Source organism: Solenopsis invicta, chromosome 5 (assembly GCF_016802725.1).
Source record: "Solenopsis invicta isolate M01_SB chromosome 5, UNIL_Sinv_3.0, whole genome shotgun sequence".
Classification (NCBI taxonomy): domain Eukaryota; kingdom Metazoa; phylum Arthropoda; class Insecta; order Hymenoptera; family Formicidae; genus Solenopsis; species Solenopsis invicta.
The window spans coordinates 19,837,619-19,953,172 of NC_052668.1; the positions used below are offsets into that span (position 1 = coordinate 19,837,619).

General features: G+C 35.8%; 11 protein-coding genes and 1 long non-coding RNA gene across 26 annotated transcripts; 5 read left to right on the plus strand and 7 right to left on the minus strand.

Moving 5' to 3' along the window:
- Positions 1 to 701: 701 nt before the first annotated feature.
- Positions 702 to 5,143, minus strand: LOC105205623 (zinc finger CW-type PWWP domain protein 1). Its single transcript, XM_011175030.3, has 7 exons — positions 4,776 to 5,143; positions 3,776 to 4,265; positions 2,629 to 2,832; positions 2,217 to 2,413; positions 1,966 to 2,073; positions 1,606 to 1,807; positions 702 to 836 (listed from the first exon to the last, which is right to left on the minus strand). The coding sequence occupies exons 1-6, from the start codon at positions 4,905 to 4,907 to the stop codon at positions 1,622 to 1,624; spliced, it is 1,317 nt and encodes a 438-aa protein (XP_011173332.1). The 5' UTR covers positions 4,908 to 5,143; the 3' UTR covers positions 702 to 836; positions 1,606 to 1,621.
- A 540-nt stretch (positions 5,144 to 5,683) lies between these two features.
- On the plus strand, positions 5,684 to 13,358 carry LOC105205839 (7SK snRNA methylphosphate capping enzyme bin3). Of its 2 annotated transcripts, none has more exons than XM_026131837.2 (5): positions 5,684 to 5,863; positions 6,907 to 7,459; positions 7,715 to 8,488; positions 8,626 to 8,844; positions 9,451 to 13,346. In XM_026131837.2, exons 2-5 carry the CDS (start codon positions 6,917 to 6,919, stop codon positions 9,946 to 9,948), a joined length of 2,034 nt encoding a protein of 677 aa, XP_025987622.2. In that variant the 5' UTR covers positions 5,684 to 5,863; positions 6,907 to 6,916; the 3' UTR covers positions 9,949 to 13,346. The 2 variants fall into 2 exon arrangements, with proteins under 2 accessions (XP_025987622.2, XP_039305008.1); XM_039449074.1 differs by lacking the exon at positions 5,684 to 5,863 and adding an exon at positions 6,630 to 6,818 and having other exon boundaries at positions 9,451 to 13,358.
- A 1,389-nt stretch (positions 13,359 to 14,747) lies between these two features.
- On the minus strand, positions 14,748 to 41,197 carry LOC105205837 (echinoderm microtubule-associated protein-like CG42247). 3 transcript variants are annotated; one of them, XM_039449071.1, is made up of 17 exons: positions 40,810 to 41,197; positions 38,276 to 38,588; positions 37,110 to 37,602; positions 35,457 to 35,634; positions 26,050 to 26,289; positions 25,571 to 25,687; positions 23,323 to 23,554; positions 22,521 to 22,816; positions 22,066 to 22,230; positions 21,763 to 21,858; positions 21,535 to 21,672; positions 21,136 to 21,396; positions 20,651 to 20,908; positions 20,185 to 20,347; positions 19,762 to 19,944; positions 19,257 to 19,352; positions 18,311 to 18,579 (listed from the first exon to the last, which is right to left on the minus strand). In XM_039449071.1, the coding sequence occupies exons 2-17, from the start codon at positions 38,448 to 38,450 to the stop codon at positions 18,311 to 18,313; spliced, it is 3,360 nt and encodes a 1,119-aa protein (XP_039305005.1). In that variant the 5' UTR covers positions 38,451 to 38,588; positions 40,810 to 41,197. The 3 variants fall into 3 exon arrangements, with proteins under 3 accessions (XP_039305006.1, XP_039305007.1, XP_039305005.1); XM_039449072.1 differs by lacking the exon at positions 40,810 to 41,197 and having other exon boundaries at positions 14,748 to 18,579; positions 38,276 to 38,450; XM_039449073.1 differs by lacking the exons at positions 35,457 to 35,634; positions 37,110 to 37,602; positions 38,276 to 38,588; positions 40,810 to 41,197 and adding an exon at positions 26,818 to 28,209 and having other exon boundaries at positions 14,748 to 18,579.
- A 5,351-nt stretch (positions 41,198 to 46,548) lies between these two features.
- LOC105205622 (28S rRNA (cytosine-C(5))-methyltransferase) lies at positions 46,549 to 50,923 on the minus strand. Its single transcript, XM_011175028.3, has 6 exons — positions 50,595 to 50,923; positions 50,173 to 50,443; positions 48,535 to 48,791; positions 48,119 to 48,234; positions 47,784 to 47,956; positions 46,549 to 47,558 (listed from the first exon to the last, which is right to left on the minus strand). The coding sequence occupies exons 1-6, from the start codon at positions 50,718 to 50,720 to the stop codon at positions 46,690 to 46,692; spliced, it is 1,812 nt and encodes a 603-aa protein (XP_011173330.1). The 5' UTR covers positions 50,721 to 50,923; the 3' UTR covers positions 46,549 to 46,689.
- On the minus strand, positions 49,404 to 50,164 carry LOC120357786. The gene has a single exon (XM_039449295.1). The coding sequence runs from the start codon at positions 49,913 to 49,915 to the stop codon at positions 49,631 to 49,633; it is 285 nt and encodes a 94-aa protein (XP_039305229.1). The 5' UTR covers positions 49,916 to 50,164; the 3' UTR covers positions 49,404 to 49,630.
- Positions 50,924 to 51,909: 986 nt separating the features above from the next.
- On the plus strand, positions 51,910 to 64,381 carry LOC105205836. 6 transcript variants are annotated; one of them, XM_026131770.2, is made up of 10 exons: positions 51,910 to 52,065; positions 52,575 to 52,673; positions 52,849 to 53,204; positions 53,615 to 53,891; positions 55,468 to 56,183; positions 56,491 to 57,084; positions 57,302 to 58,427; positions 58,857 to 59,241; positions 62,052 to 62,451; positions 62,628 to 62,921. In XM_026131770.2, the coding sequence occupies exons 3-10, from the start codon at positions 52,893 to 52,895 to the stop codon at positions 62,919 to 62,921; spliced, it is 4,104 nt and encodes a 1,367-aa protein (XP_025987555.1). In that variant the 5' UTR covers positions 51,910 to 52,065; positions 52,575 to 52,673; positions 52,849 to 52,892. The 6 variants fall into 6 exon arrangements, with proteins under 6 accessions (XP_025987555.1, XP_025987552.1, XP_025987553.1 ...); XM_026131767.2 differs by having other exon boundaries at positions 51,911 to 52,065; positions 52,760 to 53,204; positions 62,628 to 64,381; XM_026131768.2 differs by having other exon boundaries at positions 51,923 to 52,161; positions 52,760 to 53,204.
- A 1,283-nt stretch (positions 64,382 to 65,664) lies between these two features.
- LOC105201283 (bifunctional 3'-phosphoadenosine 5'-phosphosulfate synthase) lies at positions 65,665 to 72,880 on the minus strand. The gene is made up of 6 exons (XM_039449999.1): positions 72,482 to 72,880; positions 70,257 to 71,060; positions 69,612 to 70,046; positions 69,207 to 69,416; positions 68,598 to 68,880; positions 65,665 to 68,245 (listed from the first exon to the last, which is right to left on the minus strand). Exons 1-6 carry the CDS (start codon positions 72,536 to 72,538, stop codon positions 68,148 to 68,150), a joined length of 1,887 nt encoding a protein of 628 aa, XP_039305933.1. The 5' UTR covers positions 72,539 to 72,880; the 3' UTR covers positions 65,665 to 68,147.
- On the plus strand, positions 72,315 to 74,452 carry LOC120357942. Its single transcript, XR_005574940.1, has 2 exons — positions 72,315 to 72,377; positions 72,457 to 74,452. It is a non-coding gene; the product is annotated as an uncharacterized LOC120357942 (long non-coding RNA).
- A 319-nt stretch (positions 74,453 to 74,771) lies between these two features.
- Positions 74,772 to 83,110, minus strand: LOC105201287 (inositol-3-phosphate synthase 1-B). Of its 2 annotated transcripts, XM_039450001.1 has the most exons (8): positions 82,872 to 83,110; positions 80,693 to 80,865; positions 80,157 to 80,427; positions 79,167 to 79,245; positions 78,066 to 78,292; positions 77,162 to 77,404; positions 76,438 to 76,546; positions 74,772 to 75,999 (listed from the first exon to the last, which is right to left on the minus strand). In XM_039450001.1, the coding sequence occupies exons 1-8, from the start codon at positions 82,998 to 83,000 to the stop codon at positions 75,617 to 75,619; spliced, it is 1,614 nt and encodes a 537-aa protein (XP_039305935.1). In that variant the 5' UTR covers positions 83,001 to 83,110; the 3' UTR covers positions 74,772 to 75,616. The 2 variants fall into 2 exon arrangements, with proteins under 2 accessions (XP_039305935.1, XP_039305936.1); XM_039450002.1 differs by lacking the exon at positions 79,167 to 79,245 and having other exon boundaries at positions 78,066 to 78,320.
- A 23-nt stretch (positions 83,111 to 83,133) lies between these two features.
- Positions 83,134 to 93,196, minus strand: LOC105205620 (post-GPI attachment to proteins factor 6). Of its 6 annotated transcripts, XR_005574938.1 has the most exons (16): positions 92,847 to 92,931; positions 91,513 to 91,684; positions 91,065 to 91,278; positions 90,825 to 90,952; positions 90,280 to 90,563; positions 89,805 to 90,085; positions 89,574 to 89,702; positions 88,615 to 88,817; positions 88,285 to 88,442; positions 87,988 to 88,217; positions 87,115 to 87,309; positions 86,521 to 86,655; positions 85,963 to 86,170; positions 84,534 to 84,595; positions 84,427 to 84,471; positions 83,134 to 84,348 (listed from the first exon to the last, which is right to left on the minus strand). XR_005574938.1 is itself a non-coding variant. In XM_039449998.1 (14 exons), the coding sequence occupies exons 1-13, from the start codon at positions 92,929 to 92,931 to the stop codon at positions 85,970 to 85,972; spliced, it is 2,415 nt and encodes an 804-aa protein (XP_039305932.1). In that variant the 3' UTR covers positions 83,871 to 84,471; positions 85,963 to 85,969. The 6 variants fall into 6 exon arrangements, 4 of the variants coding, with proteins under 4 accessions (XP_039305932.1, XP_025987541.1, XP_025987542.1 ...); XR_005574939.1 differs by lacking the exon at positions 84,534 to 84,595; XM_039449998.1 differs by lacking the exon at positions 84,534 to 84,595 and having other exon boundaries at positions 83,871 to 84,471.
- Positions 83,513 to 84,503, plus strand: LOC120357941. The gene is made up of 3 exons (XM_039450003.1): positions 83,513 to 83,649; positions 83,737 to 83,978; positions 84,076 to 84,503. The coding sequence occupies exons 1-3, from the start codon at positions 83,633 to 83,635 to the stop codon at positions 84,213 to 84,215; spliced, it is 399 nt and encodes a 132-aa protein (XP_039305937.1). The 5' UTR covers positions 83,513 to 83,632; the 3' UTR covers positions 84,216 to 84,503.
- Positions 93,197 to 94,302: 1,106 nt separating the features above from the next.
- LOC105205835 lies at positions 94,303 to 96,402 on the plus strand. Its single transcript, XM_026131845.2, has 3 exons — positions 94,303 to 94,523; positions 94,629 to 94,763; positions 95,103 to 96,402. Exons 1-3 carry the CDS (start codon positions 94,472 to 94,474, stop codon positions 95,381 to 95,383), a joined length of 468 nt encoding a protein of 155 aa, XP_025987630.1. The 5' UTR covers positions 94,303 to 94,471; the 3' UTR covers positions 95,384 to 96,402.
- Positions 96,403 to 115,554: the final 19,152 nt, after the last annotated feature.

The following is a 115,554-nucleotide window of genomic DNA, read 5'->3' on the forward strand; positions in this document are numbered from 1 at the left end:
TTTATAGATTCCATGTTTTCTCTTAACTTTATGAATTTTTTAAAACTTTGCTTTCTAAAAGTTTTTCAAATCTTTCCAAAATTATCATAAAGCGTGTTTCATTATTTTTTATTTCTTCTCCCCTCCTCTTCCTAAAAAAAAAAAAATTGTATAGGTACATACAATATAAACTTTGTCCCATTTTCTTACAATTATATATATATGTGTCATTTACGATCAATTATTTATGATAGTTGCGAGCAAGTCGTATCAAGTCGTATCGAGCAAGTTTCGCCCTCTCTGTTCCATATTTCTCGTGTACGAACTATGTGAACGAATTCATCTGTTAGTTTTCATATCAATCGATAAAATAGATTTCTTATTTTTATGATATCATACGATACGTTGCAGGCGAACGTGTGATGTACATATAATACGTGCAGTTTGATCATCTGTACATGTTAGTTAATTCTTTTGTATCGACGTTTAATATTATACTGTATATATCGACATTCCGCTACAGAGCTTACATCGATGTATGATTATAATATAGTTAATATGTTTTAACTAAAAACCTTTTTCTCGAGATTTTTTATTTCTAAATTAAATATGCAAAATTAAAAGCTTGTTATTGACTTATTTTTTAAATAAAATATACGTTTTCAACAATTTCTATTTTGTCTTTTTTACAAAATAAAAGATAAGATATAAATACACTTATAAACATTTAAGAATTTGTGTAATGTTTATTTATAATATAAAACTCTTTTAATGAAATATGTTTCATTGCGTTAGTGTGGTGGCAACGTCGTCATCTTGCTCCTCCTCGGTGTTGCGCTTAGATAATTTAAAATTATCTAGAGAAAGATAATATAAATTACATATAAGTATATCTTACAATAGAGAAGATAAAGATTTAATTTTAATTTATCTAGACAAAGATGAAATTACTTATAGTTTTAGCTAGATAATGTTTGGATAAATTGTTGTTGAGCAAATCAATGTAGGATGTCAAGTTAATACATAAATCTAATTTTTTCTAAAAATTTTTTTTTTTAATAAAAGATCAAGTAATTTAATCTGACAAAAGAAATATTTTTCTTTATTTTGGATTATTTAAATCATTAAGCAAATAAAAATCAAAATTACAAAATAGAAAAATGTATAATTCAAATTTAATATAGCTGAGGAAATTTTTATAAAAGTTTTTGAATTTACAGTTATGGGCAATTTTTACAATTGAATTACTATTGATCCGTGTACTCTTGGCTGCGTTCCGATATACTATAATATTGTTAGTATTAAAAATCTATATAGTTCATATTATGTACATACTACAGATTTTTAATAAATTTCAGAACGCAATCCTCTTATTATCACTTTGAATAATGCTGCTGTTAAGGATAAATGGTGACTTGAAGACTAAGAACAATACTTGTCTCTCCTTATCTTGTTATCGTTATGTTATCTCATTGTCAGATAATTTGAAAAAGATTTTCTTTTGTTTAAGATAAAAATTATTACAACATACATTATAATAATAACTCAGATAAAGATAAAATGACGTTGTTTCTTTATCTAGATGATTATCTAGATAATTTTATACAGAATAGAATATTTATTTACCTTCAGCATGATAATTTTATATAGATGACGGCGAACGTTGCTCCTCATACTGCAGTTGAATCACAGATCCTTGTATGTTTCTCAAGCGCGAAATACAACTGAATCTTTGTAATCTCTCGACTATCGGTAATGGAATTGCGCTTTGTGCTAAAGCGCAGGCTTCTTTCAGCGATTTTTTATAGTTTATCCCGTAGAGTATGTTCTGTTGAAATAATAAAACGTGTATGGACAAAAGTTTAAAATAATAAAAAGACTATTGAAGAATATTGTGCCTAATAAATTAATAAAAGTATATGAAATAATAAACTTGAGTACTTACAAAGAAAAATAGAATGCATTTATAATATGTATGTAAGATACCTTTTTCACAAGAGTGCTTCTTTTATATTTCGTAAAAGCTTTGATATTTTTGATATTAAGCCACGCGCATTGAATATTATCTTCGAAGAAAGTCACATGATATTTGACCTGCCAAAGCAGGTAATTTTATAATGTAATAAATGGAAGCCGTAATTTTTACAAGTTATAAAAAAATTACATAACCATGTTACAAGGAGATAATAGTTTAATTATTTTATAAATGTGTTTTATAAATATTTTTTTAAACTTACAGGGATTATCGATGATCCTTGTAATTCGTAAAATCGTAAAGTATCAGGGCAATCATCTATAATTCCGGGCCACCATGGATAACCATGCACCTTTCCCCACACAAGACTTCCAGCGTTATATTTATTTTCTATTAAATCTTTTTCTTCTTCCTTCGCAATTGGTACTTCCGGTATGGAACAAGAGGCAATAGTTGTATCTATTATCGATACAAATTATTGTTTTTAATATCGTTATTTACATGTTATATTAAATATTGTTGTATACTCGTATGTATTACGTTATAACAGTGTACGTAATGTTAGTTTAAATCATAATAGACGTAATGATTCAAATAATAATATAATATTTTTCGATTTTTTTTTTTTTTTTTTTTTTTGTATACGTAATACAGTAACGATCTATGCGTTATACCTGAGTTCATATTACAGTACCAAATCTTTGGTACATCCACAGGATCATGAAAATCGTCACAGTATCGCCATTTATTCCTACAGTTTTTCCTACAGCACTGAATCCACATACCCGTATCTCTTTGTAGTTGTAAATCTAATAATTTCTCTACTACACCCGATGTATACTTGAATGGCGACAATGTGACAGGACTCTTTTCGAAATCTAAAAAAAAAAAAAAGATGTATTTTTCGCACGTTGATAAGCAGGCTTGTTACGAGTTTTGTTTTTTGGTTATTCGCGAATGATTAAAGGATATAAAGAGATTCGTTTGACAACGATATGATATATGTAAATATATTGATAAAGAATCTTGGAATAAGAAAGAGAATTTGCGTGCGCGCGCGCGCGCATATGTTAATTGTTACTATCATCTTACATCTGCAAGACAATTATTTGACTTTCAAAATAAACATGTCCTTGTAATCCTTAATCACATTAGAGATTATTTCAGACGTATCATATTTCTATACAATTTATTAATTTTCAAGGAGAGCAGGAGAGTTTATGTTAAATGACTCATCTATCTTTGTTGTAATGATTGAATGATAAAGGCAATATTCTACATTACTTGTTATCTTATATATAAAAATATAATATGTAATAAAATATATGTACAGTCATTTTATTATAGCTTGTTACAAGAAAATATATGCGATTTTACACATTTCATAAGTTTTTTAAATACATCTTCACCATTTTAATAATCGTTATGGTGACAACTAATTAATCATTAATATACTAATTCTATGTACAACAATACATCATTGTAATTTAATAATTAATCAACATGTGCTTAATCAATGTGTGCTTATCATTTACGTACTGACTTAATAATCACATTTATTCTAATGTGATTTATTAATTATACATTATATATGTATGTATGATTTAATCGTCGTTGTGATATATCACACTGAATAACTTTTTAATATTTAATGAACTCATTAATTCAATACACTGATTAATATGATGATAATAATAATAATAATAATAATAATAATAATAATACTAATCACCATCGTCATCATCATCATCATTATTATTATCATTGTGCTAGACTGATAATCTTCTGCAGCACCTTATATACGAAAGTGTAGAAATTCACCTTTCAGATTGCAGTTTAATTTTGATGATTGCGAAGAATTATTGTTATTTCTCGCACGTTCCTTTGCGACGGAACGATTATTTCTCGTTCTTCTTTCATATCCATTATTATTATTATTATCCTGGCCATTTCGCCTATTTTCCTTATTATCCAGCTCAATTCGTATACTTTGCAACATAGAACTCAAGTTTTCGCGTTCTTCCTTTATTCCTTTCGATTCGTCATCCTGTTGCTTCGAAAATGTCGCTTTCCGTTTAGACGTGTCGATTGAAAAATCTGTGCTATTTTTAGAATAATTTTCGCCCTTTGTTTCATCCTTATCTTTATCCGTAAAGCGAAGCTTTTTAGGTTTTAAACCCTCCTTAGGGAACGGTTTCCTCGATTTGATGGGAGCGTTTGGAGGTACAGGTGTCTTCAGCCTTGTTGTCGGGGAGATTACGAATAATTGCGATGTGTAAGCGGAAAGTGAGGAGCTGTCCCACGCTTCGTTCTGCAAAGAAAAGTAATACTACACTAGTAGTAACGTTACACGCTTTCAATGTACATACGTTACATGTTTCCGATACTATCGATTTAATTCAATAATCTCTCCGAATTTACGTTATTGGATTGAAGATGAGAGAGATGTAGATGTTTGAGAATTTTTAGAATTTTTAGAACGCGAGAGATAAGTATTATTATGAAATGCGTGCGTGTACGTGTGTAACATATTATATGTATAATAGCTATTAGTATTTAGTTTAATGCGACTTTCGGTTTGACGCAAATTCTAATATATCTTCTTGAGAAGAATTGAATTTCAAAGAGAGCGCATCATGGGCACATCGTGGATGCGAAGGTGATTGTTTATTCTCCATATAGTCGAAAAATGTGTTACTGATTACATTTTTTTTTTACTAAAGAATTTAGTATAATAAATGTACCAATTGTAATTAAGATAGTTGAAATAGTTTTGATCGATTTGATATGGATTCGATAACTTGATCATATTTCGACTGACCCGTGGAGTCGTTCGTCCTATTTCCATGACGATGTCACGGCGTTGTTCGCGATCCTGATTTTCGAATAACCATATCGTTGTTTGCCTCGTACAATCTGACACGCGCGTGCGATCGTCGCGACTCTTGGCCATTCTTCGTAAAGTTTCGAAATCTTGCCGATCCGTGAGATTTTTCAATGTTCTAGACAAATTTACGATGTCGATCAATATCAGAAGTAGAAAAATTCAACAGGCGAAAAAGGCGCCACTGCCGCCGCTGAAGCCGCCGCTTTGCTAAACGGGGGGCGATGGTGGCGTCGGTGGCGGCGGTTGACGGGGCGTGGGGGAGGGGCTCAACACGAGCGTGAACCGCGTGAACACGGCTGCTTTTTTACATTCCTCCTCTCTCTCTCTCTCTCTCTCTCTCTCTCTCTCTCTCTAACGTCACGGCCTATTGCAAATTCGATCTGATTCGATTGCTCGCTATTTGATAACTCGAACGATTTACTTATTATGTATAATATATTATTAGGTCTGCGTTAGCGATAACGCTCGCTTCTCAGCTCTTTTTTTATATGCTTCATATACATAATTTATATTTTGTTTTATTCCAAATAAGATATTGATTTAAGTAAACGCGAGACGATCTCTTTTCCTTCTTGCACAATTTTAGCGCACCTGACAATTAAAACGTTGCGTTATTTAAATTTACATTAAACTTACATTCGTTACAAAAGATGAAAAGATATAAAAGTTGTTTGAAAATTTAAAATTACAAAAATAATTTTGCAAATTGAATAAGTTGAAAAAAGGAAAGATGTATTTTTCGAAATCTCTCCTCGAGGGTCTCGCTCGCGATTTGCGTTAATACGACCCTGCCGTTCGACATCAGCCTAATAGGAAAATGGCGTCGCGGTGCGGCGCGAGCTTTCGGTCGCTGCTCGCACGGTTCGCATTCGACAAGCGGTTATTCGCCATCGTAGACGGGCAGGCGTTACATGGACGTCGCAGATCGCAGTTGCGAGCGAGACGCGTCAAGAGGATTATCGTCGAGTTAGTCGTACGAGCGATTGGAAGGGAGAGGCGGCTCGGAACATCCGTTTGTCGAGGTGAGCGTACATATTCGTAATCGGCGGTGTAAATGTTGACGGAAAGAAAATCCACAATGTCGAATATGGCGAATTCGACGACGTGCTGTCGCTAGCGACGACAGCGGCGATGGCGGCGGCAGCGGCAGCACCAGCACCAGCATCAGCACCAGCACCACCAGCGTCACGCTGCGCCCAGCGCCGCATGCGCGCCGCCACGCGGAAACGATAACTATTTACACCGGCGTGTACAAAGTGCGAAAAAATATTCTTTGCTCGTCTAGCTGTGTTTTTCACATTTCCTCGCAAAAAGAAGGAAAAAAAGCGAGCGAATGAATAAATACAGAAAATGCAACTATCGTCAATCGAAAAAAATCTAATCAAGTAAACAAACGTTTTGTCCAATTGCACTTTTAGATAGATTATTTGCTTGAGTGTCGAAAGTGCAAGTAAAAGAATGTGAATATCTGTTTTCTTTTTTTATTAAAACAATTTTTTGTATTTAGATTCTATTTTAATTATACTTCATGAAAGGAGCAAAATAAAATGGAGACAAAAAAAATATATATACATATATAAATTCTATATGTTACAAACGATAAATACACATAAATTTATATTGAAAATAATATTTTGATAAGTTGCTATCAACTAATTTAATTTTAGTAATTCATTTAGTTTATCTAAATCTGTTTATTTTTACTTAATAATTATTTATTTTACATTACATACAAATCGAGATAAGAGTCAATTTACATTATTTAAAACTATAATAACGCTAACAGATTACGTGTGCGTGCGTGTGTGTGTGTGTGTGTGTATATAAAGTGAATCTAATTATTTGTATACTTTTTCTTATCAGCTCTTGGTAACTTTTTTTTTGTTCTTTGTCTGCAATGAATTAATCTATCTCTGTGTTGTTTCTTACTTCATTAATGTATTTAAAGAGATTGGTATTTTAAATATATAATTACAGGTAAATAAGTCAATCTTACAACTTTGTTATATTTTTCTGTATTGTTTACATTTTGCCCTGTTGCTTCTAAATTTTTCTAATTTTTCAGATTGAGCAAAATGTCCTCTGTACAAGTGGATCGTCCTCCAAAAGAGGGTCAAAACAACAAGAAGGAGAATGAAAAATCTAGAAAAGTTTTCAACCTTTCATATAAGAAGCACAACAAGCATGATGACAATCGCTATTTCAAGTTCAGCAATAGAAAACGACCCCAAAGCAGTTTTTGCAGTAACGGAAAATCCTTTCTTCCCTACAAGCGTAGAAAGAAGGAAGGTGTCATCATCCCTCCCACAAAATTCTTGCTCGGAGGCAACATTTGTGATCCCTTAAATCTAAATAGTATGCAAGATGAAGAGATAAATAGAGCTATGAATGCAGTGACTCCAAAATCAAGTCCACTTCCTACTCCAAAGCACAAAAAAGAGATTATCGAAGTGATTATTCCTCCAAATATTTGTGATCCCTTGAATTTGACAAATTGTAACGATAACGAAGAGTATGAAAAACAGCTCATTTCCCCTACTAAAAAAAATTCAAAACGAAGAAATAAGAAGAGGAAGAGAGCTTTTTCTGGTTCTGGAAAAGATGAAGGAAAAATTGTGGTAAGTTTGTGACAAGTATTCACTTGTAAATAGCATTTTTTATATTTAGATTTTATATATTTATTATTTAAAGTTAATAATTTAATAGATTTTTTGCATACCATTTTGGAGTGTGTAATTTGTATTATTAAATTTCTTAAAATTTTATATGCTTAACGTAATTGTCTCTCTTGCAATTATTTGCATGCGTACACGTAATATTTATATGTATATTTTGCAACAATTGGATTTTATATTTTGTGCATGTACGGAAAGATGGATCCCAACGAAAAATCAAGGGAAATTGAAGGCAATAGCATGATAGATGAATCTTCAGCGGAAAGACTTTCCGGTGAAAAAATTAGTTTAGAAGAAGCGCCAAATATACAAAGTGAAAGTTGTTTAAAAGAAAATAAGACGGAAAGTCCACAGAAAGATAAAAACAGGTTACGATTAAAAGGTTTAGAGGAAATAAAGGATAAGAGGTTGAGAAAAATTGATGCGAAAGATAAAATAGTGAGCCCAGTTATTCCACAGCCTGGCGCATGGAAACCCAGACCCCAACATAGGCCCAGCCAGGATAAAAAGAAGAAGCAACAGCTTGCAATGCCCAATTTTAGGCTTAAAGATGCTAGATATCAATATGGAAACTACAATAGATATTATGGATACAGAAATCCTCATCACGAAGTAGATCCTAGATTAAAAGTGTTTGCACAGCGAAAGGAATTATTCCTGGGGAAGGACATTCTAGATATCGGTTGCAATATTGGCCATATTACTCTATCAGTTGCCAGAGATTTTGGTGCCAAGAGTGTTACGGGAATTGACATTGACAGAACTTTGATAAATATTGCTCGGAAGAATGTGAAACACTATGTTAATTGCGTGCAAAGTCCTGCGAGCAGTGAAGATAATGACAAAAGAGACTCTTCAGATGCTAGTTTCTTTCCCATGTCGATGCCAATTAGTTATGGACCTGTAGATATTCCAGGATTTACAAAAAACAAGCAACATAAAGGATTCCCATATAATGTTACTTTTGTGCAGGTAATCTACTTAATTATTATATATTTATATGTATATGTAATATATTTAGCTGTTGCAACTAAACCTCCGACATTTTCATTTTAACGCAATTTTTCGTATTATACCATTTAAATTATACTAAATATGTTGAATTTCAGGGCAATTACGTTCTTGAAAACGATTCACTTCTGTGCGCGGAACAGTCGCAATTTGACACAATCTTGTGCTTATCCATCACCAAGTGGATTCATTTAAATTTTGGCGATGCCGGATTGAAACAAGCTTTCAAACGCATGCACGCGCAATTACGTCCCGGTGGAGTTCTCGTACTGGAACCTCAGGGTTGGGCCAGTTATATCAAGAAAAAGAATCTCACGGTAAGAAAAGCTTTGTGCGATCGTTACTTGAAGATAATATTTTTAGAACAAAGAGAATTTTTAACACGCAAATTGTATATTACTATAAAAATTTTGCGTGTGTCGTTTCTTTATTATTTTTATTTTCATTGTAACGTATTACTAGAGATAACAAAACGTATCTCGGTAAAATCGCACGAATCTGTGATTGCCTGCGAAAGCTGACAGCTTGCCATATATATATATATATATTTCTCTTCAGCGACTTTAAATTGAAGCAACACTCAGACTATAATGTGTAATATATATCGCCAGTAGTTTAACAGAGATAGCAGCATCAAAGTTATCTCGGCAATATGGCAGTATTGTATGATCCTGTAGTTTTTATAGATCATCATTGCGGCAATAGCATAAATTTTGTTGACGATAATTTCAAAATTGTTGAGAAGTTGCTAAAAATGTCCAAAGTTATCTTTTATCGCGATGGTATAAATTTGCCAACAAATGCGGACTCAATTGCTGCAATTCTGATAGCAATACATCGTTACGATGCTAGCAACTTGTAATGCAATTACATTGTTATGTGGAAATATTTGAGCTCTATTACATTTTATTTCTATCTTCCAGGAACGAATTTACAAAAATTATCACAGTATTGAATTCCGACCGCATAATTTTACTCAATATCTTCTGTCTACCGTTGGCTTTTGCAAGTGCGAAGTCGTCTCTATACCACCTCATCTCTCTAAAGGATTTCAACGACCTATACATCTCTTCACCAAGGCTGGCGGCCCTTCTTCCACTGTTAGCGAACGTGTCGACGATGACGTTACGAGTGATACGCTAGAGAGTCGTCAAGAAAGAATGACGAGGAGAGATCAAGAAGAGATTCGCGACATGGAAAGAATTAAATACGAGCAGGAATTGTTTCCAAAAATCAGTATCAGTAAAGGCAATATGTCAGATAATGGAGATTTGAATCAATATGAGCAATTAGCGGACGTTTATGCGCCCAGTACGACGCCGAGCTATGATACTCCGAGCCGTAATAGTGATAGTCAACCTTTAGATAGTCAGCCATCGGACATGTCGAGGATAAAAGAAGAGAAGGAAGAAAATTTATAAGTGACGGAAAAAAAGAGGGAAAAAATTGGAGAGGGGGGGGGGGAAGAAGAGAAAAATAAAATTAAGATATTAATTAAAAGACTAAAAGAGGACGACGAGGATAATTGAAAAAAAAGAAGTAGAGCAAAAGGAAAAAAAGGGACAAAAATGGGAGGAGAAATGGAAAGAAAGAGGAGAAAATTCAAGTATTAATAAATGAAAGAAGGATAAGGCATATTTTCGCACATCTATAACACGAAAAATTGAGTATAACCTTGAAATTATACACTTTTCTTTTTTCTTAAAAAAAAAAATTTCTTACAAAATTTTCTCATGAATCGATATTACGCTTTAGTTTAATTTTCATTTTTCTATATTATAAATTTTTCTTCAACTTGAAATTTATTCGAAGAAAAAATACCAATTACAAAAAAATATGACCAATGAATGTTGAACGAAAAGAAGTTTAAGAATTGAGTAATTTGTATGTATTTATAGCTGCTCAATAGCTTTGATTTCTTTATTTTAGATCTCTCTTTTTCTTTGTTACGCTTTTTTTTCTTCTTTTTTGCCTTCTTTTAGGGGTATAAAAACAAGTTCAATTAACGTGTTAAAGGACATGGCGTGCGCGCGCGTCTTCAGTGTGACAATTTCATCTTTATAACGATAAGAGCAAAAATCGTTTTTAGCGCCTACTAAGAGTATCTAAAACTAATTCTTATCACTGGAGCTACACTGGATTTTAACAAAATTATATAAAATGAAAGAGTTATACAAAGTTGGAGCAGCGATGTCGGTTGAATCTATAGATTATATAAAATTGTAAATTTTTGTGTAATACTAGAATTCACTTAGATTAGCTAAGATTATATTTTATTTAATTCTCATGACATCAAGCCTGTTCATCTTGATCAGTACTTTTAGCACTCTATTCTTTTTATTTTGTTTTCTCTCTTTCTCTTTCCTCTTCCTTCTCCTCCTTCTCTTCCTCCTCCTCCCCCCCTCCTGCTCCAAAAGTGTGAATATTAGATTGAGCAAAAAAATTGTTTTTTTTGTTTTGTGTTTTGTTTTATTAACTGTAAGATTATATATAAGAATTGTATAGTTAGAAATACAAATTTTTTGATTTAATGAGAAATTCAGTCTGATATTTGATATTTAATAGAAAAAAGTTTTCTAACGATTTTTTAATTTGATATTTTTACACATAGAAATAAACTTTTTTTATCATTAGATAATGTTATAATTTGGACCAAAATTATTGCGCATTAAAATTTATTGTAGATGCAATAAAGTTCCTAGTTCAAGTAAAGCAAACTTTACATCTTGTTGATTTTGTTTCTAAAATTCATACTTTTTATTCAAATCTCATGTTTTACGAATTTACATACAGTCCCAATATTAGAAAACTAATAACGTTTTTAAGGGTAAATTTCTGAGATCACTTTAAGAAAATCCTAACATCAAAATGTCGAGGTTACAATCAGTTTTTAAATGAGTAGAGTTTAAAGTTGGCATATTGTCACTGTTCCGAAATTCGTGCGCTCATGTATGGCATATCGCATAATGAATATGTATACAGAATCGACAGAAAAAAATAACAATTATATTTAGAAACGCTTTCATTACTGCGTGATATGCCATATGTGAGCGCGCGCATTTTGGATAGTTTGATTTGTTAATTTTAAATATATCTCATTTAAAAACTATTGTAGCCTCGACATTTTGGTATTAGGATTTTTATCTCAAAATGATCTCAGGAATCTATTCTTAAACGTTGTTGCGGTTTTCATGGGACACCTTGTATATATTTCAACTATCAATTATAATACTATTATTAATTAATATTGATTCATCTACTTATCCTCAACAGTATATTATTTTCTCTGGAGTCGAAGAACAAAAAATTAGAAGGCGTATTTTCATTTTTGCATTCATCGGTATAATGTGTACATATGAAAAAATGGTCAAGATTATAACACCACGCATTTAATATCATTACCGTACTTTGATAATACTAAACTGCGCGCTTGCTTATTTGTGTTATATAGAAAAGCTATGTGAAGAAAGAGAACGTTAAAAGAACAATATCTCAACGAGTTTGTCAATCTGTAGTGAATCCTATGCATATGTATTAAAAAAATGTAGAGCTATCGATTTTTTTGTTACACACTATGCTAAGGAGATAAAAACGTTACGCGATGCTATTTCTTGTGAACCTTCAATGCGCAATTCAGTATTATCAGAGTAAGTATTTTAGTTATTATTATTGTATTAAATATTAAATACAGTCTGAATTCTTTTGCAATATATGTATTATATTAGTTCGACCAAAAGATTAATTTTTCTGTTGTTTTGATTTATTAATATAAGAATGTATAGGAAAATAACGAACGAACGTATCATGTTAATAAATGTATATTTATAGATAGTTATATTATTTGTATTAAGATTTATTAAATTAAAAACCTACATTAGCTTGATCAAGAGTTCGTTCGCTTTTTTTCTTTCTTTTTTTTTCGTTTTATTTGCACAGAAGAAAAAAGAACGAAGATATTAGGTCGTGTATCCATCCACCAACACACGTGCGTGTGTACATGTATATATATAATATACGCAACAAATTTAAATTCCAATAGTATTATATAAAATATCCTGAAATTCGCGAATCGATTAATATAGCTAAATAATTTACAAAAAATAAAAAATAGTTATTTGTAAATTTTTATATCAAATAGTAATTATATATATATATATATATATATATATATATATATATATATATATATATATATATATATACATATATATATAAAAAAGGGTTTAAATCATAAACTACATTTAGACAGTCGCACGAGTAGCGGTACTTGATGAACTCCATGATGGACGTATAAATCTCTGATTGATTGACTTTTTAAGTTTTTATATCTTAAAAATTACTACTTCAAATAAAAATCGACAAATTCATTAAATTATTCGAGAACTTTCTTATTGTAGTATTTTTATTTGCGAATTTCAGGACATCCTGTACTTCTAAGGCTGATCGGAAAAGGAACGAAAACTTGGTTCTTTTTTTTTCTTTAGGTTTTATTTGCATAAAAATCATATGGGAGAAAAATGAATTTTTCGACCAACCTAGTAATATAATAGATACGTTTCGAGTGTAGAAAGTGTGAAAAGTTTGACAAAACTAGATTGTTTCGTGTAACTATTTTGTATGTTTATTTATGGACTTGAAATTCTTAAAAATTTGAGTGAATGAGTGTGAACGAGCAAATGAGAGAGAGAGAGAGAGAGAGAGAGAGAGAGAGAGAGAGAGATGTGGGCAAGTCTAGTAATTGAAAAGTGATTGTAAATGGACTTTTGACCATAATAAATAAAAACCAGAAAATAAAAATAAAAAGATTAAGTATCGATAATGTGGATAATAGAAGATGATCTATTATTGTATGTATACCATGCTGCTTCTTGCTGTGTGTTGTGTGCAAAAGATACAGTTAAGATTAATTAATCAGGGTTCGGAAGTAATGTGTTCATACTTGAATATTTAATAAATTGCATGCTGATTGCGCGCTAATCGCGTGATTGGAAATATTCCGATACAATATTACTTATCACAATATCTGGAGCTGCATTCCGATAGCTTCTGTTGGTATTGAATAATTTATACTATATATTTATTATAGATTATCAGTAGTGGCAGAGATTATTGGAATACATTCTTATTGACATTAATGTTTAAAAAAAATGTTTCATTTTAATTCTCGTAAAAATGAGTAAGATTACTAAAAAATAAAGAATTTGCAAAATTATTAGATAAGTTCAACATAAAGAAAAGCTTATTTGTATATACAGAATATTCGTATATACATATGTAGCTTAGAGTTTCAAGTTTCAATATTTGTTATTACATTTAACATTGATTATATATCAAATAGTAATTTCAAAATCTAATGGTTTATAGCTTTACAAAAAAGTAATGAACTTTTAGTTTTGAAATAACGGTAATACGTTACTTTTCAAAATCAGTAACGAGTTACTTTTTGAAGGTAACGTTCCCAACCCTGTAATTAATTATAATAAATTTGTAGTAAATTCGTCAAGCATCGTTTTTTCGAATAGCATAGTTGATCATTCTATTATACCCATTATTTTATTGTTGCTGTTTTGTCATTGTTATTATTATTATTATTATTATTATTATTATTATTATTATTATTAGTAGTAGTAGTAGTAGTAGTAGTAGTAGTAGTAGTAGTAGTAGTAGTAGTAGTAGTAGTAGTAGTATCATTATTCATTGAGATACAATATTTAAATCAGCGCGCACAATTTTATATATACACACGCACGCACACACTCACACACATACACACACGTATGCGCATATATGTACATACATAAAACCCATAAAAAGGTGAGTGCTTGCTAAATCTTGTTATACTATATCGACATCTGCCACAAGAGGCCGAAAAATATTTATTAATTACTTTGAAGTATTTCGGCTACGATCGGCTAACAACATTTCTCGCAACATTCTTGTAGATGTAAAGAGATATAGGAATAATATCGTTAATTTTTATCAAAATTAATTTTTCTGCGATTTTGTTCGCACGAGTAATGCACTCGTGCTTGTTTATACAATGGAAAACAAGAATGTACAAGTGTGGTAAGATTGACTTTGCACTCGTATCCAAACTTCTGCCTCTATACGTTTTCTCTCTTGTTCTTTCAATAATCCAGTATCTTCCACGTCTTCCAGCAATTGATCCGGTTGATTAATCGACCGCTACAGGCGAGGGGAAAGTTAGATGCAAGTGCAGTTTAATCTCGTTATATCAGCATTTTTATTTTCCATTATACTTTTATTTACGCCTGACATACTCTCGCTGGCGAACATCCGAGATACCCAATAGGTTCGATTTGTTTTCTACAGAGTAGATTCGATAGTACTTAAAATCTATAACATATAGAAATCTATATAATTCCCAATACTGTCAGGAATCGTTACGTATCTCTAGTTGTTCTAAAAAACAAAAAATTTTTATTACATCTATTATTGGACGTATGTATTATGAAATTGATAAAGAAAAAAACGAAAGTATCTTTTTGAAGAAATGACGTTTTGTCCGTGAGAAGAACAACTTATCGAATAAGTTGTAAAGAATTAAATTTTTTATTTCATGTTAATAGCCTTGTGTATTCAGAACTCTCTGCTCTTTCAGCTCTTTTCAGTTCAACTATAAACTCCAATTAACTCGATCAGCGATTTAATCGCCAGATAAAATCGCGCTCGGAGCAAAACTAAATATTTTATTAACAAAATATTGCGAATATTACGTAATGTCGCCACATAAATCGATCCAAGTTTGACCCAAGTCACACTTACCGCGTATCATGTTTGTACAATATGTATAGTAGTAAAATTTCATTCAATGCTTTTTATTTTTACCCCAAATTAAGGAATCTAAAGTTCAAAGTTAATGAAATAAAAAATGCCGATAAAAGCCAACACAGGATGGTCGTTTGTCTACGTGTGTATTGTAACGTAATTATATACAAATGTAACTATGAACTTTTCAACCGACAGTCGTGACGGGCGAATAGCTCAACCTTATACCGTCAATTCAAAAATATCTAATACAATGAGAAGATATTAATTCGAGTTGACGATTATTGTACATACTTACGTACGAAATTTTCTCTTATCAATTCAGAGTTTCTTAATCTTTCATTTCCATCAACAACAACAACATAATATACACAAGAAAATTACGCCTCTAATAAAGATCACAGATCGATACTTGATATTTATTAATATCAACGTTCTTAATAACAGACATGCATTTTCCTGTATGTATTCCTAAAATCAAACACGAATATTCGTATGATTCTATATCTAATATACGTTATGCGGCTATGCCCGTCCTCCTCTCCTGGCATAGACTTAATATAATTGCCTCGGATAGGTCATTCTGGATAGATCAAACTTTTAATCTCATCATTGAGAATAGGACAAATGTGACATGGGTTTTATATGGCGCATAGTGAACAAAGAATAAACGATCGTTATCTGATGATTACTCGGTAGAACTTTTTTAGCTCGCGACATCTTGGCAGTGACGATCCTAATCGCTTATTACAAAACTACTGCGTGAATACGAAACACATGTTTTCTTCTTTTTTTTCCATTTCCCTCTAAAAAGATGTAAATAAAGATAACTGGTTTATAAGAGAGGAGCGTTGACCTGCAACAAAGACTCTCCCCTCGAAACCTTTACACATTTATACGCTCTTGTAAAATACAATGATTAACGACGCTATATAATTATATATATATATTGATCGTAACGTAAGTTTACGCGTACATTCGCGCGTATACACAGAAAAATCAATCAATCGCTATCCTAAGACCTAAATAATGTTGCATTTTGTATGATAGGCATGTATGTGACTGATCTTTCTCTGCACACTGTCCTATTCAGCTACATCCGTTTGAGTAAGACTTTGCCTTTTAATCACTATTGGACATTCCATTTTGACCGTTGACGAGATTCTCGTTGCTCTTGCAGTTTCTTTATTCCAAAAAAAATTTCTTATATAGAGAAAGCGCGATTGTAATAGAGCACGACCGAAAAGAGCAGACCTCAAGCGGAAGATCCAAACTTTATTCTTTTTACAACCACGCTTTTTCTATTTCGTCCTAATTTGCTTCTCCTTCCTTCCCTTTCTTTCCAATCAGATATCAGATTCAATCTGAATCTTCTGGCAGTGGTAAATGCCTGTTCGTATCAAGTTTATCTTATAGCTTTTACCCACAAATTTTGTAAATAAAATGCCTCTGCCTCTTGATCGTCTGACGAAACGAGACAAAGAAGAATGAAAGAAAAAAAAAAGATTAATGCCGAAGCTCTTTAGTAGGCCTATTCTATAACTCTTAACGATAGTTTGATATCGTTAACAGTGTCGTTGCTCAATTATACATGGTAAATATATATATATATATATAGTACAAAAGTTGCGCAACGACGCTGTAACAATACCGAATTATTATTAAGAGTTACAGAATAGTCTTCGAACGTTGTTTAAATTATTATAATTGATTAATTTTCGATAATTTTATTATATATATATATATATATATATATATATATATATATATAATGATTATTATCGATTGATTTGAATGAAAAATTTGAACAAAGAAATCAATATTTCGCCCTTGGTCGATCGTGCGCCATTCAATTCATTCATTTATTCAATATATATATATATATATATATACTCTCCACATCGGTCAACGAAATGTAATTAATCGCGACTCCCGAATATATCTGCTATACATAATATATCTTAGTTTGGATTTAGTCCAGTTAAAAAGAATGAACCTAAGGAGCAAGTGCATTTCCTCCTTCACATTCGACTTGTAACGATAGCTAAAATTTAATTTCTTTGTTAAGCTCGTACGTTAGTAAGTGTCAACGCATGCACACGCTAAATTCTACATTTTTATGATGTCGAGTGCTTCTCAGCTCATTTTTACATCCTGTTTATTGGCTCGCAATCACACGACTAATATTAATAACTTGGTTTATATATAATATTACCTTTTATGTAACACGAGGACAATTTTAGGATTGAAAGCAATGTAAATTTATATATGTATAACATTTTGTTTTTAATGTATAGTATTTTAAATTTCATATACAATGGTGAAGATGGTGAGACTGACCTTTTCATTTAAAAACTACTGTAGCTTCAACATATCAATATTAGGATTTTTGTCTCGAAATGATCTCGTAATGTATCTTAGGAACGTCGTTAACGTATGTCACGCGGAGTCTGGGACACCCTTTATGTATGTATAAAATTAAGAAATAAGAATTGATCAGCAAATTGAAGATTTTATGTTATGCCTCACACAAGAATGATCAAGCTATAAAAATAACCGCAGTCTCGATCACGAAAATGAGATTCACACGCTTACAGTGTACGAATCGCAGTGCAGAATTTTCTTATTGTCTTTCAATACTAAATTTATCCTTCGAGTTACGTTGGTATAAATGAATCAAGTGCGAGTCGAATAGATTGTATCATAATGGAACTATAGATCCTTGTTTTGTGTTAAAATGCACAATCAATATCTGAAATGCGCGAAATAAGCCGATGTCGAATTGGATTTTTTAATTAAAATTGAAAAATCGATTTGTGACGCATTTCTTTCGCATATTTACATTTTTTTGTATTAAATTCATTAAACAACCTGCAAAAAAGATCCACTTGTCGCGGACGGTTAAAATCTAAAAGGCGCCAGCGCCTCGTATTTATCGCTATACAACGACACACGAACAAATAAGTAATGTGTTCTAGCGACTCTATAATTTTTTTATTCGTCAACCAATTCCCAGAGCATCAAGGCAGCGTCAGTGCCGCCGACAGTGACGACATTCTGGTCGTTGTAGAGGAACCTGGCGCAGGCCACTAACGAGCTATATACCTTTTCCTCGACATATTCAGCTTTGGCGCTGGTACATGGGTATCTGAAGAGTCGAAGATAGCCCTCGGCGTCGCCGCTTATCAGCATATCGTGTGCCGCTGATCTACTGGAAGTCGTGACAACTGTCGTCAATGGATAGTAACGATTGTTCCATTGCCCTGTAAATATCGTAAAAATCTCGCTTGTACATTTCATTTCTATGATTTTCACAATAATACATCTTTATCCTACATTTACGTTTATTTCTCCGCTAAAAGCGCTTTCTACATATGTTTCTTTTTAAATCTATGATTTACTCTACTCTACCCGCTCGTTCCTTCATTAATACGTTACATCCAATTATTTCTTATCCTGGTAAAAATTTTTTTCAAACTTTTTCAAAATTTTTGTATAATTTTATAACTTTATATAAAATTTATCAGATTTTATATACCTATTCTGGAAATAAGTATCCAAAGATTTTTAACATTCTTCATTCTGATAAAATAATTTTCGATGAAATCTTATAAAATCTGAAAAAGTTGAAAATATTTCTCTAAAAGTTATAGGATATGAGAAATCTGAGAAAATATTTCAGAACCTACATGTATCAAGAATTCTAAAAAAAAAAAAAAAAAAGAATAAAAAAAAAGGTTTAGACTTTCTCATTAACTAGTACGTCACTCTTAATCGGATTGAATAACATAGTCAGTAATTATAGTTATAATTACTGACGTAAAATATTGTATAAACGCTATTACTATAAATCTGATTTTATTTCTGAAATAACGACTACGTTTTAATCCCTAATTAAAAATTTTCACCGAGGTATCTTTACGAATAACAAACGACTAACCAGAAGTCATGTAACCAACGGTACAGTTGTGGGTGTACCACTTGACATCTTTCATAACCAATGGGCTCTTTTCCGATGACAACACCTTGACGTCCCCTAGTAAAATTTATATTTCATATATTTATATACATGTATGTCAAGTGTAGTTTATACAACATAACATATGAGTGAGTTTTTGTTACTTTTATGTTAAGCTCTCTTTAATCTTTTTAATTATCCTTGCTAATTTGTCGTTATCAATTAGCAACAATAATTTTTTATATCTGTTTCATTAATTAACAAAATAACAAAAGTTATATTATATTATATTATTAATGTAAATAATAATATAATAGTGCAATAAAAAGTAATAAAAGTTGAAAAATTATTAGTATGTATACAAGAAATTTTGTATACATATACGCTTTACGTGGCTATTTTAAATATCGACAAATTTTAAATATTCACTCTAAATAGATGTTTATAGCTCTGTTATTGGCAAAAGTGTATAACGGATGAGACTTACAGAACAAGAGATCGTAGTCTTGAGTGACGGTTTGGAGAAAGCGGCTATCAGAACTCCAATCGAGTTGCATCAATGGCTGTGTGCCGCGGATTTTGTTGCTTTTTTTATATGAAAATCCATCCCTGGATACTCTAAAGAGATACACGCTACCGTTTTGAGAACCCATTGCCACAATTTCTCCAGCTGCTCGAACAGAGAACAAAATTGAAAATAGTAGCGTAGGGGAGCGGTGAGGAGGGGCGGGGAGGGGAGGGAGGAGGATGAAGGGAGCGGTTTGGAAAAATTTGAAATTAAAAATTTATTTGTAACGGAAGATATAAAAAGCCATAAATTATTTCACAATTGTTCCTCTTTTGTTTTTTACAGCTAGACTCGTAGTAGAACGACGAGTTCAACGAACTTGGAAATAAACTTATGTCATACTAGGATTGTATCCGATGCAAGACAGGGGTGATCCGCACACTCTGAGGGTCGCCACGGCTGCGCCGGTATCAGCCGCGAGTACCAAAAGATGGCCTTCCGACGATCCCGCCGCTAATGCCACGCCAAACGGGTGAAAAGCTATGCATATACACTCGAAACCCACCTAAAATATCCAACATATGAAAAATGTTATCGCAAATATTTTTGTATTTCGGGAGTTGATAAAAAAAATTTCGTGTACGACGAACGTCTAAATGATTTCGATCATTTAGTGTAAGCGTGAATAAGCGTGAGATTGCGTTGGATGCATGATCACGGATGTGCAATAACTGCACACGTGTATAATACGTGTAGATATGCGGCTATGCAAAATGTAAACTTATCATGTATATAGTATATAGACATCTATTCCATTTGCCTAACATAATAATGTAATATGAATATTTTCATTTTTATTATAGTTTACCTGCGTGGTCCACAATAACTTGTGTCTTCGCCAGAGAGCGATATTTTTGTCATGTCCAGCGGTGGCAAAGACTTCGTCGTCAGGATGAACCGCCAGACCCCACAATTGTCTGCCATGACCGAATACGACCTGGTTGAATCTTCTTTGCAGAGAACCTTCGAGAATGTTGTTCCGCGTGGTTCCTACATAAATGTTTCCGTCATTCCGTCCGGGACGTTGCGGATATATACTGCGAACTCCACCTACCGATTCTGGCAGCTGCAACGTAAAACAAATAGTTCCGCTGGACAAGTGAAGCGGAACCTAACCTAACCTAACCGAATATAATCAACAATCGACTCGAATCTCTAATAGCTCTCAAAGAGGAGAAATAAAAAACAAAGAGTAAAAATTAGCCTTAACGAAAGGCAAGTATAATATAATACGTACGCGTGTAATATGATATCAAAACGAAAAACGACGTTTTCTTCGAAAAATTCAAATACCTTCGTATCGGTGATGCGTTTGTAATTCTGCAACGAGTCCCAAGCGGCTATTTTCCTATCCTTCTCACCGCCGGAAAGGAGAGTGCCTTCCGATAACATGACGAGAGAGCTAATGCCCTTGTTGTGCGCTTCAAATTCCATTCGTACGAAATATGCCCCATCCGCGTCTACCGAGTATACCGTGATGAAACCATCACTATCCGCGGTGACAACGTCGCCATCCTGTTCGAACTGAATGCTCGTAACGTGCGTACGAGACGGCTGTGTAAAGTAAAAATTCCAATATTTTTATCCGAGAGAGATTTCAATGAAAATTACGCCTGTGTACACGGTACACACGCGATAGAAAATTTTAAGACTACTAGCATATACAATCAATTGTGTACAATTGATACTTGCCGGCTTGATGATATCGGTTCGCTCGAAGAAACCATCTTTACGCCGATTCCAGAATGTCAAATGGCCGCGTCCGTGCGTTATTAAGAGATTATCATCCAATGGATGAAATGCTGCACCCGTGAGATCCTCTTGCATAGTCTGAATAAAGTTGCACGTGATATGTTTTATCAAGTAATAAAATAAAAACTACAACAAAGACGCGCAAGAGAAAATGAAAGAGAAACTTACCGCCACTTTGCCTAACAAGTGACCCCATTGCCATTGCCACACCGAAAGTATAGCTTCTCTTCCAGAATCCACGGCAAGTACGTAACTACCGCCGTTCTATAATATAAAAAGATTAAAACAATTTGTATTATTACTCGTTTATTAATTTAATTGTTGTCAATTGTCACTCTCGTCGAGAGTATTTATAACATTTCGCATTTTCTTTTTTTTCTCTCGATATGAACAGGCAAGTGTGTGTATATATATATATATTTTTTTTTTTTGTAAAAAATTATTTTAATTTTAGCCAAATTAGATAGTTACTAGTTGTGAAAACGCTAATGCTGAGACACCCATTTGAAATTCGGTCATGCCGAACACGTATAAGGTGAGAAGAGTCTCCGTTGACCATATACGAACATGTGGCTGCGCCTTTCTATGTCTGCCCGCCTTTTGCCCAGACGCGACGAGCTCCCTGCTGGGATGAACCTGAAATCCAAGGTATTTTTTTTTTTTTTTTTGTATAATGCTCAAGTATACGTGACACCTAACCATGTTACATTGAATACGTGGAATAAATTGTTGAACGGAGAAGAACGAAAAAGAAAAATTCCCTCAATCCTTGCGAAAAAACCAAGTGTAATAAAAATACGTGAAAATAAGCCTACATTGCATGGGGATGCGCGATATTAAATTCGTACTATACATTCAATTCTCATTTTGCATAAGTAAAAGTTGTCGCGAATCATAAGCGAAAGATCGTAAAGCACTATACCTACCTCCATGCACATAATATCTTCCGTGTGTCCAATATAGTGTCGTTGCGCATTCTCTTCTCGATCGTAAAGTATTGCCACGGCCGCGACGTAATACAATAATTCGCCACTGGGTAAAACCCAAAGATTTTTACGAGTATCGGTTCCTCGATAACCATAGACCCATTCGAGTTGCAGCTTCTTCTCAGGCGGTGAATTATCGACTGGAGGCAGATGAGAGGGAGGATAGAACGATCGTCTGAGTCCTCTGATCGTCACCCTAGCCGGTTCCTCGCGTAGCACTTCCACAACGCTGTAATCTGCCAATGGTACGCGCGATATGCGTCTTCTTAATCTTAGAGTATGTCCTTTTTACAAACGCAAAGAGATCGAAAGATCGAAGGTGTGGAGAATGTCAAGCGATGAGATCTCGCTTGATATTCTCTCTTTCTTTCACAATCAAGCAAATTTTGCAACGTCGTTTTTCGATAGACTTTATTCCTATAGACAATAATTGGCTTTTATTCATTAAAGAATTATTCTCAGCTCAGTTTGCTCAGTCTTATAGTTAGTATGTGACGAGCAATTTGTAATTTTCAATTGTCAGTCAAAATCTAATTAGAATTTAATTATAAATTCTAATTAGCTTTCCCATGACGAATTCGACGAGTTTCAAGACTCGGGGGTGATGTCGCGATGAAGATGTGACAAAAATTAACGGTGTAATCTATTTTTGTCGTAGTTGAATTGTATAGAACAAAAGAGCTTTGTTTTAACATAAACGTAAAGATTTTAAACAAGTAGTTACAAGGATTGTTATTTTTACCATTTACTCGGACAACTTCAGCGTCAGCAGCGTACAAGGCTCGTGGTCTGCTCTTGCTGCGAGCCCTTCTTTGTCGGCCAACTTCTTCCACGACGGTGGATGGTCCACGTGATCTTGACCTTCGTACCGGGGATGCCGTGACGCCACCGGTCATCACGAGAGCCGCTCCGGTACCCAAGTAAAACGTATCCACATCCGCGAACTCGTTCCTCAATTGCGAGAAACTTCTCACCTGTCGGCACGTCGTATAAAGCAATTTTCTTTATTCGACTCGCATCAAGTTTATATTTTATGGATTCGTTCCCTCTGGAATAAACATATTCTAAAAGTTTCTTTCGACGATTGCAACCTATATGGCACAGCGTACAATATAACATTTCAGTAATGTTACAGCAATATTGTAACATTTCAGCGATATTACTAATAAAATGGTTTTTTTTTTTTTTTAAAAGGTTTTCTTGCTGTATGGGAAGTATAATATATTGTATTATATATCGCGCGCGTATTAAAGAAACACATATATCTGACACAATTTTTTTATGAATTGGATGTATTTCAATTTTTCGCAAAGCGTCTTTATTTGTATAAATATAAATAAAAAAGTGTTTGTAATTCCAATTACAAGGAGAGAAAGAATCGAGGCATCGAGTTGTTTGTCAAAAGGTTATGAATTACTATCCGTTAAACAATGTATGCTACAAGAAATTAACAATACGCAAAAAAGCACAAATACTTAATTATTAAATTAAAACACGAGACAAGAAAAAATGGCAATAGAGAGAGAGAGAGAGAAAATGAGGAGGAGGAGGAGGAGGGGGAAGGGGGTCGATGACGTGCCATTTGGCGAAGAAAATTGGCCCATTTGAAATTCATGTACGATCGTGACCTGAAAAGATGAATCTCTGACCTTTTTACACACACACGTGGGAGCACATTCGTCCCACTTACATCACGAGCACCTCCCGTGAGAGATGTATAACCGTGTAATTTATTACAATGTCAAAAATTCAAGCTGGCATCGCGGTGCTATAGAATAATGTCGCGTTACGCTTTACCTTTTTTCGACTTTATTTGTCGTTGTTCAAAGAAATATTCCAATGTTATTTTACGATTTCGCTTTACACATACGAATAGCGCATATACGACAGCTTTTAGAGCATGAGAATATCACGACGATGTCGAGTCTCTTTGAGAAAAATAAAACTTAATTATATTCCGACGAATACTGGAATACCAAACTAATTTCTGCAGACGTCTCGTTTAACTCTTTTGCTCGAGTCATAAATACTAATTGTATTCCGACAATGTGAGAACGCACATGTGTGTATGTACACGTAACAACTTGGATAAGCAGATTTTATATTCAAAATCGCGGGCAAAATTGTTGTTTTCATCCTCTTGATTGTGAAATTTATTCCAACAATTTTTAAATCAAATCTAAAAATTTGACTTAAAAATCGTACGGATATGTTATACAATTGCAATTTTTTTTTCAAAAGTTTCACAAATTTACAATAACTCGGAAAATTGCAAAAGGATGCACTATTGTAAAAGAAAAGTGTCGCTTTAATACTCTCATTTATCGATAGTTATTGTTATCTTACTTTACAATTTCTTTTAAAAGAATGTGTAAAGACGGAATACGTTTGTGTACAATTCTATTGCACGTAGGTACGTAGTATTAGAATTCTATAAAAATAACAATAAAAATTTGGTTTCAAAGGCGCGATTTTTTGGAACGTACAAACAACAACCTTATTTCATAAGATCTCGAACGAGGCTCGACCCCGTTATCGTCATACTACAAGTTTTACCTCCGTCTTGCCTCTTCCCGCGGCGCGGCATACATATTTATGGATTAACGTCCCTCACGAGTCGATTTTACAAGTACAATGCTGATATCTGAGATTTACATATGTCTTTTTTCTCTTTTATACTTTTAAATCACGCACTCTTGCTCAGATTTTTTTCCAAATATATTGACCGTAAAACGACGTTAATGCTGTATAAATGTAAATGTCTAATATATATATATATATATATATATATATATATATATATATGAATTTAATAAATTCATTAATTAATTTTACTCCATAAAATCTAGTTTTAATAAATTCTCTATTTTTTTTCTATGACGTATAAAAAAGAGTAAATTTTAAATTTGGTAGAATAATACAATTTTGCCATGTTTTAAATATTAAATTTTCTTTAATTTTAACTCGTACATACTCGAATGATAACTAACCTCTTGTCCCGAGACGGTAAACATCCTTTTAGCCCCGTTCATCTTCAACACTTGTCCGAGATCTTCCAGAACTTCTTCGAAGGGTTGCGATGTACGAAGATTCAGCAAAACCCGGCACTGACAAAAAAAAATAAAGCTAGATTAATATCTAGATTAAACTAGATAAGGTTTACATCCTTTGAAAAAATTTCATTAATAGACGTAACAAAAAAAATATTAATTATTTAGACATCGAGAGTAAAATAAGTTACAAAAAAATGTGAAGCGCAATAAAATTAAATTATTTAAGAGAAAAAGATGACTCGATTTTATCGTGCAAAGACACGTTTTATTTACGAGTGCATGTGTGTGTATGTGTGTGTGTGTGTGTGTGTGTGTGTTTACATAAAATTTAGGTCAATAAAAAAAAAGAGAAAGGAGAGAAGAATGAATATAGTAAATGATCGAATGTAAAAGTTAACGAGTCTCGGTCCTTCTACCTGAACAGTATGGTCATGGTTGTTAACGATACGAATGACACGGCCCGAAGAGGGCTTTCCGCCACCGGGGGGTGGTGCTTCTTCGGTGATGGAGGCTTTCCGGCTAAGACTCGGTACCGCTGGCGGTCTACTTTGCCACCCTCCGATCCCACTTCCGGTCCCGGTGGTGCCGCTTCTACTACCTCCACCGCCTGCGGGAGTAGTGTACCAGGTAGTGTTCTTCTTCCCGTAGCTGGCCGGCTGTTGTCAAAGATTTCAAATTATTGTCATTAGTTAATTACTTATCATGCGTTTTCCTCTTTTTACGAGTTATCTATACATTGATAAAGATATTCACGATAAGTGCTAAAATGTGTTGATCAATTTTCCAAACGTACTTCGATAATTGTCAAAATATTACAGTACATTATGAAACATGATAATATTATTATTATTATTATTATTATTGTTATTATTATGTATTTCACTGTTGATTATTTTCTTTCAGATATATTATATGTACACACACACACACACACACACACACACACACACACACACACATTCTTAAGATAATTGATAAATTAGATGACAAAATTTTGATTCTTTTGCACTCATTGTATCGTTGATTTTAAATTTTTATTTATCGTTTCTTCCTTCTTACATTACATCGCGCTATGTATCTGGACATTACGCGTCTATATTAAAATCTGAAATTTCTTTCAGATACTTAACATATTTTGTCAAGTCCAAAATGTCGCATAATATAGGTATGTATATTCAGAGAACCTGCATCATGTCGGCCGGCAGCGATATCACTTCAAAGGAATCGCTCATTAACACGACGAAACTGTCTGTCCAGCAGCTCAAGTCTCGATTACAATGTTCGGTCTCCGAGTCGCTGCAAGAATCTTCTATTTCTCGTCCAGCGCCAAATTCTGGCTCCGAATCGTCCGATCGGGACGAAGACAAACTTGCAGACTCAATTGTGAATCTCAATTGATCCTTTGCAACCTTTGAAGATTCACACTTCACTTTAGTCACATTCAATCTCGAATACGATTGTACGATACACGATCCGAAAAACTAACATTTCACGGTTAATCTCGTGATTTCGAAGAATATCTTCAATCAAATTTTTATTTTCACAATTTTTCAATAATTCGAGAATCAGCATGCAAGCTTCGAGAAAAAAAATAAGGAAATAAGAATCGTTTCGTTAAGGATATTGGAAAGAAGCGAAAAAGAGGCACGAAATAGGTCACGACAAATTTGTGAAAGTAAAGTTTTGTAAAAAGACGAAAGATGAAAGGAGAATACTTTGTATACTCGCTTTACTCGATGATGATCTTGGATGAGAACAGAAAAATGTCAATGAAAAAAACTTGAAGAATTATTTCACTGCTTCTGCCACGCTCCGAAAGAACACTCTCGGTCTTGTTCAACAATTTTTCATAATTATATCAAAGACATTATAGTGACACGCACGATTCCTTGTTGAGCCTTGTGAAGGATATCGGAAGAAATTGCTGAGAGAGAGAGAGGAAGGTGTAAAGGGTGAAGGAAAGTTATTGTAATCTACCGAGAAGATATTCACATTGGTTCCCACGTTAGATTCATCAATTTACGGTAAAAGTTGATGAACGATGACTCTGATTTGGAGTGAAAGTTTATTATAATTATTATCTATTCGTCAATCTTGAATTGCGTGACACAATTGCTGTCTCTCTCTTTCTCTCTCTCTCTCTCCCTCTCTCTCTCGAACACGGAGTTCGGACCGAATCCGAACAGGTTGATACAACCGCGACTGTGTTCAATGGACGACTACTGGGGCAAGTAGGAGGTGGAATAGTTGTATTGAAGAACTAGGGTGCTGCAACATCCCCTACCACACCTCTCCATATACCTTATGAAGGGCCGCCAGCGCTCAAGGACGACCCCAACCCCCTTCCCCCTAACCCTTCGCATCCCCATCCCCCTCTTCTTGATCCTACGTCTGGCGATACTAAGCAATTCTAAATAGAATGCTGAATGCTAGGAATTAAAGGAATCGCAACTATTCCCTTTCCACGTTTATTCATGATTTTTAATCAACATATATCGAACGTGCTGCCACCGTCACCGCCGCGCCGCCGTCGCCGCCGCCGCTCGGGTGCCTTGCTGTCGCTTAAATTCCCTCCTTCCCTCAACTGGACTGTTATCCAATGTTTTGTGATTTGTGTTTATCTGATACTATAACGTACCGTATAGTGTTGAACCTTAATTTTACTCAGTCAAGATTTTTCAATTAAATGTTTGTAAATCTCATTCTTATTTTTTCTCTTTGATTTTTATTTTTTTTAAACAAATTGAAAAATGATACAATAAAAATTATTAACGATAAGAAAAATTTCACGTTGCTAATGTAATAGAAGAAATTTCAAATAGATGTTACAAATATCTATGCATTACATATAATACAAATTTTATTAATTATTAAAAATCTGATATTTCATACGCAAGTTTCAATATATATAGTGGTATACCGGATAGTCGATTAGTAAGCAGATGTATATCGATTACATAAACTTAACCAATGATCAATGGGGATCGTTTTAATCCTTGTTAGTTTGGATGATAAAAGTTGTTCTATGCTTAGCGCTTGTTTCGATAAAAGGCGATAAAAGCATCCGCGGAAATTAACAACACCCACACGCCTTTCTGATAAATCTCTCGTGGAAAAAAAAACCTGATTTCCCGGCAAATTCGACCTATATATTAAAGCACTTTACTTGATTAGCTACGTAAGACTAATAATACTAAAAGTGGATGTCGAAGAGAAGAAAAAAAGAGCTAACGAGGCGAATAGTCCAATAAGCCGAGTTATGACTTGGAAACACGCGTATTATCCCGCTAGTCATTTATAACACTTTTTACATCGTCATTCTTTAACAACAAATTATACACTAAAGAACATTTTTCCAATGTCTTTGTTTTTCTCAAGTAGTATTTTGAAGTACATTACCGATTATTTTATAAGTTAAAATAAATAATTACCCTGTTCTTTCTTGTTAAACAAGTATAGATTATTTTTAAATTTAGAATAATTTTCTAAAAATATGACCCCTTTAATTAAGTGCAATAACAGCAAAAATATAAAATATTAATTCTTAACTTCCTGAATAATCCCACGAATGGGAGTAATAATTAATATTCCTGTAGTTATAAGTAACTTAATTAAAATTTTATTTAAAAAAAAACAATAATTTTATTTAAGAGAATAGACATGTTTTCTGTTAATGTAAATTGATATAAGCTATTTTTTGTAAATAGTTATCGCAAAAGATAATTGTCAATTGGTTAGTCAGCAATTTGTATTATATATAACATTTATATCTTTGTATATGTACATGTTTTTATTTTAAAGTTACAAGTATAATAGTTGAAATATATTCATACGGAATAAAGGTCAGCCTATCCCCCCGCCCCCCCCCTCTCCTACTTTCTCTCGCAAACCAACTCTTCCATTAAACCATCCTACATTGATACGATACTTAAATCCCTTGTTTAAGTCATTAGTATTTTATCCATAATCATATCTCTCTCTTTCTCTCTCAAATTTGCATTACACTATTTACAACAAAGCTTCAATTACTTTAAATTAATAAAAAAATGTTTATTCTTTCATTAAATTATCTTTTAAATAATATTACCAATTTTCATAAAATTTTAATCAAGATATTTTCAACTACAGAAATATTAATGTTTCATATCTTTGCTGTTATTACACTGAATTGAAGGAATCATATTATTTAAAAATTTCATAACTGATAAATTGTCCATTACTTTGTTTATAAAGACATTTTATTAAGTACAAAAGAGAATTGTCTCTTTTTAATTCATTGATTAATGTTTAGTTTACACACACACACACACACACACACACACACACACACACACACACACACACACACACACACACACACACACAGATTTTGATTACATATACTACATATTATGTTGTGTATCGTGTCTTTTCTATTATAAATGAGATATTAATTTTATCGTAATATGAATATATCTGTCATATGCTCGTGTATGTGTACAATGCGTGTGAAATTACAATATAATTGCAACAATCGCGTGCAATGTCGTCTGGATTGATTATAATTCCAAATAGAGATTAGAAAAAATCGTGCGGTTGATAAGCCGCGACAATAAATCTTTTCGATAAGCCTCTCAATGCCAAACTCAATGCTAAAGAATTTTTTAGACATCTCGGAAGATTGAGAATAAATTCTTAAATTTAGAAAATTATATCAAAAGATGACGACAAAGACGTACAATGATATACAAAAAGGATCGTTTGATAACAAGCGGGCGATTTTTCGTGAAAAAACAAGTAAATAAAAGACAGAACAAACTCTATTCTCGTTTTCGAGTTGACGTCTTTTCAAGGAAATTCTCTAAAAACTAATTATAAAATTTGAAAGAAAAATTGTTTAAACCGCGAAGAACTGGCGCAGCTGAGAATCAACCGTTTAAAATACTTTCAAGCGAATAATATTGTACAATACAATTGGCTGACACACACGATTCGCCTTAATAGAGATGATACAGATAAATCTATAAATACAATTGTTTTTTCAGAGGAAACTCTATATATGGTAAAATCGTTTCGTCAAACGATTTTTTTCCTACGTCTTTTTTCGTTTGTTCTTAATTTAACGTTAAGTACCCCTGCGATATGAAAATGAAGAACGAGCTCATATACATATGTTGCGTGACGATAGCAAGGTCTCGTGATTCAAAACGTGCCATAGCGATTACAGAAAAATAATTCGCTGGAGAAATAATAGCTGAAGTAAGGGGCACTTGTCAGGCATCGCTCGATAGAACAACGATTACGGAGAAGGATAAGAAGTCTAATCGAAAGCATATCTAATGAATGTTAATGAAAAGACGTATAATGTATGTATATATATATATATATATATATATACATATATAAATATATATTGCGCATTTATCGCATTTCTTTGATTTCTTCTACCTTGGTGACATCAACTACAGCAAACAATACAATCGATCACGGAGATATCAATGCTAGGATTGTCGTTGATTCCACGCACGAATAAATGGCTACAGAGAAATGGCTACTATTCGAAGGATAGGACAAATTACGTACTCGATACACACACACACACACACACACACACACACACACACACACACACATTATTTATATGTATGTAATTTTATATATTCTATGACAAGTTTGGTACATTTCTATGAAATGGTGCCACAATCCATTTGGTGACGTGACGCTTGGAAAGTTCCATTCTTCAAACCCGTTCAGATTAAATTTCAGCCATACATAAGTGAGGCATTGTTCACATTCGATAGTTGTTTGAAACGAGTGGTGAAGCAGTTGCCACAAGAATGGAAAAAAAGGAAAAAAAAGAAAAAAGAAAAAAACAAATTTCGTACACAATGACGAGACAACGAATTGCGGGCTTTGAATCGTTTCCTCATTCTATTCTCTGTATTTGGAGATAATTCGTCGAGAATTACGATTACGTACATACAATGTACGCCGATAAAGATAAGGAAATTTCAAAAGAAAAATTAAGTGAACAAGAAAAAATTTTCTTTTTTCTAGCTAGAAAAATGAGAAAACAAGATTTTTCTGGAGCAACGACCCCTCTGTACCTTAGGATTACTTGAAATCTCGAAAAGCAGCGTTCTCGGAGGTAAGTTAAGCAAAGAGAAGTTGGTGTTTATTGATCCCAAGAGGCCGGTTGACCAACGGTCAATGAGATACGGTCTCTCCCCTGTTCTCTCGCCACCCTCTACAATGGCCGTCTTAACGGAAGTAGGAATTGCCCTCCCTCTCCTACCTCCCACTTACTACTCCGTGATTCATGCGTTCTTGGTTGTTCTGACTAAGAGACTCGCTCGCTATTATAAAATCATTCCAACATTCAGTAGGAAAATTCAGTAATTTGCGAAACCATTGTTTCCATTATTTCCATTATTTCTATTTCATCAAGTTAAGTCTGTAAATTCTCTGTTATAATAATAATAATCTATAAAATTACATAAAATATTTTAGTAAAATATATAGCATAGTAATTTTGTAATATGTAACTTGTAATATGTAACAAACGGAACAAATATGTACAGATGTATTACCTAAATTTGATTTCACTCGGAAAAGATCGCTGTTGAGAAAAGATTCTCATTTGTTTATACGCAGTAGCGCTGGTAGCAGGGATTGTACATACATACTTAACATTCCAAGGATTGCGCACACACGACGCAATAGTGACTTTTCGTTGGTAGTATGTAATTAGGTCACCAATAGCGTGGCAAGCAACACGGGGAGCAAACACGCAATTTGCGATAGAAAAAGAGAACGAAGGTGAACGAACATATAATAAAAATCTAATTAATGGCACGAATCTTTATCGCGATAGCACAAGTGTAAAGACGTGTATAATACGTGAGTTGAGTTGTCAGAATTGAGGAAAGATGATAATGGGAATGCAAAACAGACCAATGTACTATTTTGCGCGATATACGATAGAAAGGAAAGGGTGACAATGGAGGAACAGAGCCCCGCGATCATTAGAGTCACATCGCATTACATTGCAGGGTGTTTCAATTTCAAGATTTGTCAAAAAATTTGATATAATTTTTCTTTTGCATTTTTCTTTTACAAATACGTAAACATATCGATGTCAATGGATGCTCAATTGCAAGTTGGAATAAATTTGCAACTGTGTTTACAGATAATAAAAAGGCGGCTTATTCTTCGAGTAAAACTTGTTGCAAAACTATTCAACTTGAAGATTAAACAACTTGAAGCCAAGACCAAGGCGCTTCGTCCAACACATTAACCATTTAAAAGTAAAATAGAGAATTAAAACAAAAAGTTTCTAACGTACATTCTAACGTATATTGATTTCGTATTGGTCGAAAAGTCCGCGGTAAAGAAAGTGAGAATGGAATATATCTCAAATATATTTAGGATATTAGGTTTACTCTTTCTCTCTATGTGATAAAAAGAAGAAAAAAAAAACTTGATATTTTAGTAGAAAAGTATATACAACTAATGCAAGGTATATACACACATATATGTATACGTATTACGTATACATATAGATATCTATATATCACAATTTATCAAATGTACAAGTTTTTCTCATATAAAATCTCAAGATAAATAAAATATAAGTAAATATAAATAAATGCACATACATATTAAATTAACTACGATCAAAAATGTAATTTTAGATCTTAAAATGGAGAAATTGGAAAATTTCAAAAGAAACCTTCCTGGACAAGTAGTATTTATGGTTATGAAATTAATTTCGCATGTAAAAACATAAAACATGGCCATGCTTGACCATGCTTCGTTTCCTTAAAAATTACTACAAAATTAATATCAAATTAATATGAAAATGTTCAAATTTAAATATGTCCAAATAGTCTATCTCCCCTCCACTCTTCTTTCTCTTCAACTGCAATTAAAGAGTTAAGAGTTAAAGAGTCGTTCGATATTTGAGAATGTACCGAGACTGGCGAGATCTGGCTAACTAGGACAAATCGGCATGCAAAGTTGTTTAATGGAAGAATAAGCTACGCTAGAAAAGGCTTCGACCACTTTGGTGAATTAAAGAATAATTTCCTACATACGGATGGCGATCGAAATGACTAGATCGTAATTGCATCAAGGTGCACCGTAATACACAACGAAGTTAAATTGGTCACACCTTTAAACGGAAGGGTGTGAACCATATGCCGAATGACGTAAGACAAAATAAAATTGCTTCTCATCCATTACGTCAATAATGGACCTAACGAGCAATGAATCGAATGATGAGAATCACCTTTTCGATCAAGTTTCTTCCTAGAGATCCCCTTCCATCGTAGATGGATATCTCTAAATTTCGTGCGATATCATAAATACGTAGTAATTGTAAAATCTTGGGGCAAGACGAGTGGTAAAGATTTATAAAGATTTCCATGTGTATCGTTTTGCAATGATATAGGAGAAAAGGAAAAGAGCGCTCCCTGTTCTCTCATTCAAATACAATTTTGCGTTGCGTGCGGCCTGCTTTAATAAGAAGTTGATCTGGGCCAGATACACAGAACGGCGACGGCAACGGCGACGGCGACGGTAGTATTACGTACGTGAAACATTCTTAAAAATTGTTGCTGTGTATTCTTTAAAAGTTTCTTTAAAAGTTATTAAAAAAAAATTTCTATTTCGATGTATATGTATAGTGGCACGTTAAATTTTACGGCAATATATAAATAATATATTATAGTTGGCGTTTTTTTTAAAAAATTTTTTTTTAATCTTTTATGCCTCGACTCTCGCCTTGCCCCATTTGGCTAAGCACACTTGTACGCTTATCCTAGTAGCACGATTCATTGATAAGGTAATGGTTAAATATTATCATACCCTCTCGGGATATATTAGACCAATATTGCGTCAATAAATTGTGTTTTACACTACTAAAGTATATTAATCATACGTAAATAACTTAACGATACAACGTCAACAGTAACAATATCTGACTAGTCGATTATTCGTATCATTAATTCGTAAATAAGAGCGGAGAAAAACTTGATATCTTCCTCTGTTCTAAATTACATTCCCTAATTGTGTGTGTGTGTGTGTGTGTGTGTGTGTGTTATAGAAAAAATTTATGGCATACATTTATCTTTGTATTTCACATTTTATTAACCTTGTGATGTATCATCATTATTATTCGCATATTACAATAATTTTCACTGATATCGTATTATTGCTAATATTTTTTGTATGACGCATAGATAAAATAATAAAAATTTTTTAATCTACAAAAAAAGTTTAACGTATTTTTATATTTGTTATAAAAATGTGTTGACTTTTCGTCGTGAATAACGGCGTGGTGGGATAGAAAGAAAACGCCAGAATATTCACGTTTGTAGCGCGTTTAGATCGATTATGCTTTGCAGAAGACAACGTCGTGTTTATAAAACGTCAGTCAAGTTCACGAATATCGAAAGCGCCGCCATTACCAACCAGCGCTTCAATCGAGCGTGATTAACGCATACCTTTGCTATTTATGAAACGCATTAACGCTGTACTTTTTTTTATCAAGATGACATAAACTATCCATTAATCATATTTATTTAATGCAACAAATCTATAATATCTATCATATAATCATATTTAAATGTGAAAAGTGAAAATTATTGTAACATGTAATTTTAATATCGACAAATAAATCATTCCAATTCAATTGAACCATTACAATTTAATCTTGAGTCTTATTGACTCAATTTTATTTATTTATTTATTTATTTATTTTTTTTAGTGCAATCTACGTATTAATTTTACTTTGATCCATCTTTTTCACAGTAATCCAACTTTCGTGACACATCTCTCTCACCTTAAAGGTCTTATAGCTGGACACTACGTAGGAGGCACCATCCTCGAGTTCGTCGAGGTTGATCTTTCGATCACCGTCCATCGAGAAGATGTGGCGCGCCCCTCTCGGCAAGTCCATCCGAAGGGACAATCTATCCAGTAGAGCTTCCAAAGAACCAATGTCACGTCCAGGTTTGAATCTGAGAATATTTGAGAGAATTCTCTAAATTAAGTAGTCTCAATACTCGAGTCTCAACTCTTTATCGATTCCTTTAATCAATTTCCATTGAATTTTCTCTTAAAATCATTGGTTAAATTACTGCAAAATAAAAAATTAATAAATATAAAAACTAAAAACGTACGCCAAAAAACTGTAATAATTGTACGAGACGTGAAAATATGCATTAATCTTTAATACAGACGATCTATAAATCGACGATTAAATTCGACGTTTGAAAAAACAAAACTTATTTAAATCCAAATATAATTTACTCGTTTTAATTTAAATTAATGTTATCTAGAGTAAAGATTCTTTTGCACTAATGCAACGATATTTTTACAATTACAAACATTTTTATCTTTTAATTCAAATATTATTAACATTCCCAGTTAGGATGCTAGGCAATTAAATAAACCTTATTATATTTGTTAAAAAATAATAGCACGTATCGCATATTTTTTCTTTTGTATACTTTTCAATTTTTTTTTCACGTATCACGTACTTTTGCTTTCTCACTCCCCGCCCCAAAGAGTTTACAGAAAAAAATTTATCATTTTTCTTTCAAAATAATTTTTAATACTTTCGATACAGAAAAAGAGACACGGTATCATTGTTATACGTTTGTGAACATTTTATCGATCAATATTTTTTAAGCATGTATGTTTGTAAGTTTATAAGATTTTATTGCATTTTACTCCCGCATTATTGTTTATTAAGTATTATATTAATAAATTTAATGTAAATGTAATTTAATAGCTTATAAACAATAATATACATACACGGGTAAAATGCAATAAATTATATTAAATTATATTGAATTAATGGTGTGCGTGTGCGTGCGTGCGTGCGTGCGTGCGTGCGTGCGTGCGTGCGTGCGTGCGTGCGTGCGTGCGTGCGTGCGTGCGTGCGTGCGTGCGTGCGTGCGTGCGTGTGTGTGTGTGTGTGTGTGTGTGTGTGTGTGTGTGTGTGTGTAAATGCGCGCGCGCATGTAAACGGAAATGTACACATATCTATGTATGTTACATGTAAATGTAACTTATGTGTACATACACGTATATATGTATAACGCGCGCGCACGTGTAAAATTAATTTTTTATTTATGCTACATTCAAATAATTAATTTTATATCAATCTCCGTATAATCCGTTTAACTGGTTTAACAGCAAAACGATCTTGTCTATCGCATTCTTTTGCGTTACCGAAACAAAAGAAAGAATTGCATGCAAGAGGAACAATCATTGTGTTCTCCGTGCGATATTAGGAAAAAAGAAACGTGTTGTTATTTGAAAAAATTGTGTCAAATAATAATATTAATTTGCCGTGACACGTAACAATAAATGTAACGAGTCACGGCCAACATTTTTCTCTACATCTTTTTCAAGCTTCTTGCTTAATTGGTTAATTGGTATTCCGTTAATCGATGATTGATCAAAATCAAGAGCAAGTAACACTTACCTAAACTCCACCCCCGGAAAGTAAGGATCGCCATTTTTGTAAAAAGTGACTCTTCTCGCTCGCCAGTAGCCGAGGTTGTTGTATCTCGCGGCTTGTAGCTCGTGCCGGCTCTTGGGTCGGCTCGGCTGCTCCGACTGCTCCGGAGGCGGCATGCGGGGACTAGAGGGTCTGCTCTGCCTCCAGTAGCCGGCCATGCCGCCTCCACCCCCACTTTCACCACCGACCAACACACCCCCGACCTCTTCTCGCGTCGTCATTCCACCCTCCACTGCCCCGATTCCACCTTCCACATCCTCTTCCTCCTCGGCGTCCTCCTCCTCCTCCTCTTCTTCCGCCTCCTCCTCCTCCTCCTCCTCCTCCTCTTCTTCGTCATCCACCGGCATCGCCGATACTGTTGTGGGCGTCGCGACGTTCGCGGCGACGACGCCGCCCTTCGGACCCGTTGAATTATCGTGAATTCGCGGTGATTCTTGCTCCTCTTTTCTCATCGTACCTAAATCAAATCAGGTCAAAATTTGCTTCGATTTACTCCAGCCGAACTTTCATATCGTCCCGCATAGTCTTCATCCTTAGTCTTATATTTGGTCTGTTCTTAACCGTTTATACATTTGTTCACTAAATTTTTTTTTTATCCGCGCTGCCTTAATTATTATACTTTTGCCAAGATTGGAAATGTTACATTATACAAGTAACATGTTGCAGTTTTCGTTATTTAGTTACTTATTTATTTTTTTTAACAACCATTACATTTTTTTCTGTCTATAACGGTAACACCTTTATAGTAACGAATTTTATCGTAATCATATTACGATCAACACGTCGCTTTTCATTTGTCCATTATTAAAATATATTTTTGCCATTTGGCCATTGGCTATTTGCATAGAATAAAAACGACTGATATATTATTTACAATAATGTTAATGTTATTTTGCGCGTATGCCAATAACGCTTTAGAAAAAAAATAAATAAAAACAACTAAATTAAGAGAAAGAGTTAACAAGTTGAATAATTGTTTGATCCAAATACATAAAGAAAATCGAGTTTAGTTGCACGAGATAGAGTCCGTTGATGTACGCTGCAAGGATCGATTCTTGATCACGCGGGTGATTGAAGCTCGAGAGCAATGTGGGTCTCACACACACACACACACACACATACACACTTACCTGCGTCCTCCACCTGCGTCGTCGCGGTGGTTGCAGCAGTCGTTTGCTCACCACCCTCGCGAGTACCACCTTCAACTTGGTCGTTACCGTCGTTACCAGCTACGAGGTGATTGTCCTCGTTTTGTCGGTCCAGTCTACTGACGCGCAAATCCGACTGATTTTCAGTCTCGATCATCCGCAAGATGAGGCCGCCGCCACTTTCGCGCGTTCTTATTTGCGATTACGATAAAAGATCCAGACTCTTGACAAAAATCGTTTGAAAAAAAGTTTGCTCAATGTCTCGATAAATTACGCACAATCGGGACAAGAGAATCTGCAACGTAACAAGTTGAAATTATTAAGTTGACAATTCAAAAGTACAAAAAAATTAAAATTTACTACAGATAAAATTCCTTCTCACAGATTGATGCAAAATTATATATATATATATATTATACAGAGTTGCTGTACGTAATTGAAAATAAATGAAATTGCAGTTAATATTTGAATAGATTTACTTTATTTTAATCGTCCATTGAGTCTTCTAGTAAAGTTCATACACAGTTCTTTTGAAAAATGATAAATCTGTTGTTAAGAGCTGATTAAATTGACAAAAGATAACGATACGAGATGAAATACAAAACGAATTGTCAATACGCGTCAATAGAAATTATATTGTGTGTGAAAACGGAAAAGTATTTTATTCTTTTATATTCTCGAGATGTAAACATATTACATATATATCGACTGAATTTGTTTGGAAAATTAGACCAATTGCACCGCGGACGCGAGTGGAGCGTGCGATGTTTTCATGACATTTCAAGGATTCTTATATCGAAACATGGCACACAAATCGCCACTTTGAGAATGCTGTAAGTACTGGTCAGTCAATCACGTGTTGCGTGATAACACCGGGGATTCCCGATCGATCGCCCGTTTTTATTTCGCAACTGCAGCTCTCATTGCAGGTCCATCGATCAGTAACTCGAACGGTATACTTGGCGCGAAACGCTACTACCGTGTTTCCTCATCATCATTTTGTCAACTCTCATACCCTTACGAGTAGGTACATTGATCGTTTCGATTTATCGCAATTTTGCACAATTAGCCAAATAATCGCTAAATTATCCAGAAATTAATAAAGGCGAAAAACGACGAGCATATTAATCATCGCGGAAAGCAACCACAAACGATTCTGTTTTGCATTCGAGAATGATGTGTATGCCAGAATCTAGTATCTGCTTAGTTTTTGTGTTCATCTTGTGTTTATTTTTCACTTTTTTTTTTATTCCGATTGAATGTTACGTCGTTTGACCGTCGTCGCGCGTCGCGAGGCGTCTCAAACTTCATATACAACATTTTTGTAATCTTGCACAAATTTTTGTGGAAATATAGAAAATTCGTGTAACGATTTTAAATCGCGCTTAGATCGTCGAGTCCAAATACCAAAGCCGCGAACAGCTATCCCATACTAAGCCCTTTCGTATGCACGAGACACGCCATGCGTGACACATCATTCTCGAATGCAAAATAGCATCGCGGCTGCTTTCCGCAATGATTAATATGCTATTTTTTCATCTCGTCTTCATTAATTTCTAGGTTATTTTGCGACTATTTCCCTAATTGCGTGCAAAGACGATAAATCGATGATATAGGTGTCGATACAAAATCTTTGTAATATTTTACAATTTAACAAGTCGATAAAAGAGGTCAATAAAAGTTAGGAAAAAATGTATACATAATAATGGAATAATTATAAAATATCAATTTGTTTTCTCTTTTAATGTAGATTTAGGACGCTCCGAATCCTATCGCACTGAAATGTAATATCCATAATTTTACCTTTTTTCTTAAAAATCCAATATCTACTTTATCGAGATTTTTTAATTACAACACTTGCAATACATGTTATATTCCTAATCTTGTATTATTATTATCTATAAGTTTTTCAAATATTATTACATAAATAAAAAAAAACAATTTATTAAACTGATTAAAAGAAAACGAAATGAATTTATTACGGCTTTAATTTTAGAAAATCCGTTTCTCACAATGTTTACGTTTTCTATTAATTTTTTAATTAATTTAATTAATTAATTTTTTTATTATTTTTTTATCTTTTTGAGAATTTGACTCAATCTTTTTTGACAGTAAGCACAAATAATTTCCCTCAACATTATGCAATTTAAATTGATTAAAATCAGGTTTTATCATTTAAATTTTTAGAAAAACTTAAAATTTATGCATTCCACTCTTACTCTCCTTTCTCTTTTCTGAAAAAAAAAAAAAAATTGAAAAACAATTAAGATTGAAACAAATATTTATGTCAATGAATAAACATTAAATTTGTTGAATAAAAATTATATCTGAATCGTACGATTGCGTTATAATCGTTAAACAATTTTATAATTAAAAGGTAATGATTAAGTAGAAAGTAGAGAAAACATAATCAAGTAGAGAAATTATAATCAAGTCATAAACATACATCAAACTTTTAATTTGTCTAAAAACGAAAAAAAAGCTTTTTTTACAGGATAAAAGCATTTTGCACTAACTTGATTCGATCAACATCGACGATCTCGTAGAAAGCACATAGTAAGAATTAAAGTAGGAAACACTCGGGGTCTACCAAAGTTCACTGACACTACGCCGCGATTGTCGATACGCGATCGGCGGCATTATCATCGTCGTGTTCGCGGTATCGCGGTGGCGGCGGCGGCAGCGGCGACGGCGACGGCGGCGGTGGCTGCGACGTTCATGCCGATTGCTAACGCGCGAATATGGATCGTGGCGCGGCGGACAAATCAAAGCCTTATCAAAGTTGATTTTGCTAAATCGCCAAGATCGCAACAGCTCCGGCGGCGGTATACATATTCATGCGTCCTTCAACGATGGCGTCCCGACGTCGAGTGGCCGCGCAACCTCGGCGTCGCCGTCGCCGCCGCCACCGCTGCCGCTACCACCGCCGCCGCCGCCGCCGCCGCCGCCGCCGCCGCCGCCGCCGCCGCCCTCGTCGTCGTTGTCGTCGTCGTCGTCGTTGTCGCCGACCTCCGTGTCTCGCGATGGTCCCTCTCGCCGTTAGCTCTTTGTAACACACGTCGATGCCCCGTCGTGTCAGTGAACGCGGCAGAACTTGTTGCACCGCGCCATCCAAATTTAAAAACGCTATAGAAACGTTATAAAACAAGCTTATATTTGCCAATTTACCTATAAAGTAAATGTTCCATCACATATTAGGTTTTCCGCACATCAGAAAACAAACAAAGAGATTTATAATACAAAGAGATATACGTGAATTGGACACCTTTCGATTTTTGCAATATGCATATATATATATATATATATATATATATATATATATATATATATATATATATATATATTAGGAGTATAAATAAGTTTCCGCCGTTTTTTATCAAAAATTGGGCATTTATTGTGAAAGAACGGTACCTAATGTTTTATTCGAAGTATTGTCCATCGCTAGCCATTACTTTTTCCCATCTTTCTGGCAGCATACGAATACCGCGTCGGAAGAATGCTTCATCTTTTGAAGCTATCCACAAATCGACCCAATTTTTTGTATCTTCATATGATGTGAAGTGTTGCTCAGACAGGCCATGCGCCATCGATCGAAACAGGTAGTAATCAGAAGGAGCAATGTCTGGTGAATATAAATACGGCGGGTGGGGTAAAACTTCCCAATTGAGTGTTTCCAGGTAGGTTTTGACCGGCGCCGCAACATGTGGACGAGCATTATCATGCAGAAGAATAACTTTGTCGTGTCTGGAGTAGTATATAGTGGGCACGTTTTTTCTTGAGTACTTGGCTCACTCTCATCAATTGTGTTCGGTAGAGAGCCTCAGTAATGGTTTCATTCGGTTTGAGCAACTCATAATACACGACACCAAGCTGATCCCACCAAATACACAACACATGGAGTTTTTTTCCATGAATGTTCGGCTTGGCTGTCGATGTTGAAGCATGGCCAGATGGTCCCTATGATTTCTTCTTCTTTGGGTTATCGTAGTGGATCCATTTTTTATCACCAGTGACTATACGATGCAAAAAACCCTTTTGTTTATGCCTGGCAAGCAGCATTTCACATGTGAAAAATCGGCGTTCAACGTTTCTCGGCTTCAGTTCATATGGAACCCGCAGTTTCCTTGTTTTTGAATCATTCCCAATGATTTTAAGCGATGTGAAATTGCTGGTTGAGTCACTCCTAATGTAAGTGCAAGTGCTTCTTGCGTTTGGCACGAATCTTCATCTAATATGTTTCCAATTCCGCGTCTTCGTACACTTTCGGCCTTCCGCTACGTTCTTTGTCTTCGACGTCAAATTCACCATTCTTAAACTTGTGAAACCACTCACGGCAACTTCTCTCACTTAAGGCAGCCTCACCATATGCTTCTACAAGCAATCGATGCGCCTCGGCTGCAGATTTCTTCAAATTAAAGAAGTAAATCGAAAGCTCCCGCAAATAACGCTTATTCGACTCAAAACTCGACATTTTCGCACGAAAAAAGATATATGTTGCTGATACAAAATCGCTAATATTTTAAGGTTATGTTGTTGCTAAATGTCCAACCTTACGATATAACGTTTTACAACAGACAATTTCAACCATAACATACTAGTGGCGCCATTTTTTGTAAAACGGCGGAAACTTATTTATACTCCTAATATATATATATATATATATATACAAGGAAGACCGGGGCAAATCGTTAGACGGGGTAATTCGATAATTGAAAATATCTTTTTATGGGTACATATTAAAAATTTACTTTAAACACTGTAAACACGTCTTAATGTAACGATGTTGCTAACAAAGTTTTGTTGGTAACGGCGTCATATTAATGTCGTAGTAGTGAAAAATGTGTTTTGCGACAATCAAAGTAATTTGTGATAGTCAGCAGTTCTTTGAAATTTAAGTAAGCTAATAAAGTTTTTTTGAAAACTTTGAATGTATCGTGTTCAGTTGAATGTATTTGAAAAATTTCATGTTTACTTTTTGCTGTGTGATGTCTATTTTTGTCGATCATACGCAATAATGCGCACAGTTGACGTTGGGGCTATTCGTAATATCGAGTACCGGGGTGAGTTGACTGCGTTACAAACGTCTACGCTACGCAGAGTTAAGCATTGCAGTTAAACTGAAGTTTTTCATTGATTTAGTTCAAACTTGATAATATTGTGTATTTTAATAGATAGAACATGAATATGAATATAAAATCATCACTTTTAAGCAGGTAAAAAGTTATAAAGCGATAAAGATTGACACTTGTGAGGTTAGAAAATCCATCACACCGATGGCATAAAAAGACATGCAAACGTGTATGTCCTTTTTTAAATAAAAGAAAGTCTTAACAACAGTTTTTTTATGGTCTTTCAACTTAAAACAAATTTCGGGATATTCCCGCACTAGTTACGAATTACCCCGGGCTTGAGGCTATTCGTAATTCTTGGCATTGGTCGACATTTTTATATGTACTTCAAAGCAAGTACACTTTCATGTTCTATCTATACCGGCATTGTGAAGGGAAAAGTTCAACCTTTCAAACCGTCCTGTTTTTTTTTTTTTTTAACGAATATAGAACTCAAGAGACACAAGAAAAAGGTCTAACGAATAGCCCCGGTCTCCCCTATATATATATATATATATATATATGTTACTGTAAAAGCCCGAACTACGGTAAATCCTAAGATTTTCCAGTAAAACCTAAGATTTACCAACTCTCAATGGTAAAAGTCCGAACAGTTCTATGATCATCGTTGATTTCGAACTTTTACCACCATTCACTTGGTAAATCTTAGGATTTACCTCAAAGGCACGGTAAATGTTGAAAAAGACATGTCATAACGTGTTCGGCGCATCGTCTCATACTCGTGAGCAGTCTGCAAGCGTTATGTTTGTAAGAAGATAATTTTATTTGTGTTATTTTTTACTATTCTAGAAGTATTTTAAAGATGTTTTAAAATGACTAGTTACTAAAAATTAATAAATAAAAATACCAAATGAAGATAATTTAAAATAGGTAAGGATTTGACTGATTAGTAATATTAATGATTAATAATTACTCTCATATTATATATAAAAATATGTAAGGTTTTGACTGATACTTAATTGAAATAAATGATTAAGAAGTACTCATTGTTTTATTCCCAAAACCAACATTTACCAGCCATCACTGGTAAAACCTAGCATGTACTAAATTCTAATAATAAAACTCGAAAAAATCGTCCCTTTTTTATAAATCCTTACATTTACCAACTCATGTCGGTAAATCCTAAGATTTACCAAGTGAATGGTGATAAAAGTTCGAAATGAACGATGATCACAGAATTGTTCGAACTTTTACCATTAAAAGTTGATAAATCTTAGGTTTTACTGGAAAATCTTAGGATTTAGGTAAATTTTAGGATTTACCGTAGTTCGGGCTTTTACAGTAACATATATATATATATATATATATACATATGTGTGTGTGTGTGTGTGTCTATTAATTTCTTTACTCACAACGGAGCAAATAAATTATCAAAGCATAAAAAAATTGAGAAATTTATACAATGTTAACATTATCTAGTGATTCTAAAATCATATGACGTATGTAATTATAAAATCTATATTTATCAGCAATTAGTGGCGGTATTAACTCTCCGTGCACGCAGCAGGAATTTTAAAACTTTATTTTCATTTGTCGCTCTTACAATTGTAAAACATTCGTTTAAATTTATTATTTTTGTATTCGTTCCTTTAATCGTATCGCCGCGGGATGTCTTTCGCGCGACCGTGAGAACTGATGAGAGCTTTTTTGTAAAAAGATACAAATCGTAGCTGAGTCATTCTGTACTCGCAATGTTTAAATTAATATTCAGTGAGAGACAATAAAGCAGGTTTTAATAATTCAATTTAAGCAATATCGATAACCGTTCCTTTCTTGAGGTTTTAGAGGCGTTACAACTATACTTCACCATGTGCAGATTTCAATAAAGGTTTGAGAACTTTGAGATTCAGATGATTCAAGACAATTTGGCACCTATACCCATGGTATAAAAATATTTGCGAACCAATCAAAAGTTGCAAAGTCTATTATCTATGGCTACGTTTTGTTTCACGCACAAGGCTTGGTTTACGCTAATAGCCGTAACCGTAAGAAATTGGCCAATCATAATTGATTTATAGAATAATAATCGACTATGATTGGTGTGAATTTCTTATGGCAACGGCCATTATAAACCAAACCTTATATTCGTTTAAACGTAAGAACCTTTGTATCGATTTGTAAAAAATAAAATAAGCGTATATTATAATTTGTAATCTCAATTCTAAAATACCTCAAACTGTTGTATACGTTACAAAGCGACCAGTCCTTATATAATATTTTAAGTTATAGCGCGTTAATAGACAATATTTCTTGACATTTTATGTCGTGACTCACGCGACGTGATTCCAGTTAAGTACCTCGCGCAGTGAAGGGATAAGTAAGAAAACTGAATCATAGTTATCGTATAATTATATCAACCAAGTCTCTCTCTCTCTCTCTCTCTCTCTCTCTCTATATATATATATATATATATATATATATATATATATCAGAAGAGGTTTTTTCACCGCAATTACACAATATACCTCAGCATAATCGACATCAGCTTATCGGTTGACTTCAAGGAGGTCAACAGGCTTTCGTGCTACCATGTCGCGAATTGCTGATAAAACGAACTATTGTTGTACATACTACAAGAACAGTATGACGTAATATAAGCAATAGTATAAACTGGCAATTAAATTTCTAGATATATTTTTTCTTCAATAGCAGCGAAACAAAATGTCAGTTTGTTTCTTTTTTGCATTTTGAAAATCGTCTATGTAACACATATTAATCTTTGAGTTTCTATGTATATTTTTGATTTTCTAATTTAGTTCTATCATATTTTGGTAAATATAAGACAAATCACATTTTCACAATAAAACATAATAACGAATGCCTGCGAGACAAAATTTCATCGTGTCACGTTTCACGCCCATTATTGTAGTTTTAATTTTTACCGCGATGCTACGTCGTCATCGTCAACGTGGAGTTCTCGATTGAGAAGTCAGCTAGGAGCCGTAAGGGAGGAAAAATAACAACGGAAAATGCAAGTAAAGAACAAATTTCTCTAGATTAAAAAATTTAACATTTTAGCACACAATTGATCCCTACATCTGCTATTCTCATCTATCGTAGTCAACCATGTTTCTAAAAACGGAATAAGGAATAAGGAATAATGCAATGACATGATATAAAAAAAAATTCTTTTTCCTCATTTGACACTATTTATTCTTATCCAACAACTTTTGTTACTTCTTTTTCTCTTCTTTGATAATTCAGTTACAGCTATTTTACTTTGCTTTTTTCTTTCTTTCTTTTTTTAATAAATTTCATCCATTTTGATTATTTCTTTATTTTCATCCTTTTTTCTTCTTTTATTTTCGACAGTTCAATTTTAGTTTCCGAATTTTGTTGTTCTTCATCATAATCAGCTTCCACCATTTTCTTATCTTTTTTTATTTTCAGTACATTTTTATCCTTTAATTTTCTTTTCTTCCTTGATTTTCTCGTTTCCATGTCTTTTAATGTCTTGTTTTGTATATCTTTCGATTCATTCGATGTTAATTCACGATTAAAACTGCATAAATCGCTGCTGGCATCCATTTTTTCTACTTCTTTCTTATTCTTTTTTGTCTTTACTCCGCTTTTTATTTCAGGTACTATAACTTCAACAGTATTCTTCGATATCCTCATTTCATCAAATTCATGAGGCATTAAAATTTTTTTCTTCTTTCCGTCTTGCTTATACGCGGCTGTTTTCGTCATGCTATCTTTCTCGACATTCAAATTAGCCTTTATTAGATTTTTATATTCGTTACCCCCTTTGGATTTGCATTTTGGCAATGTCACATCAAAGTTCCTCTCGAATACTGCTACAAAAAACCCATTACAAAAATCATCATCTGGTTTTGAATACAAACATGTATCCCCGCAGTTGTATTTCGCTGAGCTGAAGTTTTTCCAATTATTTTTGAGCAATTGTCTAACTGGTAACAAACGATAAGCGTTACCAATATCGGCGAGAACTTCGTCTATCACTTCCTCATTCTCCTCGGGATGTAAAGAACATGTACTGTAAATTATTCTCTTTGCATTTGGAAAATTAAACAGCGCATATCTAAGAAGATAAACTTGAAAGGATTGTAGATTTTGCAAACGCTCTAATTCAGGTTTACCATCCATATCGCTCTGTTTTGGTCGGTCGACAATGCCTTTAATAAAAATTGTAAAATTATATTAAATTATGTCTGCGTATCTTAGAGTACAGATTAAATAATTGCTTTAGTAAATGTGTTCTGTGAAAATAAGAAGATAAAAATTCATAAAAAGAATCATTTCTCATTTTTCTACTTTGTTCCTTGGAACGACTGCTCTTTGAATTAAACTTGAATTTGATTCAATTTATATTATTAGAAAGGATGCGAAAAGACTCGTACCTGATCCAGAACAAGGTGGATCGACTAGAATATATTCCACATGTGAATATAGCTTTGGATCGAGTGTCAAGGCATCTTGATTGAGAGATTCCACACAAGAGGAATGAGTCTTTTTTATCTGACTGACTAAAATTTCAAATCTCTTAGCATCAATCTCCACGGCATAAACTTTCCTATTTAAAAACAATTTATATTACTATTTAAACTTTAATTATTTTACTTAAATTAATTAATTAATTAAATATAATTGTATAAAAAAAACGTCAAATGTTTCATAAATTTTTTGAATTTCATCATTCGAATATAGCGAAAATATTAAAAAACAGATTGCATACCCGCAATTTTGTAGTTTTGCTGCTACATGAGTAGCTTTCATGCCGGGTGCGGCGCACATGTCCAACACAACGGAACCACGAACAGGATCTAACAAATGTACTGGGAAGCAACTAGCCTGAATAAGATAAGATTTAAAAATTATTAAATACATCCTACTAATCATTGATTAAATATTATTGGTGCTAATTTATGTACTATTGTGTAAATGGATAAAAATATTTTTTAATGACACTTGGTCTACTAAAATTTCCTAAGATAGTTAAGTAAAGGTAAACTAATACATTAAATAATTGAAAAAATTGTCCCACATACATTAAGAACCAATTAGTTTTATAAATATTTGATAACATTAAAACGATACAAACTGTAAAAAAATATCTATCAATGTACAGATAGAAAAGATCTTATTATTTACCTTATCCTGAAGAATAAGTTCGCCATTTCTATAGCCGTTGTGTTCGTGGAAAAGTGTCGAGGATGGAAAAACCAATATTTCTGGTATATGCAAATCTTGTATAAAATATGGTTTTGATAATTGTGATAAAGATCGTAGATATGAAGAATATGTTGTACTTCTGGATAGTAATTGCCATCCATCCTCCTGAAAGATGGAAATGGCTTTTTCCACTGATAATAGAAGAGTATTGATACGGACGTATCTAGGTTTTATCACTGCAAAAAAGAAGTAAAGAAAAATGGTCAATTCTTTTATACGTAAGCAAGGAAAGTGGTGAGTAGGAAGGAAAAATCTGACCTAATGACAGAAGAGAAAAAAATAAAATAATATTTGTTTGATGTAGCAAACATGTATGTATTGTGTGTGTGTGTGTATGTACAAATTTATTTATAGAAACAAAACATCATTATTTTATAGCAGCATGCACGCGCACGAGTATGCACACAATTTTATTAAGATAGTTTACATTTAATTAAAGAGAAATCAAATCTACATAAAAAATCAAGTTTGATTTAAATTGTACGACCAAAATATATAAACTCATTTTTTTATATCAAGTTTTAGTTGCCAGTTTACTTTCCAGTATTTTTCACTATGTAAAATCAGAAATGTATAATTTTTATATAAAATGAGAATCTGTGTTTCAACATAAGTATGCAAGTTTCAAATAATGTATACAAAAAACTAACATTTCCATTTGACATTTTACGACAAAGAAAAATTTTTTTATTTCATGTATCGTGGAACATGGAGCAAAATAACGATGTCATCTTTTGAAAGGGATTTGGAGGTCACACGTATTGACTTTTTAAAATAAAATACTATAATCTTTGTTATTATTTTATTAAGTAAAGATTGTTCATCATAATATATAATCTTTATTTATACATATATCTATATTTACATCTTTCTTATTAAACTTATGAAATTTATCATAATATATACATGTACACAAACACACACTTTAAGTAAGAAAAAGTGCTCGTTCCTTTAAACACGAAAAATATTTGATATTTAGCAAATTTTCTTTTATTTAAAAAGAGAAAACTATTTTTTAATCAGTTTTCTTATTTAAACTCTCTTTGGATTTTATTCCAACTTCATCTTCGCTTTGTTCCTTTTCCTCAACAGATTCATTTAAAGCTTGATACGCGTAACAAGAAATAATTAAATTGACTGTGACAACAGCAGCCAGGACAGAAACGTAATTAATCACAGCGGTATCAGTCTGAAATTCTAGTATCATGAAACGTTGTATTCCAAAGAAGGCAGCAAACGGCAAAGTAAACATGGCAATGCTATAGAGGAACAATGTTCCCAGTACCGTTGCCGGACCCATCGCGCACTCGTACTACTTTATTTCGCAAATCGATTGCTGCCGACAGGATTCGCTTTGAAAATCTTGCAGCTTCCCGAAACTTCCTAGGGTCTGAACCGTTTGTCGTTTGTTCTGTCGACTGGACAATATTCTGCAGTTGCGAATGATCAGGACCATGAAGGAGAATGCCTTTACCGTGCTTACGAAGAGAGCTCTCCGAAATCGAATCTCTGCAAAATGAAAAATGCAAGCATGCGGTGATTATTAAGCACAATTACCTTTTTCTTTATCAACAACGAGGGTTTCTACGTGGGCGAGATTCTTGAATTCTTCTCGTAACTTGTTTTCATAAGCCAGAACAGTTAAAACTGGCTTGGAACCGCTCTTCAGGCATCCCTTGCGCCACAAAAGCTCCGTTATGAGAACTCTGGCTAACCAAGGATCTAAACGCGGTTGTTCCCTTAGAATTTGGGTCTTGTCGAGCAGTTGGTCTAACTGAGGTAGCGCTCGTAAGGTATTCACCGAAAGACCGTATATTCCGGCTACATTCTAAATCGTACACGATCGGAATTACATTCTTATGACAATTACGTGTAACACCTAAGTTTATACTACAACAACGTTAACGTATAAAGACCGGATCTACTCTTTGAATCGATCTCGGTGATGCTTTCTGGACGATCGTTCGTTTTATACTTACGGGATGTTTCTTCTCGTAAATCAAAGTTTTCAAGCTGGCACCATCCTCTCGTACACGGCGTACGATATTGGCTGTGCACTTGTAAATACGTGGGACCGTAACGGAATGTACAAATTCATTCGACATATTATGGATTTCAGGATATAGAAAAATTATATTTTTAATCGACAAGATAAATCAATAATCAATAATCGATAAACCGTTGCAAATATGAAACTGAAAATCACACGCAAACCATTGAAGGCACGCCACGCGCCAAATTAATCATTGATACAAGTTGCACCCAGTTTCACCACTCACACCCTCCATAATTCGCTTCTGCTCCTATCGCTGTCCGCTACTGCATTCCGCGCACGCTAAACGCGACGACCGATGAGCGATATCCAATGATCCAATGAGAGTTCGTAATACATCGCCATATTAGAGAAAGCACTACTTTTATTGGATACCGCTCATCGCGTTCCAAACAAACTTGCGTAGCTGCGTAACCATATGCTTAAGAAAAATGATTGGTCCATTTTAGTAAGTGCATAAAGCTCAATTCAAACTGCACGCGGCAAGCGGCAAGCGGTAAGCGGCAAGCGTCGAGCAGCAGCCAATCAATGAAGTTTGCTGTTCGACACTTGCCACTCACTTGTGCACATAGCATTATGCAGCTATGCAAGTTTATCTGGATAGATCCCAACAGATTACAAAGTATAATAATGGTTCAATTATTATTATTTTTACATTAAAAAAAGTTGTTTATATTGCATTTAATTTTTTTGGGATAACCAAGGTTAGGTTTCCAAACATCCTTTTCAAGGAAAATCTTTGGTTTATGCAGCTAATAACTACTAACTACTTGTACCGGAACTGTTAAGAAATTGAACAATCATAGTCGATTATTCTTCTATAAATCGATTATGATTGGCTAATTTCTACCGGTTTCGGCACAAATTAACGGTCATTGCATGCACAAACCAATTTTTAAGATTGGTTCATAATAGCCGCAACCGTAAAAAATTAGCCAATCATGATTGATTTATAAAAGATTAGTCGACTATGATTGGTGAATTTTTTACAATAACGGCTATTATTAGTCCAAGTATATAGCATACGTTACGTATACTATATCGACTAAAATTTTTCTCGGAGAAGATGTTTTGAGATGTAGCTTATTTTTGTGACAGAAATTACGCCACTTGTGACAAACAATTGTCTATTTTTTTGATGGAAAGCACCCTAAGCACCATTCAAATGCGATTGGTTTGTATCTTTAGATTTAGCGAATTAGATTCGAGTGCAAATTAGTTGTCGAACGCGCCCATTATTCAAGGACCGCCATTTGCACGCGCCATCTGGCACTCGCTGCTCGCGGTTAAGTATCACGTATATCGTGAGTTCAGAGTTTCCTCTCGTAGAAGACGAGATTACTATCGTTGGCGTTGTATCGAGGTTGACCGAGGTGCAACGGATCTCGTGAGCATTGGTGAGCACGTCTCTCTGTTTTTGGCAGCTTTGAGGTTGAGATTTGTTTCGCTTGACAAAGCGAACTCCACCTAACCTGATCTCTAAACTTGATTCGGTTAGTCAATTCTTTTACGGAATATCACCGAATCAACTTAACGATTGCTAATCGTAGACTCCTATGATAATATTTCTTGGCAATTGATCATAGAATTTTAACAGACTATTATTTTTATGTATACTTTTCTAAGAAAGAGAGGGGAGAGATGTAGAGAGAGAGAGAGAAAGAGAGAGTCTGCCACGATTGATCGAGGAGCACCACCTTGACAATCTTAAAATTTGTGATCAAAATTTGCAGAGAAATAAACTCCGTTTAGTCTCTTGTTTTCTATGTATGCTCTATATACGTTACAGTAATTAACATAGAAACACATTTTTAATATGCAACCATATACATTCTATTTTTGAAACTAAATGTATGAAACTCAGGTGAAACTATGGTACTAATGATTTTGTTTGATTGTTTCAAAGTTGCGGTATGTGTACAAAGGAAAAAGCAATTGTATGCTACAAATTACAGAATGGACAGCTATAATACTGTAATTGGCACTAGATTCTTCAATGATTAAGGTATTTTATTCTGTTGTAAATATTTTAATAAGTGAAAGATATCTAGTTTTGTATTTATTTTTTTTACATTTTTATACCGCTAATAGTATCATCTCAGGTATAAGTGAAGACATGTATCTTGAGCAAAGAAGTAGAAAATATTGGATACCGAGGTAAATGTTGCCACATGTTACAGAACAAGTACAAGCGATTCTAAAGAACAAGAAGAAAAAGAACAAGATGTCGAATCCTGAGACCAGCAAGCGCGATCACAATTACAGTGAATCGAAACCTGAACATGCCAACAATGGTACCAGTAATGCTGCTAAGGTATCCAAAACAGGATCTGTCGTAGGTCAAATTCGAGATATCGACGAGCTGAAAAAGATTGCACCACGCGTCCGTCTACCAGATACCGAGAGCTTGAACGAGTTAACAAGGATTTCATCCCTGAGTAACAAGTCGCAGAAGAGCGATGCATCCGTTCTGGAAAGAACGCGGCAAGAACTGAGAAAATACTGTCGCACCTGTGCTGGCTTAAAATTGCCCTTGGTACGTGCTTTCTATTTTTTCTTTTTTCTAATCAGTGGTCTTTTATAGTTTGAATTTAATTTTATTAATCAAAACGGGAAAATGAATTAAATGAAAATAGATTAGTAAACAAAATATAAATAAACAGGTAAAAATTGAATAATTAAAATTGAAAAGGAGAAATATTGTAGTAGATGGATCGATTTGTGTGTTTTAAGAAGGTTAAAAATTTGAAACAAAATTTATTTTACTTTTATATTATCATGATTTTTATTTTATTTTATTTTATCTATCGATTATTATCCATTATTATTAGCATTCTGTTGATATAATTATTAATTTGATTATTACTGGTTACCTTTATATCGTTACGTTTAACCATTGTATCAATTGTGCCACAGCTGCACTCACTATCGATTCGTATATTATAGGTGGATATATTTAGTGAGAAGGGCATCAAATTGCGATTGAGTCAGCAAATTAAGCATCTCGAAGTGAATCCTTACGATAGTCTCTCCACACAGATGTGCATGGATTGTATCTGCGACCTTAGAATGAGTTATAAATTTTTTATGCAGATAAAAAAAGCTGAGGTAAAACTCAAATCTATCCATGTTAATCTCACGACTGATAATGCCACGAAGATGGTAACGTTGACCGACAAGCCAATTTTAACAACAAATGAGAAAAAGCATCCATCTTATTCAGGTATTCATTTTTTTCTCCATGCATTTTTTTAAATTCTTTTTTACACGTGTCAACTCGTAGTAAATATACGCATGAAGTATGAAGGAAGAAGACTCGACTAGAGTTGTGTTCCTGCACTGCGATAAAAGTCTATAGTTTACGTTAAATATACTATAGATTTTCAGTGTTGACAGTGAATCTCTGAACGTAGCCTTGATAACGCGCGAACCGAAAAAGCTTCCTTCGATTCGTGATCCCCAATTGAGAGGCAGTCCACTCAATGAAATAATCTGATAGTCTGATCTGTGTGGACACCATTTGCAATTAACCTTACCTTACTCAATCAACCAGGCTTTTTAGCTCAGTTTGTTTACTTGTGGCTGTATACATTTATATCACGAAATAACACGTTGGATACGTAAATATACCACCAAAAAAATGGAAAAAAAGCTTTAGAGTTAAAAAGAAGCCTTTTTAAAACTCACGCGGAAAAACTGTTCAATAATTGGCGTGAGGATGGAATTGTTGCAGAAGGCTTTATTGAAGCCTATTGGGATTTTAACTATGGCCGCCTTCTTCTTCTTAGACAATTTGGCACCCGCTTCTGAATTAATTCACCAGAAACGTTACGGCCATCCCTCGAGCAAAATAGTAGAATTCAAAGCTCAAAGACAGCAACGCTAACCCGGCGGCTGATTGTGATGCAATCGACGATTAGAAAAAAATAACAGTATCGGGCGAACACGTCTGAACACGTAAACGACCCCAAACGGACTCAACTATGGCCACCTCAATGAGGATTTTCCACGTCTGTGTTCATACTGCACACTCATTTGAGAGTATGAATATAGACGTGGAAAATCCTCATTGAGGTGGACATAGTTAAAATCCCAATTGCACAATGAAAAACAATTGGAACAACGGCCAATAGTTTTTAACCAATCAGAAGCCACGAAAAATATCTGTGAACCAATCAGAAGTTGCGAAATGTATTGCCTGTTATTATTCCCCGTCGGAATTAAACAAAGAGGCTGATGAGTCTTTCAAAGGCACTAAGGCCCGGTTGTTCTATCTTTTGGTAAATATCAAAGGTGGAACAAGCGTGCCAAAGATACGAGTGTTTTTTTCTGGTACGCCATTTTTAGTCCCTCCCCCCTCCCCCCCACTTCTAATTCTAATTCTCAGTTGAACGGCGAGGCGAGGTAGCGAAAGGGCAAGAAGCGAGGGAAAACACTAAAAATTGCAAATCATAGGAATTGATAGAAATACCTATATCTTTAATGCCCTAGTCTTTCGTTTTCTGTCTCTTTCTATCAGCTAACGCGTTCGTGATTGACTCTTCTATTCTAGATATATAATCTCTTTGGCCTCACGTCACTGCTTAGAAAATGGCATCTCTATATGGAAAAAGCTGTTCCGTTCAGTGGACTGCCTCTCAATTGGAGGTCACAAATCGGGAATCCTTTCCGTTTCAGGGAATTGAGTCTCCTCCTTCTTACTTTATGATTATACATTATATATGGATTTATTCTTGTATATCTTTGATAGCTACTTATGTTACTATTTTTTAAAAATAAAGTTCTCTTTTATTCTCCAGAAACAAAGCAGGAATTCCAATTATTCCCCCCAATCCAACAAAATCTATCTTTATCGTCTACGAAGCATGAAAACCAAACGACTGAAGATCAAGCAAACGACTCTGTCCCCAAAATCTGTGCTATCTTTTCCTTGAAAAACGAATCAAAGGTGAATTCTGAAAAGGAGAAGGAGAAGAGGAAGAAAGAAGAAGAAGAAGAAGAAGGGGAGGAAGTGGAGGAGGAAGAGGAGGAGGAACAAGTGATACAGATAGGAGGAGGGATATTCGAGGAAGTGGCAGAGGGAGAGGATGAAGAATCTATCGAGGAATTTGATCCCGAAGATCCTGCGCTGTTGGAAGAAGACGATGAAAAAGAAGAAGTACCGTCAAGATCACCCGCAACCGTCTACAAGTATGATATGGCGGCAAAATCTTACGTGAAGGTGGAAGGAAGTGAGGAGGGAGTTTCCATGAAATCTGAACTCTCTCAGACTTCAGAGGGCGAAGGAGAAAATCCAAGAGAGGGAATGAGGCAGCCAAACATTTTGAAAAGAAAACTGGTAATGCCAACGATAACGACGAAGAACGAAGGAGAGGATGATGTACAAAACGTAGTAAAGGAGCACAAGGTGCAAAAGTTGGATACAAACAATCTCTTGAATAATCCTCCCGAAGAGGATGGAATTATGTACGTAACTGTGAAAGGATCCAAGCCTAATGAGATTCTTCTGGTAAAGGTACGAGAGAGAAATATGTTGAAAATTGCATCAAATTGATTAAAATTTAATAAATTTTTTAAATATATTTTTGCTTCCTTCAACTTTGACATTTTTTACTTAATTTTTTACATTTTATTAAGAATTTATCTCTTTGATTTTTTTTCTTTTCACTCGTTTTTACACAAATTATTTATGCTACATCTTACATTTTATTTTGTTCTCTTATCAATTTGTCACTCTTATCACGCGTACTCGATAAATTTCATTATTTTCGTCCTGTGTTTTCAAACACAATATTTACAATATAATTACATATCACTTTCAGGTCAAGAAAATGGACAAACCCGTGGAAGCCAAGCGTGCGATAACTTCCACTGATTTCAAGCCTGTTGAACGTTTTCTCAAACGTTACGAAACGCTTACATCGAAGGATTTCTCATCTCGACGTTCCGATGCTCGCGAGCAAATAATTGAGGAACAAATCGAAGAATATAAAAAGAAGCGAGAAAAAGTGCTTGGTCAGAAGCGAGAAAAAGATCTTGGAGGTCAGTCGGTAATAACGTTCACCGTGAATGAAATGCAAAAGGAAGTAAAAGTAGAAGACATTTCTGCCAAGGTAAACTTGAGTGCCGACTCGAAGGCAGAAGAAGAAACGACAGTTTTGAAGGAAGAGGATGAAGAGAGAGAAGTGGAGAAGAAGGAAGAGAAGATGAAAGAAGAGGATGAAAGAATTGACGAAGGTGAAGAAAAAGTCAATGATAACACGGAGGAATATCTCTCAAAGTTATCAAGATTAAAACTAAAGTCGGAAGAGACGAAGCGGAAAAGGGAAAGTTTGCAGAAGAAACCGGACGAATCATACAACGACGAGAATTTGGAGAAATTAGTAAAAGTTTTGGGGGAAAAGGAAAAGATGCAGGTAAATGAAATTTCGTTAATAGACGCTATTAAGGCTTCAATTCGATTCGTCTTATTTATTTTTCTGTCGTCAATCGTCTTCAAGGAAGTCTTCATTCGAATCATCCGGGTCCATCTCGCGTATACGATTCTTTATTCTAATTTAATTGCCATTCCAATGTAATTTTTTTAAATTTGTTATTTCTATTCTCTCGCTCAATTTTTTTCCCGCATTCTAGGAATTTCAAGAATACTTGAAGCAGCGTAAAATCGTTCTTACTCGTCTCAAGGACGAGGACATAATCTCTCTCTACGAAGATCGTTTCTCCACCACTTTAAAATCGCTCCCTAAATTGTTGCCAGACCTTATCGACACTCAACCTCCTATCGATCCTCTTTCCGAAGAGCGCTATTTGGAATGCGATTACTGTACCGAAACTTTCTCCAACCGCGATGTCCTCGAGGAACATCTCAAGTCCCACGACTACCGTATCCTTCATTGTTGCGACGACTGCGGAGAAGAATTTCAAACCAATAAGGCGAAAAGAAATCATAACGTAATTTGCGAGAGAAAATTGATTTGCAAATATTGCGACATAATTCTGGATTCGAGAGGAAAAAAACGTCAACACGAGCAGAAACACGTCGATGCCCTTTACGGTCAACTTTGCGACATTTGTGGAGAAAGATTCAAACACCAAGGAACTCTGGATCAACATTTGAAAACGCAACACACAAGTTTAGAGAAGATTTATCAGTGTCCAAAGTGTCCAAAAAAATTTGCTTTCAAACAAAAATTGAGTTTTCATTTAAAATCTGTTCATACGACTCTAAGAGCATATCTTTGCGAGGATTGTGGTGCGGATTTTAAAAATCCTGCAAGCTTGAGACATCATAGAATTAGAAAGCATCAACCGGTTGGAAATAAAAGGGAATGTCAAGTTTGCAGGAAATTGGTACCATTTTACAGTTTATCGAAACACATGCACACGCATAAAGCTTACAGTATCCAGTGTCCACATTGCGACAAAATGTTCAAAAACAGCTCGACCTTGAAGCAACACGTGAAAATTCACGAGGATCAAAGGCAATATCGTTGCGATACCTGTGGCGTTGGATTTAATCGAAGGGATGGTTTGAGGTTGCATATGAGGGTGCACGAGAAAACTGGTAGTAGAGGCTTGAAAGAATGTTCCTGTCAAGTTTGCGGGGAAAAGTTTCCGAATCATTCGACTTTGGTGATTCACAGAAACAGAGAGCACAAGGATGGAAGGCAGTATACGTGTCACATTTGTAACAGATCAATGATTTCGACGAGATCGCTCGAGTGGCACATGTCGCATATTCACAACGAATTGATGCCAGGTAATGCGCGCGAGGATGCTGCCGAATGATTTCTAAATCTTTAAGCCTTGTTAATCGGAATACGATATGTTTTTGCATTCAATTTTATTCATTGTGATATTTTCTGCGACAACATTATCTTATTAAAGTACTACGGTCCACCGTTCTACCAACCGAGCTACCGAAGGTTCTTTATCGTTGGAATATTCAACGCGAAGAATTAAAAGAAATTATTTGCGAGAAATTTATTTTAACCGATAGTATATATGAAAGAATAAAAAGTTGAAAGTTTTTTTTATAGATATAGAATTTTCGACGTAACGAAAAAGAATTTCTATATATTTACCGTCATATTTGTTACATACTTATTTCACTATTCTATACGCGATACACGCACCTACGTGCGCGTATGCACATCCAGAATAATTACAACAATAATTTCTCTGATAGGTGTTACTCGGGACGAAAAAAAGCGTGTTTCCTGCTATCATTGCAACAAGACTTTCAAAACGGAACTGATTCTTCGTACGCATATAAAAAATACACACATGGAGAAGGATCCGTTAAAGTGCACCGACTGCGAGGCTATCTTCACATCCGAAGTACGTCTGCGTCATCACATGATGGTTGTGCACAATCGTCTCGAGGGTACTTTGGCATGCCCTCACTGTCCGAAACGATTCGTTAATCAATTACGGCTAAAGACTCACATGATCTCTCATTCCGAGGAAAGGCCGTATACCTGCGAGATTTGTGGTTTCAACCTCAAGACGAAGATCCAGTTGCTTAAGCATCATCAAAACCGACACAGCGACGAGAGACCTTTACAGTGCAGGTAAATGGATTATTTTAATAAAACAATTTGCAATTTTCCGAAATAGCGAAAGTGAATCCTTATGGAATAATGGCATTAAGAAACTTGACTTGTTCCTGTTATCTAATCAGTACAAAATTACCTTTTCAAAAAAAAGGTAAAAAAAAGGTGCTAATTTATGTGTGTGCGCGCGCGCATCTTATCTATAATTTTTTTTTAAAACTCAAGTGGTACTATTTTTTAATTCAACCTAAATGTATTTTTTCCAAAAAATGTATGAAATCTTTAAATTGCGCCAATTATAAAGAGAATATATTGCTGTTTGAAATAACTGTTGTACTACTTTTAACGAATAAAATGCAAGTGATAGTATATTTATTTTTTAAGTAAAACCCAAGTAGCGGTATCTTTAATTCTTTTTTAAATAAAATTCAAGTGATACTGTCTGTGTATTTTTATTGAAACATTTTTCTGTTCTAACCTAAGTGGATGTACTTAATTTAAAAAAGTTTTAATGAAATATGTAACATTTAATCTCAAAGAATTAAACAGAAATGAGAATGTTTTATTAAAATAAAAAATTTTTAAACTACAAAAAATTGGCGCTACTAAATGTCTAACTATAATCTAAATAAAATGTAAAACAGCAGCGCCAATTTGTACTGATATCACGCGTTTTTGTAGTGTTAAGCAATATATTTATTTTTTGTGATGTCATGATTTCAACTTACAAGATTATGCGCGCGCGCGCACGCGCACACACACACACACACACACACACACATATATATATATATATATATATATATATATATATATATATATATACATATATACATACATACATACATACATATATATACCAAGCAAATCAAAAACTGCTTACGTGAATATAATAAACCTCAACTCCCATCCACAATAAATAATATGTCTCTTGTATAGACAAGATTATATATTATGCACTTTTTTCAACCGAATTCGTTTATCTCGTACAAAAATGTGTTGAATAAGTGTATTATTAATAAATATATGCAGTTAAAAATATATATTTTGCATTAACTAGAGTCAATATTATATTATACTCCTACGAATGCTACGTATAAAATTTTTCAAGTGTCATAAGATATGATTGACAAAGTATATGAATATGATAATGAAACATAGCTAATTAGATTGCATGAGCCTTATTAAATTTATTTTTATCTTTCTATCTTTCTCCAATGCATATTTTTCTCAGCAAAAATGTGGTTTGCTTTTTCTCAGGTCTACCTCTAAGTCATACTTTTTTAACTCTAGCATAATGTAAATGTATATTTTGAATGAATTGACGTTTGAAACAAGTGTCAAATGATTGAATAAAGATATAAAAATATGTGTAATTTTACAAGTTGAGTCTCAAAGGTCTTAACGCTGCGTATTCTCTCTGGTTTTAGAAATTTGTAACTAGATTAATTAATAAGTATGGTAAGTACATTTTGAATCCTGTTTATTAAAGTTAACAAAGTTAAGTGTAGCTCTTACAGTATATATTGAGTTCACTAAACTAGTTAAAATAATACATGATATTAAATATGCTCGCTGTGTTACAAAATAAATGTTAATTGTAAATAAATAATATGTGTTAATCTCGCTGTTACCTGATATTTAATAATATTTCTGAGCGTCTTGTAAAAGATATTTTTTCTTATAAAAGATAATTCATTTTGTAACACAGTGAGCATATTTAATATCATGTATTATTTTAACTAGTTTTCAGTAAACTCTATATACATTGTAAAAGTTACACTTATTTTATTAACTTTTTTAATAAACAGGATTCAAAATGTACTTACCTTACTTATTAATTAATCCAATTACAAATTTCTGAAACCAGAAAGTACACACAGCGTTGAGGCCTCTAAGACTCAACTTGTAAAATTACACGTACACCAGGCATTGGAATCATTTTTATATCTTTATTCAATTATTTGACACTTGTTTCAAACGTCAATTCATTAAAAATATACATTTACATTAACGCTAGAATTAAAAAAGCATGACTTAGAGGCAGACCTGAGAAAGCGAACTACATTTTTACTGAGAAAGGTAAATATGCATTGGAGAAAGATAGAAAGATAAAAATAGATTTAATAAGGTGCATCCGATCTAATTAACCTCGTTTTATTATCATATTCATATGCACTTTGTAAATCATATCTTCTTATGACACTCGAAAAATTTTATACGTAGCACTCGTAGGAGTATAATATATAATAATATTAACTCTAGTTAATGCAAAATATATTAATTTATTCGATGTACATTTGTTTTTATATTCACGGCACATTTATATATTCAGTAATTTAATGTTGAAGGTTGAAATAAAAATTTTAAATTAGTAAAATTTATAAAATTAATAAGTAACGTACCATTTCTTTTCATTATTTATTTATTATTGTGTATCTTTAACAGAAAAAAATTTATTCTTATCCCAAGAGTATGTATGTACAAGATTATTTACTTCTTGAAATATTCAAGTAATCTGTTACAAGTTGTAACTTTTTTCTGCAAAATGTACATGGAATAAAAAAAAAAACAATTTCATAGTTCGCACCAAATCGTTGAACTATCGTCACTTACGTATTTTGAGAAATATACATCTCATTAGAGGTAGAAAGTTAGGTTTACTGTTGAAACGATTGAAATACATTTCAAGTATTATTACGCATAATAACGGTTCGAAATGTCACAAGCGTTTGCGTACGGAATAAAAAAATTGAAAATGATATCCATACTATTCGTTTCATTTACGTCGTTTCATTACGTCATCTATCGTTTATTACATTTTTCAGATATTGTCCTTGGCGATGTAAGCAAGTGAGTGCCCTCGTTTGCCATGAGCGTACGCATACCAATGAACGTCCATATTCGTGTAGTGTGTGCCGGCAACGCTTCAAATATCTCGGCGACAAAAACAAGCACGAACGTCGTCACGAGAGTCTCGGTGGTTCAGGCTTCAAACGTATCGTGCCTGGGAGAAATGTCAAATCAAAGCGCCAAACCGGGGATACCTCCGGATCTGAGCACGAGCAGAAGGATTCGACGAGTCGACAGGACATGCAACTTATCGAAGAACAATACGAGGAACAGCAGGAAGGTCAATACGATGAGAAATTTTCAGAAGAACAGATAGTTAAATTCGAACAGGTCAAGTTTGAAGCTCAAGAGGAATACGGAGAAGTGTACGAACAGGTAAAGAGCTCGCGCTTGTGGAAGCTCTTCATTTTCAAATTTCTTCATTTTATCACCGGAGAAGTATTGAACAAAATGTATCGATAATATTGTTCAAGGTTAGGCGTAAAATGCATAACATCGTAACTTGATATTTATGCCTATCGGATGAATCTCATTAAATTTTTTAATTTCAGGAGTATGAAGAAAGTTCGAGAGAAGCATCGGAAGCCACCGAGGTAATTATGAACATGGAGGATTCCAACGTGTACACGGAGGAGGTTACGGCCGATAATATCGAGTCTGGTGCGGAAATCATAACGGATGAAATAATGACGAATGACATTTTGCAATCCGGCGCTACTGTCATGCAGTTGCAACGCAAGAATTCAGGGGAGATTCAAGTGATACCAGTGGTGTTATCACTACCCGATTTGACCGACACAAACGAAGTTAATCTAGCGACTGCGTCAATAATGTACAATAATTAGATTTTATTTTTCTCGTAGTTTTGCGTGAATTCAATGCACTTGTTAAAGATTCTCGAATCTTTAAGTTTTTGGATCCTATTTGATCTCTTTAACCGTGGAAAGGTTGGTTATCATGGAATCGTACGAGTGATGGTACGGCAGCAAAGATGGCATTTTGATTTCTCTTAGAAATCCTATGCAATGTAAAAAATTGATTTTTCTTAAATTTTCTATACATGGACATAATTTTATTCTAGATGCAGGATGTTCCGTAGGATTTATTTTCTTTTTTTTTTTAAATACACAAACATCCACACACAAACAAATACACGAAGAAAACATTAATAGAATATTTCGTCAAGAAAAATCAAAGAAAATTAATGAAAACCCAAACGAAAGGTTTTACAAATGAATCATCAATATTGAATATTGGAGATCGCAGAGTGCTAAGAAGGAAAGGATAAAGAAGGTGATGGAGAAGAAACTAAAAATTTAAAATTTTTTTAACGAAGAGAGATAAAAGTTTTCAAAAGCATTTATTATTATTGCAGAAAAACTTGTAAAAAAGACTTGATAAAATGTATGAAATTTGAAAATTGATAATTACGAAGAAGAGATTCTTATCGAAGGAAAAAGTGCAAAAGACTATGTAAAAAGGAAACGAAGACTTTTGAAAGCGCTTGTTTTGTAAAATAGCGCGATATACTATGTAATTAAACTATCTTGTATAAATCAGCGAGTGTGATACGTGCGTATGTTGCGTGTGTTGTGACATGATTAAATAAATCATTCTCTGTATTACCATATTGAATCAATCTTTACAAAGATTGTATTGGGCGCTTCTTCACAATGAATCGTTTATTCTCTATTTGCATTCCCTGTTTTCTGCACCTTTTTTTAGATATTTCTTTTAGAGTGAAAAGTTTTAATATCGTCATCGTCATATCATCATTATTATTATTATTATTTTCCGTTTTTTTTTCTTTAATACATTTTGAGTGCAAAAGATGAAAAACGAAATGTGTACGTATCTGACGTGATGCAATCACATGTATAAAAGACCTTATCTGTCGAAATCACGAAATCTGTTTTTTTTTTTTTTAGCTGCACTTACTGCCTCTTATTTCAACAAACCTTACATGTATTTGTTTTCATTAATTTATTTCAAGTGCAGGAAATGCAGTTAAAAAAATAATTTGAATATTTAATACGATTTAAATATTCTCGCTACGTGTTCTTGTACTCTCTTTTTCCCTTTTCTCTAAATCTTGAATTTATCTTTCTAGATATATTATTAATTCATTGTAAATGCAAACAAAACAGTGTAACATAACACGATTAAAAAACAGACTATGCTTTTAGTACATTACTTATATACAATGTTAATGCTTATATTTTACGGAAATAGTCGAGGTAACGAACTCAGCTTATACCATACATGTTAAGTCTTGGATAAGATATAATATATGTGATAAGAAATATATGTTTTTCCACTGTTTCATTATTCAAACGATCTCTTACCTTTTTAAGATAAAAATTTCAGATCTCTAAAAAAATCACATGAAAATCAATATATCTGATTTTATAGGAAAAATCTGCACTTTTAATATATTTGCAGATGCAGATAAAATCGAAAGAAAAAAAGGAGAGCTAAATATAGCGGTGGGAAGATAATTACATATTATTGCTTTACATTAATTTAATAAAATTAACGTGAAAAGTACTTGTATACGAAAAACTTGAAAAATTGGATAGGCATACGTAATTAAATAAATAACAAAATTTTATGTAAATGTAATTATATCGTTTACAACTTACAACAAAATGATAAATTTTAAAGTTAAAAGACAATTTAATTATTTCCAGAATCGATATATGTATAACGGTACGTAGGTATATGTACCTACACATCTGCATTATTTTTTGGCAAAACGACGACTTTGAAACTAAAAATCATTAACATGGATATTAGATCCGTTACTATAAGTGTTAAAAGCGTACTATTCCCTCGTTGCAGACAAAAAATTATGACATCGTAAACAAAGTCAGCTCAATTTTTATCTTTCGTTACTACATTTAAATAAATTTTTCTCGACTTTTTCGGACTTGTATCTTAATAAATTCGTCGTAAATTGCGTTAAACATTATCTACACAATCATTATTTTACAATCGTACAATAATATTGTCATCTTACAACGAAATATCTTATTAATGGAAATTCCCAAATGATTATCCACAGATTTAAATATTTAATGAGTTTATAGCAAAATATTTCATAAATTTATAAATTTAATACGGTAGATAGAGAGGTTAATGGATGAAGAAATTTTGAAATCCCCCCCACCCCAACCAAATTTCTTCAATGCTGAAAAATAAATCTATAAATTCTTTATTGTAATAAGTTTCTTAGCTGTTGCAAACTGTAAAAAGATTCAAAGGATTAATAAAATCTAAGGAATAAAAAAGAAAATCCAAGCTTAAATATTTTATAATTTAAATTATAACAAGAACGCATTAAATAATAATTAATAAAAATATGTAGAAAAATTTTAAATTATAAATCAGGATCTTAAGAGAGTATGACACACATTTAACTATAAAAATGTATCCGATTTTAGTCGTTGGAAGTTAAAGGTAGAACTATCTCAATGATAATTTATATTAATAAGATATATTATTAATAAGATAGACGGTAAAAAATAACGAGTAATATGGAACAACTACTTAAACGATATCTTTTCATGAAATAAAAAGAAAATAATATTTTTTTTATTATATACATTTATTTATTATTCTCTATGTACTTATATAGAAAATATCAGACTCTTCGTGCTTTATTTGTATAAAATAAAAGTTTGTACAAATTTTATACACAATAGGATTGTGAATATGCCGGATGATGCATCCGAAAAAATTACACTCCATTCAGCACAGAAATACAAAAATATTGTAAAAATATTTCATTATATAGTTTATATAATATTAACGAAGTTGCACGATGCTCAATTTATTTTGTCAATTACTTAAATGATTAAAAAATTGCAACAACGCTGGAATGTCCACCTTCTAAAAAGCAATCTGGCATTACACATAGCACAATTTAATTACGATGCATATACATGTATTAACGATACGGCGTCGCTACAAGTATATGCAACGATGCTACAGATTTGGTATTTTTAATCTAAGAAAATCATAGAAAATGTTTCGGAAAATATATAGAAATATTCAATGTAAGAATACAAATTTATTAGTTTAAGTATATTTTTTCTAATATAAAAGTAAATTTAACAAACGATATGTAAATATGTAATGTAAATGTTATGTATAACGAATAATCAAATATAGTCATATAATTGTAACGTAGTAAGATAGTACAGTACACGATATATCGAGGAAAAGATTTAGCTAAAGAAATTATATATTTTATCCATCATTTTAGCTTGATATCAACGACCATTGTGTTTGCTAGTGTATAAGATTTTTGTACATACATAGACTCTGTGTTCCATTTGGGCGATCACGCGCTGCAAGCTTTATTCTATTTTCCTTCCACGTGTAACAAGCGATAAAGATAAAATAAAGCTTACAGCTAAAGCGTGAGCGTCCAAACGGAACGCAGCTATAGTACACGAAAAGCGAGTACTGCTTAACAATCGAAAGAGCATTCGACAATTTTTCTCTGCAACAATCGCAATCTCGTCATAATTTTATTACATTTGAGTCTTAACAATGATGTTTTCACAAAACTGCAACGTTGCTGACAAAACGAACCAAAAATTCTGTGCTGCATGAAATCCAATATGTGTAATTTGACGTTAAGTTCGTTAAGTGAAGCTTATTTAAATTCCAATGTAACTCACTCTAAATTAATGTATCTCATTTCAAAGTATGTGTATAAAGTCCTTTGACACTTGTATTACACTTATTCCAATGTTTGTACCATTGAAAGTTTTTCCTAAGCTCTCTGTTATCGAGATGCTATAAATTGTTAAACGTTGGATAAAATTGTTTTTATTTTGTCAAGTGCTCTGTTGTAAAATTTGTTACAGTTTTCGAAATTACTATTTCACTTTGATAAAATTTGACATTTTGAATGAAAATACACTTAAATTGAATAAATAATTATTGCACGAGCACGAGAAAAACAAAATGTGGTGTATAATGGAGAGATAAATTAATCTCACACAATTCTAATATCGTCCAAATTCTTTTACGCTTTAATAAATTAGGAGAAAAATCACATTTTTCTATAAATTTGACTATTATAAACTATATGAAAACATAAACATCGCTGGAAAAATCGGGGACTTGTTTCGATATCGGTAGAATCGGGAAACGTTTTATCTTTCCTCTAGTTATCCAGGAGAAACAAAATTCTTTTGCCGCAATAACATTATTATAACGGCACATCGGCACCATACCCATTCTATTCCAACGTTATAAAATCTGCTATAGATATTAAGATATCTAATTGTAAGTGCAAAAGCAATATAAATCGATACTACGACCGATAAAAAATATTCAACATACGATACGTTCGGTAAAAATGTACATTATGCATATTAGGCATTTTATCGGTCATGATGTTTGTATTACATCTTTGTTATTTAAAAAAACTTTATGTATAGCAATCTTTAGCACGCACTCGTAGAGAATGGTGCAAGATCAAAGTTACTACAACGAATATTTTGGACGAATAGTCTGATATCAGTTTTGAAATTAAGTATTATCAATGCTCCGATAAACTTCAACCAGATTAACCAATTTTTGATCTGTGCGCGTCCACGGTACAATGTCCTATAGGGTTTTAAATACCGCAGATAATTAAGAAAAATACGGAAAAAAGTGAAAATTGAGATTTCGAACAAAAGTTGTTGAAAAGTTCCAAGATTTTTGGGATAAAATCGATATACGATTTAACTGTATAACTTTGATCCTTCCCAATAAAAAAAAAAAAATTGACTTTTCTTTACAACAGGTTTTTACACTTTTCACACAGGCTATTCCGATGATCAATCGCACTTTGATCTATAGAGTTCATTTTTTTATCACTTTTGCATTGAACGAATCTCTCAAATTGATCAAAGCCTCGATAGCAAGAAAAAAAGATATCATATACTTCTTAATTGGAACTTTGTACTATTGTAAATACGTCCAAGTAGCCAAAGCTCAAATTAAGGATCGTTAAAGTTCACTTGAAATTGTTCAGACTGAATCTTCGTTATTCGTTGGCAAATTGAAATTTAATTCTTGTCAAGATTTTGATAGTATTGCACGAGTACTTGCCATGCTTTAGGTGCCATGAAGCCATCCGGGGGATTTTGACCCGTCTTTGCTAATCCTATAAATACAAATTATGGCAATTAATAGTATTGGGCTATTACGTACAAAATTAGCTTTTCACAAAGCTTCTTACATTATTGTGATTTTGACAATTTTTTTTAAACGTCCTGAGAGAAGAATGTGACAAAAACGTATCGAGGTAATTTGTAGAAACAATTTCACAATATCTTTATTTTATCTTTGCTCTTTAATTTCCGTTATATATATATATATATTTAAAATTAATGTGCGTTTGATTTAATTTTGCTCATATTATTTATTTATAATTTTATTTGTATTTCGTTCGTATATATTTCATAAAATATTAAAACTCGCGCTTAACTTATTAGTCCTCATAATTAAAGATTTACCTCGCATCTTTGTTCCTGAAATGAACTCAAAGTCTTGTTTCCGCTCGGATTCGAAGAAGGCCATCTTACCATTACGAGTGTCATAAGCGGCCACTTTGAAGGGAATGATTTCAAGATTATGAAGACCTCGGGCCATGGAAAGCACCTTGGCACCGTGAGAGGGATCGTACAGATTGCCGTCAGGCGTGGCATCCTTGTTTGGGTGTGGTATACCCGCGGGATCTCTACCTACGATGTAGAAATTGGCGCCAGCGTTCATCCTGGCCTTTGCGTGCCATTGCACCTGCGTAGAGATATAAAATCGTGTTTACACGATCGCGTTAATCGAGGGATCTAGCTGCCAAGTACAAACGTAAGAGATGCCACGTGGGCATATCAAGAAGCGCGGTCGCGTCTTGTGCCTACATTTTTTTTTTTTTCTCTAAATGAACGAAACAAGCCATTTTTACGCGAGTTTGCTACGACGCAAAGTCAAGGTTACCACATACATAGCAAAAACTAAAAGTAAAACTGAAACTAATTAAACTTTCTTTCTCTCTCTCTCTCTCTCTCTCTCTCTCTCTCTCTCAAATTGTAGTTTTCGGTTTTCGTCCCAACTCTAATTTTTACCTCGATTGGTCCAGCGTACATCATTGGACTGGGGAAGATGGCCAATAATGTAGAATTAGCGTCCAGCACACCCTCGTCCAAAACGGCCTTGTGTTGCAGGATCCTTGTATACAGGGACACGTCGTCCTCTTTCGTCCAACCACCAAGCGGATGCAGCAGTAGTACAGGATTTTTGAAACCACGCTCCTCCAACAACCGTCTCTTTGTGTCCTTAATTTGCAAAGAGCATTAAGAGATTATCATTTTGTGGTTATCTCGATACGCAAGTCGATAAGATGCGATTTATCATATATAGAGTGTGTAACGTGTAACGACATTTCTTCTTAGTCAAAGTTCTGCTTTTTCTCATCGATAAAAATCGGCGCGCGGGCTCACAAGAGATTCGTTCCGAACAAGCGACAGTACCTGCATAAGCAGCACATGTCCATTGTGAATTGGGTTTCTTAGCTGGAAGGCGAATACGGCGTCAGCCTTCATCTTTCGGCATCTGGCACGGATCTCGTTTGGCGTAAGCCTGTACTTGTCGAGCCCGTCGTGCCATCTGATCCTTTCCAATACTTCGAGGTCACCTCCCATCAACCAATCGCCAGAATCATGAATCATCCGGACGTAAGGATGTCCCAAGTTATTAGTGCCAAACTGCCAACTGCAACGCTCCTCTTTTCGGTGGAAATAAAAATCTGGTCTTCGTAGGATGGCCAAAGCTTTCCGCTTGTGCCTCAAGGTCACGGCGAGAGAATTTTCCAAGCGGTTCTTATCGTGCGTGCTTATCGCGAGGACAATTGGTACCGATTGGTTCACTTCTTTGTCGTCTTTGAGCAAACATCGCAAGTGTTGGGTCTGCGAAGAAGACAAATTACGAATTTACACTCTATTTACAAAGAGATCCAAACGCGATTCAATGCGATTAAAAAAAAAAAAACGCTCAATTGTCAAACGAAGCATATTATTTTTATTATATATACGCGAAGGGACACGCAAATTGAGGTCAGGTAAGGAATGATGCAGCGTGTCCTTGGAACGTTCTACGAATATCGCCGATTATGCTACCTGAAGATATTCGTGTTCCCGCATGAATCCAGTCAAAGGTGTCGCCCAACCTTCCGCCAGTACTTGTAACCACTGCACGTCCAGTTGACCGATCTCCACGTCCTGTAGAGTTTCCGCTTCCATTTTCGTGGCAGCTAGCCTGGAATCCGGTACAAAGAGCTCCCTGATTAGATCCGACGGTTTTGCGAGCAGCGGAATGACGTGGTGCTTCTCTAAAAGCTCAATTACGGTCGAGGCAGATTCCTCGGGAGTGCAATTCTCGGTCTTGACTATTAAATCAGGTTTCGTCGGCCTCTCGTACATTTGATCGATGCCGGTGAAACCTTTAATGGTACCCTGCCGCGCTTTCTTGTAAAGGCCCTTGGTGTCGCGAGCTTCGCAAATTTGCAACGGTGTGTCTACGAACACCTCGAAGAAGGGCAAGTCAGCTTCTCTATGAATCTGCCTCGCCACTTGTCTATCCTCTTCGAAAGGCGATACGAAGCTACAGAGACAAATTTGTCCGCTATCGGCGAAGAGCTTTGCCACTTCGGCCACCCTTCGAATGTTTTCTTTCCTGTCTTGTTTGCTGAAAGTCAGATTGCGATTCAGACCGCTCCTGACATTGTCGCCGTCCAGACCGTAAGCGGGAATGCCGTGATTCACCAAGATAGCTTCCACCTGGAAAGAGATGGAGGTCTTGCCAGCTCCAGAGAGGCCAGTCAGCCATACCGTGCAACCTCGAAAGCCTCGAATACTGCCAATCGCTTGTCCTCGTTTCGCTCTGGATACGTGATGCGCTTGTTCCGATACGTTCGCGCAGATCTGGAACAATTCAACATTTTCAACATTCTTTTTATTCCAATTTACATTAGCCGAAACATTTCGATAGCTTTTGAATAATTTTCACAACTCTAACACGTACTTTTCAGAAAGTACTCGTCGTTACGATTGTAAATAACAATTATACAATTTTATTCTTATCCGATTAACGAACATGCGAATCTTTTCACATACATATATATGTATTATATTTAAGTTTGTCTGTGTGTGTGTGTGTGTGTGTGTGTGTGTGTGTGTGTGTGTGTGTGTGTGTGTATAGTATATCAGGGACGAGACAAAAGATCCGATTGTAAAATGTTAATATTGTGCGCAGGGGTCGTTTCGATTTCTCATTTTTATTCCGATTCTTTTCTTACGCGGATATTTCGATGAAGCTCCCGGCTTTTCTGAAAAGAAAACGAAACGTAAACGCACGATGAAATTTATAAAATTTTAATAACACGCCTAGCTTGTGTTTCACCAAATATGAGAGAGTTATCATCTCATTTTAGACTGGATGTAAAAAGTTTCATCACCTTCAAATTTATATTTCTGTATGTTATGTCAATTTTCTGAAATTATATATCTTTATATCTTTTTCAGTTATCGATTGTATAGCGAGAGCTGATAAGAATCAATTGTAGAAACGACAACAAGCTATTAGGTTTTACACGTACACTTCAAACAACGTCACACATGTATCTCTCGTGCAGAGAAAATTACAACTGCATTTATCTAATCTTGTTTATCTAATCTACTTATGGATGCGTCAATTCCCAAGGTGACTACTCAAAAAGCAACAACTGATTATTATAGTTTTAAATAAATACTAAAAAGTGAAACTTTACGTACGCAAGGTATATTTCTACGTAACAAAACAATTTCTCTCCTCGGTAGTGTGCCATCATCCGAATCATAACGAATCTCATCCTACATGCACAGAATTAAATATTAGACATTTGGCTAGACAATTAAGATAGTCCTGTTCTTTCCAAGTAGTCTAACGTCATTCGTATGCTAGTCGCGTGCTACGGTTCAATCGATGATAACATTTTTATTTAAATCTGGAATTTGCTTGTTCCTACTTCTATACCTCTGAGACGGGTGTAATATATCTCCGATGATATACCTTTGTATTTAAGGTGTGTTAATAGAAAAATAAATATTTTATATATATTTTTCTATTCGCATACCTTAAAATATACATTAAATATATATATGTATATATAAATGTACAACACATAAATATATTTAGGCTTTGAGAAGAAAGACAAGGCAGGAAGGAAATACCGAGTCGAGACGAATAGGTCTACAGTTAACGTACGTGTATAATCGGCATGAAAGCAAATGTTTCGAGTACCTTGTTTCATTACGTTACTTAAATTTCACGATGTACAAGGAGGAGCAAGCGATATCGCACGTACCATCATCTTTTTACTCGGTGGCGGCGCGACACTCTGCTCAGCGTTGCTCGATGACATGATCGCATCTATACTGGCCAGCTGCGTTTGCTACGAGTCTACGAGCATATACGTGGCAATTGTGTTAAACATGATCGTAGGAGACGAGAGTGATAACGGATGACGCTTTGCGTGCGGCGTGAGCGCTCCATGTTGACCGACGCTGCTCACAGCTCACAGTTCACAGCTCACAGCCAGTCTCACACACACACACACACACACACACACACATCACACAGTTCTCATACACCAGCTCTGACACGAGTCACACGTCGTTGGGACTGCTCAACTGCTGGGACTGCTGGGAGTGGTAGTCACGTTCAGTCACGTTGCTCGGTTGTGGGGTTAGAATGCACTAAACCGCGCGCGAATATTGCGGCAAAAGTGGCGCAAAGCCTATATACATATTACGTAATTAATTATATCACAATGTTTTGCAAATCGCAACATTTCTACAGTTTTGCATTTTGCTAAATGCTAAATGAAACAAGTAGTAATATATAATTTAAATTTTTTAACTTGGATGTTTTGTAAATTTTAAACATTTAAATTTAAATCGCGTTTTACCTTGTCAAATATTGAAAAATACCGACATTGGGAAATTTACCGATTTTCGGTATTGGATGTCGACGCCGCGCTATTTAAAATATCTTTGTTTAAAAATAATCGATATACGCGAGCATTTGTGAATTGCAATATGGCTTTTGTGATTTATTATAAACACAAGAAAATCTCAAGAAAATTTCAACATCTTATTTGTCACAAAATAGAAAATTAATTATACATTGTGTCCGCGTGTAAGAGATTAAATTACAAAATTCAGGTCCAAGAGCATTTACATATGCAGTCGCAACAAATTTTACATTGTATACGATTAATGTTAATAATATTATTATTGTTCAGGTATACATATCGCAAATAACAAAGAAATTATACGATTAATAATAATTGATATAATAATAATTAATACTCTTAGCTATAATATATAGTTTTTGCAATTGCAAATGTTGGCAACAGAAAATTACGTCAGACCAAAAGTTGCAAATGGGAAACAATTGTTGTTGCCAATTCTGTTAGTATATGCAATATACGTCCATCGATATGTGTGTGTGTATATATATGTAACAATTAATTAACTTCTGTCAGTAAAATATATTTTATATATGACAGTGTGGCGACTAACAGTAAGTAATATATAAATAGTAAACAGATATCGAGAACTATACGATAGATTGATGGTAAACATCAAGGAGTTTTGCTATTGCAAATACATATATGTAAGTGTTAGTAAATGTTTTGCAAAAATACAACAGTACGTAGCGATGAAAATACATGCGAGAGATTGGTAGAGTCAACAGCGCGAACAAATCTATATCGAATGTGCAGATGACGGCAAAAATTTGAAATCGCTCATTCGCGAGCAGTATGCGACACCAGCACCGCGAATAAATTGACATGACGGAGCCATCATTTCTCGCAAGTAAAAAATTGCGTATAATATATGACATAAAAGGCGCAGCATTTTGAGATTTTTCATTTACGTTCTAGCGAAACGATTTTGAAGACGAGTACTCAAAATTGGGTTCAAAAATAAATGAGATGCATTTTTTTTTATAATACAACACTTTTAATTCTGTAAAAAAATTAATACAAGAACCGGATATTGATTTCGATAATGCAGAGTTTTCGCTTCCGAGAAACAGATTTGATTTATATTTGACACCACTTTTGCTTGGCGATAGATCCGATCCGCATTCGGTGCAAATCTGATGTAGACGCTTTGCGATAAATAGATCTGCACCTAGCTCTCAGAGTTTGTTGCCAAACATTTTGCTATCGTCAAATCTGCTCTATTATTGTTGTCAATTGTTTGACTGTAAAATATGGTTCTTCAATTTGATTCACATTTGGAGATTATATAGGGGAGATTATACACTTCCCAAGCAGAACAGGGAGTCATCACGACGTCAAAATGATGTTAAAATGACTGCATAATGATCATTAAAAGTCACTTTTCAATCAATTACGATTCATTTTGATGTCGTTTTGACACAATTGTGAATCACTTTGATGTCATTTTGACTTGTTGTTCTGCTTGGGTTAGGCCCACGATTTTGGCATTATCGTTCCGTTGACATCTTTAGCTGTTTCCCATTTGGCAACATCCCACGATCAAAAGGATTGCAGGAATTATATACAATTAATACTAAAATGTTTCGAGGAATGTGTAATATCTGTATAAAAATAGAGCCGATTTTTTTTTAGAGACGATTTTTTTTAATTTAAAATTTTCACCAAGTACAACGTAAGACATATACGATATCAATCGAGGAGTTACATATGCATATTATTTGAGTGGAACGTATACTGCTTTTTAATTCACATAAATCACGAGGAAAGCGAGCGGGGTCTCGAAAGTTATTTCTCCATTTAATCAATCTTTTCAGATGAAAATATTCCACTGGAGACATCATCAAATTAACAGAATATGTATTTCTTAATAAGTTGAGATTCAATTGGTAATCTCAACAAATTATATGTATATAATCGCGAATTGCAACCCATTATTTAAACTATACTTAATTACTTTCCAGTTTTACACTCACGCACGCACGCATGCGTTTACGCACATGTACATTGTCGTATATATATTTATTTATTCAAAATATTTCTTTTGAAACTAATTCGACCGATTAAAGAATCCAGTAATAATATCAATTTTGAATAAATTTGCTAAATCAATAATATAATTATATAAGATTACTGAACGATGACATTGTGAGAAAATGAGGCATTACGAAAAGAAACTAACTTATTATAAAAGAAATAATTTTACAACATATCGCCAACAATTATAATAATTGTACCCAGAGTTTGATATTTAATAATTATATATTCAATGCTTGATATTATATAAAGAAAGTGGAAAAACCAGACTAAAAAAAGATACTACCAATCTCCTTTGATAACGATTAAACGAGTCAAGTTTTCATTATCACTTGAACGTTTTTATCCTCATTTCCCATATGTCTCTTCGTCTCCCTCTTTTTCCTTATCTTTCTTCAGCTATAGCCTCCTCTTAACATGGTTGTATTCTCTTTAAATCTCGAAGATGACTTTGTGTTCAAGCAACATGTTGTCCTCTGGTGGTAATGACAGGCAGGCTCGCAAAATATTTTCGATGGCAACCCGTTGTCGAAACAAAGCGTTCACCACTGGAGTCCCATGGGGCACCAGTGGAGCCTTGCAAAGATATGATAAAATAGAAAGTACACTATGGAAGCCGGAAAATTCTTCGTCGCAATTGTCGGAATCAGCTCTCTTGAAGGTGATGCGAGAACAGAGTTCGGCTAAAATGACGAGATCGAGAATGATGGGAGTCGCGAGAAGCGAATCTTCACACGTGTTATGGATCACGATGGTGTTGTGACCGCCGAGCATAATTTCAGAAGTGTACTCGTCCATGGCTCTCTTGCTGTCACCTGGAAAAAATATTTAAAAAATATAAAATAAAGGAAAATTTTTGTAGACATTTGGAAATCTACGAGACATGATTTTTCAAAGATTGTAAAAGTTTTATCAAGTTTTTTTTTTTCAAGAATTTCAAACATTTTAAACTTTCGAAAAGTCGAAGAATATAAAAAAAATGTCAACAACATTGTAATAGAAAACTATGTGATGTGCTCTAACGATCAAATATTGTTTAGGATATGTAGATTTAAGAAGATATGTGTATGCACACTGTATATACATATACATATCCTAATATTCTTCTTTTGTAAGTGTAGAATGCAAGAAATTTTCTAAGACTCTCTCTCTCTCTCTCTCTCTCTCCACAAAATAAAGTTTTAGAGAACATTTTTTGTATTTGACACGAAAGATGTTACTGTGACAAACAAATGCAAAAGATAAGAGCGTACCAACGTAGGGAACGTATTTGATGACTACACAGTGGTCCGGTTTTTCGCCAGGCTTGTAGAGAATTTTATTGGATTCCACCATATCGTCTACAACGTTACTCTTGGAAATCTGTGGGATTAATCGCACATACATATATGATGATATTGCATAATACAATGCACGATATGTACTCTAATGAAATTATATAAATAAAAATAATAAATATATATAAACATATATTGTATCGTGTATAAAATTTATTAGTATTTAAAGCATTTTCCAACAAGCGACAGTTGACACAGTATAATACAGTGAATCCTTGTTTATCAATGATAAAACAATAATGAAACGATTCACCGTATTGCACTGTGTCCTTCCGTGTCTCTTATTGGAAAACGCCGCCCTTAGTGATTAAAATTATAGTATTCAATACGCACGCACGTACGAATTTAACATATACAACAAATTATATTAAATGTAAAATAATATAAGTAAACGTAAAATATGTTGTAATGTGCAAAATAATTATATCATTCTTAATTATATTATTTTTACAATTGATTTCGGAAAGATATATTTTGAGACGAATAAATATTTTAAATACAGATTTAGATAAGAACTTGAAAATAGTCCTATTTGTAAATAAAAACCTTTATATTTCTATTAGTAAGAGATTTAATGGATTGTCAATACAAAAGTACAAAAGTAAAATATATATTTTCTTCACCACATTATTGTATATACCTCTTTTGAGCGAAATTGTTGTGGTGCGGATAGATTGTATCCATCGTTGTTTCCTAAATGATTGTAGCTGACAATCGACACCGGCTTTATACCCGCCGATATGAGAAAATCCACAAGCACGGACTTGAGCTTCGTTTGACCAGACTTAAAATCGTCGCCGCCAACAAATGTCTTCTGCCTCTTGGCTAGTTCAAGGGCACCTGGCACAAAAGTGTTTTGTGGCGATCCATTGATGTAAGTACACTAGAAAAATTGTTTATATATATATATATATAATATATATATATATATATATATATAATAATATATATATATATGAGTCTATATTTTTCTTAGCATGATTTTTAGCTAATAAATTTACATAAACATACGCAAATAGAGAGGAAGAATAAACAGTCCGTAGACACACGTGTCTACGGACAGTTATAATTAGTTAATAAAAAAAGATGTAAGAGAAAAGGAATACAATTGTGCACGGAAAAGTACTCATGGGTCAGTTTCAGATTCTCAATTATTATCAACTATATTATTAATTGCTTCATTAATATCAAGCAATACGCCTGATATTTAAAAAAAATAAGCTTTTATATCACAAAGACTAAGGTTATTCAAAATTATATCTAATTTTTTCCTCAGTTTCTAGAATAATTTCTTGATAATATTATTTCATTATTAATCATTATTATATTAACACTATTTAATTTTAAATTTGTAATATTATTATCATTATTGAATTGCTTTGCTAAATTAACGTCTCTCTTTGTCTTTCTTTGATTCATAGATCTAAAAAAAGAAACGTAATTATAATCTATATTTCATATTTTCTCTATATTGTCCTACAACTACAGCTTTTGTTAAATAATAATGTGGAAATGAAAAAATTATATTTCAAGTTTAATCATACTCCTTCTAAAGCTGCCGCTACTGCGAACATGGTGCTGGGACTGATTTCCGAATGATTTTCTTCAATTGCCTTCAACAAGTTATCGGCTGTATCGTTGACGCCTGTCACGATCTCTGAGAATCTTTCGGTATTCGCGGTCCACAGGACAATGACTCGATCGAGACCCTTTGCAGCCTTGAACTGCACTATGTCATTGCGAATCAAGTTGAGTTGCTCGATCTTGGTGCCTACGATGACATTATTTGCCCTTTTGCCCTTTGTAAGCAAATTTCACAAATATTTATTATCGTATATATATCGAGAGAAATAATTTATAATTATTTAATCGATAAACGCGAGTAATAATATTAATCTAATATGTGTATATGTACACATATACGTATTCATACACACGGGGTGTTCCCATTTTAATTGCCCATCTCAAATGTCTCGAGAGAAATGTATTAAAAGAAATGTTTCAAACAAATATATCGTCTGAAGTAAGACAAATAAAGATAACATTTGTTTAAAACATTTTTTGAATATTTATATTTCTTTCAATGCATTTTTTTTATTAAAATGGGGCACCTTGCATATACGCACACAAGTTAGTTACATGAAAAAAAAAAAAAGATTATATACAATATTAATACAAAAAATATATATATTTAGATATTTTAGTTCTTTAGTATATTAATGTTATAAAAGAATAACAAAAAGATCAAAATATGTACAATTATAAAAAAATGTAATTTTATTTTTAGAATATTTGCCTTGTTAGCATCACATTTTTATGTTTATTATTATATAATAGAAAATATCTATACCAACACAAATATATCAATCATGCATTATATAAGTAATAAAATATAAAGATGTTTTTATACACAATTAATTTAGAATTATTAAAAATGTTATATCTGTTATTCCTGTTGTGTGTGTGTGTGTGTGTGTGTGTGTGTGTGTGTGTGTGTGTGTACGCGCGCGCGTATACATATTTTTTAAAATTAAATTTAAGATTTGCATATTGTTACAATACAAAAATAATTTTGTGTAACTTCTTGTTTCTTACGATAAGAATAAGATTTATAGAATATTGAAGACATTGAAAATTATTGATACCTCTTGTTTCACAGTTGAACGTGTGGTCACCTTCAGTTTTCTTACGTGGTACCATATAATGATTTTCCGTCTTGAAAAACTAACAATATAATTTAGCTTCTCTTACATTATAAATAACATATATAAAATCTAATTACATAATCTATGAATTTCAACATACTTTATCTCCAATTTCTTTGCCTGATTGTCTATTTTTTCTCCAAAACTTGTATAATAATCCACAATATATAAAGTGTATATATAAATATATATAAATATATATAAATATATAAATATATATATATATATATATATATATATATATATATATAATTCAATTTCTTATACAAATTATAAACAAGAATTACAAAAATTTATATGTATATATAACGCAATAATTAGGATTATAATATTCAGTTTTCTTATATATAAAATGATTTTTCGTCTATTGACATATTCTCTCTCTCTCTCTTTTTCTCTCTTCACGCCACATATATGCCTTTCTCACCGGATCATCTTTTTATATGCCATTTGTATATACAAATCTCTAATCTCAATGTAACCAAGTTAGTTTTGATCTCTGACAATAACAATTATAATTTACCTACAATTCTCAATATTAAAATTACGTGTTTTAAAATAACAGATTTAAATGAGTCTGGTACAACGACGATTTGCAAAATGTATTTTTAAGTAAACAACAAGCTTTACCAGACTTCTTCTAATACTGCCTAAAAAATAGGAAACTATTATACATATAGAAACCCGAAGATGATAATTTTGTTCAATGTCGAATATCATTGAGCAAATAAGATTTTTTAAAATAATTATTAAATAATTAAATTGTTGAATTTTTGAACAGAAGATGGACGAAAATTCATATTGTATGTAGGAAAACTGAAGGTTTATATGGGAATGTTCATAAATTATTTAGATTTATAATCCATTGTCAAAGATCAATTTCGCGCAGGTATTTCACGCCCAGAAAACAATAAATGTCAAAATAATTACCTGGTTCGAAGCGATGAAATCAGGATAATATATGCTCTTTCTGGGCTGCATGTCAGTCATATAGGGCCGTAATTGTACCTGCAGGTTTACATCCAGAACTCTAGCACGCGTCATAGCTTCCGCGAGATTTACGTTTGAAATGTCCCAGCCATCGATTTCGATATCATCAGGATTCACCATAGGCAACATGCTGGAGATAGGTACATAAACGTCTTCCCCTTTGATTCTTCTGCCCAGTTTCACGGTGGATGCTTGCGTCAGAGAACCATACCTAAAATGTGCAATATAATGGAAATGGAATGATGAAATGTAACAATAAAAAATAACGTTAGGAAAAATTGTACGTGAGAAGAAAAAGTATAGAAATACGGGATTGAAGTAGGCGTGATAATTAACACAAATTTGAATCAATAATCGTAAGATTAATAATGTTAAAATTACGAATAGTAATTAAAATAAAAAAACCGCAACAGACAAATAGACAGTACTCGAAATGAAATTCACGTAATACAACGAACAAATTGGGAAAAACGTACCAGTTTGCAGTTTTCAGACCTTCTTTGGTTTCCCACGATAATTTAAGTTTATTCGCTAGTAAAGCTGCTGTCACGGTGCTACCGTTGTTGCCACCCCATCCCACTAGCATCAGACCTAATTTTGGAACTCGAATTCCAGTCCTGATCAGCAATTTTGTTGACAAAGGTGTCACCTACGAATAACAAAGTGTGCGACTGAAGCAAAATATTTCGAAAAAAATTGTTTTTTATATATTTTAAAAAAGATTTAATATTTAAATGTGAATATAAATATCTATATATTTTCTATACTTAGTAAAATTACATTAATTATAAACATGATTAAGCGAATGGAACAAGAATTGTTTATTTCTATAAAATTGTTCGAATATTAATTTTTTTTTATTTTTTTACATAAAAATAGTAACCATAAAAAAATATATACACCTGATAAGGTTAACAATATAATGCAATTTTCAACGATCTAGTTCAATGGATAGTTATGTGAATGGAGTTAGGTACACAGTAATAAAATATATATACATATACGTAATAAAATATAAGGCAATGCTATGTTTCGCGTATGTACGTTGTACATATGCGCGTGCGCCAAGGAGGAAGTGGGTGGGAGCGAAAAGAGAGAACGTGTGTACGCGCGACCCTTAACAACGTGGTGTTTGCTGGGCTATGACAGAGAGGGAGGGGGAAAAGGGGAGACAGAGAGAAAATCAACATTGCAAGAAAAGACAAGCAAATGCAAAAACCTAAAAATAAGACATATTCTTTCAACCAGAAGTTCTTTCATCAATTCGTGATATATCATTTCAATAAGAATAAATATCTGAATAAAGATTACGTCATAGAAGTTCTTCAATTTTTTATCAATTTATCGTACAATAATTAATTAATATTAGCTTCCAATTAAAACCGTATTAAAATAAATTAAAAAAAATTAATTATAAAGTTAATGCTTCGATATTTAAATTAAAATTATTGAATAATTTATAATCTTTAAGAAAAAAAATAACTGATTGTAAAAAAGTTATTTTGCATTCTTTTTTGTTTTGTTTTAGACTCGATCGACTATCGCATGGAAGAAAATACACACGCGCACACACACACACACGATGATCGTTATACAGGATGTTCATTTAAAAACTTTCCAGCTGATTTTCTCGAAAAGTATGAAATGTACAAAAAAAAAAGTTAAAACACATGTTCCATGATTTCGAGGAAAGAGAATGGCACTCTCAATTTTTTATTTGAAGAGCATTTTCAACGTAATTCTAAGATAAATTTGTTTTTTTCTTTAATGGAAATAAAAATATTTTTTATTACAGGATCTAATTCTAAGTAAAAAAACAAGTAACTTCTGTAGGAAACATTTTTTTGTTCAATCACTATTTTAGGAGATATTTAAGAAAATAGCAAGGCATAGTTACTGAATAAAATTTCGTCATTTATTATAAAAAATGTTCAAAATGTTCTCCGTTGTCCAAAATGTTTGTTCAGAATTTCAAAATCGCCTTTATTATCGTTTAGTAAACAACGGAGAACATTTTGAACATTCGTTACAACCCATACAGCACAAAACTTGCAACAATATTGTTGCAACGTTGCAGCAATGTTACAATGTTGCAGCAATGTTACAACGTTGCAGCAATGTTGCAACAATATTTCTGCAGCCTTCTGTGCTGTATGGGAATAAATGACGAAATTTTATGTACTATGTCTCTGGCTATTTTTTTAAATAGCCTCCTAAAATGGTGATCGAACAAAGAAAAACGTTTCCTACAGAAGTTACTTGTTTTTTTTACCTAGAATAAGTTCCATAAAAAAAAAATTTGACCTTCAAATTATGTTGAAAACACCCTCCAAATAAAATTTTGAGAGTGCCGTTCTTTTTCCCTCAAAATCATGGAAAAAGTGCTTAAACTTTTTTTTGTACTTTCATATTTTTCGAGATAATCAGCTGGAAAGTTTTCAAATAAACACCCTGTATAGTCGTAACAGCGGTGAAAAATTTTGTCTACTATTCCGTTAGGTATAAGAGTGTATAAGAGCGTAGGTTGAACGAGCAGAGGTAATATCGAGCGACCAATATTATATTAGTCGGCGTGGCGGTCGGCGAGGACATTACAGAGTGACCAAGAGTGAGGAGAGGACATTCTCGAGGAGAATCAGATGGATGGATTCTCACCGTGTAGGTATCGCGATTGTTTTCGTCGGCTTCGGCCACTTTAGTCGTTCGATACTCGTATTCAGCCTCGATGAAATCCTCTGTGTAGCGCACCTTTGGCGAGTCAACGCGCACCTTCAAACTCGCCATCTCTGGATTCTTCTGGATAACGACGAAGCTCAAGCAAGTTGAAACGCAACTTCTCCGGTTGCCAATGCCGCCGCCGCCGCAGCCGCGGCGGTCGATGAGTCGATCTCGAGTTGATTGCGAGCGGAGTGGAGTGGAGTGGAGTTGGGGGGAAAAAGCGTTGACGCGAGAATCGTCGCCGGCCGCGTCGTCGATTCTAGAAACATAAGCAACCGATAGACAGTGCGGATTAGATTCACAGATTATCTCAGGATGAAAATGACTCTGGTCCCGTTTCAGCACGTGTGAAAAAGAGACTGTCTCACAAACAACGGGAAAAGATTATAAGAATCGATTCTCAAATTTTCTCAAAAAATCGTCAATTATATATTTTTCGGAGCGTTGGTAAACACGCGATGAAAAAAATGATTTTTAGTTTTTTTCGAAAAGAACAACGTCGAGTAACGTCCATTTTACGTGACGTCGCGAAAACTTGAAACTTACCAAAAAATTACCAATTAATTGATTTATAATTGTGTGCACACACACACACACACACGTGTGCGCGCACGCGCGCGCGCGATTCGCGAATAAGCGGAGGGTGAAAAGCGGTGACAAATGGGCGACGGTGCGGAAGCCAGAGAGCCAGAGAGCGGATGGAAAAGAGAAAAAGGTAAAGAGATGTACGACGAGTCACAGAATACGATCGGTCGAGCGATCTTTCCGTTGCAATTGCTGTTCCTCGTGACGTTTGCCACAGATTGTCAAAACGCAGTTGTGGCACGATTATCGTCGTCGGTCGTCGTTCGTCGCTGCTCGTCAGTTGTCCGCTACTCTGCTCTCGTCCTCCCAGCCCCAACGCGTTCATCGAACGCGATGGTGTTAGGGGCGTAAGAGGGATGCGATTACGAGGACCTCTCGCGAAAACACGTGTTCTACTACTAGCTACTAAAAGAATCCTCGCGTCTCTTATTTTGTTGCGCGCGTGCATGTGCGAAGCACGTGAGTACTCGCTTCGTCTCTTCAGAGAAATTTTGTTATTTACACATTATATATATTGTAATTTACTAGTCTCTTATATTTGTATTATATTATGCAGCGCGGATGGTGCGTGCCTTCCTAATATACCCGTTTCAACCGTTGCAAATGCTCCAAAGCATTTGCAGCATCAATTTGATCGCACCTTTGATAACATGTACAATATTTAAGCATTGTCTACGTACCTATTTTAAGAATTAATCTATATGAGTAATAACTTTCGAGTGCAGTGGGTTTAACCCAATCCAAGGCGGGTTAATGACGTCACACACTATATATATTTTAGCTTCTAATTGGACGATTTCAGCATATGGCTGAGTCATTAACACGAGGGCTGTAAGATTAAACGGATTAAAGATTAGATAAGTTTTCCATTATTTTTCTTTCCATGACTAAATTTGATTAGATAAACCTTTTATTTTTGGGGGAAGGCCTCTCTCCAACAAGAAATATTGTTCTGTAATTAAATAAATGACATCACTCTAAGAATTTCAAGATATAATCCATTATTTTTGTTACCTCTGTAAACGGTCAAGACGTGTGGTCGAGACTGCAGCAGCAGTTCCTCTCTCATAAACTCTCTATTACAATGTACACTAGTATTATGATGTAAATCATGTAAATAGTAAGTACAGTGTATAAGTATTAATATATTAAGTAGTAATATTATACGATTAAAGATCCGAATTTGTATATAAAGACGAAAAAGAAATTTCTTTCTTAAGACATTTATATCAAGACGAATCTTAATTAGAAACAAGTACAACAAAAGAAATATTTCCAACGATAAGACGCATCGTCGTCTCGTTTATTTTTATTATTTTTCTTTGTAAAAGTTAATTTCATAATCGACGTACAATATTGTATATCGCAAGATAATCTTTGGAAAGAATCTTTCTAGATTGTGAATAATATCTGTCGAAAAATTATTGTTCGCATTCGAAGAGAAAAATATACTCTGACAACGAGTACAAGTAAAGGGACTGGACGTATAGATACGCAGAGATAAGTAGCGATAAGGCGGCACAGGAAGTGGCAGGTTAAGACAATCGCAGCGGGTCGAGTTACGTATTAAAGATCGAGTCCGCATATTTTTCTGACGGACAATTGGAAGATTATAAAAGCTGCAATGTATACACACACACACACACACACACACACACACACACACACACGAGTATTTCGATGCACGAATCGCATAGAATTTTATGGATCCTCGGATCGCCTCGCGAATATACCGCGTGGATCCAACGACCTTAAATCTTGTATTTTCGTTTTTAAAAATGTAACTTTTTTTCTAGATACAATATATCTTTTTGATAAAACGGAGGAGTAACTGTAATTGATATTTCATAATAGCGTAATTTAGCGAAGAAACAAATTTACTCGATACACTCGATATAGAGTACAGAAAGATATAATAGTCGAAATGTTTTCATTTCAAATTTAAAAATCACACTGTAGAATGGCGGTAACTGGTGGTTCGAGCGATCCAACTGCAAACTGGAAAATCTCCAGGACAATATTATATAGCTATAAAGCGGCCTGGGACCCATATAATTCTTGCGAAAACAAGCGAATAACTTTCGCACGCACGAAAGTGGCAAAATATTATAACCAATATCACGGAATAATTCCCTTGGCTATTCCGTCACTTTTGTATACAAAAAGTATTTGAATATTTTCAAGACTAGGGCTCCTGGAGTATTAATGGCGCACACGAAACTTTACCGATAACTTGACTCTTCCAAGATTTATCGAAAAATATATACATTAAAATGAAATATGACAAGTCTTTAATTTTTGAATTAGTTACTATATCCAACTGATTGCTGGATACAGTAACTAATCAACTGACCGTTATAGAGAAAGGATCGAAGAGACCATGGGGAAAGGAAGGAAAGAAGAAATGAGAAAAGAAAAAAAAAATTCGAAATTGTTTACATACATGATATTCAACTTAAAGCGATCGTTTGATTTTCTCGATTGATTATTGTAAATGTAGGGATTCCGTAAAACTCTTTGCAACTCCACGATTCGCTAACGTCGTTGAACGAAGCATTCGTCGATGATGATGTCGTTTCTTTCGCTTTTGCTGGTGGCAACAAAAATATCAACGAAATTGCCATTACAATGTGCCAAACACTGTGAACGTACTGTAACAAAATAAATATAAAGCTTCTTTCTAAAAGAGGAAAACAACATTACTTGTAATTTAATAGTAAAATTTGCTTTAGTGGATAAAATTTAATGTCTACAATAAATTGTATTATTCTTATGAAATTTAAAGTTTCAAATTTTTTAACCTTTTTCTTAAAATTCGATTTATCGCGAGGTACTCGATTCACGTATATTTTTCGCGAGCGTTTTCTTAACATTTTCCAAATGTTTACAAATTTTATTCGCAAAATATTGTATACAATTTTGGGAAGTAAAATTTTCGTAAGATGTATGCGCGTTGTACGTACACACATACATACTATATATACATTTCAAGTATACGTACTTGATAGTTTTTCTCTGTTTCGATGAAAGAGTAGAGCGATAAACCAGTAATAGCAAAGAGCAAACCTAATAGTATCTTTCGACTTGGAGTCTTGCATTTTCTGGATCGAAAAGTGCGGTAGATATGTGCGAAAATCTGTAATAGAATCTGCTATTAACTCGTCAACTTTGAAAGCAAAATGTTTTAAGCAGCTTTATAAAGCATCTCTATACGTAGTTAATATACGGAAACATCGTAGAGAATTTACACAGAAATTCTCAACATTTTTATACATTTTATCACGTTTATACGCATCCTACGTGTCGACTTGAGCTACAAGAGAATATGTTACAAAAAATGAGGGATTTCCATTTAAAAAAAGAGGGGGAGGGGGTTTCATCGATAACAGCGCTATTTTACTGCCCCCTTCGAATCGAAAAAACTTGATTTAAGACAATTTTTTTCGTAAGATGCATATTTCTCAAAATTTTGATCTCAAGTTAAATGCCTCAACACTGTATATTCATTTTTATTTCATTACAGATATATATATTTTTTTATTGAGATTCTTTTGTAAAAAATCATAAAAAATTAAAAAAGTCACTCTAGATTTACCGGTACAATAATACCCAATGATAACGGTATTAATATACTGATTAAACACATCCTGTCAATTTGCAGCCCAAAAGTGATAACGAATACTCCCGTCATATGGCACAATTGTACAAATGCGATCGGTAATTCCGCCATTGCTATCAGTGTTACCCAAAATGCCAAAATACTTGAAAAAAAGTCACTATATTGTAAAACCTGTAGAAATAAATATATTATCGATAAGTTGAATATTATACCGATATGTGAATAATACAAGAAACAATTAAGGAGGAAAATGCCACACATTTCTCAGCGAAGTGAATCTTGCTACTCAATAATATTTTTGTATCAATTATTAAATATATTTTTCAGTTCTATTCTAGATTGCGTGTCGATATGGAGTATCGGACTTGAAACTTTAAATACATTTTTGTATCATAAATATAGTGCAGTTAAAAAGATATATATATATATATATATATATATATATATATATATATATATATATATATATATATATATATATATATATATATATATAATTTATGTTATTCCAAACTGAATTCAGAATAACATTAATAAACGTATCCTTCGTTACATTATACTTATGATAGAATAGTTTAGAAATTAATTGTTTTCAAATTAAATCATAATTTTGTGGGTACGCGTAATGCATTTGTATCATAAAAATTAAGGGGCTTCTCTTTATTATTATTCCTTACATTTAATTAATAAAAAAAATAATAGCTTAAATGTCTCTCTCTCTCTCTCTCTCATTTCAAAATTGATATGAGAATTTCTATAGAATGTATAATTATAAATAAGATAACAAGATGACTAATAAGCTAAATTCAAATATTTCTGAAAAATAAATCAAGATTCTCGAGTACAGACCTCGTATTTCGCAACGCAAAATTGTCCCTCACTTTGGTCACAGGCGTGATACAGGGACGAGAACAGCATAGTAACCAAATACACTAGTCCTTCCGCGTACAGCCTTCGTTTTACGGCTATATATATGGCTGGTATGAAAAAGATATTGCTTATAACGAGCAACGTGACACTCGCGAGAGAAATAGCGGGTACAGTACTCGAGATGTCGGTGCAATCCCATCCTGTGTAACCTAAGTAATAAAATATTAGTAGTTAAAAAGCACAAAGTGCTTTTTAATCGAGTCGATGAAACGTTACCTTTAAAACAGTTGCACGTTGCGTAATGAAGGATATTCTTTTGAATTTCTTGACAAATACCGTGATCGCCGCAAGAATTTTCGCCAGAAAACATACATTTTTTGGTGCGTACGTCGAGTAGGATAGACATTTCGTCGATTCGACAGTGCACAGGTTTACTACACACGAAAAATGTGTATTTATCTCGTGTAACCATTGCAAATATCAAACCTCCTATTTGTTTGAATTCAGAGTTGCCCTTATTCGATAGAACATGCGTACGTTTCCATTTTCTCTCGGTATCTTTTGTACTCGAAAACTTTTTTCAATTAGAACCTTACACTAGCTTACTTGTATTTATGACACGTCGCGAAGATAACGATGTACCATGTGCCTGGTTGCGGATACGTTATTAATAAACTTGCGTTGCGCTTGTTCAACGATGACAAATTTATCGCCAAAGTACCATTTTGACAAGAATAACGATCCTCTAGTTTGGGTATACGACCTCGTTGAACGCACATTGTTACTAAAACCGATCGTGCCAATGGCAGCTAAAAGGATTACAGAAGTATATATCCAACGTTTCATCCCAAATATATCGAACCACTCAAAGTTCAACTCTGTTCAAGTCTGAAACACACTCTGCCATTAAATAGCTTCTTCCTCCTCCTTTACCCGCTGCAATTTCGGTCCCATATGGAACGCGAGATCACGTCATTTTTAAATAGTTGAATCGAACAATTTTTTTCGTCACTTATCTCGTCTATTTCACGCTATTATTACGATCAAATTCCTCTATTCCAAATTTGTTAATATTTGTGTATTACAATAGTTAATATTTCTTCGAAATTTCTTTTACCGTTTTCTCTCTCTCTCTCTCTCTCTTCTCATTCTCCTTCACATTTGCTGAGAGGATATATAAAGTTACAGATGGGTACGGTATCGATCTTGATAAATCGCGCTCGTTTCTTTTTTTTCTTTTTTTTTCACTACATTGATTGCGCGGATGCGTAACATTTTTATTCGGTACTATTGGAATAAGAGTGAAGAGGGATAGGCAAAAGCTTACAATAGCAGAAATATTCGGTCCCATTGTACTTGAAATAGAGGAACTTGTCGGTTATATGCGTAAAAACCGATCACGCGATCACATACTAAACCATTTGGAAGAAGAAAAACGAAACGAACATTCCTTTTTCATCCTCGCGATGCACATAAAATAAAAATTGAAGGAAATAGTAATACATTGAATAAATGCATAAAAAATCAGAATCGAGAATTAAAAAAATATATTTCAAAACTTTTACCTTTTTCACTTGAAGATTTACACTGATATCGAGTGTACCACCGACGTCTATCAACGGTAAAATATCAAACTGGATCATCATCGGAACTAAATCGGTTAATATCATTCTTGAACTTAACCATTCTTTTCCCTAAAAAATATCGTTGACGATACAGATTGTTAATTAATCGATATCACTGTGATAGGGAAATGTACCTTACATATAACAAGTCTATATCGTAACAGACGATACCTGTAAAAGATAAACGGTTGAGAATGTCTCTGCATGTTTAACACGAACCAATTGATATCTTGGTATACATTTAGTATACAGATTATCAGTCTCATGCTTCTCATTTCTTTTTTCGTAAAATTCATTCCCGTTGTAAAACGTGCTATCATTGTTTTCTTCGTAATACCATTTATGTTTTATTAATTCTTCGTAAGTATTTTTTCCTGTTACGGAACTAAAACTCGAAGCGATATTTATGTATTCTCTAGTAAACGATTTTTCTGTCAATTTGATTGGACACTCTGAAATAATTATTTATATATTTATTGATCTACATTTATATAATATATGATTTTTTCTACACATACGCATGTATACGAGCGCATACCAATCTCTCTTTCTCTGTGCACATTGCAGTCATTTAATTTACAAAAAAAACTCTGGTATGCGCACAAACGTGACATATGTATAGATAATAAAATTCATTAAGGATTACCTATCGTGTCGATCTTGACATTGAACTCTATAATGCTACTTGAAATAATTAATAAATAATAATAACTATCTTCATAAGGGGAAGATTCTACGAAAGAATAACTAGCATTTGTGGTAAGACTTTTAGATTCCAAGGGATGAAAATGATTAGATATCGGTAAAACACGTCCTTTCAAGTGTGCAGCTTCGATACAAGGTTTACGAATATCACGAAAAGTGTGCAACGTAAAGCTGCAGTTCCAAACTGATAAACGGAAGCTCGATACTCCTGATGGTATATATATCCTAAATAAAAAAGAACAACCGACGTGAGCGATTAGCATCCAGAAATACACGAAAAGTGGCTTGAAAAGTAAGCGGCATATTAATTTGATTTTTGTCTTTTCTTTAAGTCAGACATTGACAATATTTAAATATTTTCAAATTATCACATGCTCATGGTAATTTGAATGATGTATATATATATATTTTTTTCTCAATCTATTTGGAAGAAATTTAAAAAAATATAATAAAAAGTTAATATTTAATACTTTTATATTTAATTACTTGTAATACGCTGTCGTTGAGCTTGTTCGTAATCTCGTTTGATAATTAATGGGAATATTTTCAATATTATCTATTTGCGACCATAGCGCTACTGTACCTATGCTGTATTGACATTTGTGGCCGAGTCCCTGAAATATAAGTAAAAAAAAAACTAAAATAAACTATGTGTGAGAGACTCACACTAAAATATTTATAAATACAAGATAAAATTATTCCACACAATTAAAAAGACTGATGTACCTGTTGCTGAACTTTCTCGTCCCAGTGAGACATATAAGCTGCTGCGAACCAATCTCCGGGTTGTGGCTCATATATTGGAACAACAGTCACATTTTTTGGTTGGTAAGCTGTGGTAGTGGTAACCATAATACCGTCATCCCGTTTGGTAGACTCCGTCATTGGAAATATTTCATTGTTAACGGTGATTAATGGATAACTACCGAATCTGACATGTCTAAAAATTGTAATTGTATTTGATTAATTTTAATTAAATGATTTAAACAAAATACCTTATAATTATCGCTGCAACAGTTTACTATCTTTTATCTAGCTATCTTTTATCAGAATAATTTGACTAATATTAATACATCTTGGAGAATCGCACACTCTTCTAACGACATTCGTCGAATAAATTAAATTACATGTAAATATAAATTTTTAGATAAAATGTAAAAGAATTATTATTCACATGTAAACTTTCCGTGGATGGCACGTGGGATCGTCCATAAAAGCGGCAAATTGCCATGTAGCTCGAAGCACTTCCCTTGGAACCGTATAATGGAACATTGTTACATCGGAATAGCTCTTGTACGAGCGAAGCAGATCTTGTTGATTCGCTTGTGGTATTACGCAACGACTCACTGTAAACAAAAAATACATCGTGTCACGAGCTACGAATCGATATATCACATTTGAGAGAGAGAGAGAGAGAGAGAGAGAGAGCAGTGTGCAGTTGGGAAATTGTAAAGCAAAACTATCTTTATGTTTCTTTTCTATCGAAGCGACGCATTCAAATTATATTTATGCTTTTATTCTTTTTTCCATATATCTGGCAACAGCATTTCGAGTAATTTCGAGTCTTCTCTTCTCTAAAGAAGCTAATTCTGATTTACCATTAATCTAAAAATATGTTTTTATTGTTTTTTAGCAATTCCGTTCTTTCCTTACGATACTTAAATTCGTTATCTTTTAAATTCAACGAAGCATAATTCATTCGTTTTTACATAATTTAAATTTTTCAAAATTTGTTTCAATACAATTAACATAAAGTTATACTTGCCAAAAAAAATACTTAGAGATCAAAAGACATGATTTTACAGTCAAAGAATCATTTTTCAAAATTATGTCAATATTATACAGAGTGTGTACGTGACAATTTCTCGTCTCATCAATGATGATTTAGACTTGTATTCAGGTCCTAAAAGTTCTATCTTTATTGTTCATTGGACGTAACAAGGATAAAATTAACACGTTAACATCTTTATAAAGCGTGTTTCGAATACAGACCTTAGCCTTCTCTCTCGTTCATTGTTTATTTCAAATAAAAGTACAAGAAGATTCGATCGATCAATGAATCAAAGTACATCGATACAAAACAATATTGTGGGAGACTGCGGAAATTGCTCCGAAAGATTGAAAAGAAAAATGTGCATCACTGCACATTTGGTTGGCTTTCATTGGCACCTTCATTATTCTTATCGATATTTTATACATTTACGGTAACACATTTAACAGTTACAGGGTGCAATTTAAATCGCATTGCATTTACAAAGTGTTCTATTTCAGCATGTGTTTACATTTTCATTACGTTTAACGCTAACATTAACGAGAAGTACATATTCATAGGAAGTAACTTTTAACCTCCGAAAATCCGACTACTCTTTTCGCTCTCAAATACAATCAATTCTACTTGACATAAATACATCTAATGCATTTTCGAATAAAGTACTCGATTTTGAATTTCGAGCAGAGAATTTCGGGCAAGAAAACGACTTGACACTTTTAGTAAGAGAATAAACATACTTGGAAAAAAAATGAATAAAAGTTTCAGAAAAAAAGAAAATTGGTGAAACGTCGAGTATAATTTCGAAGAACATGTTGAAATCATGATGCAACATATATTATTTAAAGAAAATATATATTAAAAACACTAAAAAAAAAAAACAAAAAAAACACTGTCACTCTTCACTGTCACAACAGTCAACGCTCGCTGTTTCGCAGCCACATGGTGCTACACTGGTTGTGTTCCGATATTAACTGCCAGTACTGAAAATTTATAGTTCACGTCACATATACTATACATTTTCAGTACTGCCAGTAAAAACGGAACACAGCCACTGTCAACCACAGTCAACCAGAGGAGCAACCAGGAGCAACACTCGTGCGCTACGTGCGCTACGTAACGACTAACGAGTGCCGTTCAGTGTTGTTAAGGGCCTCGCACATGAAATGCATAACAGAGCATAAGCGTAGCATAAGGCCTCTGGACCAATGGGAATCTTATGTAAATCAAAATGGCGACTTTATGCTGGATACTCATTGGTTTATTGGTCTTATGTTGTGCTTATGTTATGTTATGTATTTCATGTGCGAGGCCCTTTAGATGGGCCCGGTTTTTCGCGCATGCGCGTCAAATAAGGCTTCAGTAAAGTATATCTTAGTGACAGAAAGGAGATCTTTGGTAGCCCATACAAATTTTGAAATTCTCCAAACTGACGTTTTTTGATTGCTTTTTTTGTCTCTGAATTTTATAAATCTGTATTAAAAAAAATAGGTTTGTTTGCATTAAAATCTTTAAAAATTCTTGTACTTAAAATAAAATGAATATATATTTAAGCAAATAAAAGAGATATATAGAAGAGATATATAGGAGAGGGAGACAATAAAGATATTGAGTGCAAGCAACGTGAACAAACTGATGTATATTTACCTTAACTTGTCCTAATCATATGACGAGCCCACCACGCGCCCATTTCTCGGTACAGCGGTTACAGCGCTGACTGTAGCCACGCATGCGCGAAAAACCGGGCCCGTCTAACAACACTGGTGCCGTTGTGCTGTTCCTTGGCTGTTGGCGGCGTAGCACCGTGCAACGCGTGTGGCATAGCCTGAAGGGCCTCGCACATGAAATGCATAACGTAACACAAGCACAACATAAGACCGATGGGCCAATGAGCATCCAGCATAAAGTCGCCATATTGATTTACATAACATTTTCATTGGTCCGTCAGTCTTATGTTATGCTTATGTTATATTATGCATTTCATGTGCGAGGCCCTTGAAGGGCCTCGCACATGAAATACATAACATAACATAAGCACAACATAAGACCGATAGACCAATGAGTATCCAGCATAAAGTCGCCATATTGATTTACATAAGATTCCCATTGGTCCAGAGGCCTTATGCTACGCTTATGCTCTGTTATGCATTTCATGTGCGAGGCCCTTGAGGCCCTCTGTGGGCCAGGCCAGGTGTGGCTTGTGGCTGCGAAATGGCCAGAAACGGCAGCACTGGTCAGCACCGTCAGCACTTGTTTAGTGTATAATCATGTATAATTTACACGCCACTATATTCTCCGTCGTGCGTTTATAAACAAAATTGCACAAAGTACAAAAAGAAGAAATTTTTTGTTGGCGCACAACAAAATGAGACGAATATTTTTTACACTTTTTTTCTTGTTTGTTTTGACAAATCAAGGTATGGTTGTTTTAATGGTTAATTACAAAAGGGTGTGGCTTTGAGAGAATCTCATCGGATTATTCCTTTATTAGTTTGAAATAATAACAAATATTTTAATTGCAGGCGACAGTTTGTACTGTTACAGATGTAATAGTAATCATCCCGGATGTGCGACACCTTTAAATTGGTTATGGTATTGGGGAGAAACTTGCCCAGAGTACGATGACAAATGCGTAAAGATAATCGAACGAAAAGGAGGTACCGATTATCGTACAATATTTATAAGACTCGAAATTTCTATCATATTCTAAGATATATACGTCATAGGCAAATAGCAATTTTAGGAAAATAGTAACTGACTAGGCAAATAGTATTTGCCTGGTCAAATAGCTTAGAATTAAAAACGCAAAATGCTTTAAAAACACAAAAATTATGTAATTTAGTCTAACCTAACCTAACCAGGCAAATGCTATTTGCCTAATAAGTTACTATTTTCCTAAAATTGCTATTTGCCTGCGACATTATATATATATATATATATATATATTATATATATATATATATATATATATATATATACTCATATAATTATTTCAGCGGAAACAATTATTACCCGTGAATGCTTGAGTTCCGTACGTAGCTTTAGAACGGATATTCCTGCGGATCATTACGAAGGCTGCAGACCTGCCGCTAAGGACGTGCGATTAGGTCATTACGTCAATAATAGTATTCATCAATTGGATATTCATCGCGATTATTACGACGAAGTTACGTGGTGTTTCTGTTATTTCGACGACAGATGTAACAGCGCCGAGGTTACGACCGTTTCAATACTGCTCGTAACTTTACAAATTGTTATACAATATTTCATATCTTGAAGTTACAATATATTTAACACAAGAATTTTTGGAGAAACGGATGAGGTAAAGTAAGAAACAATATTTAAGTTTTTTATATTGGAGTTTGTATCATTTAAAACAATTGGATGCAAAAATGTTGATAAAGTTTCGAAAGCATCAAGTTTATATTCAAATGGAAATTTGTTAATGTTACTAAAGAAAGTTACTAAAAAAAGTTGATAAAGCTTATATACAGTGGCATGCAAATGTTTCCGGCCAGTGACATTTTGTACTCTAATTTATTAAAAAAAAAAAACGGTTTAACAAAATTTCCATAATTAACAGGTATGAGTACAAGATATAAGTAACGAAGTAATATATACTAAAACAATGATTATGAAAATTTTATTAGGCTGTTTTTTAATAAATCAAAGTACAAAATGTTACTGGCTGGAAATTTTTGCACGCCATTGTATATACACGTGTACTATGCAATTAAATAACACTCTACACAAAGGCATATACGTACAACCTTCAATGTCAATGTCAACATTTTCTCACGCAACGTGCGATAGCTTTTGCTTAAATATATAATTATTAATATACTAAACCTGAGCGATTAACTTTTAGATACTGGTTTATCGATAGTATTTATGGCTTGCTATTTGGAGTTGCTATACTTTGATATCAAAGTATATTAATAATTATGTGGAACAAAATATATTTCGTTTAGATTATACGAATCCTTTCATATAAAGTAATATTGTTATATATCACAAAGCCGTCCGTATTAATATAGTATCCGTCCGCGATTATATATTGTATTAATATAGCATCCGTCCGCGATTATATATTGTATTAATATAGTATCCGTCCATATTAATGTAGTAGATGACAAAGTGTCGAATACATATATACACGTGCAACGTGTCTCGTAATAATGTCATATATTTAAAAAGATTATTGCATTAGTATTATTTAATGATGCATTTTATGATGTAATGAACTTTTTATAACGTTTTATAAAATAAAAGAGTTTGGAATAATGAAATAAAATACTTGATGTGTTATCGGTATTTCACCGGATTTTTTCTAGTTTGAGTTCTAGGCAAATTCCGATTTCTAGTCTCGTGAAGCGAATTTCATTACCACTCCCCCTCCTTTTCTGGGACCACTTCCACCATTTTGAAAATCTTAAAATTAAGTTTTTGACGAATTTCGACTCCACGTTTTACGAAACAAATTTTGGAATAACTACAATTTTTTTTTTCGTTACATTTTCTAGGAATCTCGTGTGAAACTTTGAAGATGTCCTTAAAGTAGAAAACTTGTGTAATTAAAGCAAAATATTTTCATACATATCTTAAACACTTAATTTGACGATTCTCAATGGCTAGGATGCGATTCTGTCTTATTCCGTCAAGTTTCGCTTGTCCCGACGATTCCCCGTGCTTCCGATGCGATTCTTGCTTAATCAGACGATTTTCGGTGTCTCGGACGCGATTCTATCTTATTCGATCGATTTTCGCTCATTTCGAACATACCCTGTTTTTTTGACGCCATTTTTGCTCAATCTGACACGATTCTATCTTATTCCGTCCATTTTCGCTAAAGCAATGAATAAAATTTATTTTTTTTCAAGTACTTTCCGAGATATGAGATTTAACATTTTCTGGGCCAGAGCAAAAATTGTACACGGACGCATTTCTTGAAAAAAATAAGTAATACAGAAGTGTTTGAGATAAAATATATCAGGGCATAAAGTGGTCTATCAATTTTCCTAGGCTGTGTTCGCGTAGCATGCTATTAGCGCTATCGTGTCGTTTTATCCTTATTCTACGTCTAATGATCGATAAAGATAGAATGACGGAATAGCGCCGATAGCACGCTTCCCGAACGCAGCCCTAGTAGCACAAAATATTAGTCCAATACTGGGAAATAATGTAAACCTAATATTCTATATTGGCCTAGTTTACACCGAGCACTTGATACGCGTACTAACTCGTAACTTTCTATTAATTTATCTTACTGTCGACAATGCGTGTATACATAATACATATATTTAATTATCTTGATTCATATTGTACCAACTTAATATACTATTTTTTAAATTTATTGCCGAAATCAAGACAATTTAATAGAAAATTATTAGTTAGTACGCGTATCAAGTGCTCGGTGTAAACAAGGTCATTGGGTGTAAATTGATTTTTAATATTGGTCCAGTATTGCCGGGTATGACATCGACCCTTATTTAACTAATATTATCTATTGGGTGTAAATTGATTTTCAATATTGGTCCAATATTGCAAAGTATGATATCGAACTTTATTTAATCAATATTGGAGTTGCAATATTGGTCTAATATTGGAAAAAAAATATATAAATACGATACCCACATAGCACGTAATATTGCAGTGATATCATAGCAATATCACTTTTACATTGCAATATTACAAATGAAATATTGCAGAAATATCACGAAATATTACTGTGATATCACAGTAATATCAAAATGTCCGCGAAAACGCATCACAGTAATATTACTGTGATATTTCATAGTAATATTACTGTGATATTTCACAATATTTCTGTGATGTTTATGTGATATTTAAATAATATTGCAAGAAATTAAATAAATAAATTATTTTAATTTATTTTATTTTTATTCTTAATATTATTTTCATATTGTTACATGTAATATATATTAAACATAAAAAAAATAATTATATTTATTAAAACAAAATACAATAATGTAAACGTAATAAATGTTTAATTTACAAAAAAAAAATCTCTTGTATCCTTTTTCATTTTTGTTAAAAAAGATTCAATTCGAATTATAATTTTAATTTATGTTCAAGATTAAATAACAATACAAAATATTATTTACATGTAAAAATATAAAATTTTATATGGAACAGCGTTCCACACGTACCTCTTAAAAAAAAATTGATAAATTTGTTTCAATAAACTGATTACTGATCAGTAACTGACAAAATATAATCAGTTACTAATCAGTAATCAGTTTATTGAAACAAGTTTATCAACTTTTTTTTCAGGGGACGTTACATTGGGAAAAAAATTAGAACACGTATTTGTTTCCAAATTACAACAAGCAACGATTTTCTTTAAAATCTCACTGAAGTGTGAGCTAGTGAGTCGTGGTGACCCGGCCCAGTCGGCCGCAGTGGCGTCTAGATATAACACCTGTGGCTGCACTTGACTCACGAGAAGATCTCCAGCGGCGCGGCCACCTAGCGGTGGTGCCAGCACTCACTTGTTTGCGTGGAGTCTTATACACACGGCGGGACCGCATAGCGGCTGTGCACGCGCTCGCTTGTTTTGTCGTATGTTGTGACGGTCGGTGACCGAGCCGCAACATTATATACATACATATAATTAATGAACATTGTAAAATACCTAATTAATGATAGAATATATATAATCATATTTTTTAATAAAGTTGAAAAAAAAGTGAAATCTAAAGAAAAATTGGTTGGAAATTTAATATTTTAATTAACTTAAAAAACCTTTTACTGTGGTGTATAATAGTCTAATCAATATTAATGAATAAACTATTTCACAAAATAATGTAGCGAGCAGTAAATATTAAATGACGTAAAAATGTATATTTTTTTAAAAACTTCTAAATATACTTTGAAATATTTATTGCCAAGTGAATAATAAATGTTAACAAAACTTTTTGTAAACATTTTTTTTTAAATTCCTCATGATAAAAATTTTTAAAAATTAAAATCAATTTTGTGCTCCTGTAAAAATTATAAATGGCAATAAGACAAATACAAAGGTTTTTTTGTAATTTTTTAATAAAATCAGTATTGATCGAGTTGTAAAGCTATAATTAAATTGATAGATTACATAAAAGAGCGTACATTATAGTTTATACATATATACAGTTTAAGGAATAAACTAACAAGGGCACCACACATAACCCGGGTCACCGATTTTGATGAAACTTTACAGTTATGTAGTATTAGTATAGAAATACTAAATGCTAAACGGAGACGATGCACTACTCAACCGTTGACGTGAAATCGTTGTTTGAATTTCACCATATAACTTTAATACCGTAACATTGAAGGAGTTTGGCAAGTAGCAGCGTGGTGTGGCGGACAGCGCGAGCGCCTATAGTTTTGCAGGTCGCGGCCGTCGCGGGTTCGAGTCCACAATTTTTTTTTTTTTTTTTTTTACCCAGTACTCTTATTGTTACAATATACATATATATATATATATATATAATAAAATATATAATAAATAATACACAGATATAGATATAATAATACGCAAAAAATCTTCTCTGCATTCGAACTTTTGTTAGTTTACTTTATATACATTTATATATATATATATATATACACACATAGATTTATATGGATGGCGAGATATTTATATGATATATTTGATTGTGAGAGTTAATATGCATATTTATTTATGTGTAAGTACAAAAACAATTACAAATGAATTTATTCGTCGTCTTGCTCTGTAATTTTGCACACTTTCGGGTGATAATAATCATAAAAACAAGTAAAACATAAAACTGATTTACACCACGAACATTTTATAAATCCAATTTTTTCGCAAGCACATTTTTTTTTCAATAATGCATAAAAGACATAAAAGACATAAAAGACATTCTTAAAACTAGCTGTGAATTTTATTACTTGTTTTTGTAATTATTATGACCCGAAAGTGTGCAAAATTACAGAGCAAGACAACGAATAAATTCATTTGTAATTGTTTTTGTACTTACACATAAATAAATATGCATATTAACTCTCACAATCAAATATATCATATAAATATCTCGCCATCCATATAAATCTATGTGTATATATATATATATATATATATATATATATATAAATGTATATAAAGTAAACTAACAAAAGTTCGAATGCAGAGAAGATTTTTTGCGTATTATTATATCTATATCTGTGTATTATTTATTATATATTTTATTATATATATATATATATATGTATATTGTAACAATAAGAGTACTGGGTAAAAAAAAAAAAAAAAAAAATTGTGGACTCGAACCCGCGACGGCCGCGACCTGCAAAACTATAGGCGCTCGCGCTGTCCGCCACACCACGCTGCTACTTGCCAAACTCCTTCAATGTTACGGTATTAAAGCTATATGGTGAAATTCAAACAACGATTTCACGTCAACGGTTGAGTAGTGCATCGTCTCCGTTTAGCATTTAGTATTTCTATACTAATACTACATAACTGTAAAGTTTCATCAAAATCGGTGACCCGGGTTATGTGTGGTGCCCTTGTAAGTAAATATCTAAACTAATAATAAAGTTAATTAATTTTTTTTCTTAACATTTACTTTTATTCCACGAAAGGGCAAAGACATAATTATTTTATTTGTAAGTTGATTTCTTCTATAGAATACCGAAATTACCAAGAATATTAAGGATACTAAAAATATCGAAATTAATCAAAGAGATACTGACGTTGCATTAATAAGACATAATATAAACGTCATTTGACATTACCTTGTTCTTTGAAATTAAATATTGCAACAATATATTGCAATGATATCATTGGAATATTTTAATGTTATTATCATTGTGTAATATCACAATAATATTTCTGTGATATTTCTGTGATATCAGTGGAATATTTCAATGTCATTATCACTGTGTAATATCACAGTAATATTTCTGTGATATTTCACAGTAATATGTAATATTTCTGTGATATTGCAATGATTCTGTGATATCACAGAAATATTACGTGCTATGTGGGTATTATATATTGGTCGTGCATTGGGTTTTCAACATAGGTCTAAAGGTGCAATTTCACGCAGCGAGTAAAAGCTGATGTTTTACTCCCACTCAATCGCAACGCAAAGCAGCGTTAAAAAGCTAAACGCTATCGCATCTATCCTTTTCATGTATCAAATAAAAGCTGGTGTTTTACCCTTACTCCACCCAACTCTACCGCAACGCAAAGCAGCGTTAAAAGCGGCAATTGCTAAGTACTGTTACGACCCAAATGCTATTAGATGGCGGTGTGCACGCACTGGGCCGATACTCAACCGTAGTGAGTGGGGTTAACCCTGAGCGGTTGCTAGGGGGAAGAAGGGAGGCGGAAAACCCTTTTTTTTCTAAACAGACTCCTCGGATATCGCGAGGATTGTCGGCTCGGGATCTTCGTATAAAGAACTTTCGCGTTCGAGGAACTCTAAAAAGAACATTAAATCTACGGGGCACGTTGCACAATCGCGAATTACTCGAATAGTAGTGAGGGAGACCCGGCAGAGTATGCACCGTTCCGGGTTATGACTTATGCCGAATCGGCATTGCCGATATTTATATAATGACGGTTTCTTTTGTTATAATGCTCGGCAATGTTCAAGGGAAAGTTTTGATGGCAATTTTCGCAGATGATGTTGTAGCGGTCCAACCGATGGCGAAAAAATATGGCGTGCACACAACGAGCGGTTGCTACCCAATCATAATAAGCGGCCGGCAAATTCCTAGTAATTACTTGACGTGATTGGGAGGCTGGGATACGCGGGCACATTATTTAAAACCTACTCGACAAGAAAGTTGACGCGTCGCAATTCAAATGATCAGATCCCGAAATTGACTTTATTTATTGAAAGAATAGAAAGAAACCTTATATCCCTGTAGCAACGTTCGATCTCACGCCGTGGCTCCCCTGGTGAAGCAGATGCTGGGCCACTGGACTTCCTTCTCTCGGCACGGACTCTGGGTGATGATGTGGCACACGCGTGGGCGAAACACGTGTCGCCGTGCAATGTTGCGCAGTATTATTTAGGATCGACTGAATCGAATTAGACTGAACGACACTGGGTATTTAAAATTGACACAGACTCTATTGTTACACACTATTCAATATTTAATAACAAAAGATCATTTAACTTTACATAAATCCGGAGTTACAACTTACGGCTGATTACATTTAACTTAAATTAGGTTCGGGATTATTATATTGACGTGAACAGAGTTAGGATTAATATTAAATACAGAATTATGAAGCGATAACCATTAACTTAAATTTAGGATTATTATCATGAAATAACTAATATATATAATTAGTATGGAATTTAGAGTTAGGAGTAATTGTAGTTAGAATTAAATTTAGAATTAGGATTGATTTGAATTAGGATTAATTTAAAATTGGAATTGGGATTGAATTTAAAATGTGATTGGAAAAGCCTTAACCGTACAGCGCGTCACGTGGTTCGCTACGGAGAGCGCGGCGCGACGCGTATTTACGTGTTTGAGTCGGGCGACGAAGTCCCTGGCGTCGGCGTGCGGAGGCGTAGCGTCACCTTCCCACGCGGCTCTATGTGGCCTATGCTACCGGGCGCGGCGCTGGTATCGAGGAGGGAGACGCTTCTTATCCCGTTTCCATGGGTACAGTCCCGGTCAAAAATCCACGTTTCAAGCCTCATTCGGCAACTACTCTTGCAAAAATTTATGTCAGGAAACGGTGGATGTAACACAGCCATATTAATGCTACGAATGCTCCGTAGCGTTTGAAGCGTTAAGTGGACCGCAGCTTTTAGCAAATAACGCTGAAAAATAGTAACATAAATATCACAGATTCAGAATAAATTACATAATAAATCAAGATAAACGATAAAGATAATACATAAATATTTTACTATGAATATTTTTATCAATATAACTAAAGTAAATAAAAATTAAATGCTAGTAGAATAGGACAAATCAATTTAAACAATAAAAATAAATTTTTATTTTAACAAATTAGATGAAGATATATGTTGCGCATATCATCTATTATATGTATAGGCTTGTTTTCTATTTCTGCACTAGACTGCACTGGAACGTTCTTTCTTGTTTTCACTAACTTTCAAATATATATCTATTTCACTTTAAGTGCACACTAATTCAGGAGTTCAGAAACAGAAAAAAAACAGTATATTTTATTAGTATTGTTAGTTATGTAAATAAAGAGGAGTTCAAGACAAAGAAAGGTGTAAGGCAGGGGTGTGTTCTGACCCTCTCGATGTGACCCACCTCATCGTGGTGAGAGGGTGAACTCCATCCCCGAATGTCTTCGGGGATGGGGGCCAAGAGGTCACGTGGAAGGCATTTGTCTTCAGACCAAAGGCAAATGCCTTGCCCAAGGCGCCTCCGGGCGCGGCGGGCACGAGAAGAAGAGGGGCTGGTAATCCCTGTGTCTGGGGACGGTGTCGTTTTTACGGCTCGCGTCCTGGCATGGGGACAGCCAGTCCCTCCGGGAAGGACGGGCCGGCGGGTTTGGCGCTGCCAATCCCGTCGGGCTGGGCCGTTCCGGGCCGCCTGGACTTACTCCAGGGCAGGGCCGGAACGGCGGAGGTGTCCCGGCGCGTGCACCGCGGGAAACTCTCCCCGGTGTATCGGGTCGGGATGGCCCCCGGGCCGCTCGGACATTTTCCGAGACGGCGGGCGTTTTCCGTGAAGGGACTTGTCCTGGAACGGAGCGCCCGCTGTTGCCTTCGAGACGTGACGGGCCGCTGGGACCCCGGTTTTACCGGACCCAGCGGGCTGGGCCGTCTCCGGACCGCCCGGAATTATTCCGGGGCAGGGTCGGAGCGGTGGTGTATGGTCCGTCGCGTGCCTCGTGGGAAACCCTCCCCGAGGTATCGGGATGGATCGGCCCTGGGGCCGCTCGGACTTATTTCGAGGCGGGGCCCGGGGCGGTGCTGGCTGGCCTGGCATTCCGCGACGGCGTCCCTTCCGAAGCGGGTGCCGGGCCGGAGTCCTGTCCCCCCAGGGGATTGTTTCACTCTGGGCGGACGTGCTGGTCGCCACGGCGGTTAGGGTGCGGAAGGGGCGTCGCTTCCGTTACCCGACCCGTCCGTGGGGCCCCCCGGGTGGCGCCACCCGTGATGGTGCCCCCGCTGTCGGAGGCGGGGGACCCCTGAAAGCCCATACGGGGCGAGCCCTTGATGGCTCCTCCGTATGGGTGTGTAGGGGGCTGGAGGCCCGTGCCCTGGATGTCACATTCCCAGGGCCTGCGCCATAAGCCGACCCCCCCGGAGTACCGGGGGAACCCGTACCGGTCATGTTTCGGCGGGGTGGGAGATACGCCGGTCGGTCCAGCCGTCACGGGGAGTGGAATCTATTACAACAATGACTTCTCAACAACATTTAAAAGTGCTGACAGTCACCCTCTCCAGGGGTGACGTGGAGGCAAGCTTTCGCTCGCGAGGTGGCCTGGGAGGGATGAAAACTTCTTCATCCCTCCCAGATCTCAAGGGTGACATCTCACCCGCCGAAGGGAGAGACCCTTCGAGGTATAGACGTGGACCCAGCACCGGTGCCGGAGGGCTGAAACTATTCAGCCCGACCGATGCACAGGGTGCTGGGAACAGCCAAAAGCAGGTACCCCCCCCCGTACAACACACGGGAGTTTCCGCCCCTTGTTAAAAAGGAGCGAGGGATGGCCACCACCGGCACTAAACCGGGCCCGGCCTGTAAGGGCAAGAAGCCCGATAGCTGCAGTGCCAACCCGGTAAACACCGGGCCAGGGACCAAACCGGGACCATCCGGAGTGAGGAGGTGCGACGCCTCACTGTCGGCCGGCTCCGTGACCCCGCTGCCCTCGGATGAGGACATTTTCATGGACGTCGAGGCCGAGGGAGCTGGGCCATGGGAGCACAATAGGAAAAGGTCGAGGCGGAGGACGACAAAAAACTCCATCTTGTTCTCCTTTGAATCGGAAGAGAGTCCCCCTAAAAAGGGGCGCGGGAGACCCGCTAAAGACCTCTCTCACGAGGGGAAATTTACGGCGGAGGCCCCGGCCCAAAAAGCCGAGGCGGAAAAGGCGAGAAGAATTAAACGGGATCACAGGGCTATCCTGGATCCCGAGATTAAGCCCACCTCGGAGCGCGCCACGAGGGCGAATAATGAGGCCCTCGAGCGCGCCGAGGAATTAGAACGGCAGCCGACGGCAGCAGTTGCTGCCGTCATGACACACGGGCTGGGTATGCTGGCCAAGTCTGTGGAGAGCTCCACTAACATACAGGGACCGATCCGCAAAGACTTATGGCTGGCATACACCGAGCTGACTGCCGGCCTGGCCACGATTTTGGCCAGACAGGAGGAGGGATCGGAGGAGCGGCAGCGCAGAGAAAACAGCGCGGCCCTGGACAAGGCCAGGGCGAGGTGGGCCTTGGAAAAACAAAAATTGGAGGCCGAGTTGGGGCACCTGCGAGTCAGGGTCGCGCTGCTGGAGAAGAATGCCTCCACCCTAATTGACGGAAACACCGATGTCGAGGTCCAGACGGACCTGGACCTCGACACAGAGGTGGTGGACGCTCTGACGGGAGAGGTCCCCGATCTACCGTGTCCGACAGTCCAGGATGCGGTGACGGTAGGGCCCCCCGTCGGAGAGTCCAGAGACGCTACAATCATCCGACCAAATAAGCCGGTGATTGTTAGCGTTAAAAAACTGAAGTAGCCATACTACCGTCCGCCGCTCAGGGGGGTTCGCAAACAGCTGAACCCCCTATCAAATGCGGCGGACGTGAGGGTCGGCCCCGCCCCTTCCTCCTCCTTTCCACCTCCACCCCATCCCCTCACGTCCTGTGATGGGGGTGGGATGGACGGACGGAGGGGAAGGGAGAAAAAGAAGAAAGCAATAACGGAGGACAGCCTTCGTGAGGCCCTTATCAGGGTTCTCCCGGCCGTCCTTCGTGACCTGGGTGCTCTCCCTGTTAATAATGTTGCAGGGCAGGGTACCACGCAGCAGAAGAAGAAAAAGAAAAAGAAGAAGAAAACCACAGCGGGGAATACCATCCCCCGCAGCGGAACCACGGCCCAGGGCAGAACCGGCGCAACTACCAGCGGCGGGACCAACAGCAGTCCCCCCGCTGCTAGACCAACCGCGCCCTCCGTCCTGGAGCTGTGGACCCAGGTCATAGGACGAAGGTCAAAAAAGAAGGTTGCACAGACCGTCAGTGGCAACACGGCGAATCCCCCTAACCCTAAGAACTCCCCACAAACAACATCTCCCTCTAAGAAGAAGAGGGGGAAAAAGAGGGGGCAACAGGGCGGCCAAGGAGGATCCGGGGGCACATCCTCGGCGGGAGCCAACACCCGCGGGCCGGCTAAGATACCCAAGATCCGGCCGCCGACCACGGCGGCCGTGACCATAACTTGTGCCGACCCAGGACTGTACGCGCAGGTCCTCAGGACAGCGAGAGAAAGAGTTAACCTGTCTTCCCTCGGGATCGAGGACCTGCGCCCACGCAGGGCCGTTACGGGTGCCCTAATTTTCGAGATTAGGGGCACCGACAACGGCATTAAGGCGGACGCCGAGGGCATAAGAGTGGCCCTCAGCAGGCAGCAGGGACGATGTAAGGTGGCTCGACCGACGAAAACGGTCGAGCTCAGAGTTACGGGTCTGGACGACTCGGTCACTTCAAATGAAGTGGCCGAGGCCCTGGGAGCCAATGGCGGATGCTCCCCCCACGACATAAAGGTGGGGGAGATCCTCATGGCTCCCAACGGACTGGGCACCTGTTGGGCCCCGTGAGGGCCGGCAAGGCAGTCCTGGCCGCCCCCCGATTTAGGGTGGGGTGGTCAAGCTGCCGCGTGACATTGCTCCCCTCACGTGGACTGCAGTGCCACAGGTGCTTGGCCTCTGGGCATGTCCAGGCCCAGTGCAGCAGCCGGATCGACAGATCCGGCTGCTGCTACAAATGTGGGGGCATTGGCCAGATGGCCAATGCCTGTAATGAGAAGGCGGGCTGCCCGGTGTGCAAGGACGCGGGCAAGCCCGCGGAACATCAGATAGGTGCGAAGGGGTGCCTGGCCAACAAGGGGCCAAAGGCACCCCCTGAACACCAGGGGCCGCGCAGAGGCGGGACCGAGCACCATGCCGGCCCCACCTCAGGCCATGGCCCCAGGGACAGAATCTCCTCTCCCGCAAAGGGAGAGGAGAGTAAGAGAGGAGGAACCCGCTGAGAACAGCGTAGAGATGAAGGAGGTGGAGGAGCCTCGAGAGCAAACAAACAATGCCTCGTAGGCTCCTCCAGGCCAACCTCAATCACGCCAGGGCTGCGCAGGACATGCTTGCGCAGTGCCTGGCGGAGGGGGGTGGCGGGCTGGCCATCGTCGCCGATCCTTATAGGATCCCCGAGGGCAACCCCAACTGGGTTGGAGATCCCTCGGGGAAGGTGGCGATGGTCAGCCATCATGTGCCGGGCGCTCCGCCGATGATTCCTCTATCGGCCGGGGCTTCGTCATGGTCGAGTACGGACCCATCGATGTTCTGGGATGTTATCTCCCCCCTAGTTTAACCAGGGGGGAGTACGAGGCGGCCTTAGACGGCATGGAGAGCGACATACTCAGTCGCTCTCCAAGGCCTGTCGTCGTGGGGGGAGACCTCAATGCCCACGCTGTGGCTTGGGGCTCCCCCCGCACAGACGTGAGGGGCCGCCTCGCACTAGAGTTTGCGGCGGGGCTCGGCCTGGTCCTTTTGAACTGGCCCCGGGTCAGCACCTACGTGGGGGCCGGGGGAGAGTCCATTGTCGACGTGACATGGGCCTCCCCCGGGGCCCTAAACAGGGTCCAGGGATGGACGGTGGAGACCGGTTCCCTCGGAGAAACGTCTGATCACAGACTTATCTCCATGGAGCTGGTCTCCCCCCCCCCACGGAGGTGCGAGAGCAACACCGCCGCACCCGGGACAGGAATCGATGGGTCCTGAAGAAACTCGACCCAGAAGCCCTCGAGGTCAGTCTCCTCGCCTCCACTTGGCCGGAGGGAGGAGCTGACCTCGGAGCCGAGGAGGAGGCGGAGCGCCTCTGCGCGAAGATGTCGCGCGCCTGCGACGCCTCCATGCCCCGCAGCAGACCAATGGCGCGTCGTGCCGCCTACTGGTGGTCCGCGGAGCTCGCCGAACTTAGGCGAGCTACCGTGGCCGCCAGGCGGGCATACATGCGCGCCAAGCGGCGGGGCATGGAGGAAGAGCTGAATAACGCCGAGGCGGTCCTCAGGGAAGCCAGGAAGGCCCTGAGGACCGCCATCGCGCGGGCGAAGGCTGCGGCCTGGGAGGAACTCCTCTCCGAGCTGGACCGCGACCCATGGGGGAGACCTTACAAAATTGTGAGGAAGAGGCTCCGCCCGTGGGCGCCTCCAGTCTCGGAGACGCTGGACCCCCAGTTCCTCGGAACGGTGGTGAACACACTGTTCCCCACCAGGGGGAGGGACATTCCGGAGAAAACCGGCCCTCCCCCAGGATGGACCGAGGAACTGGAGGTGTCCAGACACGAGATGGTCGCGGCCTTCGTCCGCATCAGTGGCAGAAAGGCGAAGGCGCCCGGGCCGGATGGAATATACGCCAAGGTCTGGGCCCGGGAGTCTTCGTTAATCGGGGAGGCACTTCGTGTTACGTACACGAAGTGTCTCCGAGAAGGAACTTTCCCCAGGAGGTGAAGAGGGCCCGGCTTGTCCTCCTCAAAAAGGAGGGCAAGCCAGCGGAGAGTCCCTCCGCCTATAGGCCCCTATGTATGCTGGATGATGCGGGTAAGATCTTCGAGCGAATCATCGCCAACCGCATCATCTGGCATATGTCCCGGTATGGTCCCGAATTGTCCCCCGGACAATATGGATTCCGAGAGGCGAGATCGACCGTCGATGCCATACGACAGGTCCGATCCCTCTCGGAGTCCATCACGGGGGTCGGGGGGTGGCGTTGGCGATATCCTTGGATATCGCCAACGACTTCAATAGTATCCCGTGGGGCGAGGTTGTGGCGGCGCTTAGCGAGCACTTTCGCCTGCCGCCTTACCTCGTCGCCATCGTTCGGGACTACTTCCGGGACAGGGTGCTGGAGTTCCGGGATAAAACCGGACTCCAGCAGCGGAGGGACATGTCGTGTGGCGTTCCGCAGGGGTCCGTGCTAGGCCCCCTGCTTTGGAACGCCGCATACGACAAGGTGCTCCGTGTGGCCCTCCCCCCTGGCTGCCACGTCGTTGGTTACGCGGACGACACGTTCGTGGTAGCCCGGGGAGCCTCCAGGGTGATGGCGATTGCCATGGGCAATTGGGCGGTAAACTGCGTCGTCGGCTCCATCAAGAGCCTGGGCTTGAGTGTGGCCCCGGAAAAGACGGAAGCCATCTTTTTCCATAATAGCTCTTCCCGGGTACCGCTCCGGGCTTTCGTCCGGGTGGACGGCATCCGAATCCGAGTGGGAGCAACCCTCAAATACCTGGGGTTGCAATTGGACGGTCGCTGGGCCTTTGTCGAGCACTTCGACAAATTGGCCCAGCGATTGGGCAAAATGACGGACGCCCTTCTGGGGTTGATGCCCAACCTCCGAGGTCCGGGAGTAGGTGCGAGGCGCGCATACGCCTACGCGGCCATGGCCGGGGCCCTGTACGGTGCTCCGGTATGGTTCCGCGAGGCGCTGGCCAGCCGCCGCATAAGAGACGTGCTGCACGCCGTGCAGCGGCGGCTGGCGCGGAGGATCGTGCGCGCCTATCGCACCGCCCCCAGCGCGGCGACCTTGAGTACTGGCGGGGCTCCCCCGGCGGAATTCACGGCCGACGCCCTGGCATGGTCATATGCCAGGGCGAAGGCCGTCCGCCTGCAGGGGGGAGTGGTTACCCCAAGAGTCGCCGCGCTATTGCGAGAAAGGGCTCGCCGGCGGGCCATAAGGTCTTCGCGGGAGAGTCTCGCCAATGACCCGCCGGCGGCGGGATCTCGGATCTTGGAGGCCGTCCTACTCCACTTGGACGAATGGGTGGACCGCCCTTGGGGCGGTTTGTTCTACCGGACGACACAGGTGCTCACCGGGCATGGCTGCTTCGGTGAGTACCTGTGCAGAATAAGCAAGGAGCCGACGACGCAGTGCCACCATTGCGACGCCGAAAGGGACTCCGCGCAGCACACGCTGGAACTCTGTCCAGCGTGGGAGGAGCTGCGCGAAATCCTACAAAGAGAAATCGGCGACGATCTCTCCCTGCGGGCCATCATTAGCCAGATGGTCCGCAGGGAGAGCGCTTGGGTCGCGGTCTCCTCCTTCTGCGAGCAAGTTATGCGGCAGAAGGAGGAGGCCGAGACAATCAGAGAGAGGAGGCCGGGGGGACGTACGCCCCCCGGCGAGAATAACGACAGGGGCGGCGGGGACGGGGGCCATGACCCACCTTGGCTCCCCCCCCGACCGTCCCGAAGAAGAAGGCCCGCTCCCCGCCCCTCGGGCCGTAGTGGCCCGTCTGCCAAAAGACGGCGGGGGTGCGGGCGATCAGTTGCCGTCGCCCCCTCCCTTCCCGCAATTAGGGAGGAGGAGGAGAGCGACGGCGGCGATGATGTAGAAAGCGGGCGACCCTCCTCCCCAGCGGCTGCCGGCCCCGCCTTCGGGACGCGCAATCGCGGGAGGAGGGGGGCTCCTCGTAATAACAATGGTGAACCCGGCGAGGCAGACCCGACCTGACGGTCCGGGGGGGACGACTCTGCGACGTAACGCGGAGCCGTACCCCCCTCTGCCTCGTTGGGGAGGGGGTATAGGGAGGATTCTCCTTTCCCCCCCCCCAGGATAGTCAGGAGGACCACGCCGCCGTCAGTGCGGCGCGAAGAGGCCCGGAGTTACGGCGGGGGCCGGATACCCCGGGCTTTACCCCCAAACCACCAGGAGAAGAGGCGGGGGTGGGCTGGTGTCCCCCTCCCCCGACCTAGGGCAGATCAGGCCCACGAGCCCTGCCGGGTGCGCCCACGTTAGGGCGCACCCTGCGTGACGAATCGGCCAAGGCCGACCGGGTCCGGGGGGGCTCCGGAAGTATGCTGCACGCGTTCCCAGAGCCCCCTAGCCATGGACCAGGGCAGGACACCCGGAGAGGTTTTAGTGGGTATGTCCCCGTCGACACGTCGTCGGCGGGGAAGAGCCCCACATAACCACCAGGCCTCCCCCGGGGCCTGGGGTATGCGGTAACGCATTTCCTCTCCGTTATAAAAAAAAAAAGAAAGGGGGGTGTGTTCTGAGTCCGACGTTTTTTAATTTGTATATTGCGGATTTGGATGAATGATTCGAGAAAAGAGGAATAGGGGGACTGAAGCTAGGGAAAGATAGAGTATGGATGTTGGCGTATGCGGACAATTTAGTATTACTAGCGAAAAATAGGGAGGCCGTGGGTGACATGATGGGAACTTTAGGAGGGTTTTTAAAAGAGAGGAATTTAAAGCTAAATACAAATAAATCGAAAATGATGGTGTTCAATAAAGATGGAAGGGAAAAGAAAAGGAAATGGGAATGGGGAAAGAAAGAAATCGAGAAGGTGCAAACATTCAAATATCTTGGTTTCAATTTTAATAGGAGAGGAGATTATGATTATCATATAAAGGAATTAAGGAGAAAAGGAAGATTGGCAGCTAATACGGTATGGCGATTAGGAGAAAGGATCTGTAGGGAGGATTTCATAAGGAGATGGATGTTGTTTAAGTATTTGGTAGAGAGTGTAATGTCCTATGGGGTAGAATTATGGGGGTGGGAGGAAAGAAAGGAACTAGAGAAGATTTCACTAGATTATATAAGATGGATGTTCAAAATAGATTTCTGTACACCAAAATATTTGATTACGCGAGAATTAGGGTTGGACAAGCGAAAAGTAGAATGGGGTATTAGAGCGAGAAGATATGAAGAAAAGATTGAAGAGATGGGAGAGGAGAGATGGATAAAAGTGTGCTGGTTGGAGAAAAAGAAGGATGGATGGAAAGATTTATATGGAAGAGAGAGGGAAAAATATTATAATAGAAATGGCTGGGGGATTGTAGCGATAGATGGTATGCCAGGGATAGAGAGGGATTTAATTAAGGAACTAAGGGAAAGAGAGAGGGATGTACAACGACAGGAGGAGGAGCGTAGAATTAGAGAGGCTAAATATAATAAGAGATATAAAATATTCATGGATGAGAGCAGGATACCTTGTTACTTGGAGGAAAGCGAAGTGAGAGAAAGGAAAAATGGGGAAGGAATGAGAGCGTTGATGAGATTGAGATGTGGGAATATGGAGGTAGAGAATAAATATTGGTTAAAAGAGGAAGAAAGAAATTGCGTATTCTGCGAGATAGGGAAAGATAGCTTAGTGCATTTTACGGGAGAATGCGAAATAACAAAAGACTGGTTTAAAAGGCATATTATCCGCTATTAGGTATTCTGGTATTCCATGTGTCGCGAAACAGTTCCTAAATGCTACTATGATACATTGAGCGGTTTTATCTTTTATCTTTATTATTTCTAACCATTTAGAATAGTAGTCAAAAATGACTAAATAATTGTCTATGCCATGTTGTGCAATATCTGCTGCAACTTTCACAAAAGGTCTCCTTGGGATGTTATGTTTCAACATAGTCTCCTGTGATTTAGCTGGAAGAAATTTTTCACACAATCTACATTTCTTAACGAATTCAATAACATCATTTATCATGTTTGGCCAATAAAATGTTTCCTGCATCTTTTTTAAAGTTTTACTAATCCCAAAGTGACCTTCGTGTGCAAGTTTTAACATGTCTATTTTTAAACTATCTGGTACAACTACTCTACTATTATATAATATAATATTTTCGATGACCGTAAGATCACTTTTAACATTTTTAAATGCCAGTATTATCTTATTATCTTTTATTTTATCTGTTGGCCAACCACTTAAACAGTAACTCTTAACTTGTTTTAGCACTTCATCCTTTTCTGTCTCATCTTGAAATAATTTTCTTTACCTGCGAAATATTAATAATTGCATGAATATTATGTACAACCTCTAACATACTAGGATCTTCTTTAACTAGTTCCTTAACGTAATCTCTCGATAATAAATCAGCTACATACAAGTATTTTCCTGGGCAGTATTTTGTCTCTAACTCAAATCTAAGTAATTTTAATTTTAATCGCTGTAATCTAGGAGATATGATGTCTGATAATTTCTTTTTCATAATTGTAATTAGCGGTTTATGATCTGTCCATACTGTAGCTTTTCTCCCATAGATGTAATTCTTAAATTTATGCGCCGCATACGCTATCGCCAACAACTCTTTCTCAATTTGAGCATAATGCTTCTCGGACTCAGTTAAACTTCTCGACGCAAAAAATATTGGTTTTCCTAATTGTAACAAGCATGCTCCTAAACCCTTGCTGGACGCATCTGTTTGAATTGTAATTTCTTTATTAATGTCAAAATTTGCTAAGACCGGCGCTTTTGCCAACAATTCTTTTAATTTATTGAATGCTTGTTCATGAGATGACCACAAAAATACCACATCTTTTTTCAGTAGATTTCTTATCGGCTCCGAGATTTCAGCCATGTTGGAAATAAAACTACGAAAATAATTAAACATTCCCAATACTCTTTGCACATCTTTCCTATTTTGTGGGCTATTTAAACCTAATACAGCTTTTACTCTTTCTTTATCAGGCTCCATGCCAGCTTTTGAAAATTTATGTCCTAGATAATTTACTTCACTTATTCTGTATTGTACTTTGTTTGGATTAAATTTAATACCTAATGTTCTTGCTCTATCTAATACTTTATTTAAAATTAAGTCATGTTCCTCCTTTGTTTTAGCAAAAACTAAAACATCATCAATGTAAACAATTACACCTTCTATGTCACCAAAATTTTTGTTATTTATTTTTTGAAATAATTCTGGAGCAATGCTAAGACCAAACGGTAACCTTTTAAATCTGTAATTACCAAAAGGAGAGTTAAATGTACAAAGTTTACTTGAATTCTTATCCAACTCCACATGATAAAATCCATCTATTAGATCTAAAGCGGTAAACCAGCCATTACCCGATAATGCGGTGCTCACCTCTCCTAAAGTTGGCAATAAACATGGCTCCCTTTTTATACTTTTATTTAGGTCAATTGGATCTAAACAGATTCTTAACGTACCGTTCGGTTTTTCTACAATAACTAAGTTACTCGCCCATTCTACTGGTCCTTCCGCTTTAACGATAATCCCTTTTTGCTCCAGATTATTCAGCGTAGCTTTTAATTTATCCCTCAGGGAGTACGGTATACGTCTCGGCGGCCTCACTACTGGACGGTTTTAGCACAATTTTGCATTTTTCTTTAAAAGTTCCTATTCCTGAAAATAAATCTTTGTTCTTTTTAATGAATTCTTCTTTATTTTCTAATACTGAAATTGTTTCAATTTTCTTTAGTAATCCTAAATCTATACACGACTTTAGACCCAACAACAGTACTCTTTCATATTTAACAATAATGAATTCCTGTTTCTTTACACAGTTTTTTAATTTACAACTTAACCAAACTTTACCCAACGGTTTAAATTTGTGCCCTCCATAAGCTTCAAGTATAACATTTGTTTTCTCTATTAGAATATTCTTTTTATTAAGACTATTGAACACTTTATCTGGCAGAATGTTTACTTGCGCTCCTGTATCTATCTTAAATTTAATAATTTTATTCTCTATCTCTATATTTTCTAACCAAGCCGATACAGTCATTTGATGTATTTTGCTCCTTACAATATTCAGTGATTCGAGCGCAAGTATCTCCTCCTCTTCTTTATCTTCAATCTCCTGTATTCCTTTTAGTCTGCAAGCCGCTTCAAAGTGATTTACTTTGCCACATTTGTTGCATTTTCGTCCAAATGCTGGGCATTATCTCGGTCCATGCTTCCTAGTGCATCTTCTGCACTGAAACTCTTTCTCCGTTCCAAGATCTTCTTTCTTTTCTTGAGGTTTGTAATTAATTCTCCTGTTTCCTTTAGCTTTCACCGGTGGATTTTTCTCAATTTTCTCAACTATCTTCTCATTTTGCATAGTTTTGATCCTTTCTTTTAACATCTCCTTGGCTCTGGCTATTTCTATTGCTTTTTCTAACTTTAGGTCTGTTACACTTAGTAGCTTCTCATGTACTGTTGTGTCAGCAATACCTAGTACTAGCCTGTCCCGGATCATATGTTGCTCATCTGGAAACTCACAATTTCGTGCCAGTTTCTTTAATTCCTTCACGAAATTGTCTACTGGTTCATTTGATTCTTGAACTTTTTTGTAAAATAAGAACATTTCATATACTACGTTTTTCTTCGGGAGAAAGTACTCATCGAATTTTTTAACTACCAGATCATATTTTTTCTGATCCACTTTACTAAGTTGGAAGTTGTTGAATATATCAATTCCTTCCTCGCCAATCGTATTTAGAAATATTGCAACCTTAACCTATTCACTCTTTT

Bases quoted from the DNA above. Each gene is read 5' to 3' on its own strand.
- LOC105205837 (XM_039449072.1), bottom strand. From the start codon at position 38,450: ATGATCGAGACTGAAAATCAGTCGGATTTGCGCGTCAGTAGACTGGAC. The intron at 21,673-21,762 runs GTAAGTTTCTCT...AACTTTATTCAG, and splicing joins ACTTGTTAGGCAAAGTGGCG to ACTATGCAAGAGGATCTCAC. The intron at 18,580-19,256 runs GTTAGTCGTTTG...CGATATTTACAG, and splicing joins CGTTGGTTACATGACTTCTG to GGCAATGGAACAATCGTTAC.
- LOC105205620 (XM_039449998.1), bottom strand. From the start codon at position 92,931: ATGATTTCAACATGTTCTTCGAAATTATACTCGACGTTTCACCAATTT. The intron at 91,685-92,846 runs GTATGTTTATTC...TTTTGTTTACAG, and splicing joins TTTATTCATTTTTTTTCCAA to TGAGTCGTTGCGTAATACCA. The intron at 87,310-87,987 runs GTCTGTACTCGA...TTATTTCTACAG, and splicing joins TTTGCGTTGCGAAATACGAG to GTTTTACAATATAGTGACTT.
- LOC120357786 (XM_039449295.1), bottom strand. From the start codon at position 49,915: ATGGGTCCGGCAACGGTACTGGGAACATTGTTCCTCTATAGCATTGCC.
- LOC105205836 (XM_026131767.2), top strand. From the start codon at position 52,830: ATGTTGCCACATGTTACAGAACAAGTACAAGCGATTCTAAAGAACAAG. The intron at 53,892-55,467 runs GTATTCATTTTT...TTTATTCTCCAG, and splicing joins AAAGCATCCATCTTATTCAG to AAACAAAGCAGGAATTCCAA. The intron at 57,085-57,301 runs GTAAATGAAATT...CCCGCATTCTAG, and splicing joins GGGAAAAGGAAAAGATGCAG to GAATTTCAAGAATACTTGAA.
- LOC105201287 (XM_039450001.1), bottom strand. From the start codon at position 83,000: ATGGCGAGTTTGAAGGTGCGCGTTGACTCGCCAAAGGTGCGCTACACA. The intron at 80,428-80,692 runs GTACGTTTTTCC...TGCACATTTTAG, and splicing joins GGTCTGAAAACTGCAAACTG to GTATGGTTCTCTGACGCAAG. The intron at 77,405-78,065 runs GTATGATTAAAC...CAATTTTTCTAG, and splicing joins TAGCGGCAGCTTTAGAAGGA to TGTACTTACATCAATGGATC.
- LOC105201283 (XM_039449999.1), bottom strand. From the start codon at position 72,538: ATGTCATCGAGCAACGCTGAGCAGAGTGTCGCGCCGCCACCGAGTAAA. The intron at 71,061-72,481 runs GTACGTGCGATA...GAATTGTTCCAG, and splicing joins CACCGAGTAAAAAGATGATG to ATCTGCGCGAACGTATCGGA. The intron at 68,246-68,597 runs GTAAATCTTTAA...TTGTATTTATAG, and splicing joins TTCAGGAACAAAGATGCGAG to GATTAGCAAAGACGGGTCAA.
- LOC105205839 (XM_026131837.2), top strand. From the start codon at position 6,917: ATGTCCTCTGTACAAGTGGATCGTCCTCCAAAAGAGGGTCAAAACAAC. The intron at 7,460-7,714 runs GTAAGTTTGTGA...ATGTACGGAAAG, and splicing joins AAGATGAAGGAAAAATTGTG to ATGGATCCCAACGAAAAATC. The intron at 8,489-8,625 runs GTAATCTACTTA...GTTGAATTTCAG, and splicing joins ATAATGTTACTTTTGTGCAG to GGCAATTACGTTCTTGAAAA.
- LOC105205622 (XM_011175028.3), bottom strand. From the start codon at position 50,720: ATGTCGAATGAATTTGTACATTCCGTTACGGTCCCACGTATTTACAAG. The intron at 50,444-50,594 runs GTAAGTATAAAA...TGTACGATTTAG, and splicing joins TTTACGAGAAGAAACATCCC to AATGTAGCCGGAATATACGG. The intron at 48,235-48,534 runs GTAAATAATAAG...TATCTTATTCAG, and splicing joins AACTTATTCTTCAGGATAAG to GCTAGTTGCTTCCCAGTACA.
- LOC105205623 (XM_011175030.3), bottom strand. From the start codon at position 4,907: ATGGCCAAGAGTCGCGACGATCGCACGCGCGTGTCAGATTGTACGAGG. The intron at 2,074-2,216 runs GTAAGTTTAAAA...CTGCTTTGGCAG, and splicing joins AAGGATCATCGATAATCCCT to GTCAAATATCATGTGACTTT. The intron at 1,808-1,965 runs GTATCTTACATA...TTATTTCAACAG, and splicing joins GAAGCACTCTTGTGAAAAAG to AACATACTCTACGGGATAAA.
- LOC120357941 (XM_039450003.1), top strand. The intron at 83,979-84,075 runs GTGAGTACTCGC...TATATTATGCAG, and splicing joins CGCGTGCATGTGCGAAGCAC to CGCGGATGGTGCGTGCCTTC.
- LOC105205835 (XM_026131845.2), top strand. From the start codon at position 94,472: ATGAGACGAATATTTTTTACACTTTTTTTCTTGTTTGTTTTGACAAAT. The intron at 94,524-94,628 runs GTATGGTTGTTT...TTTTAATTGCAG, and splicing joins GTTTGTTTTGACAAATCAAG to GCGACAGTTTGTACTGTTAC. The intron at 94,764-95,102 runs GTACCGATTATC...TAATTATTTCAG, and splicing joins GATAATCGAACGAAAAGGAG to CGGAAACAATTATTACCCGT.